This window comes from Adiantum capillus-veneris, chromosome 27, assembly GCF_014529385.1.
Source record: "Adiantum capillus-veneris isolate H3 chromosome 27, ASM1452938v2, whole genome shotgun sequence".
NCBI classification, from domain to species: domain Eukaryota; kingdom Viridiplantae; phylum Streptophyta; class Polypodiopsida; order Polypodiales; family Pteridaceae; genus Adiantum; species Adiantum capillus-veneris.
In genome coordinates this window covers 1,161,093-1,273,805 of record NC_140957.1, presented here as the reverse complement: position 1 = coordinate 1,273,805, position 112,713 = coordinate 1,161,093, and the positions used below count along the sequence as shown (strand labels likewise).

The 112,713-nt window shown below is 43.3% G+C and overlaps 1 protein-coding gene across 1 annotated transcript; it reads left to right on the top strand.

Annotated features, from left to right (window-relative positions):
- Positions 1-34,859: 34,859 nt before the first annotated feature.
- Positions 34,860-94,617, top strand: LOC147421393 (H/ACA ribonucleoprotein complex subunit 1-like protein 2). The gene is made up of 5 exons (XM_086503616.1): positions 34,860-35,134; positions 93,656-93,804; positions 93,881-93,996; positions 94,081-94,139; positions 94,213-94,617. Exons 1-5 carry the CDS (start codon positions 35,002-35,004, stop codon positions 94,347-94,349), a joined length of 594 nt encoding a protein of 197 aa, XP_086359742.1. The 5' UTR covers positions 34,860-35,001; the 3' UTR covers positions 94,350-94,617.
- Positions 94,618-112,713: the final 18,096 nt, after the last annotated feature.

The window sequence follows — 112,713 nt, the reverse complement described above, 5'->3', positions numbered from 1 at the left end:
CACACACACTCTCTCTCTCACTCTCACACACAACAAGCAAGAAGATAACATGGGAGAGGAGGAGAGCATGATCAATGTTAGTACATTTAAAAATAAGCAAAAACTAGATTTCAAGCCACTTATATGGGTCGTCTCATTCACATATGGGTGCCCACACTTGACAGATGGTCAAAACATGTTATTTCTCTCTACTGAATCTGGCATGCACCTAATCACCCAATAAATTACACATGTGGAATCGACAAGCCCGACCCATGAATCAATACAAATAATACGAATGATGCTTAGAGTTAACATGCCCCCCTTCTTGATGTGAATTCCATCCTCGGAATTTAGGAATGTGTTGTTTAGAAAGTAGTAACTCCATGGATTCACTCGTATGGGTCGTGTAGTCTTAAACATCTTGATGAGAGTAGTGGCACATGGACGTGCTCTCAGTCAAGAAGTTTAATACCACAAGGGGGTGCACTTGTCCTGTGCAATAGTACGACTCTTTATCTTCACTTGAACGCTGCAAAATAAAACAAGAAATAGCACATTAGATGCATTCTCATAAGAACATGGATAATTAAAAATCATATTCAATGAATAAACACAAAGAGTCATTGGTAACAAAATATTAAACAAATTTGTTTGAGCATTAGACATTAAAATGCAATATAATTAAACTCATAAGCACTTGTAGAGGTCAACGAATCAAGAAGTCTACCTTCACTAGGTTTGTAGTCAATAGGCATTAAAGGTCAACTATTAATCCCATGGGTAATCTTTCTAACTCTCTATTGTCAAGTTAGAGCTATAATCACGAGAAGAGGTTGTTTCATATCTCAAGGCTAACTAGAGGCTATTTTTAGAAGACCTTCAAGATTAGATACGATTAAGGAAGTAACACATGAAATCATTGCGTGAATATATTGCCTTTTGGTGACCCCCCAAAGCATCTTTGTGTAGACTTTTTTGCCACGTAGAGTCTTAAAAAAAATTTGGCTCCTTTTCTTTCTTTTTTCCTTATTTTTTGTTTTGGGTTTTCTTTATAAGTGGTTGTGCTGATTGTATCTTTGGGGGGTCATCTTGACACTGTTACCTTCCCCAAGCTCATCACAATGGAAAACTCCCTTTATAAAACGTAAGCTAAGGGGCACTGTAGAGTAAGCCCAGTAGAAAACACTGACACACTACATGCAATGTTGCATAACATTGGATTAAGAACATAAATTAGCTATTGAGAATGAGGGAGAATGCTCTACGATATTAAACGAAGATCTTTAATGCTCTAGCTTTGTTAAACTAGCTTTGATAGAATTCCTGATTAATAAATCTAGACAAGGGACTATGATGTAAAATTGTATTAAATCTAAGGGAGAATACTAAGCAAATATGTTAAATACTTTGTTACCATTCACTCTTAAAACAAGCAAGCATGGATGCTAGAAAGGAAAACAAGCAATAATAATGGTCAAGAAGCACCTATTTTGTGCTGACAGCCATGCTTGATTTAATGAGTGGACATGACAAATATTGCATGATGTTCAAAAGTTGAGCTACCACAGTGTGTTCCTATACAAATTAGTAAATAATAGGAAATATCTCTAGGAGGCATATCAGTGGGAAGATGCACCAACCTTTTATTAAAGAAAATCAAAATAAACTAGAGAGCCGTAACCTATCTATTTGCACCACACTATAGGATCAATGGAAGAGAATATAGTATAGATGGGTAGGTAGTGTCAAGGCTAGACCTCTATCCTCATTGTCAAGATAATAAATTCATCCTTAGTGAGCCCATAGGCTTCATCAGTGTCATCTATTGGTTCTTCTTCATCTTCTTGTACATATAAGTTAATCAAGAATGCTACCATCCGTGGGTTGCCATTTTGTGCAAAAGAGAAAGCCTATGCCAATGGGGTAGTATCCTCTAATCATCTCGTGGTCAATAGATGCATCAATCATTGTATCTCCTTAAAATTTTCCTCACATGCTAGATTAGCTATTAGATCCCATTCAAAGGTAAATAAAGGGTAGATTATGTGAAATACTTGAGAAAGGTAAGGAGGATACCTCTCACTAAAAGTAGGAGTGGATGACTCTAATAAACTAGCCATATTTGTACACAAAGATATATATATATTGGTTAGTTATTGTGTTATTGTGCATGATGTGTCATTGTGATTTTTAGGTTATGGGCCATATCTTGTATGCTTCAATCTCCTTGTTCGGTGGCTCTCACTAAATTGTTTTTGTTTTGGTTTAAGTATACGGCTATATATATATATATATATAAATAAATATATATATATATATATATCCCAAGATTTGGAAATTAAGAGGTAAGGGAGGAAAGTTAAGAGGTAAGCAAGCGAATGATGGATATAAGTAAGTACTCCCCCCTTCCTTGGGTAGATTATACCTTTTGGAAAGAGATCACTTTTGAAAACCAATTGTTCTAAGTTATAATGGGTGATGAATTTGGCCAATAGTCTTTTGCCACCTTAGGTGCTTCATCAAGTTGCAAGGGCGGTAAGGTACTCTCCCATGAATTAACTCAAATGTTGCTTCAGGTGAAAAATTTAAAACGGAAGGCATATATTCATTGGTGCTTTCATGGACATTAACAATTCTAAGTGAGGGTTGTGTAGAAGCTTTTATCTCTATGGATGAACTACATGAGGAGCTAGACGCTTCATTTGACTCCCCCCTTCTTGAGCTAAGTGAAATAGATTGTTCTTGCTTCGGTACCCAAACAAGCTCTGAAACATGTGTGAAATACTCCATGATTTTTTTCTTTCACGGTCTTCAATTGGTTTTGGAGTTACAAGATTTGGCTTACATGGTTCTATAGGTGACAGGGAGGAAAACAACTTACATTTAGGTACCCAAATCTTTTCATCACCGTGATAGGAGCCTTGGGCTTCCAACAGTCTTTTAGGAACCCAACGCAACATATCCTTGGATTTCTTGGGAAGAGTGGAGAGTTTCTTGCGAGGCTTCTGTTTTGATTAAGATTGAAGACTGGAAGAGACCATAAACAAAGCTTTAGGGACCCATTGGTATGTACCCCTTGTTAAATCACATTGAGTCCGGGGTGCAACATTATCTTCTTTAGACGTGGAAGTTGAAGCTTTTCAAGGGTTGTGCCACAAGCAAAAAAAAATTATCCTCTTGAATTTGCAATGTTTCGTCTTGTATTCCCTCAGGAGGCGATAGCTCAGGGACTATTTCTTGACTGGCAGGGCACTTAGTTGCAGACATCCACTTACGACCTAGGTTTATGTTACCCTATACAGCACCAGCATGCATGACCAAAAAGCTTTGTGCCATAGTCCCATTGTTATAATTGGCAAGAGTATGGAGGATTCCAAAGACAATAGTTTTCTTCTTATTGATACCCTTGACGTGGTTTGTACTCTTGGATAGAGGTGGTTTTCCTAATTGACACCACACTCCATAGGATAACAAATTATGTTAAGCTCCTATGTCCAATAATGCATTATATAGCACTTTTCCGTAGGAGCTCTTTAACTTGATTGAGTAACATAGAGGTGGGTCAGACTCTACCAAATTATCATTTGTTTCAACTTGAAATGCATGTGTTACTCCAAGTTCTCATTGGCGCCTATTATATTGTTGTTTCTCTCAAGCCTCAGCTTGTTGAGCTTGTATCTTTTTCAATTCCGCTTGTGCCTTGGCTATCTTCTTTTGATGGATAGTACGTAGCTCCTCTTGGTTTAAAGGATCATACTATCTTTTAAATTTACTCCCATTGAGGAGTCTAATGGTTTCAACTCCATATAGAGTTTACTCCCATTGAGTAATCCAATGATTTCAACTCTATCTTGAGTTTCCATACAAATGGTACCTTGTGAGGTAATTTCACATACTCTATATGACCCTTTCCCAATATATTTTAACTTTTCTTCTCATTACGCACTCCATACATAAGGACTTCATCCCCAATCTTTATATCCTTGTTCTTTAAATGACGGTCAAACCATCTCTTTCTCCTTTTCCTTCTCCATAAGTGCATTTTTGCACAACCAATTATGTAAAATCCTCAATTTTTGGGTCTCTTTTAAAAATAACAAAAATAGCTTTCAATATCTATTTTGTCAACTCTTGAATTAAGATGCTTGATTGAAAGTATTGTAAGGTTCTAAAGTAAAAAGCAAGGTCGTTTCCATGATCCAGTAGGTTAAACGGACGTTTGGTTCAGTTTTGGGAAAATTCTCTATTTTTAGCTTTTTCATGTTTTTTATGCTTTTAGGTACTTTTTTGCAAAAAACAAGGTCAGATCCTTAATCTACGGATCCATACGGATACCGGCTTGAGAGATAATGTGACCTAAGTATTGAATCTCTTGAAGAAAAAAATCACTCTTTTTTTATTAATGAAAAGCTTATTCTCCCTCAAAGCTTGAAATATTACCTCGAGATGTTGCTTATGTTCCTCAAGAGAATTGGAGTAGATGATGACATCATTAATGAAATTGGGGTAGGGTCTAAAATTTTTCTTCATTATTTGTCAAGCCAAAAGGCATGACAAGATATTCATAAAGACCAAATGTTGTGCGAAAAGAAATCTTTACAATATATTCATTCACTATCCTTATTTGATGATAGCCACTTTTAAGGTCAGTCCTACTGAAGTAGGTAGAGCCTTGTAGATTATCAAATAGATCTTTCACCCATGATACAGGAAATATGTTCTTGATAGTAATTCAATTTAGTGCTCTATAGTCAACACACATATGGTATGTGCCGTCTTTCTTTTGCACTAATAGGATGGGTGAACAAAAGGGAGAGGAACTAGGCCTGACCATCCCCTTATCCACTAGTTCATGTACTTGCCTCATAATCTCCTCTTGTTGAGCTTGGGAAACTTGATAAGGGGGTTTATTAGACGGTGATCTCCCAAGTAGAAGCTCTATTGTATGGTCATCATCCCCTCGTTTTGGAGGTAACGCCGTACGGATGTCATCGATAAAAACATCTTGGAATATATTCAAAAAATTAGACAACTCTAATTCCTCTTGATTTCTACCACTTTGATTTGGTAAAACATTAGGATCAATTATAGAATCTTTGACAAAAATCATATACGTGGAAACTGAGCTTTTCATTGATTTATCAAAAGCAGGTGAATTTACAAGAGGTATAGTACGACCCGACTCATTAGCATCTATATACATGTTCTTTTCCCTGTAGTAGGTGAAATAAATTCTCCTTTCATGAAACTTCATATTGGCAACCATGCGGTTGAACCATGGTGCCACTAGGATAACATCCTCGTGTTGGAGAGGATTGAAAAAGTCCTCTTTATCGATGTAGCTTTGGACATGAAGCCTCAATTTCCCAATCAAGGGATTAACGGAGGCTTGTTGTCCCTTGAAATTTTCATCGACAATCACAATATCTTCCATCTTGAAATCTTGTATCCCAGCTTAGTGGCCAACTCCATTGATATGAAGTTATAAGTAGAGCCAGGGTCAAAAAGGATAAAGGCATCATGCTCCCTCACCTTTCCCCAAGCATAGGAAAGGAATGATCCTTTGCGATGAGTATCCTCGCTTGGAGCTTCGACCATAGAAGCTCTAGGAGTCTCGTTGGGTGTATTTCTTTTGGGGCAAGAATGATAACCATGTCCTTGCTCCCCACACTTGAAATATTTATGATCCGTGCAAAAAGCCTCTAGCTCTTTAGAAGAGATATTATTATTACCTTTGTAAAATCCTTTCTCCTTGGTCTTGTTGTTGTTGTGTAAGGACATGGGTCCTATGGGCAAGGCCACCGGCATGGCCGGATAGTGTGTACGCTAGGGGGAAGCTATAAGAAAGCACGGTTGAGTGGAGACTAGCACACACATTACCACCACCCTTTCACTAGTATCCGAGCTATTTTTGGAAGGAGGCAAAAATCGGGTTGCATGTGTGTGCGACGTGCTGCTTATTTTGAGCACGTAGATCAAAATCAGGGCACCATGGGTGCTGTTGACACTAATATGCATGATGATGATGATGATGATCTAGGAGATCATGGGGCTTGTAGATATGGCTTCTTTCAAGACTTTGGAACATTGCCAAAGCATACTTGAAAGCAACCTCTCTGCACTCAATGCAAATGTTACCAATCTTACGGAGTTACTTGTGAAATTTATGAATTCACAGAAGACTCAAGGAGCCACAAGTGGCACGGTTCAAGGGAACCAAGCTCGCACGACTTAAGGAGTCCAAGAGACAAGTGCTGCAAAAGATGCAGAAGGTAGAAATGCATTACTTAAGAATATCACCATTCTTGAGTTTCACGGGGAAGAGCGTGATCGCAACAAGGATGCAATCAATACATTCTTACACAAATGGACTGATATTCATAGGTTGAGACACACCCCGGATATAAAGACGGTTATGGAAACAAGTCTATCTCTTAAAGGCAAGGCCTTTAAGTGGTGGATAAAAATTCCAATAGATGCTCGTTTTTCGTCTTGGGCTGCATTTCAAGCTTCTTTCTCCAAAGAGTTTTTGGACTCCAATGAAGAAGATAAGAATTGGTTAGCATGGGAGGCATGCTGCATGTTTGGCCTTTCTGTCACACAGTACCTTTTGAAGTATTGGGAAATCAATTTAAAACTAAAAAGGTCTAGATGAATTCCAAAAGATACGGGGTTTTAATAGGGGTCTTGACAAAGACTATCGTCTTCATGTCAAGACCCAACATCCAAAAACTTTGGAAGAAGCCATCAGTCATGCCCAAAGATATGATGATGACCAAGAGAGGAAAGGAAATGTTCCCTACTCTAAGAATACTTTTGCTAAGAGCAATGTGGCTAAGAGCCAATAGCGAGGTAGATCTCCCTTCCAAGAGGAATAACAGACAATCTACCTCTCCACGTCCACAAGCGGCTAAGAAGCCTAAGCAATTACGAGATATACCACGTAGGTCTCTCAGCACTGCTGATTTTGAGCGTGCAAAGAAACACAATGTGTGTTTAAGATGTCTTTCGGACCAACATAACAAGAAAGATTTTCCTCTTTTGCAAGGCAAAGAAAAGGCCATTCACACGGTGCAACGCCACATTAGATTCATCTCCTAAATATTGTGTTGTAGAGGTTCTTCATATGGAACAAAAGCACAAGTGTTGTGTGCCTCCTTCAATGTGGCAGCCCACCTTTGGCCCCCATGATTTGCATGCATGGCACTATTAACGGACAACGTATTCGTATTTTAGTGAATGATGGTGCAACTCATAACTTCTGGAACTATAAGCTAGTCAAGAAATTGAAGCTTACACAGACTCCTTGTTCTCACAAGTATGTGGTGGAGCAGACGTTTGGGAATGATAAAGAAGTATGGGACACGTTAGTTCAAGGGGTTGAGCTTATTTTTCAAGATCATACGATGACCCTTGACTTCCAAGCTATGAACATGGACCGTGCTGATGTATTTTTAGGACAGGAGTGGCTGCATGGTTTCAGAACACATTGCACACTAGTTATGAACACAACTTTTTATCCGTTATGGTCAATGGTAAACATGTGCTTTTGCTTGGTGAGAAACATATACCATCTGCACCTCTTATATGTACAACCAAGCTTTCTATTTTGCAGAAAGCAGATTTAATAGATGAAGTCTTTTTGTGTTATTGCTTGTCTCCAAGTCTTGTGAATTCTCAAGAGCAAAGTGCGGTGAATTCTAGTAATGGTATGCAAACTGCAATGAATTTTACTGGTGTGCAAAGTGCAATGAATTCTACTGAGATAAACAAAGTGTTAACAAATCTAACGAGCAAAGTGCTCTCAAGTTTAATTCTATAGTTCAACGTGCAACTGTTGTAAAACAGACATTACAGGAATTACAAGACTCTCCATCACAACATAACTCTAGTTTACTTTCTCCTTTTGCACAGAAAAAGCTAGCTCACTTACTCATGGAGTATAATGATGTGTTCTCAAGTGATTTACCACCGGGTTTACCCCCTACACGTGATGTGCAACATGGCATAGATGTCTTGCTAGGCACTAAACCGGTGAGTAAACCACCTTATCGTATGAGTGCTAAAGAAGCCAAGGAGGTTGAGAGTCAGTTGGCTGACTACCTCACTCGTGGTTTCATTAGACCTAGCACTTCGTCTTGGGCATCACCAAATATATTGGTAAAAAAGAAAGATAGTACTATGCATGTGTGCATAGATTATCGCGGATTAAATGCGATAACCATCAAGAACAAGTATCCTCTACCTCGAGTGGATGAGTTGTTTGATCAACTCCACGGGCAAGATACTATATAAAGATAGATCTTCATTCAGGATACCACCATGTGCGTATCCTACTACAAGATATCTCCAAAAATGCCTTTAGAACATGGTTCGGGCATTTTGAAGTTTTGGTTATGCCTTTTGGTCTAACTAATGCTCCAGCTATATTTATGACACTCATGGATAGAGTCTTACGTCCCTATCTTGGAAAATTTGTTGTGGTTTTCCTTGATGACATTCTCATTTACAGTAAGACTAAAGATGAACACATAGAACACTTACGATTAGTGTTCAAATAGCTACCGAGCTAACGTGCTGTATGCTAAGCAAAGCAAGTACGATTTCTTTAAAATAGAGATACATTACCTCGGTCATGTGATCTCTTATTCTGGCATCAAAATGGACACTAACAAGGTCGTTTCCATTCTTCGATGGCCACATCCCAACATGGTTGAGGAGCTTCAAATATTTTTAGGCATGGTTGGATTTTATCGATAGTGTATCCGTGATTATGCCAAAATTGTTGTTCCTATGACGGATCAACTTAAAGCAAAAGGTAAGACCTTTTCTTGGGAAGACACCCAAAAACGCAGTTTTGAACAGCTCAAGGTCGCTATAGCCACTGCTCTCATCCTAGCAATCGTTGATCCACTTAAGCCGTTTGTGGTAGAGACTGATGCTAGTGATAAAGCAATTGGTGCGGTACTTCTCCAAGAGGGAAGACCTATAGCCTTTGAAAGTAAAAAGTTAGATAGAGCTCAAGAGAATTATTATGTCTATGAGAGAGAGCTCTATGCCATAATTCACGCTTTACAAAAGTGGCGACACTATTTATATGGTGCCGAGTTTGTAGTTTTTGACCATGAGAGCATCAAATGGTTTACTACTCAAATGGACTTGAAGGGTCGTAAAGCTCGACGGGCCAAAATCCTTCAAGATTATGATTGTAAGGTACGATATTGCAAGGGGCTATATAATGTAGTAGCGGATGCACTAAGTCGGATGCCTCAGATTAATTCACTTGCTTTCAAGGAAATAAAGAGTGGATTTTTAGAGTCATAACGTGACAAGTGTGCACAAGATCACTCATTGCTAAAGTGTGGAGTGCAGTTTTAAAACGGGATCCCTCACACTCACATGTCTCTAAACAACCAGATCAACATGTCTCTGCACGCGCAGATAGAAACTCCAACACGTAGAGCTCCACCCCTACTCAGGAAGAGCTTAAGCGATGGAATAATTTTTCCATTGATGATGGTTACTTACTCCACAAAGGTAGAGTATGTGTGCCAAAGGACTCAGACACTAGGCACCAAATCTTATTTGAGTGTCACGATAGTCCAAGTGCTGGTCATCCAGGTATTCGTAAGACGTATGCCTAAGTTCGACGGCAATTTTATTGGCCGGGCTTACATCATGATGTTCAAGAGTACGTACTAAACTGCCAACAGTGCCAAGTTAATAAGGCACAAGGTAGGTGACCTTTTACATCCTTTAGAGATTCCACAAGGTAGGTGGGAGAGTATCTCTATGGATTTTGTAGTAGGACTACCTACTACAAATCGTGGCCATGATGCCATTTGGGTAATTATAGACTGTCTCACAAAGATGGGTCGATTCATTCCCACTAAGACTACGGTTAAGACACCAAAAGTAGCACGCCTATTTATAGAGCATATATATAAACTCTACGGTCTTCCAGCTAGTATCATTAGTGACAGAGATCGAAAGTTTGATAATCACTTCTGGAGAGCTGTGTTCCAAAAATTGGAAACTAAATTTAATCTAAGTACGGTTGATCATCCAGAAACGGATGGTCAAATCGAAAGAGTTAATCAAGTGCTAGAGGATATGCTATGAGTGTACATTAGCAAGAAGCAAACCAATTGGGAAGACTACTTACCTATATTGGAATTTTCTTATAATAGTTCAAAGCATGTGACTACAGGGTTTAGTCCATTTATGCTTTTATATGGATTTCAACCTAGATCACCCGTTATGGTGGGGTTGGCTAAGGACAAGATACAACAAGCGAAGGATTTTCTCCAAGACCATTTTGACATGCTTCGAGTTGCTTGACAGAATGTTAAGCAAGCTCAAGATCGATAAAAGAAGTACGCAGATGAGTATCGTCGCCTTGCTACTTTTGAAGAAGGAGACAAGGTTTTCCTCAAAGTTCCGGAGCATTTAGAAAGTCTGAAGACAGGAAAAGCTGCTAAGCTTTCACCACGCTATTGTGGACAGTTTACCATTCTCAAACGTATAGGTCAAGTGGCCTATAAGTTAGCTCTCCCAGAGCACTCGCGAGTTCATCCTGTTTTTCATGTTAGCCGTTCACGAAAACTACTAGGATAGAATGATAATGTCATTGACACAGGTGTGTTAGTTGACCTTATCGAACCACCAACAAGCATTCCTCATAAGCTCGAAAAGATTTTGGATTCTCATGAGCTTCGCACCAGACATCATGTCAGACGACAGGTGTTGGTAAAATGGCTAGATAGACCTGAAGAAGGTTCTACATGGGAGAATCTCCACACTTAAGAAACGTTTTCCTACGTTCGTTTTCGAGGACCAAAACGATTCTCCAAGGGGGGGGGGATAATGTAAGGACATGGATCCTATGGGCAAGGCCACCGGCACGACCGGATAGTGTGTACGCTAGGGGGGGGCTATAAGATAGCACGGTTGGGTGGAGATTAGCACACACATTACCACCACCCTTTCATGTTGTAGTTACCTAGGGAAGACCTTTAAGCATTGTTATTCCCTCTTGATTCATTTCGTTCTTTTTTTCCATGGGCTTAGCATTCCTTTTAGCCCCTTGTTGGAAATTGATGCATGAAGCAACTGTAGTGTGGTGGATGACTTCCGTGATGGTCCTAGGCCTTTGAGAGTTGACATACTTGGCCATTTCTTTAGATAGTCATGCACAAAATTTTTGTTTTTGCTCGGCAAAGTCTATCTTTTTTTGGAAGACTGTAGCTTTGAGATGTAAATCCCAAAAAAATTCCACATACTTGTGGATAGACTTGTTGGGGAGTAGCTTCAAGATACACCATTCAATGAGCACTTTATCTTTGGCATCGCTTGTAAGAAATTGCTTCATGATGAAAACTCGTAGAGTTTTCCGTGTGTTTGGAGCTTGACCATTGCCATGGAGGCTAGCCCACCATTGTCGGGACGACTTTTGGAAGTGCATACCTACATGATGTAGCTTGGAGGACTCCATGAATACCTCATCTCCAAAGGATGCATTGAATTGTTGGATAAAGGCCAAGACTTTATCCCTAGCACCAAAGGTGCCATCATAGGTGAGAAAAGAGATGCTTTTTCCTCCCTCCTTGAACTTCTTAAGCTTGTGGGACCTTTTCCAAGTAGCATAGGATTTACGATGTCCTCCCCCCTTGTACTCTCTAGGAGAAAAATCATTGCTTCCAACTTACCCTCTTGCAATGAACACGTCCAACCTTTCATGGACAACTTAAGGAACTCTCTTCTTAAGCAAGAAAAAACAAAGCAATAGCTCTGATACCAATGTAAGGAAATTGGACTAATAACATTGAGAGTAGCAGAATTAAGATTATTGTAGTGGAGTACTTAATAACCATAATATCTGGTTAGCTAGGCATGAACAATACTTGTAAAAGAGAGAGAGAATTAGAGAATAGTTGAGGACCGGATTTACTTAGAGCCGGTCCCCCCTCCAAAAGGCTTTTGTATTATAGATTCTTCCATGAAGTGAGACTTGCCAATTTATAGACACTACAGCAAGCCGGAGTGATGCCCAAGCCAGAAAACTAGCGCTAGTTTTTGGGCTAGGAATAGCAACAGCTTTTTGTGAACTTTGCTAAAAACATGCCTTTGCTTTTGGTGGTCAACTCTCCCACTTACCATCCAATTTTTACAATAAAATAGATCAATTGAACAGTATCCGGCCAACTAATGGAACCTTAGCTAGACTATGCCGCATTGCGATGTCTCGACATAATTATGACTTTCCCGTACTGTCCCAACGTATTTACGATACTGCTTTTTATAAAAATGATTTCTCATAAAAATCCCGTTTGGTCCCTTTCTTGCTCCGCGTGGTCATTTTCAAATCCGACAGGGACTAAAATTGATATTTTTATGTTTAGGTCATCCTAAGAAGCACATTTCTTTTCAAAAACGTCGTAAAGCACGAAAAGCTAAAAATAGCGTAAAAAGAAAAAAAAAGTAAAATTTTCTAAAATTGAACCACGGGTGTTCTTCGCACTGGAATAAGAAAGCGGACTCATTTTTCACTAAAAAACACTAAAAGTCATGAAACTAAAAATTGGGTGAAAAGCACTCAAAAAGCAGATTTTTACAAAATTGAACCATAGCTTTCCCGAAAGACATAGATTAAGGAACATGGAAACGGCTTTGCTTTTTACTTTAGAACCTTACACTATCAATCAAGCATCTTAAATCAAAATTTAACAAAATAGGTATTGAAAGCTATTTTTCTTATTTTTAAAAGAGATCCAAAAATTGGGGATCTTACATCCTCCCACACTTGAAAAACTCATAAAATCTGGATAATTTAGTTTCATTACATCATCATGTTTCCAAGGAGCATCTACGTTGACCATTAAACAAGGTGTTCAATAATTGTCCAATTACATAGAGGCTTAGTTCTACTTTGAAGTATCACTTCGAGATATACTTCAAAAGTTCCATCGGTAGAGGTAGATAATAGAGAATTATCAAGAATGTGTTGCGGATCCGGTACGTACTTCTTGAATAAACTGACATAAAAAACATCATGTACTTTTATGTGTGGTGTCAACAAGAGTTTGTAAGCTTGATCATTAATCCTCTCTGTGATTACAAAAGGTCCACAATATGTCACACTGAGCTTCATATAATTACCCATTGATAAAGAACTACATTTGGGTTTTACTCTCAGTAATACCATATCGCCCTCTTCAAAAAGTCTGATAGATCGTTTTGGGTCAGTATAACTCTTTTGTCTATCTTGAGTAGTCTTAATATCCTACCGTATAAGATCTGTTTGTAGTTGCATTTCATCCAACGTTTCTTTGGATGCTTGAACTCGTATGAGAGGGTCTGTCCATTTACGTGGAGTAAGACACTCTTATCCATACAATGCTTGAAAAGGAGACATCCGAATTGAACATTGGAATGAGGAGCAACTTCAACCAAATAAAAATATATATTCCATTTACTTTGCTCATGCATACAATAAGCTCTTAACATGTCTTCAATGATTTGATTTGTTCTTTTTGTATGCCCATCAGTTTGAGGGTGATAAGCAGTCCTAAAGGCCAGCTGGGTTCCTGTAGCTGAGAATAAGGCTTTCCAAAAATTTGAGGTGAACTTCGCATCACGATAAAAAATTATCCGTCGAGGTAAACCATGATACATGAAGACATCTTTCATGAAAACTTGAGCTATATTTCTAGCCGTAAAAGTTGTCTTGATTGAAAACAAATAGGTCATTTTTGTGAGCATATCAACAACCACAAAAATAGATTCATATCCCAGAGATGTAGGAAGTCCTGTAATAAAATCCATGGATATGCATTCCCATTTCATTTGTGGTGCATCAATACGTTGAAGCTTACCGGGGTACTGAACTCGTTCAGTTTTAATACGTTGACATATTAAACATCTTGTCACATAGTTCAACACATCACCCTTTAATCCTAGCCAAAAGAAACTCTTCCTTACAGTAGAGTAAGTCTTAATATATCCTGGGTGTCCTGCTATAGGTATGTCATGAGCTGCTTGTAATATATGAAGTTTGACTCCACCTTGATTTGGAATACAAAGACGATTACTGAAGTAAAGGTCATTGCCTTCAACGTGGAAGCCTTTGATTTGCCTCTCTTGCTTCTCCGTGCGATTATTAAAGTTCATCAAGTACTGGATTTTTATGTAATACGGGTCCTTAGGCATACCTTCTCGAATAAGGTCAATTAAAGAGGTAGTAGAGGTTGTGACAACCACTACAATACTCTTCTTGCTTAAGGCATCTGCCACAAGATTTTCCTTCCCAGGTTTATATTTGATTCCAAAATAATATTCTCATAACAAATCCATCCATCTCAATTGCCGCATATATAAGGTCAGGTTGGGTGTAGATCTACTTCAGGCTTTTATGATCGGTATGTAGTTCAAATCTCCTTCCAAGAAGATAATGTCGTCATACTTTAAGAGCATGCACAACAGCCAATAATTCCAAGTCATGTGTAGGATACTTTAACTCATGTATACATAACTTACGAGATTCATAAGCTACTGGTTTTCCTTCTTGAGACAAAATGCCACTGATTGCTTATCCACTTGCATCAGTGAGCACAGTGAATGTCTTTGAGAAGTCTAGAAGCTGTAGTATTAGAGCATTCACCAAAGCTTCTTTCAGTTTCTCAAAACTAGCTTAAGCACGTCCATTCCAAGTAAACACTTTAGCCTTCTTAAGTGTATTAGTCAATGGATATGCAATCTTAGCGTAGCCTTGAATAAATATACAATACCATCCTGTTAAACTAAGAAATCCACGTGCTTCTCGTATTGATTTTTGTGTAAGCCAAGATATAACATCTTCGATCTTACTTGGATCAGTAGAAACACCATCCTTGCATACAATAAATCCCAAATATTTTACCTTGTCAGTGAAGAATATGCATTTGCTACGTTTGACATAAAGTTGATTTTGAATGAGAAGTTCAAGTACTCGTCGCACATGTTGTTTGTGTTCTTCTCTGTTTCTTGAGTAAACCAGGATATCATCAAACAAGACAAGAACAAAATCATCAAGATGCTCTTGAAACACATCGGTCATGAGACGATTAAAAGTTGTAGGAGCATTGGTAAGTCCAAAAGGCATAACTATAAATTCATAATATCCAGAATTAGTATTAAATTCTATTTTTGGTATATCCTCCTCCTTGATTTGAATTTGATAATACCCTGACTTAAGATCAATTTTTGTGAAGATAGAAGCTCCATGTGATCGGTCAAGCAATTCATCAATCCTTGGTATCACATACTTATTCTTGACTGTTACTTGATTCAATCCACGATAATCAATGCAAAGACATAGAGTACCATCCTTCTTTCGATTAAAGAGAACAGGAGTACTCCATGGAGAAACGATGGGTCAAATGAAGCCTTGTTCAAGAAGTTGGGTTAGTTGCTCCTTGAGTTTCGTAGGGTCTATGGGCAACTGGTTGAGCTCCTGGAGTAATCTCTATTGCATGATCAACATCACGCTTGGACGGTCGTCTTTGCAATGTATGTGAGCATCATTGGCTTTAAGCCAATCCATTCCTAGGATTCCATCATAGATTCCTATGGGTAAGACTCTAAAGTTTGCAAAAGTATTGTGACCGTCCAAAACAAAATTCAAGTTACCCATTGAAGTAGAAGATTTAACCTTCCTACCCGTAGCTAATTCCATTGTAATGTCTGTATCAGGGTGTTCAGGCAAAATGAGATTTCTAATGCACTTAGGAGATATAAAAGAATATGTACTCCCTAAATCAATAAATATGAAAGAGTTACCTTGATACTACACTGGGGTTTGAATTACTAAAAATTATTCATTCACTCCCTAATATTCAATTGCAGCATGAACATATGCATTTGTCTGATTTCCTTCACCTCTAGTCCCCTGAGCTTTATTAACTTGAGGTCTTCCTTGAGGTCTTTGATTTCCTCCTCCTCTTGGACGAGGTTGACGGTTATTGTTGGTGGCAGGCGGTCCATTCGGGACAAAAAGGTGGATTGCCTAGTCTAATGTTCCCTTGGTTTGAGGTTGTCTCTTACTCTAGTTAAAGTTCTGCTGATTGAATTCCTTTGAATTGTCGATGGTTTAGGTCTAAAATCTCTAAAATTCTGATTTGGATTGAAGTTTCTACATTCATAATTTTCCATCAATCCTGTGAAGCTTGAATTGTTAAATGGCCCTGGATTGATGACCATGATCAAGAAAGTGTAGCACAAATCATCATGTATGGCCTTCATACGTAATAAGTTCTCTCTTCTTTGCTATGGATTTCTAGATCTTTGTTCTTCCTCGGGACAAGGCTTTCTGATTTCATGAATAGCAGCAGGTTCTGGTTTCCTCTTTCCAGTAGTGGATAGCTATATTTCAATGGGTTTGCCTGCATCAAGGACATCTGCAAAATTGGTAAGACAAAGACTCTGGAGTCTAGTCTTCATAGGATTATGTAACTCTGACACGAATCAAGCTACCTTGATCTCTTGAGTCATCCCTATTGGAGCATACTTGACAAGTGTTAAGAAATGTTGATAGTATGATTCCAGATCTCTGGTTGCTTGAGTACAGTCAAGAAACTCATTCATACGGTCTGAATGATAGAGTTTGTTCTAATAGTTCTTCTTGAGCTGGGTTTTAAGGTAATCCTAAGTTGCAGCATTAGGATCAACATTGTTTTTTGTGCAATGGTCTCTCCACCAAAGCTTGGCTGTTTTCTCTAGTTTGAACTTAGCGATGATAGCTTTGTTTACTGCAGACGAATGAGCCAAATCAGAATAGTCATTCATGTGCTCAATTCAATCTTCAAGACCTTTGCCTATGTCTTTGCCTTCCCCATTAAAGTTTTCAGGTTGAGACTTGCGAAGCATAGCATCGATGTCTCCATCAATGATGGTGTGTTGAGGAACAATAGGTGCATTTGTGTTAGCGGCAGTTGCATTTTCTCTAGGAGGCATGGAAACTTACTGCACCATATCAACCAAGGTCACACTTAGTACAATATTCTAGTCCGCTCGAAGTTCTTTAAGCCAAATAGAATTAAAAAATGGAAAATAAGATGAGAGAGAGAATAGGAGAAAGAATAAAAAATAAATTAATCCAATTTCTATATCACAAAACTTTGGGGTTCAAAAAGTCTACAAAGTTTCTTGAAAGTTTTAATAAATCCTAATGGCTCTGACATAATGCACCCGGTAATATCCATTGTGACACCCTTCCACCAATGGAGCATAGCTATCCCATTCTTTGAGTATATCGGATGGTTGATCCCACTAATCCTTTTTTATCTTTGGTTTGAACATTTCATTTCTTCATTAGCGTGTGAGTCATACCATTGTTGAGTAAGGGATCGGTTTAAATATTTCATTTCTTCATTAGCGTGTGAGTCCTACCATTGTTGAGTAAGGGATCAGTTAGTTACAGGTACTCCCATTTCATTGTGAACTATTGCCTTAGTCATCGAAGTAAAAAGATTCTTTTGGAAACACATCCGGTGTGTCCCACCCATCTGAGCTGTGTATGTTTGAATAAACTGCAAGGCACTAGGGTCTGTTATTATAGGCATTGTATAAAACTTTCACATGGCGAGGATTGTGGATTAGCGACTTTCCAAATAAGTCAAAGAACAACCTTCAAGGTACCGGACTAAAGGAATGTTGGTCGTTCGTTTGGCATTGATGGCCCCATACATTGAACATAACAATGTTGAAACATCCCATAGCCATTACTAAGGGTAATATATTCCTAGCTATCCATGTTTCCTTTTCCGTCTCAAGGTAAGTTTATAAGCATTTATGTACAACACTTGGTTAGTGATAACAATAACCTTTTCCAACTTGGATTCTATCTACTCGATACTCCCAACGGGCGAGGATTTATGTTTAAGTGGCCTAAACTCGGGGTTGCCTGCAGCGTAATGGTACGAAGCTCGGAATGTATTAGGTACAATACAATCCGTGGATAGTAACCTTTTCTTCTATTCCCCATTATGCGTAGTAGTGACAAGCCTTTGCACTTCCACTCTTGTTTTTTTAAGATGCTCCTCCACCATAAGGCGGGAGAGTATATACGCCCATGTCCCTCGAGGTAAGATTTCAGCCATCTACACACACACCCCATCACTCAAGTTATTTAGAATGATATAATCAAGATTCAAACTCAAATATTATGTCCTCAAAACAATGTGATTCATATCAAAAAATCAATTTTTTATAATCGTAGAAAAATGGGGATCTCTAGAAACTTAATCCACTTTACACTAGGTAACCTAGCCGCCACTAGTGCTCAGCTTCAAAAAAACTCATGCAACAACCCTCACAAAAGGTTATGCAGACTCAACTAGCCATAGTCTATGGAAGGGCTCTTTCGGACCAAGTCTCAAAAAGGGCCAAGATTGTCAAAACAAGCCAAAATCGGCTCCATAATGAGGTATAATGGCAATATCTGCAACACAATGTACGTCCAAAACATGAAACTATCACTATAAGACCGTAAGACACATGCTCAAATAGGCACCGATGAGATGCAAGCAAAAGCTAGACTCAAGTGAGCTCCCTACGGTGAGTAAGAACTGCTCTCAAAAGAGCTCAAGCACACATAAGGTGCTTAGAACGCATAAACCACATGCATCCAAACACTCACTGGAATTGTATTTTCTATCACTACCAAAGATGCTCACAGTTTTGTCGTGTCAAGAGAACCTGTGACTATCCCTGTGCATGTAAATTTGTATCTGAAAATTGTTTGTGAGAAGGCATCAATGGCTATGCATAGGCAATACCACAAAGACCATACATAATGGCCAAACGCGTATGGCAATCCAAAAAAAACTACACTCAAAAACGCATGAGACTGCTGCTATAACATCTCCCACTACCAACAAAATGTCTCTCTGTGTAGCTCTCAACAATGCCTAAGAGCGTGTGAAAACTTGTATTCAATGTCATTGAAGTTGTTAGAGAATTGGGGAGAAGAGTATGGAGAGCTTCCTTTTGGTTGAGTATTGCCTGGAGCTTCAAGAGCTAGGAAGACATAAGTTCCCCTACTCTTTGCAACCTCGGGGGTGCATTATGTACTCATGTTAATGTACCATGTGAATTCAGCAAGAATGGTTTTAACATACAAAATTTTAAGCAATTTAACAGAGATACATTAAAATAAGGTGGTTTTAAATTCAATTTTGGAAGAAAACCCTAAAATAAGGGGTCATTTTATTCATGCAAACATGTTAAAAAATGGGGTTTGAGAATATCCCATAAACGCACATTATATAGGGAGGTACTAAATAGTGCACCCCTCAAGAGTTCAACGCAATCCTTCTCTTTTGCATGGGAGGCTTGTGGACCACATCCCTTATCTCCACATGAATTTAGGTTGGTATGTGTGGATAATAACACCTTGGCTCCCATCCTATCTTTTGATTAACCATATTGCCAAATTTCAAAGGCTTTCAAGATCCGTTTTGGAGTCTTTTGGAGTCACAAATATCCCATTTTGGTCCGATAAAATCCCGATTGAATCCTTATCGAATTTCATTGGCACTTCTAAAAAATACATTCAAATTTTGGAACTCTCTAGTTCATGAACACATTCCTTGGCCCATTGTGCATAATTGGCCCTTCTACTATTTTTATTTTCTTTCATTAGAATAGCAGATTCTAGAGAGAGAAAATTCACTGACCAAAAATGAAAGTTAGTGACATTACCCCACCCTTGAAATCATACTCATCCTTGACTATGCTTCTATTCAAGAGAGGTATCTTTGGTCCATTGGCTTTTTGATCAGGATTGTCAACTTTTAGCACATTGGACATTGTTCCAACGTAGATGACCAATCTACTTAGAACTAGGAAGAAAATTTACTGCTAGTATGTCTACCTTGTTAGCACCAACACCTTTCCACAGTAGATTGCAAGTCTCCTTGGTACTTGTGAGAAACTCTTATCCACGAGTGTGCAACATTTGGTATGCATATACATTACATTTAAACATTAATGAAGAACTTCAAAGTTGAAAATAGAGGATCGTGCTTTCTCATTGCATTTTGATTGAATACATAGATGTAAAAACATTAGGGCTTCGTATGCAATTCATTGTATGTGGCTACAAGTGGCATACTATCCATCAATTATGGCTCTTGCATCCATTTAGCATCTTCAAAAGGGTAGTTCTAAATTTAATGAGATACGTATGTAATATCTTACCGTTGTGTAGCACCTTGTCTTTGTGGCAGGTGATATACTTAGGTTGCAATTTCTCTTTAGCCAAATTTTAGAGGATCTTCCATTACTGGCTCTTGTGGTAGATCACCCTTGTAGCACTTTAGTACATAGAATGCATTATGGATTAGCCAATGAGAGTGTAGTTTAATCTAATAAGCCGTTTCATTGATTGGTCATAGAATTTTGAATGGTTTATAATATGTATGTGCTAATTTTGCAATATAGTACTTTTGATGAAATGTGAGTTCTCCATGCCAATGTTTGCTCATAGTGTGTCATAAGCGAGCTTTGAGAAATTTTAAGAGAACCCCCGGTCATTCTCTTTGAACTAAAGAGTTCTTCTATGCTTGTCAACAGTAGCCTTGTGATTTTGTTGTGCGATAGAGATAGCTTCTTTGATTTTAGTGAAAGCATAGCGTAAGGCATGACTATACTCATTAGCACCAAAGATCTTCCCATGCATTTTCAAAATGGGAGGAAATTTTGACGTTCTTCCGATTACCTTAAAAGGTGCTTTATCTATAGAAGAATGCACAGTATTGTTGTGTGCATATTCTACTAAAGGTAGATACTTCTCCCATTGGTTGCTTTGGTCTACTTTTGTTACATAGGCTTTGAGTAGATCAAGCACAATGTTCACAATTTCACTTTTCCCATCCGTTTGAGGATGATAGGCTGAAGAGAAGTTGAGCTTTGGTCCAAGATTCTCAAAGAGTCCCTTCCAAAAGCTAATGGTCATTTTGGGATCTCTATTAGAAACAATAGTCGTTGGCAAACCATGATACTTAAGTATTTGAGAAATGAATAGTTGTGCCATATGTGGAGCTTTAATAGCCTTTTTTACAGGTATAAAATGAGCTATCTTGCTAAACTTGGTTACTATTGTCAATATGTTTGTATTCCCATGGATAGACTTTGGTAAGCCAAAGATAAAATCCATAGCAATACTCTCCCACGAAGAATCAGGAATCAAGAGCGATTAGAGCAAACCACATTGCTTCCCACAGTCGTATTTGATCTTTTGGCAAGTAATGCATTGAGTCATGTATCCTTATATGTTTGTTTTCATTGTAGGCCAAAAGAAATATGTCTCTATTGCATTCATTGTTGCTTGAATCCCTCTATGCCCAACATATGGTGGAGCATGCGATTCATACATGACCTTATCTCTTATCTCTTAAACTTTTAGTGACACATAGCCAAGAGCCATAGAGAAGATAGCTATCTTGAACGATGTATGGTTCTTGCATCTTTCATAGTGGTATGGCAGACATAACATCTCGAAAATCTAATTCATTAGTGTATTCATCTACCATAGAGGTTAGATCATTGTAAGAGTCTATTGAAATAGCATTGCATCGAGGTCTACATGAGAGTGCATCAGCTACTTGATTGTGCTTGCGAGGAATGTGAGCAATATGAAAATGAAATTGTGAAAGGAAATTTGCCCACCTCATTTGTTGTCAAAAAACTTGGTTTGTGTCTTGAAGTACTTGAAACTCTAGTGGTCTGTTTGAATGATGAAGGGTGTCCCAAGTAAGTAATGCTTCCATGTATCCAAGGCATGTAAGACAACTAGAAGTTATTTTTATAGATGCCAAGAATCATCTCATCGGAGTGCAATCACTGACTCTCATATGTTATGGCATGTCCTTCTCAAAATAGTACCGCTCCAAGGCAATCACCGCTACTATCACAGTGGACCTCAAATGGTTTTGAGAAGTCTACTAGCACTAAGACAAATTGTGACATGAGTCTCTCTTTAAGCTTAGTGAAGGCTTTTTTCTCCTTTTCAGTCCATACATACTTGACGTTCTTCTTGTTCAAATCATGTAATGGTCTTGCTATGGTCGATAATTTTGCAATGAATTTTCTACAGTTTGAGCATATTCCAGTAAAACTTTGTAGCTCGTGTAGATTAATTTAGGCCATTTATTTATCACCTCAAGCTTGTGTAGATCCATACGGATACCATCCATTGAGATAATATGTACTAAGTATTGAATCTTTTCTAAGAAAAATTCACTCTTTTTTTTATTAATGAATAACTTATTCTCTTGCAATGCTTGAAACACTACTTCGAGATGCTCTTTATGTTTCTCTAAGGACTTAGAGTAGACTATGATACCATCAAAGGATACACCAAAGTAAGCTATGTGTATAGAAAAAAGTATTTCCATCATTCGATCAAATGTGGCTGGAGCCTTTGTCAGCCCAAATGGCATGGCAAGATATTTGTATAAGCCAAAAGTAGTCTTAAAGATTGTCTTGTGAATATCTTCTGGCACAATTTGTATTTGATGATAGCCACTTTTAAGGTCTATTCTAGTAAAATAGGTAGATCCTTGTAGCATATGAAACAAATCCTCAATCCCTAGGACTAGAAATTTGTTCTTTATTGTCATCTTGGCTAATGCACGATAGTCTACACACATTATATATATGTACCATCCATTTTGTGTACTAATAAGACAGGAGGATAGAATGGTTAAGACCTAGGTCTTACCATTCCTTTTTGCTCAAGTTCATTAACTTTTGACATAATCTCATCTTGTTGAGCTTGTGAGACCCGATAAGGAGGCTTGTTAGGAAGAGAGCTTCCTAGTATGAGCTCAATCCTATGATCATCATCCCCCATTCTAGGAAGTAACTATCTTGGATGTCATCGATAAAAAGATTAGCGTGTTCATTTAGAAATTAATAGAAATCACTTTCTACTTTCAATGAACCATTAGAAGAGACAACATTATTTTCAGGAACATTCTTTAACAAATATCATGTAAGCAATAATAGAACTCTTTATTGATTTGTCAAAGGAGTCAAGAGATACAATGGAGATGGCGTGCCCCTTCTCATTGACTTGCAGAGTGATGTCTCTACCCTTGTGCTGAAATGCTACCAACCTCTCTAGAACTTGATGGAAGCAGCCATACTCAAACCATGGTACTCCAAGCAACATATCCTCATTCTTGAGTGGAGAGATGAGAATACCCTCTTTGTTTACATACCCTTGAACATGAAGCCTTAACTTTCCAATCAAAGGTGTGTCTTGAGTCTCTTGGCCTTCAAAGGGTCCTTCAACAGCATATGCTTGTCCCATGTCATGAGCATTACCCCTAGATTTAATGCTAATCCCACACATGTATAATCATGTGTGGAGTGCATCATGTTCTCCCACTTTTCCCCATGCATAACATAAGGGACTTCCAGGTGGAAGATCACCCTCTTCTTGAACAGATACCGTTTTGTAGTTCTAGGGGGTTCCTTCTTTGCATGCTTTTGAGGGCGTGTGTGGTAAGAATGACCTTGTTCACTTCATTTAAAACCTCTATTATTCTTAAGATAATACTCTATATCTTTAGGAGATAATCAATTTTTACCTTGGTACTCAGATTTGTCTTTAGGCTTCCCAGTTTTGGTAGGAACATTTTGATATGAATTTCTTCCTTTCTCTTGCGGCTTGTCTCTCCTATTCTTTGGCTTTGAACCCTTGTTTGAATCTTGGAATTTGATGTTGGAGGCTACCATTGAGTGGTGGATAACCTCCAAAATGGTCTAAGGTCTTTGTGCATCGATATAGTTTCTCCAATTGTCAACGAACAACACATAATTGTTGCTTTGCTCCGAGAAGTTGACGTGCTTATATATCATAGCTTTGAGATTAGATCTAGAAACTTCTCCACATATTTTTGCATGTTCTCTCCATCATTAAGATTTAGGCTTTTCCATGCCATAATAAGCACTTGGTCCCGGGGCGGTCACTTATCAAAAGCTTCCTATATCACATGCGTTCAAGAGGTTATTAATAATACCTCAATATACATACTATATTTACACTACGTGCCTATTTAAAAAAACCCCGCCCCCCTCTGTATGTATACATTTTGATACATTTTGATCTTTTAATAATCCTCTTCGGTTAACGCACGTGATAGCATACACATTCTAAAAAGTGGCTGCCCCGGGCACTTGGTCGAAAACCCCATTAGATAAGAATTGCTTCATGATAACATCTCAACATGTTTTCCAAGTCTTCAAAGCTTCGCCCTTGGAGTAGAGGCTTGCTCACCATTGACACGTTGATTTATGGATGCATAGCAACATGTCAGAGGTTGGATGAGTCTGAAAAATTTTCATCCACAAAGGCCGCATCAAATTGCTGGATAAAGCTTAGAACTTTGTCCACATTGCCAAAATTTCAATCAAAGGAGAGGAAGATTATGTTTTTACCTCCTTCCTTGAACTTTCTTAGCCGAGATGCTCTCTTTCAGGTAGCATGAGAGTGTCAATGGCCTCTCCTCTTGCGCGCTTTGAGAGAATTGCTATCATAGTAGGAGAAACTCTCAGATCCAAATGAGCTTGACAATGATGGAGAGTTGTCCCAAAGAGAGGTGATGGTGGGGGAATTCTTTGATGTCTCCTAGGATATACATTTGCATCAAATGACATAGGACTATTTTCTTCACTCACAAGAGATTTCTCTCAGATTTCTCTCTTGTATCTTTGTATTTCTTCTTTCGCTTTGCCTCATATTGAGGGCTTCTTCCTCTTCTTGTAGCAAATGATTACTTCCTTCGCTCGATAAAATTTCCTCTTTTTGAAGTCTCTTTATGAGACTTCATAGGAGAATCCTCTTTGGGAGCAGGGACAATAAGATTCCTTGTTTGTAGGTGTGTTTGGACCACAGCCTTCAAAGCAAGATTTTCCATAGTTTCTTGTAACCTACGAGCAAGAAATTCAATTGCTTAAGTATTTGCAACATCATTGTACAAATCCAAACTGGTGAAGTCAATCACTCTCTTCTCTTCTTGATTGTGTTCAGACATAATGATGGTGCTTTGTGAATCAGAAGTTCCTTGTGAGATATAACTATTATGTGTGAACAATCACAACTATTCCCCTTTGTGAATTAAGAGAAAGCTCTTCAGATCTTACACACCCTTGGTATAAAATCTTTTAATTAATTGAGGTAGAAAGTAGGGTCATAACATTGCCAGTCTTGAAACTAACGAGATCCTTTCGATCTTTTTGTACGCTAAATATTGGTAAAACCAAAGGTAATCCCCATTAAGATCCACTATTAATACGATAGCTTCCAAAGTGTTTAAGTTGCATAATACATAGGTTAATAGATCCCAACACTCACTTACAATGGTTAATTGAAAGGTTCAACCCTTCACGCTCAATCCTAGAACTTCCCTTTCTTCAAAAAGAAAGAGATAACCTAGGTATGCTCTCACACCAATGTCAGAGAATTGGATTAAAGTGTAACAAAAATTATAGATTAACTAGAGTAATCAATCAATTGTGTAACATTGAGCATATTTCAACATGACAATTGCAAATCAAGTAGACTCAATCACACATCATATACACGTGCCAAAACTGAGAGAGAGAGAGAGAGAGAGAGAGAGAGAGAGAGAGAGAGAGAGAGAGAGAGAGAGAGAGAGAGAGAGACTTTGATACCAGTTGAGGGTCAGACATTTTGAATCCAACCCCCCCTGTGAAAGGACTTTGTATTAATTAATTCATCTTCTTTAGAAGAGCTTTGGGTCAATACAATTGGGTAATTGTAACTTTAATGCAAAAAGTTAAGAGATGAAAGCTCTAAAATTCGACAAAGATTTTGATTAGTTTAAGTTCATTTAAAAGACCTCATTGAACTTAATCCTAGGGCCCTAAACACCTCGTAGGTGATAGGATTTGCAAGGATTAAGCAAGAATCCCGTTCAAAAGAAGATATGTAAGCATTAAGAAGTAGAATCTGTATAGTTAATTCAATAAACGCTTGAGCAGCCGTAGCTATGGAGACTTGTGTGGGAGAGAGCGAGAAGATGATGAGCCTTGAGAAGAGCATGGAGAGCTTCCTTTTGGTTGAGGATTGCTTGGAGGTTCAAGAGCTAGGAAGATAAAAGTTCCCCTACTCTCTGCATCGCGGAGGCTTGTGGACCGTATCTCTTATCTCCACATAAATTTAGGTTGGTATGTGTGGATAATAACACCTTGGCTCCCATTCCTATCTTTTGGTTAACCTTACTGCCAATTTTCAAAGGTTTTGGGGATCTGTTTTGGACTCTCAAATATCTCGTTTTTGTCCCATAAAATCCCGATTGAATCCTTATACAATTTCATTGGCACTTCTAAAAAATGCATTCAAATTTTGGAACTCTCCAATTCATAAATACATTTCTTTGCCCATTGTACATAATTGGCGCTTCTATTTCTCTCACTAGAATGACCAATTCTAGAAAGAGAAAATTCATTTAAGTAGACCAAAAATGAAATTTGGTGACAGAAGTTGATGTTGATGCCGATGCTGGGTGTCACTCCTCTATGGAAGGAGCACCTTACCCATGCATGCCGATGTTAGAGGGAAACCGATGTTGCAAGCCCAGAAAGTGGTTGTTGATGCTAAGAAAAGTGGGCGTCGATGCCGATTTCCTCCACCAGATGGAAACGCCTTCCCTGCTCAAAAATGCCAGTGTTGTTGAAGTCGAAAATCAAAAAGTGCATGTGTATCTGATATTTTACATGTTGTTGCAAAAAATGTGATCAAAATTAGGTCAAATGGACAACACCATTGCATTTAAAACATGCCAAAACTTCCAAAAAGACTCTTGGGCTGTGTAGAAATTATGACCATGGACCATGCCAAACTAGCAACAAAGTGGAAGATCACTCAACCACTACACAATCATGAAAACCATGATCAAGTGCATCAAAATCAATGCTCACATAACCATTAGAGAGTAAACTGTAGATATATATAAAACATGGCAAGAATCTGGAGGAAATTCGACAGTCTTCCCTAAAAACTGAGCAAAAACCCTAAAATCTCACCAAAACCGCATAAAGCATGAACAGACACTCAGTGTCTCAGTAAATAGATCCACAAATGGTATACATAACGTGCCAAAAAGCTTGGCAAAATAGCTCACTCTTGAATGAGTGGCTCTATGGGCAAGTGTACTTGTCCAAAGTACTTGTGAACATGTGAATCTATGCTCGAGGGAAATCTGCTCTAGAATGGTCCGTTATGTGTCGTATGTGGACCGTCAAAGTAGGAAAGTTGGAAATCGTGTGTGTGTGTGTGTGTGTGTGCGTTCACACACAACCACACTCTTGAGAAATAGAGATCTCTACCACTGCTTTTCAAAATAAACTATATCGGTGTCTTTTTTTTCCCCAAGGCCTTGCGTTGCTTAAGCCAATTCCCCAAATGCTTCAAAGTCCCCCAATGTTTCAAAGAAAAGTTTTTTATTTTTGCAAACCTGGTTTTTGCTCCCTAAAAGCTTCAAGAAGCCTTTACTTTCTTGCACCATAAGGTTTTTTTTCTTTAAGCTCAAAAGGTTCGCTACTCACTTTCTTGCAGAGTGATTTAGACATAGTCAATTTCTGTGTAGTATAGCTAAGGTAGGAAATCTTAGTTGAATCTGTAGGCCGTCATACACGCATAAGGAAGGTAGGTCAAGCCGGTGCTCCCCACTCCTCCCCACTCCGATCTGTTCTGAATCTCTTGCTCTTGGATCTAGTTCCATTGATCCACCTATTGTCGTGAAGCAACCAACACAATCATCGCGCTACACATATCGTGAAAATGAAGCTTTGATACTAGTTGAAGTGTGCATAGTGCAAATGCTTGTGTGTGTGGTGTGGTGTGTGCATGCGGGGAAGGGGAGAAGCAAGAACGCGATGATGTGCGGTTGGAGAAAACCTCTAGAATAAGTGAGCATCTCCTTAGTCTTTGTGTATATGAAGAATAAGGTAGGATGTATAGTGGACAGGTAGCCGACCGCCGTCCGGATACGGGCAGAGGCATAATGCCTTTAACCCAACATGAAGCACTCACGACAATGAAGCTCTCACCGGCAATAAATCGGCTCTCATACCACTTGTGAAGAGTGTGTGTGTGCTCGACGTACAGTGCGCGAAAGGAGAACAAAAACTATGCAAGAATTGTTGTTCCTATGATGTACCAATTGAAATCCAAGGGCAACTTATTTCATTAGGGAGAAGCTCCCACAACAAAGTTTTAATGCACTTAAGGTGGCTCTAACTACTACACCCATATTAGCTATTGTGGACCCAATGAACCCTTTTGTGCTTGAGACAAATGCCAACAATCAAAGGACAGTACTCTAGTTGAATACTTTCCTTCGTAAGTACTCAAGAACGACTCATGATGATAAAGCTCTCACGGGCAATAAATCAGCTCTGATACCACTTGTGAAGAGTGCGTGCATGCTCGACGTGCTGTGCGAGGAAGGAGAACATATAGAGTTTTGGGTGGAGCTCTTAGTGTGAGGATTATAATTTCTCACTATAACCAAAGAATTAGTACGATCATTATGACTGATGCCTGACTAGTTGGCCTGAACCTTGACAATTATCGTAGGTTTGTTAAAAACTATGCAAGAATTGTTGTTCTTATGATGGACCAATTGAAATCCAAGGGTAACTTATTTCATTGGGGAGAAGGTCCACAACAGAATTTTGATGCACTTAAGGTCGCTCTAGCTACTACACCCATATTAGCTATTCTGGATTCAATGAATGCTTTTGTGCTTGAGATAGATGCCAATAATCAAGCCATTGGAGTAGATCTTGTTCAAGAGGAAAGGCCAATTGATTTTGAAAGCAAGAAACTTGATTCTTCACAATAGAATTATTTGGCTTAGGAAAGAGAGCTATATGCATTAGTATACACTCTGAAAAAGTGGTGACATTATTTGTAGAGTGCTCAATTTGAAATAGTGTTTGACCATGAAAGTATAAAATGGTTAACACAAAAATCTAACTTGAAGGGTTGATAGGCCACATGGGCTAAGATTCATTAGGAGTATGACACAAAGCTTTGTATCGTAAAGGACGATACAATGTGACACCTGATGCTCTTCGTCAAATTCCTAAGGTCAACTCTCTTCAAGCTCTCTTCTAATCACAAAACTTAAAAGTGAGTTCTTGGAGTCTCTTAAGGGTAAATGTGAGCATGATTATGCATGCTCTAAGGTGTGGAGTTGAGTCAAAAGAGGGATCCTTCTCACTCCAATGCTAGTATTGTGTCTGTTCCCTCCACACATAGCTCTTCTCTTTTGAGCGATGAACTGAATAGATGGAAGATTTTTTCCATTGATGATGGGTACCTACTCCATAAGGGGAGAGTTTGTGTACCGAACGGACATAGATATTCAGCACCAAATTCTTTATGAATGTCATGAAAATCCAAGTGCAGGACACCCATGCATGAAGAAGACTTATGCACTTGTACGATGAAAATTTCATTGGCCAGGATAGCATGGGGATGTTCAAGACTATGTCTTGCATTGCCAAAAATGTCCAATTAATAAAGCAGAGAGCCTAAAGGTAGGAGGTAACTTAAATCCTTTGGATATTCCCAATGGTGAATGGGAAAGTATCGCTATGGATTTTATTGTGGGTCTACCAAACACCATACCAGGTAATGACTTGGTATTGGTCATTGTAGATAGGTTGACTAAACTTTGTAAACTTATTCCAACCAAGTCCACTACTAAAACTCCAAATTTAGCCAAGTTATTTGTTCAAAATATGTATAGATTATATGGAATCCCCAACAGTATTTTGAGTGATTGTTGTGATCCCAAGTTTAACAGTCACTTCTGGAGGGTTGTATTCAAATGATTGGGAACAAAACTCAACTTAGCACTGTAGATCATTTAGAGATGGATGGGCAAACTAAAGGAGTTAACCACCAAGTGTCAGAGGATATGCTATGAGAATACGTTAGCAATAAGCAAAGCACGTTACTTATAATAGTGCAAACCATGTTACCATTCCCTTCATGCTTATGTACGATTTTCAACTTAGGTCTCACTAGTGATGGTAGGGTTGGCTACTGAGAAAATTCAGCAAGTCAAGGACTTTATCCAACATCACCCAGATGTACTGAAAGTTTCTCATTAACTATGTTGATGTGAAACCTTGGAAAATCACTCTCATGGAAGGTGGAGAGGTATTGTTATGTGTAGCAGATCTTTCAAAAAGTCTGAAAATACTCAAAGCAAGTTGGAATAGGGCCTACGGACTTTCTTTACTTGCTTACTCTTTCATTTATCCGGCTTTTCATGTAATTCGTTTAGATAAATGCTTGCATCGGGACAACAATGTAATTGATCACTAGGTTTTGGTCGATTTCATTGAACCCACCTAGCTGCATGAACTCGAGTGCATTATTGACTATCATGATTTATGTACCTATCATCATGTGCATCTCCAAACAATACTGAAGTGGAAAGATAGATTTGAAGAAGGTGACACTTGGGAAAACATTAGTGTTCTTAAAAAGAAACACCTCACTTTTGTTTTCGAGGACAAAAACTTTTCTCCAAGGGGGGAGTAATGGGAGGGCAAGGACTTGGCACGGCCCATTGGGGAATCGGCCTAGGGGCCTACCTATAAGTTTAGGCATGGATGTTGAGCATCTTGTTCCTTACCCTTGATCCTTTCAATGGTGGCTTTCGCATTGACTTGGTCTTTCTACCTATATCCACCTTGAGCTGCAAAGAGGATGTTACAGTTTGTGCATCTCAAGCAAATATCCAATGTGATCCTTTTTTTAATGCATTTATTTTAATTATTTGACATAATTCTAGATAGGGCAATTTCTATTGGGAAATATATAAGCACACCCAAGCCCCCATTGTATTATCATCAATTCATTTGTCTTTGTTGGTTGGTCCAACAAAAGCTCATTAAGATTGAGATCAGGCATAGATCAATCATCTTCACCAAAGGTTCAACTGGTGTCATGCATTTCTAGTTAGCTCAACCAACCAAATTATAAGTTGTGCCAGTCAAAGGCACACTTCACAAGTAGCACTAAGAGGCCCCCACAACCCTAGTTAAAAGGGAACTTAAGGCCCTAGCCATGCGATGACTACCGAGAACCATGGAAATGTCCACAATACTAACAAATAAAGTAGATACCATGGCTAACAATAGAGCTCAAATATCAACAATACAACCATTTTCCACAATCAAAGAAAGAGCTCTCAAATTGCAAGTCATATCTTTTGTACTAGATTCCTTCAAGAGTTAACACTTCAAATTAACCAAGGTGTGCATAAGAGTCAAGAGTCCGGTTGTGACCTCCAAAATGTAACTCAACAAAGTTGTTGAAAAGCCACCTTTTAAGGATGTTGCTCTTGGTCACAAAGTTATGGACATCCAACACATGCATAGGGCAAGGAATGGCGAATGAACATGCAAGGATTTTCTAAAAATCTATCACAATAATTGTAATGATGCCAGTATCTTGTTATGCTCCGATTAGGTTACTCTTCTAGGTACTTGACATGCAAGTTCACGACCCCATTACACAACACTTCACCAACCTCTACATCAAAATGATATTCTCACAAAATGTCTTTCCTCTCTAGAGTCACATCCTTTAGGAGTGCTACAAATAATGTACTACCTAATGGCTCTACTATTTAAAAAATATATTTTTATGAGATTCCCTCAGCCTACCCTAAGGCTTCTAGCTTTCAAAGGCTGACTTTGAATGGGTTCAACACCTAATTAGGCTATTGCTATGGAGCCTTCCAACGACTCAAATCATTGAGTGAGAGAGAGAGAGAGAGAGAGAGAGAGAGAGAAAATATCCCTTTGGTGTGCGTGAGACCTCTTCTTTTGCCCATCTTCCCCTTCGATACCTATGTCGATATTTTTTGCCCTTCCCAGTTTCTGCATCACTTATTATGGTTCCAAAGGGTTCAACATCAACATAACTGAGGTTTTAAAGAGTTTTTTGACGTAAAACAAACTGAAGGGGCCTAGTACTGTTTATTTAAATACTGGCTAATGCATGCATTAGCCATCATGTAATTTATTTATATTCTTTCCTAAAGGCTTCAAAACTAAATTAAAATCCAATACATCGGCACTGCTAGGAAAAACGAAGAAGAAGAAAATGTTGGGGGAAGCTAAATGAAAAGAGAAATGTAAAAATGCATACACACATTGCAAGCAAAACGATGAGGGAAAGCTAATGAAAAGAGAAATACAAAAAGGCATACACACAATGCATGCATCCAAACCTATATGGGTTCTCATTTTCTACACTATCGTCCTTCACTATTATGTTTTTTTGGTGTTTTGAAAGTTTGTTTATTTTTTCAAAACAAAGATGACCTAGTTCCTTTCGACTATTAGCACACGCACGCGCATGCACGAAGAGAGAGAGAGAGAGAGAGAGAGAGAGAGAGAGAGAGAGGAGGAGGAGGAGGAGGAGGAGGAGGCAAAGGATGCCAAGGATGGCACCTACGTGCACAGAGTAGTCGAGCAACCATGAGAGAGATAGAGGACGCCAAGAAGGTGTTTGTGTGCGTAGAGCGGTTAGGTAGGCTAGGCAAAGACACAGAGGGTGCCATCGTTGAAAAAAAAAAAGCTAAAGTGCATCGAGAGAGCAACGAGGCGGTGTGGCTCTCTTGGTGTAGATCATTGATTGCAAGGTTGAACCCCTGAAGGGTGTGGGTTTGATTCGCATCAAATGTAGGACCTTTTGGTTGATGCAGAATATCGCAAGCCATGGAGGAAGCCGTTATTGAGATGAAGGAATCTGGCCACTAAATGAATATAATAGAGAACCTAGAAGTATGTGTGGTTAGTTTAGCAAAATAGGAATTGGGGCAAATCTGAAGGAGATGCTCCAAGGGGATTCCCCAACGGGAGCAAACGACGGTCAATTGGGGGATTCAACGACAACTGTCGGGGCACGTAGTCAACGCACAAGAGAGGGCGACGATGGAGATGACACTGGCTTGAGCACATGGAGTGGCTAGTTTGGGACACCAGGCAAGAGTATGCGCGTAACCGTCATGCAGTGCCACCAGGGGGCGAACGGGGGGACCTTCGCAGGTTGGATATAAGGGGGTGGGGTGTGTGTTGGGAGCATGAATACACGAACGAGGTTGGCAGGTAGAAATGACAAGGTCTGCAGCTACAGGTGTGGTGAGTCTGTGTGGGTGTGTGCAGTAGTTGCTGTAATTTCTATGTGCAGCTTGTGTGTGTGTGTGTGTGTGTGAGGGCGAGGGGTGGGGAACTCCTGTGTCGAGCTGCGTGGTGAAAGAGGAGAGAGGATAAGTGGGGACACACAAGGATGGGGAGATGCAGGATGTGCAGAGAAGCAGCACACGAGGAGATGAGCATGCAGGGTGGGGTCAAGAGGGAGGATAGAGGAGCGGTGCAGGAGGTGGTTGCTTTTCGAGTGTCACACGGTTGCCTTTCGAAAGCGAAATGACATTCTCTCTCTCTCTTTCTCTCTCTGTATTCTATAATTTCTATTTGGCAATGTTCTTCATATTATATTCTACTCCCACATACATACTATGTGTGTGTGTCGTTATGTGTGTGAGGCAGGGCAAAGTTTAGTTGGATTTTTATGATTTCAAAAAGAGTGGACCTTGTTTTTGTTGATGTACTAGTAGGATTGTTTGCGTGTGGTTGCATGATATTGACCCGTAAATTATTGTTGCCTATGTAGGCGCAATGGCACCAATGAAGAACTTAGCGCGAGGAGTGGTAGAGGACCATGCTCGGCCCCCTAAAAAGAGAAAAATTCTGCTAATGATAAACAATGCTAGTAGTGTGCCCAAGAAGAAAGGAAGGGCTGCATTGACGAGGGAAGCAAAATCCGAAAGGGACGAGAAGGAACCGAAGAAGCTAATGGAAGTTAGTATTATTGTAGCTATAGGGGGTATGGATATTGATGTTAGTCTTTTAGATCGATTGCACGAGTTCTTGAAGAAGGAGACAATAGCTAGTATATGTGAAGGGGGGGTAGTGTATTTCACTTGCATTTTTAGATGGTGGTACACATTCTAAGCGCCTCTCTTATTACCTTGAATAAGAAATTGAAAAATTATTTAGGGTGGGACAAGAACAATCAGAGGGGGGGGGGGGATGTGCTTTGTAGAGCGATGAGGCAAAAAAACTTACACACGTTCGAAGGCATGGTAGGGTATTGTTTGAAGGATGATGGCGAAACCCACTTTCGAAAAGTAGAGCACAAGACGAGCAAAGGTATAGAATTGTATAGCTTGTTCGGGGTAGATGACTCCAAGAGTTGCATTTGCCTAACACATAACAATTTCTTCGACCGTGCGTTGATGTACTGGAGATATCACCCGTTTGGGAACGATTGCTGGGCACATTGCACAACGGTAAATATTGCCCCTCGTTGGGATGGATCACACCATACCAAGGGCAAGGGATGAGGTTGAGGAAGATGAAGGCGCTCTAGACGTGCATGGCGTTCCCATTCGCGAAGACATACGACAATCTTTGTTGCAGACGATCTGTACCAAAATAGTCAACCCGGTTCACATCTCGTTGGAAGGACATAGAGAGGTAAGTAAACCTAAGTGTTATACATAGAGTGGGTTCAGACTAGGCGACGGAAGAGAAATGCAAAGGGGCGTCAATGCTCCATGGCAAAAATTGATTGGTTGGAGTTGAAGCTCTCTTCCATCGGACCCTCCATTTTTCTTCCGCCCCCCCTCCCCGCCCCCCAAAGAGATGATGGCCTCTTTCAGTCCCCTTACCTTTTTCACTCTTGCTCCTCCACACTGTTCAGACTAGGTGGCGGCGAATTTGCGAAGGCTTGTTTCTTCCGCCGGAGACTGAACCCAGCCATAGATACAGAAGGATAAATATTATAGATAGTTTGAGTGTACGTAGCTGCTGGGAATCGGACTCAACGCTGAAACCCTGCGTTGTTGAAGTGGAATGAGGCCTCCCGCCAGCAGCGGATTCAGGGGGCGCGGTCGAGGAGGCGACTTTAGAGGAGGTCGAGCTGGGGGTCGCGGCTTTGGCGGACGGGGCTTCCAGCGCGACGAAGGACCTCCCTCCGAAGTTGTTGGTACACTCATATCCCCCTCTCTAGCGGTAATTAAATTTCATCCCCGCTAGAACAAAAACCTTCCCTACCTATAATCTCACGTAGCACACTCACAGTCACAGCTGAAGAATGTCCCTGATACTCGTCATGCTCAAGATGAACCAGATATGGACTTGCATTGAGTGGCAGTCGTTGTCCTTGATAAAAAAGGATTGGGTATTAGGTTAAAACTCAGTGGGCTTGTCTTCCCTGTGCACCTTCAGTTGGAAGGCAAGGCACTTCTCACTTTCATAGGAAGTGTTACGAATGCCACGTCAAAAAGTACAAAAAGGGCACACTTATACCTCACATGCTGAAGGAATAACAATAACCTTTATGTACAAAGGATTCGTAACACTTACCATGAAAGTGAGAAGTTCTCTTTGTATCTAATTTCATTAATTTCATTATCTGAGTTGGCAGAGAGGTTCAACGTAGTGTCATCTTGAACCAACCAAACTCAGAGTCTAATTGGAGCTTGAAAATTTCATTAATTTCATTATCTGAGTTGGCAGAGAGGTTCAACGTAGTGTCATCTTGAACCAACCAAACTCACAGAGTCTAATTGGAGCTTGAAAATTTGTTCTTCTTTAGAGAGAACTGAAGAGTAGTAGAGTGCCATGCTTTTGGTTTGAGAAATGCATTGTTGTAATCTACATCTGCTCTCAGAGATATTTTTTCCCATAGCTTACAAGGTATAGATAGAATTTGTGCTTTTTTTCTTTGTTGACATATACAAGAAGTGGGAATGGCCTTGGCTTCTGAGCTTTGCAAGAAAACATTTTCGCTCAATGAACTCCTCAAGAGCACAATCTTCAAGGTAAATTACCAGGCCAAGTTGGTTACAACAATAGAAGAGACCTTAAAATTATATTTCACATTCCAAGGTCGGCCTCTTGGGCTTTAACCTCTTGGATTGTTTGGCTTTGACTTTTCACAAGATTCCGCAAATTGACAATTGTGATTGAAGGGACTTTCTCGTAGGACTCATATAGTCTCGAGTAGAGACAAGCGTGTACTAGTCCACTCACATTGTTGCATACTGTTGCTGTTAATCTATGATTTTGAACCATCGTATTGACAACTTGTGAGGATCATGTATACTATTCCTATTAGTATGTGTAAGTACATGAGTAAGACTTAAGATTGAAATTTGAGCTGATAGTAACTTGAAAACTGATTGTTTGATCGATTTAATAGTGTTACAATAGGCACCTTATATAGGATATGAAAAGACAAATGAAAAGTCATCTCTAATCAAGTAGTGACACATCTCTGGCCCCAAAGACTGGCGCCCCTTTCGGTATTTCTTTTTGTATTAATCTTTGAGCAAATACAACTCCCACGGGTCCCCAGCTCTCAAAGTCTCCGTCCAGATGCCCTGAGAAGTGAGGCCCTTGGGCCCTTTTATTCTTACAAAGTGATGCTAAAAGCAGAGCCCCAAAAGGCATAAACTTAAAAGCAAAGTGTTCCAAAAGCATCTTGGTCCAAAAATTGCAAGAAAAACAATTTGCACAATTTTCGTACAGTTGTCAGCTTATAAAGCGGAATTCCATACGCTCTGCCACGTCAGTCTATCAACACGATTTTCGGGATCCGAACGGCCTGCTTGCCACGTCAGCAGTCTGTCCGTGTGTGTGTTCGGGCAGGATTGCCACGTCATCAATTTGTGACATACCCGCCTCTTGAAAGAATTGTAATCGCCCTCGATTACGCTTGCAAAACAGATAGAGGCCATAAACCATGTCAACAGACACTGACTCTAAGTACCGACGCACTAGACACGACACATCTAGGACTTGTACAAAGACGACAGTTACATCATTGGACATGACATCACATGACAAATCAATCACCGAAAATTCATTTCAAATCTCAGACCATGACTACCAGCAACGCATTTAGCAACCGCATCTAGATCCATCCCGGACCTCACTGTTGTTGGATTAACTAATCCTTATTGCAGTCATGTCTATAGAGATTTTTAAGTCCGAAATGCTTCATTTCGTCTTTGAGTTCCTGCACTCAAACAAATCTCATGAGAGAGTACAAATCATTCATGTTCAATTTCGGGAATTCCATTTTATAAAGTCATACGACAGAATATTGTCAGCACAGCAGTATCCTTGAAACCCAAAGGGATATCAGTGACTCTATTCAATCGAGGTAATCTGTGACAAAGGAGCGGAGCGACTCCCCTCTTGTGCAATACCTCTGCACAAGATTTAACCCTGTTGATATGCGGGATCTCTTGGAGTTAACGCAGCTAAACCGAATGCTTCAAGGTAAAGTTTCAAACTCTTAGGAGTATCTGCTAGGTCCTCCTCCTCCATCCACTTCGCATCCAATGCCGGATAGTTCTTGTATTTAACTAAGAACCGCTGAATCACTTTACCTTTCACTTTTCTTTCCTTGTGTGCCAAAATCTGTTCAGGAACTAGTATCTCCTCGCTCTCTTCCACTTCAGGTTGCTCATTAGGCTCCCCATCATCTAACACCTCACCCTTAAAAGGTTTCAAGAGACTCACATGGAATGCATTGTGAATCTACCAAGTATCAAGGGCAGCTTGAGTCGAAAGGAGACATCATGTATCTTTTCTTTAATTTGGAAAGGGCCATAATACCTCATGCTAAGCTTTGGAAAAAGCCGCTCCTTTCCCTTTCGTTTCTGTAGGCGTGCCTTTTTAAAACGTAAGAGCACCCAGTTGTCTTTCTTTAATTTCAAGTCGCGTCGATGTCGATCTGCTGCCTTCTTCTGGCGTACTTGAGACTTCTCTAGAGCCTCACGGACCTTGGCAAAAGCAGTGTTGTCACGTGACACATCCAACCCTATCTGTCCGTGGACAAGCTATAGTATGACCAGGGTTCAATTCAATTCAGTCAAGTCGGTCTAGAATAGGAAGTGATCTGGCACTTTTGTGAGTCTGTTCGCAGACCGTGCATGTCAAGCACTTAGATTAGATGCATATCCTCTGGTTGCACACAGCATGATCATCGGCATTCCCATCATAACCCATCAGGAGCATTTTCCAGTGCACAGAACCTATTTTCCCTATTTTTGACATTTTTCACTTATTATTTTTAAGTGACTTTTGTTGGGAACTAGGTAGGGCAATTTTGCTAAGATAATATATAACCAATCCGTAGCTGTTAGGTGTAGCAGAATGAATGTTTGAACTTTGCTCAAGATGAGTGCTCCGAACTGTGCTCAAGGTTCCTTTTATTCTTATGGAAGGGAGAGCCTTCCGTTCTTTATGAGAGAGTGCAATGATTACAAACAAAGTGGATGGACACTGTGCGTGCAAGTGTATGAGACTGAGAGATAGAGAGAGAATACGACACCAGAGACGTAAAACCCTCCTCCAAAGGCCCCACTCTCGTCGGCGAGAGTGGTCTACTTATGATTGCACAATCTGGTACAGAAGGTATGCATGAGACTGATGCAAGTCTAGGCTATGTCGACGATGACGACGGTGATGACGAAGTCGACCAAGGGCTGAAATTTGCAATCTTTCTACTGCTGTCCAAAAACGCCATGGGCTGAAATCTGCAACTATCCAAAAACGCTGATTTGGGGGGACTGTTTTCTGTGGGTCTTTGTCGCTGAAAATCTGTAGGTTTAGGGCTGAAAACTGAGGTTCATTAAGGCTGAAAACTGAGGTTCTTACCGAGCTGAATCTGCTACTTCTTATGGCTGAACTTGAAGGTCTTCTATTGCTGCAAATCTGCAATCGCTGGGACCTCTTCAAAACGCTAGGGCTGCATATCTGCTACAGACCAAAAACGCTAGCTGTTGGTGCTCTTAAAAAACGCTAGGCATGAGAGGGTCTTGCGGTGACGATTTGATGCAAAAACGCCAAGGGCTTGGGCTTGCTGGCGATGGTGCAGCTGTTGAAAACGCTAGGGGAGGTTCTTCTAGCTTGGAGGAAATGGGGGCTTGTTGGAGAAGTTGCCTGCTGAGCTTGGCTCCTGTCGCCTCTTCTGCCATTTAGTGCTAGTCTAGGTTTGCTTATATACAAACTTACTCAATTCGCCCTACCTACTTTCCAACAAAAGTCACTTAAAAATAATAAGTGAAAAATGTCAAAAATAGGGAAAATAGGCTAAATGCACTGGAAAATTCCCTTGAAGGATTCTGATGGGAATGCTTATGATCATGCTATGTGCAACCAGAGGATATGCATCTACACTAAGTGACTGCGCATGCACGGTCTACGAATAGACTCACAAAAGTGCCAGATCACTTCTAATCTAGATTGACTGGACTGACTGAACCCTTGTCGTGCCGTAGCTTGTCCACGAACACATAGGGTTGGATGTGTCACGTGACACTAGCGCTAGCATTTTTGGTAGAAGAGCAAGGAGAACAGAGGCACAGGTTGCAGCAGGTTCCTCCCTCTCTCTCTCAAGCAAGATCCCCCCCCTTAGGCTGGCGTTTTTCCACAAGACTAACCCAGCGTTTTTAGCTGCCCTTCCACAGCCATAGATCAGCGTTTTTGGGACAGTGTGCATCATCAACCCAAGCATCAACTTCAGTGATTTCAGCCCCCTGCACTTGGCATTTTCAGCCCCATCAGATCTGCGTTTTTAGACACCAGCAGCCAGCGTATTTCATGACCATGACCAGTGTTTTTGAGGACAGCATTTCAGCGTTTTATGAACAGCAAAATCAGCGTTAGAGAGCCCCTACAGATCAGCGTATTCAGCCTTTCAGATCAGGGTTTTCCTCAGCAGCAAAACCAGCAGCAAACCAACGATTTTTTCAGCCATAAGACAACAGCAAAACCAGCGTTTCCAGTAGATCCATCGTCATCGCTGTTCTCGTCGTCACCGTCAACTTCGGCATAGCAGTACTTAGAATCATTGCATCAGCATCTTGTATTAAATTGTGCAATCAATAGTAGACCACTCTGGCCATCAAGAGGGGCCCTTGGAGGAGGTTTTGACAACTTCCCGGTGTCGTATTCTCTTCTCTCTCTATCTCTCAGTCTCATGCACCTTCATTCACAGTGTGTATTCACTTTGTTTGTGATCACTTGCACTCTCTCATAAAAGAACGGAAGGCTTCTCATAGTAAAAGGAACCTTGAGCACAGTTCGGAGCACTCATCTAGAGCAAAGTTCAACATTCACTTCCGTTGCACCTTACATTGGTGTCAGAGCTTTGGCAGTGTTCTGTATCACTCGAGGAAAGAACCACAATAAATTCTTTTGCTGCTTGTGGTCGCACGTAACCCAAGATCTCTTGGTCGTGTCGATTCCTAATCGTGTTATGAAGAGTGACAGGAAACCCAAGAAAGAAGGGCTTGTCCAGCCTCCCCTTGCTCTCTTCTCACTCATTGCGAGCGGAACGTGCACTTCGCGGCCGACCAATCAACGTGAGGTGGGAAAAAGCAACCTTGGTGTGAGCGCAAGGCCGCCAAGGGGTGCGCCTGCAGGGAAGAGGATAGCTCGGGTGCAGAGAAGATCCTTCTCTAACACAAATTGCAAGCGAAAGAAGAACCGCAAGAGCCTCAAGAACCTCAAGAACCCAAGAAACCAAGACCCACAAGAACCCAAGTTCCTCGTGAACTTAAGAACCCAAGACTTTAGTGGATGGTCATCACCCAAAGCGGAATGGATACTTCGCATGGAAGTGGTGAGCATGGGAGTGGGGAAGAAGAGTTTTCCCCACCAGGAGGTTTTTTCGATCCTCCCCCTTTCCTATCTACGCCCAAGATTGCACTAACTTCTATGGAGGCTTTTGACAAGATGATGACGGACAGGAAGTTAGAAAGCGACAAAATTTTGGCAGCCATAGAGCGTAAATACGAAGACAGATGGATGAAGTGATGTAGCTTAAACCTCACCTTATAATGCTCTCAAAGCACTAGCAATATATTCCACTCTAGTGTGGCCTCATGAGCTTATTGTGGATATTTTGGCATGATAGCGTTGCCTCATGCAAGTGCTTGAGACTTAACCAGGGCCAGAGCATAATAGCTCTAGGGAAAGCGGCTCAAATTTAAGTTCGAACCTCGCCTACATATGCTATTGTAGCTGCAAGTCTGGCTTAATGGCATCCTTGTGGCTACTTAGGAAAAGAGGCTCGAGCTTAAGTTCAAACCTTGCCTACATATGCTAATATAGAAAGTCTGCCTTGAACTTACGTTTGAGCCTCAACTGTATATGTTACTTTAGCACTAGGGTGTAAGGTTAGTCTCATGACATCTGTGTGGCTACCAATGCCAATAGGCTCAAACTTAAGTTCGATCCTAACTTGCATATACTAGAGTAGCACCATCATGTAGGGCTTGCATAGAAGAACACCTTATGTTGCGACTCTTTTCTCAAGTGCAGGCACAGATGCAAGAGATTTGGGAAAAGGGGACTCTCTCAGACTCTTCTTCTCCAAAGCATGCCACACATGATTTGCATGTCCGTCTAGTGCGACTCTCACAAAGATGATGCTCCTATAGCATAAGAATGTCAATCTCACCACCCACAAGGCATCTCTGAAGCTCCTGACGCAGCCGACCACGTTGACGCTGAAACTGGGGCCCTCCTAATCCCTGCACATTCCATGAGACGATCCGCATGGAGTCAGTGGGAGAAAACTGATGCTGCCACAACAGCCAACCTTGCTATCTTTGAGGCTGGTTTGGATGGGGTGTAATCCGGATCCAAACGACCTCTAGAGAAGCGCGAAAGAAGTGACTGTCCCGCCCAAGCCCAAGCCGAGCGTGCAGCTCGAAGGGCTACATCCTTTGTCCAAGAATCCTCATGTACAAATACATAACAAGGAGGGCTCTGAGTGTCAGCAAACAAATGCACCACAATGTGCCTGCAACCCACTGCATCCGGAGGCGTCTCGCTGAACTTGGCCAGAGGCCAAAGTGTCTGCACTAGATTTGTCACCCCTAAGTCCCCTGTGTGGTGTGAGAACTCAGTAGCCTGAGTCTGGAGCCAATCAAGAACTGTGTTGGGTCCACTCTGTGAGATCCCTACTACCGCACAACGAGAAGGAGAAACCCACCACTGTGTCCAAAGCCTTAATGCCTCTAGCTCCTAGAAAGAGGACATGGACTCGAAAGCAAGCCTCCTCTAGGTCAGGAGAAGAGTCACCCAGAAACCGAGTGAAACTGTGTTGAAGAAGTCCTTGCGTTTGCGAATATCAAAGCTAGTCAAACCTCTAGGGACTGCTGGAAAAGGAGAAGTTTGCACCAAGAAAGTCGGCCTCAAGTGGGGTTATCCCTCTCAAGCCACATGGCTCGTAGCGAAAGCACTACCAAGAGATTGCCTCGCGGCGGACGCGTGGCCAGTCCCCATCGCTTGAGGAGGAGAGGTGGAGGGGTCGGGAGATGAGGCTGTGGGCCCCACATGGGAGAGAGGAGGGACGGGAGGCGAAGGTGGAGGTGGGGGAGGGAGAGGAGGCGGGTGAGACGGAGTGGCTGCGTCTGAGGGAGGAGGAGGTGGAGGTGTAGGAATTGAAGTGGACGGGGCCTCCTCAGGTGGGTGGGTCATGCTGAAGGGGGTCAAAACAGTTCCCAGTCGGAAACAGGTGTTGCTGAGCTGCAGAAGGTCGGCCACCAAGGGGAGCGGTCGGGCGAGTCCGCCCTTGTCGGCAGCGGCCAGGTACCTGCTGCCAGCCATCAGTTGTCTGATCGCGGTCTCAATCAAGGTACCAGCCTGTGTGTCTCGTTGCTGGGCTTGCTCAGCCTTAGGAGGCTACGCATGCCCTGTGGGTCGAGGTCTCCTGCGAGGAAAGGCCTTTGCCAAATGGACTATCTGTCTGCAAATGAAAAACTGATCCAGGAGGCTCGAATACTCCACGCTCTGGCGGAACCAACCTCCACTCACCCGAGGTAGTAGGATGACCTTCGAGAGGGTGTGGGTGTCCCGAACCAAAACACGTACTGAGGGGATGCCGGCCGCCTTGGCAACTACTGAGGCTGCCGTGCGAGGTGTCTCCAGGACAGCCCCAATCTCTGAGCATATCCTGGACAAAAGTGGTAGGTACTCCCTCCTCAAACCAAGAAAGCAGATGGAGATGGGAAGTTTTGCCTCCTCTACCAGAACATTTGTAGCTAGATCAAAACCATGCCTCCACTGTCGAAAGTGGGCTCGAACTGCTCGGAAGCCAAGGGGCTCATTGCGATGACCTTGGACGCCATCTCGGAAGTCTCAAACTCTATTTGATAGTAGCCACGTCCGAGGAACTGAAGATCCAAGATCTTGCCTACCTCTGCGAGAAGGCGGGCCTGGAGAAGATCATGCACTTCTCCTCTTGGAATCGGCCCGTGGGGCGGTAGGCGTTGGCTTTCACCCAAAATTCTTTACTTTAGATACACACTGAGTACTTTGCAAAGGTAACCCGTACCGGGAATTAACACCTAAGTCATAGTTACAGGGGACGGGCCCTAGGGTCACACTGAGTACTTTGCAAAGGTAACCTGTAACGGGAATTAACACCTAAGTCATAGTTACAGGGGACGGGGGGGACGGGCCCCAGGGTCGGGGATGGCCGTAACTGGGCTGGGAACGCCGAGGGACGGACGGAAAACGGGCCGGACGGGCGGGTCGCAGGGGGGCCGGACCGGGGTCGGACGGACCGGACGGGGACGGACCGGAACAGATTCAAAAAAATGGCCGTTTTTGACCGTTTGCAACGGCTCTATGTAGCCCCAACTGCCATATTTTTTAAGCCTTGGCCCTTGGGAGGCTATAAAAGGCTCCCTTGGGCCTCTTAATACTCATAGTCTCAATGCTCAATGCTCATTCCATTTCCCTCAAGCTCAAGGCTCAAGCTGATTCCATTTCCCTCAAGCTCAAGGCTCAAGTTTGAACTTTGAAGCTCTCCTCTCCCTCTTCTACCCACTTTGAAGCTCTCCTTTACTCTCTCTCCACACAAGCTCTCCTCTAACCCTTCTAACTTCTAAGCTCTACTCTCTCGAGTCTCTCCACCATCATGTCATCTCAAGCCAACTCCACTTCTCAAGCCGCTTCTTTTCGAAGTAGGCCCGCCATGCAAACGTGGTCGTGGTGGGATGAAGTCGACTTTAGCTCGCGTGGCAAAGGTGGCGGTGCAAGACCATGGACGTGCAAGCTATGTCTATACAAGAGATCGGGTGGTTCAAACAAAGTGCGAGCCGATCTTCTTCATGAACCCGGTCACGAGGTGAAGTTTTGCCCTCATGTAGCTCCCGAGAAGAGGTTGGATCTTCTTGAGAAGCTCACGGTGTATGAGGTTGCGGAAGCGGCCAAGAGGGGCCGTTTTGTTGCCGTTGATCCCTCCGCCACAGCGACACCGCGAGAGCAAAGGGAAGCCAACCTTGACGACATCTCTCGAACCTTCAAGAGCCATGGATCTACACCGTCCTCTTCCCTTCCGCATCGCCAAACCACTCAACGAAAATTGGAATCCTAAATTGAAGGAAGAGGTGGATAGGTCGGTTGCCCAATTCTTCTTCCACGACCACATTGCCTTCCATGCTTCGCGGTGAGTTTCCCTTGGCATATGCACATTGCAATCTTTCATTTTGTATTCATAATGGGTTATAATTTCTCGACTCTCCATACTAACGCAACATGCTCTATTTTGTGTGGATAGGTCTCCATACTTTCGAACCATGGTTACGAAAATAGGGGAATATGGCTCCTCTTATGTGCCACCTTCATCGGAGAGGCTTCGCACCACCCTCCTTGACAAAGAGAAGCTTGCCGTGGAGCAAGCGGCCCAAGCAACAAAGGATTTGTGGGAGACCAATGGCGTCTCTCTTCTTGTAGATGGATGGAGCGACACCCGCAAGCGGTCCATCCACGGGGTGGTGGCCTACTCTCGGGGGGAGATGTACTTTGTGGAGTCACATGATGCATCCGATAGTCGCAAGGCCGCCGAGATGCTTGCTACGGAGTGGACAAGCACCATAGAGATCACCGGCCCGGAGAATGTCCTTTGTATGGTTGCAGATGGAGAGGCGTCAAATAGGGCAGCCGGAGCTATCATTGAGGGCATGTATCCCAGCATCCATGTCACATTTTGCATGGCGCATTGCCTCAATAACCTCCTCAAGGACATAGGGAACTTGTCATGGATTTCACCCACCATTGGTGACGCCTCTCGAATTGTCTCCTTTGTGCTCAACCATCAAAAAGTGCGCCATGAATTCTCAAAGAGGAGCCACTTGTCTTTGCTCAAATATTCAGAGACAAGATTTGCATTCAATTGGCTTATGCTAGGCCGCTTGTCTACATGTGGTGGAGCCTTAAGGGGCCTCTTTCTCAGTGATGAGTTCCAGGCCATGCCGGAGTCTACATCAGCAGTAGGATTGAAATGCTGAGAATGGGCCGACGACGCCGCTTGGTGGGAGGAGGTGAAGACTCTTGACGCCATGGTCAAGCCTATTCTACACCTACTTCGAGTGGTGGATGGCTTGCAGCCATGCATTGGCAAAGTCTATGAAGCCATGGATTGGATGATAGAGGCACTTGAGAAGCTTGTGCCTGACCCTGTTCAGTATGCGGAGATTCATGGCTTGTGTGAGTCGAGGTGGAATGGATACTACTCTCCACTTCATGCGGCAGCTTATGTGCTTGACCCTGAGTTCCAAGGAAGGTGTCAAGAGACCGATAAGGAGGTGAGCAAAGGATGGCGGCTTGCATTGGAGCGCCTTGAGCCTAGCAGTGACATTAAGCACAAGATTAGAGACGAGCTACTCAACTACAGGCAAAAGAAGGGCTCCTATGGATGTGTAGATGCACAGCTTGATCGCAACAAGATTGGCTCGGTTTTGTGGTGGGAGGACTATGGAGGAGATGGCCCACATTTGCAGCGCTTGGCTGTTCGTGTCCTTAGCCAAGCATGTACCACTAGTTGCTTGGAGCAACTATGGAGTGTGTACAGCCACATTGCCTCTAAGAAGAGGAATCGCCTTGGGGTTCATAGGGCCAATGATTTGGTGTTTGTGAGCGCTAACTTGCGCATGCTTGCCAAGAGCGTCACACACAAGGCAGATCCTTTCACTGAGTGGGAGATGGCACAAGAGAATCCATCTATGGCCGATACTCTTTTGGAGGAGCTAGAGGAGGATTTCGAGCCTCAATGCGAGCCTCCCGAGCCGGAGCCCTCATACGTCGCTGACGACCTCGACTACGACGACGATGTGGAGATTCAGCAGGCGAGCACTTCTTGAGTTTGATGATCATTGATCACTCGACTCTCGAGTCTAGACTCTTGAGTCTACGACTCTACCTACTACATAGCCCTTTGTACTTTTTGTTATCCTTGAGGCCTCAGGCTTGTCCTAAGTCCTTTAGGCTTTTTGACTCTTGAGCCCTTGTGGCATGCACTTCTCATTTTGTATCCATCGATCATCGATGTTTTATTAGCACATTTCAGCCTATATGACTCGTGTTCTTTGGTCTATTTAGTGTAAATTTATGGTCAAAGTGATGCTCTATGTGTGTGGCATGTGTGTAGGTCAAAAAATGCCAAAAAAACTCTTTTTTTTTTGCCGTTCCGAAACCCGTCCCCGTTTCCTGACTTTTGCCGTCGCGACCCCGTTCCCGACCCTGACCCGCCGTCCCATGTAACTATGACCTAAGTACACACACGACCCGGAAGCTAGCATGCTCCGAGCAGACGTCGACAACCTGTAGGCCCCAAAATTGGCGTCCCTTTCGGTATTTCTTTATTCTTTAACAGTGGGAATAAAACCTGTGATCTCCTACGAGCTGCCCCGCACAATCTAGGCTAAGAAACACCTACTCTAGCCCGATTTCGGCAGCATAACTATACTAGGACGCTTCACGGTCAGTATCCCCACGCAATAGGTGACTTTCCCGACGCATACAGACACTTTGCAAAACCTGGCGAGAATCTGCAGCACGCTGAATTCTCTGTTTTCTGCTCCGAAAATGCGCCAGTTCTCCTGTACAGCGGTCCCTTCGCGTCCCCGAACCTCTTGGGGGTATTAGGGTCCGTTTAGGGCCAAAACGTCCGTTTAGGTCCCTCTTGAAATCGCAAACGTCCTCGATTGCATACCATAAATACAAGCCACTGATGATCTTGTGCTATCAACACTCTTTTATCATCGCATGTATCCGCAAGAAAGGTCATAACACATAGATACAAATGACTTAATGAGGCCTTCATACTTTTGTCATTTCCATCTACTACACTGAATTCATATGTACATTTGATGTACTAGCTCTATCATTACCCCTCCTTTGCACACGTTGGGTTGGGGCATAAGTAGGCTGTAACCCAAAAGCTTCAAGGTAAAGCTGCAATACATTTGGTGACTCTGACAGTTCATTCTCTTCCATCCACTTTGCATCCATAGGCGGATAGTTCTTGAACTTCACCAAATAGCGTCTTGCAACTTGTCCTTTAATTTTTCTGTCTTTATGTGCCAAAACTTGCTCAGGTACCAGGATCTTATCAAGTTCCTCAACTTCTGGTTGATCCTCATCTGGCATATCTTTTGGCACATCACCCATGAAGGGTCTTAGAAGACTCACGCGAAACGCATTATGAATCTTCCATGCATCAGGCAATTTGAGCCTGTAAGCCACATCGCTGATCTTGTCAAGCACTTGAAAAGGCCCTTAGTAACGCATGCTGAGCTTAGGAAACAGCCGTTCCTTGCCCTTCATCTTCTTTAACCTTGCCTTTTCAAACCTTAACAGAACCCAATCACCAGGTGAGAGTAGCAATTCACGACGGTGACGATTAACAGCCTTTTTCTGTTTTGCCTGAGTCTTCTCCAAGGCAATTTTAATCTTCATATACATCTCATCCATGTTCTCAACATATCGATCTACCTCAAAGATCTTGTCCTTTGTATGCAAAATGGGAGGAACCTTTTTGCCGCCTTCAACAATCTCAAAAGGTGCTTTGCCGGTAGACGAATGCACCGTATTATTGTACGAATATTCAAGCATAGGCAAATACTGTTCCCACTTGCCCTTATTATCTGACACATAGCATTTCAACAGATCTAAGACAATAGAATTAGCCTCTTTTGACTGTCCATCAGTTTGTGGATGAAACGAAGAAGAGAACTGAGCGTAGTGCCCATGTTCTCAAACAATCCCCTCCAGAACAAACTGGTCATGCGAGGATCACGATCACTGATAATCGATTGTGGCATACCATGGTACTTAAACACATTGTACATGAACAAGCGTGCCATCTGATCAGATTTTATCTTCTTCCTGACAGGGATAAAATGGGCCTGCTTGCTGAACCTGCAGATAATGCTCCATATACCATCATTTCCTGTTGGCGTTCTTGGAAGATCAAAGATAAAGTCCATAGCAATGCTTTCCCATGGCTTATCCGGAATTGTCAGTGGTTGTAACAACCCTGGTGCCTTTTGCCTGTCAAACTTGACCTTTTGGCAAACTATGCATGCTCGCACAAAGGGATCCATATCCCTCCTCACGGTAGGCCAATAGAAGAATGTCTCTACCGCTTTAACTGTTGCATCAATACCACGATGCCCTGCATATGGTGGGACATGAGACTCTTCCATGACCTTATGTCGCCGTGGCCTAGTGACACAAAGTCTGCCATGCATCATCATAAAACCGTCTTTGAGGAGGTAGTGCTCGTGATGTTCCCCCTCTTCTAACTGTTCAAAGATCCTTGCAAAATCTTCATCAGCAGTATACTGTTCCTTCATGTCATCTAACTCATGATGATAAGGAATTGACACAGCTAAAATTTGTGGCTTTCTTGATAACGCATCAGCCACAACATTCTTCTTGCTTTCCACATGCATAATCTGGAAGTGGAACATGGAAAGAATGTTTACCCATCGCATATGCTTTTCGGATAACTTTGACTGTGTCAAGAAGTATCGCAAGGTCTGATGATCTGTTTGGACAACAAAATCAGCACCTAAGAGATAGTGCTTCCAGCTAGAAAGCGCATGAATCATAGCCAAGAGCTCTTTCTCATAGACTTGCATAGTCCTCTCTCGCCCTTGCGAAATTCGGCTTTCATAAGCTACTACCCGTCCATCTTGCATTAGCACTACTCCGATGCTACTCCCACAAGCGTCACACTGGACCACAAATGACTTCCTGAGATCTGGCAAAACAACAACTGGATCTGAAGTAAACTTTTCTTTTAAGAGACTAAAAGCTGAAATCTCTTTTTGGGTCCATCTGAAAGTCTCTCTTTCTTTTGCAAAGCGTGAAGAGGTGATGCTATCTCTGCAAAATTCCGATAAACCTTCTATAGTAGGAACACAATCCCAAGAAGCTTCTGACATCGTGCACAGTCTTCAAGTCTGGCCATGTCTTGATAGCTTCGACCTTTGCGGGATCCATTCTAACACCATCCTTTGAGACTATGTGGCCAAGAAAGTGGATCTCTTCGAGGAAGAATTCACTTTTCCTACAAGTAACCTGTGACTGCGCAGCTCTTCGAACACAATGGTTAAGTGACGCCTATGCTCCTCTTCATTCTTCGAATGCATTCTAACACCATCCTTTGAGACTATGTGGCCAAGAAAGTGGATCTCTTTGAGGAAGAATTCACTTTTCTTACAAGTAACCTGTGACTGCGCAGCTCTTCGAACACAATGGTTAAGTGACGCCTATGCTCCTCTTCATTCTTCGAATACACTATCATGTCATCGAAGAATGTTCCAACAAACTGTTATGCGAGCGGAAAATCCGGTCCATCATTCTGTTGAACGTGGCAGGAGCATTTGTTAGCCTAAACGGCATCACTAGAAACTCATAAAGACCAAATGTTGTTCTAAATGCAGTCTTGTGCACATCCTCTGGCCTTATACGAATCTGATGGTACCCACTCTTAAGGTCTATCCTGCTGAAAATTGCAGCACCCTCTAAACTATCGAGAATATCATCAATTCTAGGAATAGGAAACTTGTTCTTGATGGTATTCTTATTCAACGCACGGTAATCAATACACATGCGCCATGAGTCATCCTTCTTCTGCACTAGGAGCATTGGGGAGCAAAAGGGTGAAGAACTAGGCTGAATTAGCCCCTTCTCTAATAACTCCTCAACCTGGCCCATAATCTCTTTCTGCTGCGCCGCACTAACCCTGTAGGGAGGTCTATTTGGTGGGCTACACCGTGGCACCAAATCTATCCGATGGTCCTCAGGTCTCTCTGGCGGCAATTGCGACGGTAATGAATCAGAAAAACAGTCACTAAACTTTTGCAAAAATGCTAACACAGATAAATTTGACTGATCACTATGTGAGACATCACATGCAAAAATCAAGTACACAGAAACATGATTCTTTATTACAGAAGTGATAGCAGAAGCAGATACAATACGGACTGACTCTCCTTTAAGCTTTACATCCAAGATGTGAGTTTTGCCCCTATGCTGTACAATGATCTTTTTGTTGTAGGCATCCAAGACTCCATGCACTCGGAACCATTAGGACCTTCTTTTCCTCGAGTGACTTGCGTACAAAAGGCTTCCTTTTTTGTTTCTTTGCCTGCGCTCCAGAAGTCCCGGTTGAATCCTTGTCTTTGGTGGCTTTTCTGACCCCTGTGATGCATCGGGAGCCGTTTTCACAAAGGGCTTCTTCACTGAATTTTTCTTTTGCTGCCCTCCTTTGTCACTGCTCGGAAATCCACTGTCCTCTCCTTTCAACAAGCCAAGACTTGCAACCGGTCTGTTTTTATCCAAAAAGGGCGGTAGACCTTAGACTTGAACCTTATTTGCTTTCACCCATTTAGTTTGTCGCCCACTTTACCTGTACTTTCAAGACACAACAAAAGGGAAAGGGATACAGGTTGCTAGATTGCACCTGTATGAGAAGACCGACACCAGCTTGGCCCCTAAATAGGCGCCCCTTTCGGTATTTCTTTATTCTTTAAAAGAGGGAATAAACGCTGTGGTTCCCTACAAGCTGCCCCGCACAACCTTGGCTGAATTTCAACTGTTCTGGCCCGATTTTGGCAGCATAACTATACTAGGACCTTCACAGTCAGTATCCCCACGCATTGGATGACTTTCCTGACACATATGGACACTTTGCAAAACTTGGCGAGAATGTGCAGCACTCTCAATTCTCTGTTTTCTGCCCCGAAAATTCGCCAGATCACCTGTAAGCGGTCCCCTCGCGTCCCCGAACCTCCTGGGGGTATTAGGGTCCGTTTAGGGCCGAAACACTAAACCTGCAAAAATACACAGCAGGCTGTAATTCACTGTTTCGGGCTCCGTTTTGCGTGCTGGTCGCATCCGTAGCAATTCCTCGAGCTCCCGCACGTGTAGGGCTACTTGCCCTTTGAATCGGACGAGATTTCTGGCGTGAAACCTCTCCGAATTCACTTGTACCTGCGGGGGATTAGCCGCTAGCTAATCGAGTACCTGTGCAAGAGGCTCTTGCCTCGGCAATCGCTCATGAACCCACACAATTGTATATTGGTCAATTGAAAAGCCCACTAGAGGGGCATAACATACTGCCATGGGGGAGAGAGAGCAGTGCGTAGCATGCAGGGTATCACTCCTGGCACCGTACTGTACATAAGAGGGAAAGGAAGCACTCCATAGCTCTCAACGTGTGAGAGACTGAAAATGAGCCTCCCTTCTCCTAAAATCAGCGCCACTTCTTGTTGCATGAGGAAAGTGCAAAGAAATGTGCCACTTGGCACATGTACAGGCTATTTCCCGTTTCGTGGTTGCTGCCTAAAAATCTCCCGACTGGTTGCCAGTTGACTTCACGACAGAGTAATTGTCATTCTGGAGGTAATGACGCGAACACATTTTCAGGTCCCAAAATAGCAGTTCCCTAAATTTTAGGAGATGCTGCCATTGTATCTTTCTAGGTCATCTGACCCTCTTTGTACACTACAACCACACCAAGAATTGAAATGTAGCCTCTGTAGCAAAGGATTCCACTTTGGCTAGTCAATGACCCCACTTTGGCTAACCATAGTCCTTGTCCAACCTGAGTGCTCTCTTGCCCTCAGGCCTGGACTCCCTCTGAACAGTTCCACAGTAGCTATGCAATGTGGGGCAGTTAGATTTCCCGAGGGGTGTTTCCAAAAAGTGAAAATAAATAAATAATTAGAAAGAAATCAACAAAAAGGATAGATAGTAGTCACATGCTGGTGACATACCCCCCTATTGAAATCTCAAACGTCCTCGTTTGCATCCATGTCGTACATGCTCACAGTCAACACTCGGGTGTGCGCACACCCGTCGACACATGTACGAGACATACATGCTCATTGTGAAACCGTGGTGTATTCAACACCTCGTTGACACATGTATTGCGTGCGTGTGAACCCCGTCCCAATGACATAGTGGTAGCTTCGCACTCTGCGATTGCTTTGAGTCAAACTTTCCAATGACAAAATGGTAGCTTCGCATTTTGCCACTGTCTTTTAGTACACGTTGGATCCAGTAACACTTTCGAGCATACCCAAACCGACAGTTTAAGAATGCAGTTACACATGTACTCTTTAATAGAAGCAATTACTGTATCCTTGATAAACTGACAAGAAATACTCACTTCTATAGCACTAACCAAACTTTTAGACATTCCATAAGAGCAATTGCCAAACTGACAATCTGTATAGCTCTAACATTCATGTAACATGTACTTCATTTGAGCTCACTTTAAATAACATGTACATCATTTCTTTCAGAAGCCATTGTCACACTGACAATCCATGTAGCTTTGAAACTCAAGGGGTCAAGGTAGGTTGCAAATCGTAGGCTTCAAGGTAAAGTGATAACACAGTTGGTGACTCTGCAAGTTCACCTTCTTCCATCCACTTAGCATCCATTGGTGGATAGTTTCTGAACTTTACCAAGTAACGCCTAGCAACCTGGCCTTTCGCTTTTCTTTCTTTATGTGCCAAAATCTGTTCGGGGACCAAGATCTCGTCAAGTTCCTCGACTTCCGGCTGATCTTCAGCTGGCATATCTTCTTGCACATCACCCACATAGGGTCTGAGAAGACTCACATGAAACGCATCGTGAATCTTCCAACTCTCAGTCAATTTCAGCCTATATGCAACATCATTGATTATGTCGCATACTTGCAAAGGCCCATAGTAACGCATGCTGAGCTTTGGAAACAGTCTTTCCTTGCCCTTCAGCTTCTTTAACCTTGCCTTTTCAAAACGCAGAAGCACCCAATCACGAAGTGAAAATACTACTTGACGACGCTGCTTTCTTTTGCTTTGCCTGAGTCTTTTCTAAGGCCACTTTGACCTTCTTGTACATTTCATCCATGTCCTGAACATACTTATCTTCTTTAAATATCTTGTCCTATGTATGCAGTATGGGAGGAACTTTTTTGCCACCTTCAACTATCTCAAAAGGTGCCTTGCCAGTTGATGAATGCATTGTATTATTGTATGCATACTCCACCAATGGCAAATACTGCTCCCACTTCCCTTTATGCTCTGACACATAGCACTTCAGTAGATCTAGGACAGTAGAATTTGCCTCTTCTTATTGCCCATCTGTTTAAGGATGAAATGACGAAGAGAATTTGAGCGTTGTGCCCATATTCTCAAACAAGCCTCTTCAGAACAAACTTGTCATGCGTGGATCACGGTCACTAACAATCGAGTGTGGCATGCCATGGTACTTGAAAATATTGCTCATAAACAACCATGCCATCTGATCTGGCTTTATCTTCTTCTTGACAGGAATAAAATGAGCCTGCTTGCTGAATCTGCAAATGATCGTCCAAATACCATCGTTTCTTTTTTGCGTTGTCGGAAGATCAAAGATAAAATCCATAGCAATACTTTCCCATGGTTTATATGGAATAGGTAGTGGTTGCAATAACCCTGGTACCAACCTTTTGCCTGTCAAACTTGACCTTCTGGCATATTAGGCATTCTCGCACAAAGGCATCCACATCTCTTCTCAATGTAGGCCAGTAGAAGAATGTCTCAACCGCTTTAACTGTAGCATTGATACCACGATGCCCTGCATACGGTGGGACATGACTCTTCCATAACTTTGCGTTGCAATGGCTTTGTGACACACAATCTGCCATGCATCATCATGAACCCATCTTTGAGAAGATAGTGTTCATGACGTTGTCCATCCATTAGCTGCTCGAAGACCCTTGCAAAATCTTCATCATTTCCATACTGTTTCCTCATATCATCAAGCTCATGATGATAAGGAATTGACACAGCTGAAATTTGTGGCTTCCTTGACAAGGCATCAACCACAATGTTCTTCTTGCCTTCCACATGCACAATCTGAAAATGGAACATGGACAAGATATTTGCCCATCGCATATGCTTCTCAGATAACTTTGTCTGTGTCAAGAAGTATCGCAAGGTCTAATGGTCCGTTTGGACAACGAAATTTGCACCTAGCAGGTAGTGTTTCCAACTTAAGAGCGCATGGATCACAGCCAGTAACTCTTTCTCATAGACCTGCATGGTCATCTCTGGCCCTCGCAAAATTCTGCTCTCATAGGCTACTACCTTGCCATCTTGCATTAGCACTGCACCAATGCTACTACCACAGGCATCACACTGGACCACAAATGACTTCCTAAGATCTGGCAACACAATGACTGGATGTGAAGTCATCTTTTCCTTTAAGAGATTAAAAGCTGAAATCTCTTTCTGTGTCCATCTAAAGGTGACTGCCTTCTTTTGAAGAGCATGTAAAGGTGAAGCAATCTCAACGAAATTTCGGATAAACCTTCTGTAATAGGAGCATAGTCCCAAGAAGCTTCGGACATCGTGCACCGTCTTCAAATCTAGCCATGACTTGATCGCTTTAACTTTACCAAGATCCATTCTGACACCATCCTTAGAGACAATGTGCCCCAGAAAGTGAATCTCTTCCAGAAAAAATTCACTTTTCTTTGCATTGATGAGCAACGTATGGCTGCGTAGCTCTTTGAACACAATGGCCAAGTGATGCCTATTCTCCTCTTCATTCTTTGAGTAGACTATCATGTCGTCAAAGAATGTACCAACAAACTGTTGGTGTGGACGGAAAATTCTGTCCATCATCCTATTGAACGTAGCAGGAGCATTTGTGAGACCAAAGGGCATCACTAAAAATTCGAAAAGGCCAAACGTCGTTTGAAAAGCAGTCTTTTGCACATCCTCTGATCTAATGCGGATCTGATGGTACCCACTCTTTAGATCTATCGTGCTAAACATAGCTGCTCCTTCTAATTTGTCCAGAATATCATGAATTCTAGGTATAGGGAACCTATTCTTGATGGTATTCTTGTTCAGTGCACGGTAGTCGATGCACATACGCCATGAGCCATCCTTTTTCTGCACCAACAACACTGGAGAACAGAATGGAGATGAACTGGGCTGGATCAGCCCCTTTTCTAACAGCTCCTGTACTTGGCCCATTATCTCTTTCTGCTGAGCCGCACTAACCCTGTACAGAGGCTTATTTCGTGGGCTACTGCGTGGCACCAAATCTATCGCATGGTCCTCGTCTCTCTTTGGCGGTATCTGAGATGGTAATGAATCGGAGAAACAGTCACTATACTGTTGTAAAAACATTGACCTTTCTTTATCTAGCACAGATAAATTTGATTCATCACAATGTGACACTTCACGTGCAAAAATCAAGTACGCAGAAAGATGATTTTTCATTATAGAAGTAATAGCAGAAGCTGATACGGTGGGAATAGACTCTCCTATAAGCTTTACATCCAGAATGTGAGTCTTTCCCCTGCTTTGTAGGCATGCATGATTCCCTGTACACGAAACAACCAAGGAATACCTAGCAACACATCACATCCGTCTAGTGGCATGATGTAAAATTCTTCAGCATCTACATAGGACTGGATATGTAGGAGCAACTTTTCAATGATGGGTGTCACAGCCTCTGTATGGCCAGGACATGTCAAACCTGCCTCTGCTGTATACCCAATCTCTTCAGGTCTTATTCCCAACTTTGAAGCCAATTCTGGGGAAATGAAGTTGGCTTTGGCACCTGGATCAAAGAAGATAAGCACTGTTTGATCCCTGACCTTTCCCCATGCTCTGCAAAGCTCACTTGCATCTGAATTTGGCTTGTCGCCCACCATATCTGGCACTAGACCAGCCATGGGCCTCTTTCCTTTCCTATCCTCCTTGTCTTCAGAATTAGCCGGCCTTTTCTTTTGAGGACAATTTTGAGCAATGTGGCTAGGCTGCTTACAAATAAGCATTTGTTCTCTGACCTCAGGACCTTCTTTTGCTCTTCCGACTTGTGAGGAAATCGTCTTTTCCATTTCTTTGCTGGTCCCTTTTCTGATTCAACCGTAGCTTTGCCTTTCCCTGCGTTGGCCGGCTCTTGAGTCGCTCTAGGAACCTCATTGAGAACGTTTTTCTTCGCTGAATTTTTTTTGGCTGATCCTTCCTTGACGCCAGTATTAAATTCACAATCTTCTTCCTTGAGCAAACCATGGCCAGTGTTTGCTACCTCGATGAGCTGTGTCAAAGTAGTGACTTTGGTCTTCGTGCAGTACTTTCTCAATCGTTTGGGTAGGCCACAACAGTATTTTTCAATCTGTTTTCCAGATTCTTGCAAGTAGCAGCATTAAGCTGGTGCCATTCTGTCATGACATCTGCTTCAAAGTCATCAGATAACCATGTTGCTGCAAAAATCAGCTTGAAGTAAATCCATGTGGATGGAGCTTGTCCTTGAAGCAATAAAGTGGTTCACCATTGTCCCGCATTCCCTGTCAAGAAAGTGGTTGCCTTGCGGACCTTTGAAGCCTCTGTAAAGTTTCCCCCTGCATAGGCCTTGTCAAACTGCTGGAGGAATGAGAGAACCTTCTTCCTGTCATCAAACCCTGTAAAGGTCGTGAATGTCACACCTTTGCCACCTTCTTTGTACAGAGTTGGCTTCTCCAGCGGCATTAAGTTGTCATATGGAAGTGACTGAAACATGGGAACACTGTTAGGGTTCATCTGTGTTCCTTGGCCGCTATTAGGTTGACCTGGATATGCCATATTTGGCTGTTGATTTGTAATTCCAGCCATACCAAAATTTGCATGTGGCATCCCAAATTGGCCCCGAGTGCTATGAAACCCTGGTTGCATGCCCATGACACCATACATGGGGTTAGGCATCATCGTTTGAGCACCCCCGAACACTGTTCCTGGTGTGTAAAACTGATTTCCAGGTGCATGACCAGCCATGCTTTGGAATACTGCTCTGAATACTGATCCACCTCCAAAATAGCCAAGGTGTACCGAAGGTGGTGGGAAGACTTGTTGCATAGCCTGTAGGTTGCTTCCCTGCCCATTAGAACCAGCTATAGGCTACTGAAAGGTGGCTGGCTGAACTGGTACAGCTTGAAAGACTGGCATTTCAGCCACCTGTTCTTGCACCTTAGGCACAGGTTGTGAGATTGCATGTTCTCCGTCAAGTGTTCAGGTGTTTGCATTGACTCTGCAGTATGAATCACTTGTGCTTGAGCCTTAACAGGCTTTTGAATATGATCCGGTGACCCAACTTGCTGAGACGGAAGAGGAGGTTGCAAAAAGGCTAAAAACCTCGGGTTTTGCATTACTTGTGTGAACATAGCCACAACAGTAGCCAATTGGGTCCTGAATATATCATCATCCGTCTGTGGTGGTCTTGAAGACTCACCCACTTCATGTGTCTGTTGACCCTGTGAAGAGGAAACCTCTTCAGTCACATCAGCTGGTCTGTCAGCCATAATTGCAATTTCCTGTGTCTGGTCTATGATCCCCTGTGTCTTCAAAAGCCCAAACTGACCAAGGCTCACTTCTATGGGAAAAAGTGATTTAATCCCGGCGATGGAACCATGGAACCGGTCTGTTTTTATCCAAAAAGGGCGGTAGGCCTTAGACTTGAACCTTATTTGCTTTCACCCGTTTAGTTTGTCGCCCACTTTACCTGTACTTTCAAGACACAACAAAGGGGAAAGGGATACAGGTTGCTAGATTGCACCTGTATGAGAAGACCAACACCAGCTTGGCCCCTAAATAGGCGTCCCTTTCGGTATTTCTTTATTCTTTAAAAGAGGGAATAAACGCTGTGGTTCCCTACAAGCTGCCCCGCACAACCTTGGCTGAATTTCAACTGTTCTGGCCCGATTTCTACAGCATAACTGTACTAGGACCCTTCACAGTCAGTATTTCCACGCATTGGATGACTTTCCCGACGCATACGGACACTTTGCAAAACCTGGCGAGAATCTGCAGCACGCTGAATTCTCTGTTTTCTGCCCCGAAAATGCGCCAGATCACCTGTACAACGGTCCCCTCGCGTCCCCGAACCTCCTGGGGGTATTAGGGTCCGTTTAGGGCCAAAACCCTAAACCTGCAAAATTACAGAGCAGGCTGTAATTCACTGTTTCGGGCTCCGTTTTGCGTGCCGGTCGCATCCGTAGCAAGTCCTCGAGCTCCCGCACGTGTAGGGCTACTTGCCCTTCCAATCGGACGAGATTTCTGGCGTGAAACCTCTCCGAATCACCTGTACTTGCGGGGGATTAGCCGCTAGCTAATCTAGTACCTGTGCAAGAGGCTCTTGCCTCAGCAATTGCGCATGAACCCACACAACTGTATATTGGTCAATTGAAAAGCCCACTAGAGGGGCATAACATACTGTCATAGGGGAGAGAGAGAGCAGTGCATAGCGTGCAGGGCATCACTCCTGGCACCGCATTGTACATAAACGGGAAAGGAAGCACTCCATAGCTCTCCACCTGTGACAGACTGAAAATGAGCCTCCCTGCTCCTAAAATCAGCGCCACTTCTTCCTACATGAGGAAAGTGCAAAGAAATGTGTCACTTGGCACATTTACATGCTATTTCCCGTTTCGGGGTTGCCGCCTAAAAATCTCCCGACCGGTTGTCCAGATGACTTCACGATAGAGTAATAAAATGTTCCCTTGTCATTCCGGAGGTAATGACGCGAACACATTTTCAGGTTCGAAAATAGCACTTCCCTAAATTTTATGAGATGTTGCCATTGTATCTTTCTAGGTCATCTGACCCTCTTTGTACACTGCAGCCAATTGAAATGTAGCCTCTGTAGCAAAGGATTCCACTGTGGCTAGTCAATGACCCCACTTTGGCTAACCATAGTCCTTGTCCAACCTTAGTGCTCTCTTGCCCTCAGGCCTCGATTCCTCTGAACAGTTCCACACTAGCTATGCAGTGCAGGGCAGTTAGATTTCCCGAGGGGTGTTTCCAAAAAGTGAAAATAAATAAATAATAAGAAGAAATCAACAAAAAGGATAGATAGTAGTCACATGCTGGTGACAAGACCAGTGTTCGCAACTTCCATAAGCTGAGTGAGGGTAGGCACTCTGTTCTTTGTACACTAATTGCGAAGCCCTTTAGGCAGCCCACAACAGTACTTCTCTATCTGCTCTGTCAATGACACAAATCTGTAGGAGGTGTCACAAAGTGATGATGTGGCTACGGACAGCAGAAACCCTAATTTTTGCCAAAATCCTAAAATTCCTGCAAACCCTAATTTTTGCCAAAAACCCTAATTTCCGGAAATCGTGGAGGCTATTTTTTTTTTGAAAATGATAAGCGACGCAAATTTTGCTTTTTCTCTACAATATGAGAAAGAGAGAGAGAATGCTTTTGCTTTCAAGTTTTGACTCTCTGTGAGAGAGAGAGAGAGAGAGCAATTTCTTTTGATGTGAAGCTTTTGGGGCTCTGCTTTTGGGCATCCCTTGTAACCTTTAAATTAGTGGTGAGGGCCTCACTTCTCAGAGCATCTGGACGCAGAGTCTGAGAGTGAAACCCTAGCCACTCTCTTGTACTTTGATTTGATTAATATAAAAAGAAATACCGAAAGGGGCGCCAGTCTTTGGGGCCAATATCTCTAGGCACGGAACTTTGCCGGGCCAGTGTACATCTATTGTGATCTGTGACTTGTTTTGAAGTGGTTATTTGGTGCTGTCGCGGTTGATTCTTGACTTGGAGTGTCCAAGTCTGTTATAGTGGTATCAGAGCACGACCGATTTCTCTTCTACGGGAAATCCGATCCCCGAATTTTTTTTCCGCGGCACCTATGGCTTCAGGCAATGATCAGTCAACTCCCTCTGCATCTAGAGATGCGGGCAGGGATCACAACGAAGATTCCGGCACGGAGTATGGCCTGCCTAGGCCTACTCCAGCGGAGCAGCAAGAGATGGAGCGTCGAAAATTGATTGATGATGCAACAATGATGATGCTCAATTTTGCCAAGTACCCGAAGATGGCAAAATATATGAAACAGACCTCTTTGGAAGAGGTACAGATGGAGTGGCAAAGAACCACAACACCACTCCCGAAACCCGCTCTCAAGAAACCTTCTGCCTCCAAGAAATATACGAAGAAGGAACTGGAGAACGTGGTTGATGCACGCATTGCTCAGCTTTTCACGGCAAAAAGCAGAAGAAAGGCACTGACTTCCCGGGATATTTGGATCGTCGGTCGACATTTGACAAGGCAAAGAAATTGAAGAAGCGCGTCAAGTTTGAAGACCTACCCAGCTCTTCTTCTTCTTCTTTTGACAGTTCTTCTAGCTCTTCAGACTCGAGCGAAGAAGACAGGAAAAGCAAAAAGCGAAGCAAGAAACAACGCTTTGGAAAGGGCAAGAAAAAGGCAAGGATGTCTAAGTCTCGCCCAGTGAGTGACACTTCTACAGAGGACTCGTCTACGGACAGTTCAGACTTTGACAACGGAAACTTTTATGCGAACAAGAAGAATTTTTACAAAGCCAACCAGTATGACTTTCTCGAAGATAAAAGCAAGAAAGTCCGAGAGTTTAAGGAAGGTGGCCACTCTATCAAGTTTGATACTTTTTTAGGATACTCAGATGCTTCGAAGGCTTTGTCTTTTATACAGCAGTTTGACATCGCTTTCGCGGGAGGACGCTATTCAGAGCACTCCAAGATTCGGAGAGCTGCCTCTTACTTTAAGAGGAATGCTCGTACTTGGTGGTCCACGCTTCTTTTAAACAAGACTGCGCCAGTTAAATGGCTGAAATTTAAGAAGCTTTTTATTTCTTCTTGGTTGATGCAAGAATATGAATGAGATATACGAGCTGCTTGGAACCATCTTCGGATGACCAAGAAAGATACAATCAATGCTTACTGTGAAAGATTCTGGAGCTCTTTTCTACCCGCCTCTTCATTCATGAAGATCTCGTTCAGTGAACAGATTGAGCGGTTTACATTGGGTCTACCTACAGAGATCCGAGATCATTGCTTGGAATAGAAGTCAGCTTCTATTGATGAGTCATGCGAAGCGAGGCTGTGCCATTCACTCTGGCAGTTTGACCTACCCCACAGGTAAGGCCATGACACAACGAGCCGAACAGACTTCTGGGAATGAAAGCAGAAAGAACTAGTGTGACTTTTTGAGATAACTAAGCACATAAAAATCTACAAGCTGAGTTGAGAATAACTTGGTATTGTCAGTGATTGAGTTTTTTTTCATACAATGAGAGAGAGAGAGAGAGAGAGAGAGAGAGAGAGAGAGAGAGAGAGAGAGAGAGAGAGAGAGAGATTGATAGATTTTATTATCGTCCTCGGAGGTCAAATATGACCTAGGGGGCCAAAGTTACATGTGATGCAGTATGTGTATGGCTGATGAGTGACTCTCGATGCTCCAAAATTGTGGTGATGAGAGTCGCAATGGAGAGCCCACACTTTGGCTGGGAGAGGAAAGTGTGTAGGTCTAAGTTGTGGCTGAAAATGTGAGAGAAGCAAGTTCGGATGTGACCAAAAGCTGATCACTCTAGTAGCCTTGTGGTACTCATCAATCAATGCAAAAGGCTCCGTTTCTAAGTGGCTTGTTATGATTGACGTAACAGCGTCTGGTGTCAGCACACACAAAGTGGTTTTTTTGTGGGGTTGCTCTGCCATAGTCTTATACATATTGATAACTGGATTATGGAGTAAGTTGTAGGCCAAAATGTCTGATAAAGTGTGAGGACGCGAGCTGCTTTGACAGTTGCTGTAGATTTGCCGCTTTTGTCCAGCAGATCAAGGGTCATCAAGCAAGGATCTTTTTTCAAGTATGTCGGATGCTACAGTGTTCGAAGAGCTTATGACATTTAAAGAAATGCCAATTATACTGAGGGGTTGAGTGTGAAGCTGGTTGGATTCCAGGATACGTCGGACATAGTCTGGTAGCAGTACTACTACGTTTTTGGTCCTGACATCTCTGTCGTAGTTGGAGCAACGTAACCAATGTATCAATACTCCTTCCTTCTCGCCAGCGTTTAGGAATGTCATGCTAGCTAGACTAACACGGGCATTGTCTAGTATTTTCTTTCCGAGGTGAGTTTTTGAGAATGTGGAAGTTCCGCAACCGGCACAAATTGTAATGTTTTTGGATGCAACGATGCACTGATCTTGCCAAGGTCGTGATAGAATGTCGATTCTAGACCACGAACTTGCAGTTGCACTCAGACTCTCTTTCCTCTTTTTTCTTGCTCGTTGTTTTACTACTTGCCTCTTTCTTTTCTGAGTGAGTTTGTCCATCACCATGTTTGGGATCTGAAAGCATTAATTACAATTTGAAACATCCTATCTGTTAGAGTTTCTTAATTGTGGTTTGGTTTTTCAATGATGCAGGAAATGCAGTATGTGCTCGCATGCCAGTGCTCATAAAAAAAAGAAAAAACCATACGCAAGTATGGTGGGGAGGTGGCACCGTCCTCACCCAAGTTTTATAAACCATAGGGAACGTGCCATTCCCCAATCACCTTTTTTCACCTCCAGTGTTGGAGGGACACCAATGCTTCTCCTCCAGTGTTGGAGGGATACCTCTCCATCATTTGGAATTTGTATATTTATGTGTGTTGCATTAGTTTTTCTATAAAATAAAGTAGATAGTATTAGGACTTCCATTTTAGTCTCATATACAATGACTTCTACATTTATCACTCGATTGTTCTTGCTTCTTGGACCGGGGATGGAGTTGCTCTGCTCATGTTTTTATGAGACTTGGGTGTGTGAGTAGATATTAAAGTATATCCTCTTATCGAATCCAAAAAAAACTACCGTTGACGGAAAATTAACAAGACATTAGTTTTTAAAAAATAAATAGCATGCAAAATTTCATTTCAATGTTATATTCAATAATTTCTACATTTATCAGTCGACTCTTCTTGCTACTTGACATATAATGGAGCAGTCCTGTAATGTTTTTATGAGGCTAGGGTGTGTTAGTACATGCTATACTATATCTTGTTATCGAATCCTGTTTGTGTCACATATGCACGACCTCTTATGCTACATTGGAGACATGGGTAAGTATGCGTGGGATACTAAGTCTCTATTTATATTGTGGGGCCTGAGCCGGTTTCGTAGAAAAACACTATAGTAAAAAAGAAGTTTTGTTTAGGCAGCTAATTGGAAGATGATATGCAGCCGTTCAGTGCTATCGGCTTGATTTGAAGGTTTGGCCAGCGCCGCACACAGCAGCAGGTCCTGTTGCAGAGATATTCAGGCAGTCGACCGGCTTCTTGAACTCGACGTCAGCTTGATTTAACGCTTTCTTGAACCAGTATAAGCTCTTGCCGCACAGACTCTCTAGCTCGTTCTATCATCAAAGGTTTATATATGCTTTAGAGAACGGAGCGCCTTCAGACGAAGCTCCACTAGGTTTGGGACTCCTATCCAGTCCCCTATCTCTTCAAGGTGGTGGATATCCTCTAGCCTCAATCCAAAGATTCTGAGTTGCCACAACCAGCAAAAGAGTCTGACCCACCTGCCAACTCCAACTTGCACCATGATCATGAGTACTCTTGCCGCAAGGAAGCGTGTCACGTATTTCTATATCTAGTGAGCCACAAAACTTGCAGTTCTAATTGATCCCTAGCCTCCTCCTGACGTCGGAGTGCTAATTGATGTTCATGCACTACTAGCAGCATGGAGGCGAAGAAGACGTGATGGGTCCAAAGAAGAGGGGCAATGCAAGAAGCAAGAAGGGAACTTCTAGCAGCAGCACTAGTCGTCCCTTGCGAAGAGTGTGGCGCAGGTACAACTCTCGGTTGAGAGCCAACATCGCTTGCGTCGCCTACTTCAAAACACCAACAATCTCAATACCAGTAGCAGTGCAAGGGAGTCCATTGCCTTAAAGGAGCTGCTTGGTGTAAATTAGCTCTTCTCTCTCTCTCTCTCAGTATATTACCTACTTAGGTGATTGCAGTATATTACCTACTCAGGTGGAGATATTAGCTGGACGTTGCAAAGTCAACGTAGTTAAAATCATTATAAGCAACATCTCTCTCTCTCTCTCTCTCTCTCTCTCTCTCTCTCTCTCTCTCTCTCTCAATCCTCAGGCGCCCAACACTGATGAACGCGTTTTCTCTCTCTCTCTCTCTCTCTCTCTCTCTCTCTCTCTCTCTCTCTCTCTCTCTCTCTCTCTCTCTCACACACACACACACACACACACACACACACACACACACACACACACACACACACACACACACACACAAAGGCACGTGTAGCTACCTGGCTGCCTTAAATCGAGGAGCTTCAAACCCTTACAGCTGCTTGCTGGCGTCCTGCGTTTACGGTTGCGAGTGCTGGTTACGGCTGATCGCAGGCGTTTTTTAAATTTATTACCGTGATCACTGCGTTTTGAGGCTGCTTTTGCATTCAATTGCTTAAATTAGCACGGTTTAGGTCGTGCGACGTGGGTAGCTTCTCCTTCTAGTTTGGACTGTGAGCATCTTACACTGAAAAGGGTAAAAAGAGCAACCCAGAGAAAAAGGATGCACGACCCAAGCTTACTCTTGAGGAGAGAGCTCGCTTCATCAGAGAGGGGAAGTGCTTTGGATGCGGGGAACATGGACATATCTCCGCGAAGTGCCCTAAAAAGGCACAGAAAGAACAAAATGATAAAGACGACTATGGGCCTGAGAGTTCGAGAGCAGCTGAGGAATGTGGCAGAAAAGGCATATAGAAAAGCAGAACTGGTACCACATGGCGTGGGACCTGCACCGAATCTAATGAATGAAAGTACAAACTTTGCCGCTTTTGGGGCAAAGTGAAGGATCAGGAAGCTCTTTTGAAGGAGCCAAGGCCAACTTCTTTTCACTTGGAATTGGCGGCTCGATTTGGAATTACGCCCGACAGACTGACGCGAGAGGCAGAGGTAGTTCGACTGGCACCTGGATGGGATGTTGCCATTACATCGAGCATTGGCAAACTTCGTTTGCAATGACAGGGGTGTTCAGGGCACGCGAGCGACGTTCTACTCAGGATCCCTTGGTACCACAAGAACTACGCCGTGGTTGACTACCGGGCCGAGAAAGCGACTTTGGTAAATGAAGGGCTTAGAGATTGTACTTGATAAACTTCAGTTTCTTACTCATTCTTTTGGGAGAGAACTGAACGATGGATAAAGGTTGAATATGTTTTGACCTGATCAAAAGAACGCCAAGATTTTTCTCCACAGTCATGCCGATTGCTTTTCAGAGGGCCTGAAGATCAAACCATTGATCTGATACCTGGAAGCACGCCACGAAATCGGCCACCTTACCGTGTGAGCCGAGTACAGAATGAAAAGATTATGAACCCAATGAAAGACCTCTTGGAAAAGAGTCTTGTCTCGCCTAGTACTTCACCGTATTGCTCTCGAGTGTTGTTGGTTTTGAAGAAAGATGGATCTTGGAGAATGTGCATCAATTATAGCACTCTCAACGAAATCACCATCAAGAACAGATTTCCGATTCCTAGGATCGATGATATACTCGACATGTTACAGGGATACTCGTGCTTTAGTAGGATTGACTTGAAGAGTGGATATCATCAGATCAGGATAGCGCCAGGAGATGTCTACAAGACAGCTTTTCGGACGACTTTTGGATTATTTGAGTTTTTGGTGATGCCTTTTGGCTTAACCAATGCTCCTGCGACATTTAACCGGATGATGGACAAGATTTTTCGAGAGTACATGCTATTTGTTGGCACTTTCTTTGACGACATCATTGTTTTCTCCAAGAATGAGTCAGAACACAGAGATCATCTGCTTCAAGTCTTTCAGGCATTACGAGATCACAAGTTAGTGATTATTGCAAAGAAAAGTGATTTTTTCCTACCGGAGATACACTTTTTGGGACACAGTGTGTCAGCAGCAGGAGTGCAAATGGACCTGGCCAAGATAGAGACTATCCTTGATTGGCCCGATTTGAGGAATGTCCATGAAGTTAGAAGCTTCTTGGGACTGTGTTCGTACTACAGGCGGTTCATACGAAAGTTTGCAGAGGTTGCTTCCCCTCTGCATACCTTGACACAGAAAGGAGTACCTTTTTCGTGGGGACCCACAGAGGTGACTGCCTTTCGGACATTGAAAGAGAAATTGACTACGGGACCTATTTTGACTTTGTCGGACTTGCAGAAGTCATTTGAAGTATATTGTGATGCTTGTGGTTGTAGTCTGGGTACGGTCTTGATGTAAGAAGGCCATGTCATAGCTTACGAGAGCTGTTTGTTCTCTAGGCAGGAGATGATAGCACAGATTTATGAGAAAGAGCTTTTGGCGGTTATCCATGCTCAGTGGCGGCATTACCTACTCGGAGCGGATTTTACTGTCTTTACAGACCATCAGAGTTTGTGCTACTTCTTGTCACAGAAGCAACTTTCGGAAAAGCAGATGCGATGGGCGAACATCTTGTCACAGTTCCACTTCCAGATTGTCCATGTGCAGGGACAGAAGAATGTGGTGGCAGATGCTTTGTCTTGGAAACCGTTGGTTTTGGCTATTTCCGCGATACATCATAGGAGCTTCGAGGATATGGTCGATCAATATGCCACAGATACAGATTTTGCACATATTTTCACACGGATACGGGATGGGGAGACAATAGCTGGATACTCCCTTCGGGAAGGCTACTTGATGAAAAAGACTATGTTGTGCGTTACACAGCCGTTGAGGGAAAAGGTTATGACTGAATGCCACTGTCCACTTTTTACGGGTCACCGCGGCATTGCTACCACCATGAAAGGGGTAGAGAGATACTTCTTTTGGCCGTGACTCAAAAAGGACGTGGAAGAGTTGTGCGCAGTATGCCAGAAGGTCAAGTTTGACAGGCATAAGGCACAGTGATTGTTACACCCTTTACCCATACCCACCCGCCCCTTGGAAAGTATTGAAATGGATTTCATTTTTGATCTCCCGATTACACAGAATGATCACAATGATTTTCCGATTACATGGCACGTTTGAGACGATTGTCTCCGACAGAGACCCCAGATTTATGAGTTTGTTTTGGAAGGCAATTTGGGAGAACATTGGCACGCGGTTGTAGTTCTCATCATCGTTCCACTTGCAGACTGACGGGCAATCTCAGATTGCCAATTCAGTGGTTTTAGATTTATTGAAGTCTTGTATCTCGGATCAATGGGAAAAGAACTTACCTTTGGTGGAATTTGCCTACAATAACATGATACACTCTTCGATGGGGAAGACGCCATGTGAGATTGTTGAAAGTGCTACGAAGGTTCCATCCTTCCTCATCACGAAAGATTAGATATTGGAAGCGGATGAATATTCGCGAGATTTGGATACGGCTTTTGCCAAGGTTTGCGAGACTTTGTAGGAGTCTCAAGAACGACAAAAAAAGGCAGCGGATCGCCATCGTCGCGACTTGAAATTGAGGGAGGATGATTGGGTGCTCTTACGTTTTGAGAAGGCACGCCTACGAAAGAAAAAGGGAAAGGAGAGGCTTTTTCGAAAGCTTAGTATGCGATACTACGGACCTTTCCAGATCACTGACAAGATAAATGATGTCTCCTTCCGATTGAAACTGCCAGATACTTGGAGGATTCACAATGCATTGCATGTGAGTCTCTTGAAACCTGTTAAGGGTGATGTGCCTTATGATGGGGAGCTTGATGAGCAACCCGAAGTGGAAGAAAACGAGGAGATCCTTGTTCATGAACAGATTTTGGCACATAACGATACGAACAAAGTTAAAGTCCGAAGGCGATTCTTGGTTAAGTTCAAGAACTTTCCTGCATTTGATGCGAAGTGGATGGAGGACCTAGCAGATACTCCTCGGATTGTGAAACTTTACCTCGATGTTTTGGTTTAGCATAGTCTACTCCAAACGGAACCTAGAATTCAGCTTGGCCGGAGATCTGGTGCAGTGGAATGGACAAGAGGGGAGTCACTCCGCTCCCTTGTCAACAGATGCCTCGATTTTGATACTAAAGTCACTGATGTCTCTTTGAGGTTCAGGGATACTGAGAGCTAACAGTATTCTGCTGCATGACTTTATGAAATGGAATTCCTGATAATGATACTGATTTGTTCTTGACTTCTTGTGAGTGCAGGAATTGATAGACGAAATGACTGCAGCATTTCGGTCTAATTGATCTCGAATAGACATGGTTGCAATAGGGGCTAGTCAATCGGACATCGTTGAGGTCCCGATTGGACCTAGATGTGATTGCTAGCTACATTGCCGATAAATCATGGTCTAAGATCCGAATGAATGTTGAATGTCATGTGATGTTTTGTGATGTCCTGTGATGTCGTGTGATGTGCTAGATGTGTGTTCCTAGGTACGAACAGTCAATGTCTGCTAAGACGGTTTATGGCTTTTGTCGGTTTTGTAGGCGTAATCGCGGTCGATCACAATGCTTTCAAGAGGGGGGTATGTCACAAAGTGATGACGTGGCTACAGACAGCACAAACCCTAATTTTTGCAAGAAACCCTAAAATTTTTGCCAAAACCCCTAATTTTCAGAAATCGCGGAGGCTTTTTTTTTTGGTTTTTTTTGTTCTTTTTTTTTGAAAATGACGAGCGACGCAAATTTTGCTTTTTCTCTACAATATGAGAAAGAGAGAGAGAATGCTTTTGCTTTCAAGTTTTGACTCTCTGTGAGAGAGAGAGAGCAATTGCTTTTGATGTGAAGCTTTTGGGGCTCTGCTTTTGGGCATCCCTTGTAACCTTTAAATTAGTGGTGAGAGCCTCACTTCTCAGAGCATCTGGACGCAGAGTCTGAGAGTGAAACCCTAGCCACTCTCTTTTACTTTGATTTGATTAATATAAAAAGAAATACTGAAAGGGGCGCGTGTCTTTGGGGCCAATATCTCTAGGCACGGGACTTTGCCAGGCCAGTGTACATCTATTGTGATCTGTGACTTGTTTTGAAGTGGTTATTTGGTGCTGTCGCGGTTGATTCTTGACTTGGAGTGTCCAAGTCTGTTACAGGTTGTCACCGAGAGTAACGCTTTACAAAACCTCCTATTGTACTCCAGCAAGCTTTTGCACGAAGCTGAAGTAAGCTGGTGCCAATCTGTCATGACGTCGGCTTCAAATTCATTTAACAGCCAAGCAGATGCAAACATTTGCTTGAAGTAAACCCAAGTGGCGGGTGCCTGTCCTTGCATTAACAATGTCGTCCACTATGTAAGCGCATTGTCCTTTAAGAAAGTGGCAGCTTTCCTGACCTTCGAGGCCTCTGTAAAATTCCCTCCCGCATAAGCTGTATCAAACTGCTGGAGGAAAGTGAGTGCCTTTGTCTTATCCTCGAAACCATTGAAGGGACCGAACTTTACCGCTGCACCACCTTCTTTGTAAGACTTCACGCTTCTCTAGTGCTCCCAAATTGTGATACGGAATGGTCTGCAACATGGGCACTATAGTAGGCATGATCGGCACGCCTTGGCCATTCACATTTTGCGTCAGAGGTGCGATATTTGGCTGCTGTCCAAAAAAAACAGCCATGCCAAAATGACCCTGTGGCACCCCAAACTGGCCTTGGTTGCAGTGGAAACCTTGTTGCATGCCGATACTACCATACATGGGGTTTGCCATGATGTCTTGCATACCCCCGAACACTATTCCTGGCATGTACGGCTGACTTCCAGGCGCATAACCAGCCAAACATTGGAACACTGATCCACCCCTGAAATACCCAGGATGTACCGTGGGTGGTGGAAAAACTGAGTGCATAGCTTGGTATCCAACTCCCTGTCCATTCAAGACAGCATGCTGGCTGTGAAAGGTGGCGGGCTGAACTCACATAACCTGTGGAATAGGCATTCTAGCCACCTGTTCAAGCACGGGAGGAACCTGCTTTGGAGCCCCTTACTCCGCAACATGCGAGTGTTCCCTTTCCTCCTGCGCCACATGAAGTACCTGGGCTTGAGCATCAACAAGCTCCGTACGCGGCGTAGGTTGCGTATTTTGCTGTTGCAGTGGTGGCGCTTGGAAGAATTCCATAAACCTTGGATTCTGCACCAGCTGCGAAAAGACATTCACCGTGGCAACTAACTGAGTCTTGAACGCATCATCCTCAAGTTGCCCTGTCATAAAGCCATGTACTACTGGAGGGACATTCACGTTGACAGGAGGTACAGACTGACGTGGCCGTGAACTCTCGCCAATCTCAAAAACCATAGGGATCTCCTGCCTGTCCTTTGAAGAGGAACCCTCTTCCATAATGCCCTTCCCCTTGTCGGCCATAGATTAATCCCGCGTTCTTGCACTCTGTGTCTTTACCCAAAACAATCCAGGCTCACTCTTTAAGGAAAAAGTGATTGATGTCCCGGCAACGGAACCATGGAACTGGCCCGTGGGGCGGTAGGTGTTGGCTTTCACACGAAATTCTTTACTTTAGACACACACAGAGTACTTTGCAAAGGTAACCTGTAACGGGAATTAACACCTAAGTACACACACGGCCCGGAAGCTAGAATGCTCCGAGAAGACGCCGACAACCTGTAGGCCCCAAAAAAGCGCCCCTTTAGGTATTTCTTTATTCTTTAACAGTGGGAATAAAACCTGTGATCTCCTACAAGCTGCCCCGTAGAATCTAGGCTAAGAAACACCTATTCTGGCCCGATTTCGGCAGCATAACTATACTAGGACGCTTCACGGTCAGTATCCCCACGCAATAGGTGACTTTCCCGATGCATACGGACACTTTGCAAAACCTGGTGAGAATCTGCAGTACGCTGAATTCTCTGTTTCTTGCCCCGAAAATGCGCCAATTCACTTGTACAGCGGTCCCTTCACGTCCCCGAACCTCCTGGGGGTATTAGGGTCCGTTTAGGGCCGAAACCCTAAACCTGCAAAAATACACAGCAGGCTGTAATTCCCTGTTTTGGGCTCCGTTTTGCGTGCCGGTCGCATCTGTAGCAAGACCTCGAGCTCCCGCACCTGTAGGGATACTTGCCCTTTGAATCGGACGAGATTTCTGACGTGGAACCTCTCCGAATTCACCTGTACCTGCGGGGGGTTAGCCGCTAGCTAATCCAGTACCTGTGCAAGAGGCTCTTGCCTCGGCAATCGCGCATGAACCCAGATAACTGTACATTGGTCAAAGGAAAAGCCCACTAGTGGGGCATAACATACTGCTCGTAGGGGAGAGAGAGGGCAGTGCGTAGCGTGCAGGGCATCACTCCTGGCACCGCACTGTAGATGAGGGGGAAAGGAAGCACTCCATAGCTCTTAACCTGTGGACAGAAGCTGAAAAATGAGCCTTCCCTCTCTAAATTCAGCGCCACTTCATGCATGAGGAAAGTGCACAGAAATGTGCCACTTGGCGCGTTTACAGGCCATTTCCCATTCCGGGGTTGTTGCTTAAAAATCTCCTGACCGGTTGCCCAATTGACTTCACGGCAGAGTAGTAAAATGTTCCCCTTGTCATACCGGAGGTAATGACGCGAACACATTTCGTGGCCCAAAATAGCAGCTTCCTATATTTTAGGAGATGCTTTTGTTGGGCTCCCACTGGTCATCTGACCATCTATCCTCATCGGGACGGCATCCAAAAGTGCAATGTGGCCCAATTGTAGGATACTTTCTGTTGGCAGTCATACCTTGACTTTAGGCCTTTATTGAGTTCACCTCCAGTATCCACCAACTTGCTAAGTGCGACGGGGGGACCTATATGATCTTGCTCTGAGCCTAGACATCCTCTTACCATACGAATTCGAGTGCCGACCACTACCCATCTGCGGGTGAAACTACCGTTCACATTGGCCATAGAATGTCCGACCGTTTGCTACTTCAAGAAGAGGGTCTCAAAAATAAAACAAAACCCCTTGGAAAGAAACCAACAACTAAAGTTAGCAGTTGCCACGTCCTCGTGACAGAGTTAAGAGTTGCCACTTCCCCGTGACACCTCTGCTGAGTCTGGTGTCGAGAATCTTGCAGATGACGGAAGTTGCCTGAAGGCGTTCCACCTCTGCGGCTAGGCTCGCTTGCTCTGTCGGTTGGAGAGCATTTCGAATGGTGGGCTGAGCGGGCTTGGGCGAGGGTACTTCATCAGAGTCCCTCTGTGGCGGAGCTTGAGCCTCGATCTGTGTCTGCTGCTAACAGAAGAGTGGTAGGGATGAGGGCGAGGCCCGGTCTTTTTGAAGATAGCCCACCGAACCACGAATGCGCAGCAGGGCGAGTCCTACGAGCAAAACCGAGGGGGGGGCGGGGGGGGGGGGGGGGAGAGAGAGAGATCTCGAATGAGGACTATGAGGCAAGCAGTGAGGGGGGGGGGGGGGGGGGGGGGGGGGGCAAGAATTGTGCGGGGGCGGGGGGCAGCGAGCGAAAGGGGAGGAGGCCGCAATAGCGAAAAACACGGGGGGGGGGGGGGGGGGGGGCGCTGGCTGGAAAGTGCAGTGCCCAACAGTGCACAGCAGGCCACGCGCAGCACGGGAGAGGGCGACAAGTGCAGGCGAAGGGGCGAGCGTGTTAGCAGTAGCGAGCTCTTTTCAATAAATCAATCAATCTCGGAATATCAAGAGTTCCGATCTGGATGAAAGGAGAAGCCAATTCCTTGATCAAAAGAGCCGAAAAGAGAAGTCAACTCCTGAACAAAAAAAAGAGCAAACTGATAGTCCCTCGGAAATTTTTGAGCTAATTTGAGTTGTTTTGCAGATATGCTGTATTCGCGGACGATTACTGAAACTGGCCTGTGGGGAGGATGGCGTTGGCTTTCATCCGAAATTCTTTACTTGAGACACACACACAGAGCACTTTGCAAAGGTGACCTGTAACGGGAATTAACACTTAATCACACACGGCTCGGAAGCTAGAATGCTCCGACCAGACACCGACAACCTGTAGGCCCCAAAATTGGCGCGCCTTTCGGTATTTCTTTATTCTTTATCAAAGGGAATAAAACCTGTGATCTCCCACAAGCTGCCCTGCACAATCTAGGCTAAGAAACACTTGTTCTGGCCCAATTTCGGCAGCATAACTGTACTAGGATGCTTCACAGTTAGTATCCCCACACAATAGGTGACTTTCCCGACGCATACGGACACTTTGCAAAACCTGGCGAGAATCTGCAGCACGCTGAATTCTCTGTTTTCCGCCCCGAAAATGCGCCAGTTCACCTGTACAGCGGTCCCCTTGCGTCCCCAAACCTCGTGGGGTAATTAGGGTCCGTTTAGGGCCGAAACCCTAAACCTGCAAAAATACACAGCAGGCTGTAATTCCCTGTTTTGGGCTCCGTTTCGCGTGCCGGTCGCATCTGTAGCAAGACCTCGAGCTCCCGCACCTGTAGGGCTACTTGCCCTTTGAATCGGACGAGATTTCTAACGTGAAACCTCTCCGAATTCTCCTGTACCTGCGGGGGATTAGCCGCTAGCTAATCCAGTACCTGTGCAAGAGGCTCTTGCCTCGGCAATCGTGCATGAACCCACACAACTGTACATTGGTCAAATGAAAAGCCCACTAGTGGGGCATAACATACTGCTCGTAGGGGAAAGAGAGGGCAGTGTGTAGCGTGCAGGGCATCACTCCTAGCACCACACTGTACATGAGAGGGAAAGGAAGCACTGCATAGCTCTTAACCTGTGACACATTGCATAATGAGGCCTCTCCCTTCTCTAACTTCAGCGCCCTTTCTTCTGCATGAGGAAAGTCCAAGAAAAATCGACACTTGGTGCATTTGCAAGCATTTTCCCGTTTCGGGTTCGTCGCTTAAAAATATCCCAACCGACGCGTCGATTGACTTCGCGGCAGAGTTGTAAAATGTTCCCCTAGTCATACCGGAGGTAATGACGCGAACGCATTTCTCGGCCCAAAATAGCAGTTCCCTAAATTTTAGGAGATGCTTCCGTTGGGCTCCCACTGGTCTTCTGACCATCTATCCTCATTGGGACCGCATCCAAAAGTGCAATGTGGCCCAACTGTCGGATATTTTTTGTTGGTAGTCCCACCTTGACTTTACGCCTTAATTGAGTTCACTTCCTAGTATCCACCAACTTGCTAAGTGCGACGGGGGGACCTATATGATCTTGCTCTGAGCCTAGACATCCTCTTACCGTACGAATTCCAGTGCCGACCACTTCCCGTCTGCGGGTGAATCTACCGTTCACATTGGTCATACAATGTCCGACCGTTTGCTACTTCAAAAAAAGGGTCTCAAAACAAATGAAATAAACTGCATTGGAAAGAAACCAACAACCAAGGTTAGCAGTTGCCACATCTTTGTGACATGGTTAATAACTGCCACATCCTCGTGACATACCCCCCTCTTGAAATCGCAAACGTCCTCGATTGCATACCATAAATACACGCCACTGATGATCTTGTGCTATTAACACTCTTTTATCATCGCATGTATCCGCAAGAAAGGTCGTAACATACATAGATACAAATGTCTTAATGAGACCTTCATACTTCTGCCATTTCCATCTATGGCTCTGAATTCATATGTAGATTTGATGTACTACCTCTATCATTACCCCTCCTTTGCACACGTTGGGTTGGGGCATAAGTAGGCTGTAACCCAAAGGCTTCAAGGTAAAGCTGCAATACATTTGGTGACTCTAACAGTTCATGCTCTTCCATCCACTTTGCATCCATAGGCGGATAGCTCTTGAACTTCACCAAATAGCGTCTTGCAACTTGTCCTTTAACTTTTTTGTCCTTATGTGCCAAAACTTGCTCAGGTACGAGGATCTTATCAAGTTCCTCAACTTTTGGCTGATCCTCATCTGGCATATCTTTTGGCACATCACCCACGAAGCGTCTTAGAAGACTCACGTGAAACGCATTATGAATCTTCCATGGATCAGGCAATTTGAGCCTGTAAGCCACATTGCTGATCTTGTCAAGCACTTGAAAAGGCCCATAGTAACGCATACTGAGCTTAGGAAACAGCCGTTCCTTGCCCTTCATCTTCTTTAACCTTGCCTTTTCGAACCTTAACAGAACCCAATCACTAGGTGAGAGTAGCAATTCACGACGGTGACGATCAGCATCCTTTTTCTGTTTTGCATGAGTCTTCTCCAAGGCAACTTTAATCTTCTTATACATCTCATCCATGTTCTCAACATATCGATCTGTCTCAAAGATCTTGTCCTTTGTATGCAAAATGGGAGGAACCTTTTTGCCGCCTTCAACAATCTCAAAAGGTGCTTTGCCAGTAGACGAATGTACCGTATTATTGTACGCATATTCAAGCATAGGCAAATACTGTTCCCACTTGCCCTTATTATCTGACACATAGCATTTTAGCAGATCTAAGACAATAGAATTAGCCTCTTTTGACTGTCCATCAGTTTGTGGATGAAACGAAGAAGAGAACTGAGCGTAGTGTCCATGTTCTCAAACAATCCCCTCCAGAACAAACTGGTCATGCGAGGATCACGATCATTGATAATCGATTGTGGCATACAATGGTACTTAAACACATTGTACATGAACAAGCGTGCCATCTGATCAGATTTTATCTTCTTCCTGACAGGGATAAAATGGGCCTGCTTGCTGAACCTGCAGATAATGGTCCATATACCATCATTCCCTGTAGGCGTTCTTGGAAGATCAAAGATAAAGTCCATAGTAATGCTTTCCCATGGCTTATCCGGAATTGTCAGTGGTTGTAACAACCCTGGTGCCTTTTGCCTGTCAAACTTGACCTTTTGGCAAACTATGCATGCTCGCACAAAGGCATCCATATCCCTCCTCAAGGTAGGCCAATAGAAGAATGTCTCTACCGCTTTAACTGTTGCATCAATACCACGATGCCCTGCATATGGTGGGACATGAGACTCTTCCTTAAAGATCTTGTCTGCCTTAAAGATCTTGTCCTTTGTATGCAAAATGGGAGGAACCTTTTTGCCGCCTTCAACAATCTCAAAAGGTGCTTTGCTAGTAGACGAATGCACCGTATTATTGTACGCATATTCAAGCATAGGCAAATACTGTTCACACTTGCCCTTATTATCTGACACATAGCATTTCAGTAGATTTAAGATAGTAGAATTAGCCTCTTCAGACCGTCCATCAGTTTGTGGATGAAACGAAGACGAAAACTTGAGCGTAGTACCCATGTTCTCAAACAATTCTCTGCAGAACAAACTGGTCATGCGAGGATCACGATCACTGATAATCGATTGTGGCATACCATGGTACTTAAACACATTGTACATGAACAAGCGTGCCATCTGATCAGATTTTATCTTCTTCCTTACACCCTGGCACCAAATCTATCCGATGGTCCTCAGGTCTCTCTGGCGGCAATTGCGACGGTAATGAATCAGAAAAACAGTCACTAATCTTTTGCAAAAATGCTGACCTTTCTTTATCTAACACAGATAAATTTGACTGATCACTATGTGAGACATCACGTGCAAAAATCAAGTACACAGAAAGATGATTCTTTATTACAGAATTGATAGGAAAAGCAGATACAATAGGGACTGACTCTCCTTTAAGCTTTACATCCAAGATGTGAGTTTTGCCCCTATGCTGTACAATGATCTTTTTGTTGTAGGCATCCAAGATTCCATGCACTCGGAACATCCACGGGATCGCCAACAAGGCGTCACAACCTTCCAGCGGCATGATGTAAAACTCTTCAGTGTCCACATACGACTGAATATGCAGGCACAGTTTTCCAATGATGGGAGTAACATACTCTGAGTGACCAGGACATGCCAACCCTACCTCTGCTGTGTACCCCATCTCTTCAGCTCTGATGCCCAGCTTCATAGATAACTCTGGTGAGATAAAGTTGTCTTTGGCACGTGGATCAAAGAAGATGAGTGCCCTCTGATGCCTAACTTTACCCCATGCCCTGCATAACTCACTGGCATGTGTGCTGGGCCTGTCACCCACCATGTCTGGCACTAAACCTGTCGTGGGTTTTGGCTTCTTGCTGTTCCGGTCTTCTTTATCCTCTGAGTCAACTGGTCTTTTCCTTTGTGGACAATTGATAGAAAAATGACCAGGCTGCTCGCATATAAGGCATTTGTTCTCAGCCATTAGGACCTTCTTTTCCTCGAGAGACTTGCGCACAAAAGGCTTCCTTTTCTGTTTCTTTTCCTGCGCTCCAGAAGTCCCGGCTGAATCCTTGTCTTTGGTGGCCTTTTCTGACCCCTGTGACGCATCAGGAGCCGTTTTCACAAAGGGCTTCTTCGTTGAATTTTTCTTTTGCTACCCTCCTTTGTCACTGCTCGGAAATCCACTGGCCTCTCTTTTCAACAAGGCAAGACCAGTGTTCGCAACTTCCATAAGCTGCGTAAGGGTAGCCACTCTGTTCTTTGTATAGTAATCGCGAAGTCCTATAGGCAGCCCACAACAATACTTCTCTATCTGCTCTGTCAGTGGCACAAATCTGTAGGAGGTCACTGAGAGTAATGCTTTACAAAACCTCCTATTGTACTCGAGCAAGCTCTTGCACGAAGCTGAAGTAAGCTGGTGCCAATCTGTCAAGACGTCGCTTCAAATTCATTTGATAGCCAAGCAGATGCAAACATTTGCTTGAAGTAAACCCAAGTGGCGGGTGCCTGTCCTTGCATTAACAAGGTCGTCCACCATGTAAGCGCATTGTCCTTTAAGAAAGTGGCAGCTTTCCTGACCTTCGAGGCCTCTGTAAAATTCCCTCCCACATAAGCTGTATCAAACTGCTGGAGGAAAGTGAGTGCCTTTGTCTTATCCTCGAAACCACTGAAGGTACCGAACTTTACCGTTGCACCACCTTCTTTGTAAGCCTTCACGCTTCTCTAGTGCTTCCAAATTGTCGTACGGAATGGTCTGTAACATGGGCACTGTAGTAGGCATGATCGGCACGCCTTGGCCATTCACATTTTGCGTCATAGGTGCGATATTTGGCTGCTGTCCAGAAAAAACAGCCATGCCAAAATGACCCTGTGGCACCCCAAACTGGCCTTGGTTGCAGTGGAAACCTTGTTGCATGCCGATACTACCATACATGGGGTTTGCCATGATGTCTTGCATACCCCCGAACACTGTTCCTGGCATGTACGGCTGACTTCCAGGCGCATAACCAGCCATACTTTGGAACACTGATCCACCCCTGAAATACCCAGGATGTACCGTGGGTGGTGGAAAAACTGAGTGCATAGCTTGGTATCCAACTCCCTGTCCATTCAAGACAGCATGCTGGCTGTGAAAGGTGGCGGGCTGAACTCACATAACCTGTGGAATAGGCATTCTAGCCACCTGTTCAAGCACGGGAGGAACCTGCTTTGGAGCCCCTTACTCCGCAACATGCGAGTGTTCCCTTTCCTCCTGCGCCACATGAAGTACCTGGGCTTGAGCATCAACAAGCTCCGTACGCGGCGTAGGTTGCGTATTTTGCTGTTGCAGTGGTGGCGCTTGGAAGAATTCCATAAACCTTGGATTCTGCACCAGCTGCGAAAAGACATTCACCGTGGCAACTAACTGAGTCTTGAACGCATCATCCTCAAGTTGCCCTGTCATAAAGCCATGTACTACTGGAGGGACATTCACGTTGACAGGAGGTACAGACTGACGTGGCCGTGAGCTCTCGCCAATCTCAAAAACCATAGGGATCTCCTGCCTGTCCTTTGAAGAGGAACCCTCTTCCATAATGCCCTTCCCCTTGTCGGCCATAGATTAATCCCGCGTTCTTGCACTCTGTGTCTTTACCCAAAACAATCCAGGCTCACTCTTCAAGGAAAAAGTGATTGATGTCCCGGCAACGGAACCATGGAACTGGCCCGTGGGGCGGTAGGTGTTGGCTTTCACACGAAATTCTTTACTTTAGACACACACAGAGTACTTTGCAAAGGTAACCTGTAACGGGAATTAACACCTAAGTACACACACGGCCCGGAAGCTAGAATGCTCCGAGCAGACGCCGACAACCTGTAGGCCCCAAAAAAGCGCCCCTTTAGGTATTTCTTTATTCTTTAACAGTGGGAATAAAACCTGTGATCTCCTACAAGCTGCCCCGTAGAATCTAGGCTAAGAAACACCTATTCTGGCCCTATTTCGGCAGCATAACTATACTAGGACGCTTCACGGTCAGTATCCCCACGCAATAGGTGACTTTCCCGACGCATACGGACACTTTGCAAAACCTGGCCAGAATCTGCAGCACGCTGAATTCTCTGTTTTCTGCCCCGAAAATGCGCCAATTCACCTGTACAGCGGTCTCCTTGCGTCCGCGAACCTCCTGGGGGTATTAGGGTCTGTTTAGGGCCGAAACCCTAAACCTGCAAAAATACACAGCAGGCTGTAATTCCCTGTTTTGGGCTCCGTTTTGCGTGCCGGTCGCATCTGTAGCAAGACCTCGAGCTCCCGCACCTGTAGGGCTACTTGCCCTTTGAATCGGACGAGATTTTTGGTGTGAAACCTCTCCGAATTCTCCTGTACCTGCGGGGGATTAGCCGCTAGCTAATCCAGTACCTGTGCAAGAGGCTCTTGCCTCGGCAATCGCGCATGAACCCACATAACTCTACATTGGTCAAATGAAAAGCCCACTGGTGGGGCATAACATACTGTTCGTAGGGGAAAGAGAGGGCAGTGCGTAGCGTGCAGGGCATCACTCCTAGCACCACACTGTACATGAGAGGGAAAGGAAGCACTCCATAGCTCTTAACTTGTGCAGATTGCATAATGAGGCCTCTCCCTTCTCTAAATTCAGCGCCCTTTCTTCTGTATGAGGAAAGTCCAAGAAAAATCGACACTTGGTGCATTTGCAAGCATTTTCCCGTTTCGGGTTCGCCGCTTAAAAATATCCCAATCGATACGTCGATTGACTTCGCGACAGAGTTGTAAAATGTTCCCCTAGTCATACCAGAGGTAATGACGCGAACACATTTCTCGGCCCAAAATAGCAGTTCCCTAAATATTAGGAGATGCTTTCGTTGGGCTTCCACTGGTCTTGTGACCATCTATCCTCATTGGGACCGCATCCAAAAGTGCAATGTGGCCCAACTGTCGGATACTTTTTGTTGGTAGTCCCACCTTGACTTTACGCCTTAATTGAGTTCACTTCCTAGTATCCACCAACTTGCTAAGTGCGACGGGGGGATCTATATGATCTTGCTTTGAGCCTAGACATCCTCTTACCATACGAATTCCAGTGCCGACCACTTCACGTCTGCGGGTGAATCTACCGTTCACATTGGTCATACAATGTCCGACCGTTTGCTACTTCAAAAAGAGGGTCTCAAAACAAATAAAATAACCCCCATTGGAAAGAAATCAACAACCAAGGTTAGCAGTTGTCACATCTTTGTGACATGGTTAATAATTGCCACGTCCTCGTGACAATTACTCTCTTTCAAGAAGGAGGAATGCCACAAACTGTTGACATGTCAAGCCACTGAAGAACGAAGCTACCGGCCAAGGGGTCTAAATCCTAAGTGAAGAAACAGAAGCAATAGATGTGCGGAATCCCGCAATTCACGCTGACTGATGATGTGGCATCTTGTACGGAATTCCGGGTTTTGTGCTAACATGCTGACATGGCAAAACTATACGGAATTCCGGGTTTTTCGCTGACATGATGACATGGCAAAAGTGTACGGATTTCCGCGTTTCACGCTGACAGTGATGACGTGGCAGCTTGTATGGATTTTCGTGATTTACAGAGGCTGATTTCCAGCACTAGCTTTTTGGACCAGTTGCTTTTGCACCAGATGCTTTTGAGTTTGAAGGCTTTTCATGTAAACTGCTTTTGGGCCTAGGGCCTGTAAATATGATGCCATGGGCTCATTCTCCGGCATGCTTCCTGGAGAAGGTGTAGAGTCAGGAGTACCGGCGTTGTACAGAGTTCAGGTAATATAAAGAAATATTGAAAGGGGCGCCAAGGTTTGGGGCCAATACTCTCTGGGTGGAATTCTGCCACTCCGTGTCGCGTGTCGTCTCTCTCTTTCAGTTTTAGTTGTTATTGAAGTGCTAAAAGTCTGTTCAGTTTGCTCTTTTCTATTGGCACGTGGTGCCTGTCTTGTGACACCTGCCCTTTCTCGCGGTCCTAGTCACGGTGCGACTTGCCAAGAACCAAAGGGTGCTCTTCTAGTACCCATGTCTCACTATTGCATAGGTTGGTCTTGTTGTCAAGGTTTTCGCAAGTGGAAGGGCACGAAGTAGCAAGGCTTCGCCGTCCTCCACACTTGACAAAACCAAGATCGTTGTGATCACCATCGTTCCTTGATTGGCTGAGATTGCCGCAAACATTATGAGTGCGATGAGGTTGGTTGGTTGAGATCAAGCTGACCGAGAATGTCGCAGATCAAGCTAATTGAGTATGCCGCTACATGCAAGCTTAATCACAAGGCCGGGAGCAAAGAGCCGATGACAGAGCAGAGCACAGCAGAGGATCAGGGGCTTGGAAAGATTGCCGTGGCCATTTCAAAAGCATCCTTGGGATTTTCGTAACCCATATCTCTTGATCTCTTTTCACAAATCTTTTGCATCAGTAGTGCAGAGCGTATCACAAGATCATGGAGCCACGAGGAGCGAGAAAGAGAGAGAGAGGGACATACCTGTCATGTGGTGCTTGTTGAGAAGCCGGAGCCGAGGTGCAGTAGAGCACACAGTGAGGATGAGACGGTTATACGACAATGCTTACTAAGCTTGAAGATCTTATGATTATTTATGGCTCTTTTCAGGGTATAGCAAGGCAGCAGCATTGCCAGCGCTTGTTGCTTTTTTTATTGCAGCGATGCGCTGGTTTTTTGCTGTTGTTCATAAAGAAGTAAGGCCATCCGATTTGATTGAAAAGCAATGGCTAGATCATGCTAAGCAGCTGCGTGTACTCTCAAGGAAGCCCAACAACATATTAGGCTCACCAAGTAAAAATCACCTCCATGCCAAGCTTGCACACCTCGTGCACAAACATAAGTTAAAATCCCAGCTTTGGAGCATAAAGTACCTTGGGGTGTGCATACCTCCTTTGCCATTGAAAATCAATTCCATAGATCCCTCGCTGTGAATAGGAATTTCAGATTTGTTCCCAATGAAGATGGTTCCCCAATGTCGTCGCTTGTTGGAAAAAAGATACGTCAAAGGTGTCATGTGTCGTGAAGCACCGGTATCCAGAATCCACTCATGGATCATCTCGACTTGCAATAGTAAACTTAGCCTCCGATGTCCTTGGAGAGTCCTTTGAGGGGAGAATCTCCATTGCTACCAAAGAAGTCGAAGCATTTCTAACTCACTTTGGACACTTCCTCCAATAATGTCCCTTCTCACCACAACTGGTGCAATGCCGTTCTGCCTTCAAGGCGTCCCGCTCAGCATCGCTTTTCTTGTCTTTGGTGTTATTGCTTTTCTTCTTACCCTTCTGTTTCTTTTTGTTGTTGGAAGAACCGGTCAAGGCTTTGTGAAACCGGCCTGTACAATCCAAAAAGGGCGGTAGACTTTACTTCAAACCTTGATTTAGCTTTCACCCATTATTAGTCGTCTATTCTACCTGTACTTTCAAGGCACAACAAAGGGGAGAGGGATACAGGTTGCTAGATTGCACCTGTATGAGTAGACCGACACCAGATTGGCCCCTAACTTAGGCGCCCCTTTCTGTATTTCTTTATTGTTAAAAAAGAGGGAATAAACGCTGTGGTTCCCTACAAGCTGCCCCACACAAACTTGGCTGAATTTCAACTGTTCCGGCCCGATTTCGGCAGCATAACTGTACTAGGACCCTTCACAGTCAGTATTCCCACGCATGGAATGACTTTCCTGACGCATACGGGCACTTTGCAAAACCTGGCGAGAATCTGCAGCACGCTGAATTCTCTGTTTTCAGCCCCGAAAATGCGCCAAATCACCTGTACAGCGGTCCCCTCGCGTCCTCGAGCCTCCTGGGGGTATTAGGGACCGTTTAGGGCCAAAACCCTAAACCTGCAAAAATACATAGCAGGCTATAATTTACTGTTTCGGGCTCCGTTTCACGTGCCGGTCGCATCCGTAGCAAGTCCTCGAGCTCCCGCACTTGTAGGGCTACTTGCCCTTTGAATCGGACGAGATTTCTGGCGTGAAACCTCTCCGAATTCACCTGTACCTGCGGGGGATTAGCCGCTAGCTAATCCAGTACCTGTGCAAGAGGCTCTTGCCTCGGCAATCGCGCATGAACCCACACAACTGTACATTGGTCAAATGAAAAGCCCACTAGAGGGGCATAACATACTGCCATAGGGGAGAGAGAGGGCAGTGTGTAGCGTGCAGGGCATCACTCCTGGCACCGCACTGTACATAGGAGGGAAAGCAAGCACTCCATAGCTCTTAACCTGTGACAAAATCTGAAAATGAGTCTCTCCCAGCTTAAAATTCAGTGCCACCTGCTCTTGCATGAGGAAAGTGCACCAGAATGTGCCACTTGGCGCATTTACAAGCATTTTCCCGTTTCGGGGTTGCCGCCTAAAAATCTCCCAACCGGTTGCCCAGTTGACTTCACGGCAGAGTAAGAAAATGTTCTCCTTGTCATTCCGGAGGTAATGACGCAAACACATTTTTAGGTCCCAAAATAGCTGTTCCTTAAATTTTAGGAGATGCTGCCATTGTATCTTTCTAGGTCATCTTACCTCCTTTGTACACTGCAGCCACACCTAGAACTGAAATGTAGGCGCTGTAGCAAAGGATTTCACTTTGGCTAGTCAATGACCCCACCTTGGCTAACCATAGTCTTTGTCCAACCTTAGTGCTCTCTCTTGCCGTCAGGCCTGGACTCTCTCTGGAGAGTTCCACACTAGCTATGTAATGCAGGGCAGTTAGATTTCCCGAGGGGTGTTTCCAAAAAGTGAAAGTAAATACATAATAAGAAAGAAATCAACAAAAAGGATAGATAGTAGTCACACGCTGGTGACATACCCCCCTCTTGATACTCAAATGTCCTCGTTTGCATCTATGTCGTACATGCTTACAGTCAACACTGATGTATTCAACACCTATCGACACATGTACGACACATACATGCTCATTGTCAACCGTGGTGTATTCAACACCTCGTCGACACATGTATTGCCTGCGTGTGAACCCTGTCCCAATGACATAGTGGTAGCTTCGCACTCTACCATTGCTTTGAGTCACTAACTTTCCAATTAAAAAATGGTAGCTACACATTTTGCCACTGTCTTATAGTACACGTTGGGCCTAGTAACACTTTCGAGCATACCCAAACCGACAGTTTAAGAATGTAGTTACACATGTACCCTTTAATACAAGCAATTACTGTATCCTTGACAAACTGACAAGAAATACTCACTTCTATAGCACTAACCATACTTTTGGACATTCCATAAGAGCAATTGCCAAACTGACAATCTGTACAGCTCTAACATTCATGTAACAGGTATTTCATTTGAGCTCACTTTAAATACCATGTACATCATTTGTTTCAGAAGCCATTGTTACACTAACAATCCATATAGCTTTAAAACTCCAGGGGTGAAGGTAGGTTGCAAATCGAAGGCTTCAAGGTAAAGTGATAACACAGTTGGTGACTCTGCAAGTTCACCTTCTTCCATCCACTTAGCATCCATTGGTGGATAGTTTCTGAACTATACCAAGTAACGCCTAGCAACCTTGCCTTTCACTTTTCTTTCCTTATGTGCCAAAATCTGTTCCGGGACCAAGATCTCGTCAAGTTCCTCGACTTCCGGCTGATCTTCAGCTGCTGGCATATCTTCTGGCACATCACCCACATAGGGTCTGAGAAGACTCACATGAAACGCATTGTGAATCTTCGAACTGTCAGGCAATTTCAGCCTATATGCAACATCACTGATTATGTCGCACACTTGAAAAGGCCCATAGTAACGCATGCTGAGCTTTGGAAACAATCTTTCCTTGCCCTTCATCTTCTTTAACCTTGCCTTTTCAAAGCGTAGAAGCACCCAATCACCAAGTGAAAATACCACTTCACGACGGTGACGATTAGCTGCTTTCTTTTGCTTTGTCTGAGTCTTTTCTAAGGCCACTTTGACCTTCTTGTACATTTCATCCATGGAACATACTTATCTGCTTCAAATATCTTGTTCTTTGTATGCAGTATGGGAGGAACTTTCTTGCCACCTTCAACTATCTCAAAAGGTGCCTTGCCAGTTGATGAATGCACTGTATTATTGTATGCATACTCCACCAATGGCAAATACTACTGCCACTTTCCTTTATGCTCTGACACATAGCACTTCAGCAGATCTAGGACAATAGAATTTGCCTCTTCTTACTGCCCATCTGTTTGAGGATGAAACGACGAAGAGAATTTGAGCGTTGTGCCCATATTCTTAAACAAGCCTCTTCAGAACAAACTTGTCATGCGTGGATCACGGTCGCTAACAATCGACTGTGGCATGCCATGATACTTGAAAATATTGCTCATAAACAAGCATGCCATCTGATGTGGCTTTATCTTCTTCCTGACAGGAATAAAATGAGCCTGCTTGCTGAATCTGCTAATAATGGTCCAAATACCATCGTTTCTTGTCTGCGTTCTCGGAAGATCAAAGATAAAATCCATAGCAATACTTTCCCATGGTTTATTTGGAATAGGTAGTGGTTGCAATAACCCTGGTGCCTTTTGCCTGTCAAACTTGACCTTATGGGAAATTAGGCATTCTCGCACAAAGGCATCCACATCGCTTCTCAATGTAGGCCAATAGAAGAATGTCTCAACCGCTTTAACTGTAGCATCGATACCACGATGCCCTGCATACGGTAGGACATGACTCTCTTCCATAACTTTGCGTCGCAATGGCTGTGTGGCACACAATCTGCCATGCATCATCATGAACCCGTCTTTAAGAAGATAAGTGTTCATGGCGTTGTCCATCCATTAGTTGCGCGAAGACCGTTGCAAAATCTTCATCATTTGCATACTGTTCTCTCATATCATCAAGTTCATGATGATAAGGAATTGACACAGCTGAAATTTGTGGCTTCCTTGACAAGGCATCAACCACAATGTTCTTCTTGCCTTCCACATGCACAATCTGAAAATGGAACATGGACAAGATATTTGCCCATCGCATATGCTTCTCAGATAACTTTGTCTGTGTCAAGAAGTATCGCAAGGTCTGATGGTCCGTTTGGACAACGAAATTTGCACCTAGCAGGTAGTGTTTCCAACTTAAGAGCGCATGAATCACAGCGAGTAACTCTTTCTCATAGACCTGCATGGTCATCTCTGGCCCTTGCAAAATTCTGCTCTCATAGGCTACTACCTTGCCATCTTGCATTAGCACTGCACCAATGCTACTACCATAGGCATCACACTGGACCACAAATGACTTCCTAAGATCTGGCAACACAATGACTGGATGTGAAGTCATCTTTTCCTTTAAGAGATTAAAAGCTGAAATCTCTTTCTGTGTCCATCTAAAGGTGACTGCCTTCTTTTGAAGAGCATGTAAAGGTGAAGCAATCTCAGCGAAATTTCGGATAAACCTTCTGTAATAGGAGCATAGTCCCAAGAAGCTTCGGACATCGTGCACTGTCTTCAAATCTAGCCATGACTTGATCGCTTTAACTTTACCAGGATCCATTCTGACACCATCCTTAGAGACAATGTGCCCCAGAAAGTGAATCTCTTCCAGAAAAAATTCACTTTTCTTTGCATTGATGAGCAACCTATGGCTGCGTAGCTCTTTGAACACAATGGCCAAGTGATGCCTATTCTCCTCTTCATTCTTTGAGTAGACTATCATGTCGTCAAAGAATGTACCAACAAACTGTTGGTGTGGACGGAAAATTCTGTCCATCATCCTATTGAACGTAGCAGGAGCATTTGTGAGACCAAAGGGCATCACTAAAAATTCGAAAAGGCCAAACGTCGTTCTAAAAGCAGTCTTGTGCACATCCTCTGATCTAATGCGGATTTGATGGTACCCACTCTTTAGATCTATCCTGCTAAACATAGCTGCTCCTTCTAATTTGTCCAGAATATCATGAATTCTAGGTATAGGGAACCTATTCTTGATGGTATTCTTGTTCAGTGCACGGTAGTCGATGCACATACGCCATGAGCCATCCTTTTTCTGCACCAACAACACTAGAGAACAGAATGGAGATGAACTGGGCTGAATCAGCCCCTTTTCTAACAGCTCCTGTACTTGGCCCATTATCTCTTTCTGCTGAGCCGCACTAACGCTGTACGGAGGCTTATTTGGTGGGCTAATGCCTGGCACCAAATCTATCGCATGGTCCTCGGCTCTCTCTGGCGGTAATTGAGACGGTAATGAATCGAAAAAACAGTCACTATACTGTTGTAAAAACATTGACCTTTCTTTATCTAGCACAGATAAATTTGATTCATCACAATGTGACACTTCACGTGCAAAAACCAAGTACGCAGAAAGATGCTTTTTCATTACAGAAGTAATAGGAGAAGCTGATACAGTGGGAATAGACTCCCCTTTAAGCTTTACATCCAGAATGTGAGTCTTTCCCCTGCTGTGTACAGTGATCTTTTTGTTGTAGGCATCCATGATTCCCTGTACACGAAATAACCAGGGAATACCTAACAACACATCACATCCGTCCAGTGGCATGATGTAAAATTCTTCAGCATCTACATAGGACTGGATATGTAGGCGCAACTTTCCAATGATGGGTGTCATAGCCTTTGTATGGCCAGGACATGCAAACCTACCTCTGCTATATACCCCACTCTTCAGGTGTGATTCTGAACTTTGAAGCAAATTTTGGGGAAATGAAGTTGGCTTTGGCCCCTGGATCAAAGAAGATAAGCACTGTTTGATCCCTGACCTTTCCCCATGCTCTGCAAAGCTCACTTGCATCTGAATTTGGCTTATCGCCCACCATATCTGGCATTAGACCAGCCATGGGCTTCTTTCCTTTCTTGTCCTCCTTGTCTTCAGAATCAGCTGGCCTTTTCTTTGTAGGACAATTGTAAGCAATGTGGCCAGGTTGCTCACAGATGAAGCATTTGTTCTCTGATCTACCTCTTCTGACTTGCGAGGAAAACGTCTTTTCCATTTCTGTGCTGGTCCCTTTTTTGATTCAGTCGTAGCTTTGCCTTTCCGTGCGTTGGCTGGCTCCTGAGTCCCTTTTGGAGCCTCATTGGGATCGTGCTTCTTCGCTGAATTTTTCTTGGCTGATCCTTCCTTGACGCCAGTATTGAATTCACAATCTTCTCCCTTGAGCAAACCATTGCCAGTGTTTGCTACCTCGATGAGCTGCGTCAAAGTAGTGACTTTAGTCTTCGTACAGTACTTTCTCAATCCTTTGGGTAGGCCACAACAATATTTTTCAATCTGTTCTGTCAGTGGCACAAACCTATAGGAGGTTACTGGAAGTAGAGCTTTCCAAAACTTTCGATTATAGTCATCCAGATTCTTGCAAGTACCAGCATTAAGCTGGTGTCATTGTGTCATGACATCTGCTTCAAAGTCATCAAATAACCATGTTGCTCCAAAAATCTGCTTGAAGTAAATCCATGTGGATGGAGCTCGCCCTCGAAGCAATAAAGTTGTCTATCATTGTCCCGCATTCCCTGTCAAGAAAGTGGCTGCCTTGCGGACCTTTGAAGCCTCTGTAAAGTTTCCCCTTGCATAGGCTTTGCCAAACTGTTGGAGGAATGAGAGAGCCTTCTTCCTGTCATCAAACCCTGTAAAGGTCGTGAAGGTCACACCTTTGCCACCTTCTTTGTACGGAATTGGCCTCTCCAGCAGCGTTAAATTGTCATATGGAAGTGACTGAAACATGGAAACACTGTTAGTATTCATTTGTGTTCCCTGACCGCCATTAAGTTGACCTGGAAATGCCATATTTGGCTGCTGTTTTGTAATTCCAGCCATACCAAAATTTGCCTGTGGCATCCCAAATTGGCCCTGAGGGCTTTGAAAGCCGGTAGCATGCCCGTGACACCATATATGGGGTTAGGCATCATCGTTGGAGCACCCCCGAACACTGTTCCTGGCACGTAAAACTGATTTCCAGGTGCATGACCAGCCATGCTCTGGAATACCGATCCACCTCCAAAATAGCTAGGGTGTACTGAAGGTGGTGGGAAGACCTGTTGCATAGCCTGTAGGTTGCTTCCCTGTCCATTAGAACCAGCTATAGGCTGCTGAAAAGTGGCTGGCTGAACTGGTACAGCTTGAAAGACTGGCATCTCGGCCACCTATTCTTGCACCTTAGGCACAGGTTGTGGAGACTGCATGTTCTCCGTCAAGTGTACAGGTGTCTCCATTGACTGTGCAGTATGAATCACTTGTGCTCGAGCCTTAACAGGGTTTTGAATATGATCCATTGACCCAACTTGCTGAGACGGAAGAGGAGGTTGCAGAAAGGCTAAAAACCTCGGGTTCTGCATTACTTGTGTGAACATAGCCACAGCAGTAGCCAATTGGGTCCTGAATATATCATCATCCGTCTGTGGTGGTCTTGAAGACTCACCCACTTCATGTGTCTGTTGACCCTGTGAAGAGGAAACCTCTTCAGTCACATCATCTGGTCTGTCAACCATAATTGCGATTCCCTGTGTGTGGTCTATGATCCCCTGTGTCTTAAAGCCCAAACTGACCAAGGCTCACTTCTATGGGAAAAAGTGATTTAATCCCCGGGACGGAACCATGAAACCTGCCTGTACAATCCAAAAAGGGCGGTAGACTTTACTTCAAACCTTGATTTAGCTTTCACCCATTATTAGTCGTATATTCTACCTGTACTTTCAAGACACAACAAAGGGGAGAGGGATACAGGCTACTAGATTGCACGTGTATGAGTAGACCGACACCAGATTGGTCCCTAACTTTGCAAAACCTGGCGAGAATTTGCAGCATGCTAAATTCTCTGTTTTCAGCCCCGAAAATGCGCCAAATCACCTGTACAGCGGTCCCCTCGCGTCCTCGAACCTCCTGGGGGTATTAGGGACCGTTTAGGGCCAAAACCCTAAACCTGCGAAAATACACAGCAGGCTGTAATTTACTGTTTCGGGCTCCGTTTCGCGTGCCGATCGCATTCGTAGCAAGTCCTCGAGCTCCCGCATCTGTAGGGCTACTTGCCCTTTGAATCGGACGAGATTTCTGGCGTGAAACCTCTCCGAATTCACCTGTACCTGCGGGGGATTAGCCGCTAGCTCATCCAGTACCTGTGCAAGAGGCTCTTGCCTCGGCAATCGCGCATGAACCCACACAACTGTACATTGGTCAAATGAAAAGCCCACTAGAGGGGCATAACATACTGCCATAGGGGAGAGAGAGGGCAGTGCGTAGCGTGCAAGGCATCACTCGTGGCACCGCACTGTACATAAAAGGGAAAGGAAGCACTCCATAGCTCTCCACCTGTGACAAAATCTGAAAATGAGCCTCTCCTAGCTTAAAATTCAGCGCCACCTTCTCTTGCATGAGGAAAGTGTACCAGAATGTGCCACTTGGCGCATTTACAAGCATTTTTCCGTTTCGGGGTTGCCGCCTAAAAATCTCCCAACCGGTTGCCCAATTGACTTCACGTCAGAGTAAGAAAATGTTCTCCTTGTCATTCCGGAGATAATGACGCAAACACATTTTCAGGTCCCAAAATAGCAGTTCCCTAAATTTTAGGAGATGCTGCCATTGCATCTTTCTAGGTCATGTGACCCCCTTTGTACACTGCAGCCACACCGAGAACTGAAATGTAGGCTCTGTAGCAAAGGATTCCACTTTGGCTAGTGAATGACCCCACTATGGCTAACCATAGTCTTTGTCCAACCTTAGTGCTCTCTCTTGCCCTCAGGCTTGGACTCCCTCTGGACAGTTCCACACTAGCTATGCAATGCAGGGCAGTTAGAAATCCCGAGGGGTGTTTCTCGTCCCCAACTTGCTGTCGTCCTTTTTCGGGATTCTTGTCCCCAACTTGCTGTCGCGTCCTCTTTTTTACACTAAAAATCCATTTGAGCCCCGTCCCGCGTCCCCCGTTCGTCGTCCCGGAATGCGTCGATTGTGACTATGCCTGAACTGCGCCTCAATGGCTATCCGCTTCATTGGAGAAACTCGATCATGAAGTGAAGAAAGCCGATCCCAAATCAACTTCTTATCTTTCATCAATCGTATGTGGCTAATTACTAATGATGTAGTGTTGAGGATAATGAAAGACCGGATTCGGGCATTGACACGATCCCATAACTTCGTTCCCGTAGTGTCCTTTGGCTTTTGAAAGTTGCTTGAGACAAATCCTCCAAGCTCGTAAGAGTCGAAGACCGTCATCATGGTGGCTTTCCAAATGGCATAGTTGCACACGGCAAGGGGGAGGGAGCGCTAGCAAGGGGGAGAGAAATTGCTGGAGAGAGAGAGATCGATGGTGGTCTGAAAACGCTAGAGAGAGGATGGCATCGCACACACAAAACGCTAGCAAGGAGAAAAACGCTAGAGAGAGAGAGAGAGAGAGAGAGAGAGAGAGAGAGAGAGAGAGAGAGAGAGAGAGAGAGAGAGAGAGAGAGTGCACAAACGTTGAAGCTCTGCAATGATCACAACCAATGCCAAAAGGACAAGGGGGTTGGTTGAATATGTAGGCAAATCCCAGATTTGCCCTACCTATTGCAAAACCCCGCGATACTGATAAATGGCTAATAAATAAGTGAACTCACTGAAAGTGATTTGACACACATATTCGGTAGCAAAACTGCAGAGCACTCGAGACTTTGACCACGTGAGACACTAGGAACAGGGTCCCGCCTCATGCCAGCCTATTGGGGGAGCAACACCTTGGAGTGCATCGTGGAGGACAGGTACGTCTACCTTGGATACGGCCGGGCATAGCCACAAAACAACCCTCACTACCTAATCTGCTCTTGGGAGATACTGGAGCTACCATCGGACAGGAATTTGAACTCTTAACAAAACTCTCCGAACTGTCAGAAGAGGACGAGGATGAACTAGAAACGCCCTCGAATCGCACACATTTCTGTCTCTCGTGCATTCTCAAAAGTAGATTTTTGACCCAAGTAGCGTAGACAGTTTGCTTCTCAACTCTTCTTCCATGGCTGCCTCTTGGTCTTCATGAGTCTGTTGACTCACTGCTCTACCGCTTCATCAAATCATCCTCTGAGTACACCCTCTGCTTTGTAGTGTTCTTCAAAGCTGGTTTGAGAGGTGAACAGATGGCGGTACGCCAGTATCTCGTTAAGTGTGTGCTTGATCAAAAATTTCGCGTACTGGGGATCCTTAAGAGTAATGGGGCATCTGTCGAGGACGAGTGTCGACCTACTGTTGACATTGCATCTCCATTTTTTCGTATTCAAGAGGTGGAGATGGACCATACTTTTCTTCCGAATCTTCAGAGAGTGGTCGGTGTTCATTTGAATCCCTGTCGTTCTCTCTCGACTCGGAGTGATCGGGTGCTATAGTTTCCTCCTGGCAGGATTCATCGATTGAATCCATGCGTGCTGCAAGTAAAGGGATCAGATCCTTCGTAGAAGAAGAATCGTTTGAGCTTTGATACCACTGTAATGGACTTGGACACTCCAAGCCAAATTGCGGGCCAGGCTGTACAACGCTGCCATGTCAGCATTCTATGCAATTTTGGGTGACTTGCTTTTATTTACAAGGTTAGGTTGTCAAGGTTTTGTCGCGACAAAAACATAAAAGCACTGTCAGAACGCTCTCAATTTTCAATGCAAGGGAGGTCTCCACGATGAAAACACAGCCACTAGATGCCCTCCTGCTCGCTGAAATTCTGCAGCCCAATTAGCCCCTTCACCCACTCCCAAGTACAAGTCTGGCGTTGTCAAGTGGTGGCTCTGATACCTATTCACAGTGCAGCAGGTAGGCGTGGTGACATGGGAGCACGGGGGAGAGGGAGAGAGAGAGGGGGAGGAGAAAAACGCAAGAGAGAAGAGAGAGGGATGGGACAAGCCCTGCGACTGTGTGACCAAGAGATAAGAGTACAAAGGCTCTGCCCCGATCCCCCCCCCCCATATGTAATCCTCGAGTGTTGGACAATCATCTCCGAGTCTGAGACTTTAGCATGAATCAATTGTAAATGAGCAATGTTCGGATTTACCTGGGGTCTCCTGTGATCAATGTGGCATCACAGCAGTGCTTTTACCATGGATGATGTCACAATGTTGGCACCTTCTTATTCACATGAAGAATTGATGCTGGCTATTGAAATCTGTGAAGTTATCAAAAGAATTGTTCCTATCAAAAGAGCACTTCCATCCTGATGATGAGGCTATATGGAGATGTGAGATTGGCGTGATTAACTTTCACATGCGATTAAGAAAGGGTGCTTTCCTTCCGTTTGTTTCGTCTGTTTATAATGACTAATGAGTTTGACATTGGCTTGTCATGGTGTTAATAATTTTGATTGAAGCTTATATATGATTCTAGAGCTTTCAAACTTTCATTGTTCTGGCTTGAGTCTCTGGAATAACCTTGGTCTCACTGTTCATCGTGTTTTTGAAAAGCAGAAGTCGCAACTTTCCTCCATGCATGTGAAGGCGAAGCAGTGACAAAGCTTACCAATGAAAAGATTCCTTACTTCAATGCACCGATCTATCTTGAAAACAAGACCCAGATAGGGAAGGTGGAGGAAATATTTGGTCCCATCAATGAAGCGGTGAGTTTAATTGATTGCTAGGCAGACACTGCCAAATCTTCCACAACCTTACATATAGCCTCTTTGTGTTTTGTAGTTCTTCTCAGTAAAAATGCTGGAGGGTATCATAGCTACATCATACAAATCTGGAGACAAATTTTTCATTGATCCAGCAAAGCTTCTTCCACTACAAAGATTTCTGCCCCAACCGAAGTATTTCCTGGCTGCATAAAACTGCGATATAATAACCAGTACAAGTTGTATAGTTTGATTAAATTTTTGTTTTTCCTTGTTCAGGGGCCAAGGTGGAACACCATCAGGAGGTGGCAGAGGGGGCCGGGGAGGTGGACGTGGAGGTGTGCACTTGTTGTGCCATCATTTCCTGCTTTTTCAGGTGTTGTAAGTTTGATGTTGTAAGTTTCCTTACAGGTGGTAGAGGTGGTCGCGGAGGTGGCCGGGGCTTTCGTGGTAGAGGTGGTGGTGGACGAGGGTTCGGTGGTCGTGGTGGTGGCGGCGGACGTGGGGGCGGTCGTGGTGGTGGTTTCAGGGGCAGGGGTAGGTCATGAAGAGGACAGTTCTATTAAATTCTTTGCTTTCAGTGTGAACTCACATATATTGGGCGACTTTGGTTAGGCTCCACTGTTTTGCCCCTATGTCATACAGTGCTTGGCCAGTTTTGCCTCAATTCGGGTTTTCAACCAGCTACGTCAAGACTTCTACTGGTAATTGTAGTGATTTTCAAGACAAAGGGGTCTCAAAGGAGTATGCCAAAGTATTGTGGTCTTACGGCCTTAAGCCATCAACCTCTTGCAAAAGTTTACAAATTGTGGTGAATTTTTGTCCCATGGGCATTTGGTGCCGCACAAAAGTGATTTCTAGTATGCGTGTGATTCGTTCATAATGGGTTAGGTTGCCTTCATTTAGGTCTCCCTAATCTCAAAGAATAAAAATTCTTTCAAAACATATTAACTGCATAAGTGAAGGGTGAGTTTAGGAAATGAAAAGACAAATGAAGGTGGAAAGTCAAAAGACGAATGAAAGTGGAAAAGTCAAAAGACAAATGAAGACGGAAAGTCAATAAGTGTTTCTCTACTCTTTTCATTTTTTCCTTTAGCGTTTTTTTTTAAAGTTCTCTTTAGCATCTCTCTCTCTCTCTCTCTCTCTCTCTCTCTCTCTCTCTCTCAATGTTGTATTCATCTTTCTTAGGTAATATTGTTGCAAATTTATGTGCTTCGTTATGCTTGTCGTTATGTGCTATAGATTAATGCATTGTTTTTCTTGTTTTTGAGTGGAATCTTTGAATTAGGAGCACCTTTTAAGTTTTTTGAAGCCATTAGGAATACAATTTATTTGAGTAACCTAGGGACATAAATGCAAGCTAAGAAATTGCTTACATTGGGCCAAGAGACCTATAAGAACCTTAAGGACAAATAATTTTGAGAATTTTCAAATTCATGCTACTATGCTACCAAGAACTCCTCAACAGTTGTCTTCAGTGCGCAAATGCGAGAAATTACAATGGTCAATTCTAATTATCCTATCGTGCTCACTCCAAAATTAATTTGAATTGGGAGAAATCGGCCATGCAGATGCTCTCCAAAGGTTAGTCAATTTATGAAATTTTAATACACTCGATCTCTCTAGTTGTGTATGCTTTCAAATTTTTCTTCTACTCTATTTAATTTCTAGGTCCGCGTTATATTTGCTTTTGTTTCACGTTGCACTGTCGGGTGAAGGACCCCTTGCACACACTTTGCATGACATTTACACACCCTTAAATAAATTCCACAAATCCTTTTTTCAGCGTCCCTCTCCTCTTATCGTTTTCACTCACACACACACACACACACACACACACACACACACACAAACTTGGTCACAACATCTGACCTTGATAGCATGTATGGGGCATCACTATTTCTGGCTTCAAAATATGACATCCAACCTGTTACACTCAAACTGGTTTTGAGATGTTGCCTTAGGGGAATTTTACCTTATGCTTTACATATTGAAATATTGCTTTCTTTTGCTATAGGACTGTGGTTGCTCTAGCACCTCATGTGAAGGGAGTTGGTGACTATGCTTTGAATCACTAACATCCGACTGCATGAACTCGAGTTGAACCTTGAGTTGCTGCCTTATAGGAGATTACCGTGTGCTTTATTATACAACTGCTAGCCTTTTACGTGGATCACATTGGGGGAATTAGGGCTATCCACCTTAAATTATAAATTCTTATCCAAAAACCCTTGGGCTACCTTGTGGGTGCAACCCCCTAATTTATCTCTTACCTAGTTTAGTTAAAATCCATTCTTTGGCCTCTTACTTGGGCGGCTTCGGATTTGATTGGTTATCTTAGGTTTTTATCACTCTGTCGTCGCGGCACTCAGTACAACACGACCTCGCTTGGATGGGCTCGCGTAATGAATGGCTGCTTACTACTAATTCTTTGCCTCTCTCTCATTGAATGGGTCTTAGATGGAAAACCTCTTACACTCATGAGTAACCGATGCTAGGTTGCCGTGGCACCGTCACAAGTGATTATTTTTGGAGATCTTCCCTGCCTCTTCCACTATATAAGGTGAGGGGTTCTTTCCTTCACTTAGGCTTGGTTTCCCTTGGCAACTTGGAGAATTGCTTGGGATTGCGTCTGCTCACAGGTTTTTTATCTCAATGCAAAACCCGTGCTTTGTTGTTTGATTATAAACACGATTTTTAAAAAACATCTAGACTATTGGAAGATCTGTTCATTTGGGATTTTTGGTACATTTTTTTGACACATGAGTAAAAGGTTTTTTTGGATGCATACATAATCTTTTGCTACCGTGCTAGAAAATGGCATCAAAACTGTCATACATATGGTTACTGTTCGGGTTTTTTTGATGTTGATGGTGAGTATATGGCTGAATGCCTGGTGGTGATACTGGTTCTGTTGCCATGGAGTTTATACATTCAATAGAAGGTTTCTTTTTGCTTGGTACTGATTACATACACTCTCTAGTTTTTTGGTTGCTTGGCATAAAAATGGCATCAATTCTATGGTTACTGGAATGTGGTATGCTGGTTATGCTGCCAAATTCTGATAGTTGCAGTTGTTTATGATACATTCAAATTGCAGAAAAGAAAAAAATGGAGTTAATACTTGATGATCTGATCTGGTCTTACTGGTTATAGCCAGACTTTATACTTTCGGCTTGATCTTGGGGGTGATGGGAAATTAGCCGGATTTGGTGTTCCATTATACAAATCTGGTTTGATATAACTGGTCTTTTCATATGGATAATGATCTGGTTTTTTTTGTGTGCTTTGCTACCTTGGTTTGTTATGGTACTATGATTGGGAAGACTGTTGTGACTTACAAAACTTCTAAACTTCACCTGTTGCTTGGATATCTGGCATAGATCTGGTTCTTTACTTATTCCACTACATCTAGTGATGATGCTACCATAAAATAAATTCTGGGTTTTGTTGCTTGCTCTGACTTACTATAAATGGTACCTTCAGCTTAATTGCTTGGATGCCTGGCTTTGCTCTCATCCAGGTTTGATAAAACTGTAAATACAAAAAACCCTATATTTAGCAGGGGGTACTGGTCCTTTTTTCACTAGTCCCGGTCTTGTAAAACCTGCTCTCCACTTATGGATAATGATCTGGTGCTGTAGATACTTAAGTTTTTATGGTATTATGATTTGGGAAACTGTTTTGACTTACTAAATTGACCGTCACCTATTGCTTGGTTGTCGGGCTTAGATGTAGTTTTCCATTATAGCTTGTGCATACTGATCTAGTCTGGTATAACTAGATAAAGCCAGACTTTATACCTTCTGCTTGATACTTAGATTGTCAGCTTAATACTAGTTCTTTTTTTCGGTACATTTGGTTAGAATCTTCCTGGCCAACTATAGCTTAAATCTGGATAAAGATACTTTGGACCTGCTCACTAAACCTTGAGTAAAAATCTATCTAATTTCTTTTTTTTAATGGTTGGTTCGTTATAACACCAATTAAGGGATAACTTGAAAACATTTTTTACCAGTGAGAATGAGCTCCATTCTTTTTTAACTCTGGCTAACACTTTCTGGGCAGTCCATTCTAACTGCTATTTGGACCAATCTCTTAAATGGGTGCTGATAGGTAAGCAGGCCTATTACAAAAAATTACTCGTATAACTAAGGTTTCTGCTGGCTGAACTAAACCATGTTTTTTTCATACACTGCTTAAACTAAGGAAATTACATATGATGATATGGAGTTGTCGAATTTCTCTCACAATAAAAGGTTATTTTAATCATATGAAGCAATTCCGATAGGATTACTTTGTATAGGACAGTAGCTAGTCTAAATACTTTTTAAGTTTGACATGGATAACAATTGATAGGTTCTTTGAAGCCTACCATACGTAGCCAAGTCTAACATATCTGTTATCTTGACTATATGGATGCAGGTGAGAATTCTATCTTGGCTTAAAGAGGTTTAGCTTGCTGCAGTCCTTGGAAACATTTAATCATTCAATTGGGATAGTTTTTGATACCTTTTTACAAATTCTCTTGGAATGATACTTCATTCTTAGTATGTTGTACAATTATGAATCAAAGACTGAGTTGTTTCTGTACTTTTTTTTGCCTAGACTTCTTTAGCCAGTCGTCGTTTTGAACATCTTGTTCATTGGTGTGTTATTTATTTAAGTTAAACAGCTACACACACACACACACACACACACACACACACACACACACACACACACACACACACACACACACACACACACACACATGTACCTGCTTGTCCTACTATGTCGCACCCTCCTACACACTTATTTTTTTCCTAATTCCTCATCCCACTCCCACCACTCTCCATCCATACATATACATTCTCACACATGCACTTGTACATGTGCGTTTTTGGTGCATTGCCCGCTTTTTTCGCTAACCGTTGAGGTCCATGGGAATTTTCCAAAAAAGAAACAACTTTTAGTGTATTTTTGTCCAACCTAAATTTGAAAAATTCCCAAATAAATTGCAAGCTCTCCTTGAACCTTCAAGAACCGCCCAAAAATCCAATTTCTCTCATAGGTTCTAGTAGCCTCACCCCCATTGAGACATTTGCAACTCTAGTTTTCCCATACTACTCCCTTCCCTCAATTCTCCAACTCATAGTCACAAGAACTTCAGTACTCTCATATACAACTCTACACATAAATTCGAAGTGATAAAACCCTAATTTGGTCTCTCACACACCCAAATACATGGGCAATCAAATGTGGTCTTTGAAAAGTAACCGCATTGATTTCCTCATTAACAAGCCTTCAAGACATTATATAAATACATTGATTTCCTCATTAACAAGCCTTCAAGACATTATATAAATACATTGGCTACTTACTTACAATTTCACTCGCACTTGCAGTATGCTCGTTCACCAAATTTTGCAAGACAAGGAAATATTTATAGCTTCCAAAATACAAAACATTACACCTCATTTCACTTGATAGAAATCTTTTAGCCTTGCAACTAAAGGTGATTTTGTCAGAGGACAACTTTTCACAAAGATGCCCTTCTGACCACCTGATTCCTGAAAACATTACATACTAGCTGGTCGTGAAAACAACCATTAGGAAGAGGATGGGGTCTAGGAGGGCCTCTTTATTTGCCATGAGATTATGGAGGTGATCAACATTTTGACGAATAGGTGTATTCCATGTGTGCAAGAATGGTGGGTGTATAAGAGAGGTGTAAGAGTGGTCAAAGGATGCACTTTTCCCCCCCAAAAAGGAGGTGGACAACTTTATGATTTTCGGCCTTCCATAATAGTTACATACGATCTCTGATTTGAGTGGAGATTATAGATCTATGATCTACATGTCGAGCTCATTCCATAGATATGTTACATGATATGGTTTTGCCTGCTCGATTTTAAATTTCATTTTGGGGGGAAAATTTGAATTCAAATAAACTAGCCATTTTCTCTGTTTGAATTCAAAAATTGTCCATTGATTGCTTTCTTAATACTAGAGGTTTGAATCCCTTAAACTGCCAAATAAAGAGGCCCTCCTAGACCCCATTCTCTTCCCAATGCATAACAATAACAAAGTAGGATTTTCATTTCAAGGAGTTTGGGTTCTTCAAAAACTTTTTAGTTCTAAAACAAAGGCTATTGGTTGAAAGCAAATCAAGATAACTTAAGAAATATCAAGTAGTTTAGTAAAAGCCATCGAGGAATATCCATCTATAGGCAACAAAAAATAAGTATAACAGATTGAATAATCACTCACAATCATCTCTGTATTGGTCCTTAGGGGTCTAAGGGGGCGTTCAGACTGCCCAAAAGAGAAACAAGAACAATGGTGCACATCCCCCCCGGAATTCAGATATCGACGAAAGAAGCTACCTTGCATATCCGGACCCACCAGTCAAAGGCGGCACCTCACCCTCGGAACAAGCTCTTTCTGTGTACTTTGAAAGCAACAGGACCGGGCTGCCCTTGGATCTCTGACACGCAAATCCATAGACGCATATCTTGTTGAAAGCTATGCGTTGTGTGAATTGGAAGCTTTGGGAGTGCATTTGTTGTTTGCGTGCAGTCTGAATGCAGCCGAAGTTTGTCTCTTCTATCTATGCACGTCCAAGGACTATAGGTGACACCCATTACATGGGATTGTTTCAAGGACTGCAGTATTTCTACTCAAATATATCAGTTTTTTGCAATATCTTTAAACATCAAACAATCGAAATATCCTTCTATTAAACTCTCGCACAATTAGTGACTTACACACACAAAATGAGTATCATGCTAGTGTGTGAATAACAAAATACTACTATCTACTCCTAAATTATTGAAAAATGGGAGCTAAAAAAAGAGAGAGAGTAAAATAACCAATTTTTTTGCTAATCAATGCAATCTACACAAATTAAACTACATCGAAACTAGAAATTAGTGAAATTAAGAGTTAATTCTTTCCAAAACCAACATTGGGTTCTTTAGCTTAGGTAATTGCTCCTCTGGAACGATGCCAAAAAAGATGTGTGCTTGCTCTAGTGTATCATGCTTAGAACACATCCTCTAGTTGTCAATCTTAGGAGAATATGACCCACGTAAGGCATGAAAACATCTCAAGAATGTGAGAGAGCTCCTTGATTGGAATGGGTAGATTTGATCTATTGGAGAGGAAAAGCTATTGGAGAGGTGCCATGGCAAAGGACTCTCCTACTTCCTCTCACACCTATTGTTAGAATCTCTCATACACACAACCTACTTGCTTAAACTTGCTATCTATCTACACACACACACATATCGAATAGCATAGAGTGCAACAGACAGCCAATGCAAGCAAACATCAATATAACGCACACTCACACACCCAGACAACTCAACACAACACAAGGAATTTACTTGAATTCCTCACCTCACTCACTACCACTCAAAAAGCTCCCTAAAAAACTCTACCCACAAGCTCGATTCAAACTCCAAACACCTCGACCTACAAGCCCTTGCCTGCCCGCAGACACTACAAGGTGAGTCGAGGTGATCAACACTTGAAATCACGCTTGATGGTGACCAAAATATACAAAAAAAACCATAAAAAAACCAAAAACTCCAGCCACAAATGGCCACTCTCAAACCATTGCAAAAGCTTCACCAAACTCCACTCTGTTGGACTCTTTGGAGTAGCGCCGACCCTAATGGCACCGATACAGGGTCACATAGTCTTGCAGAAAGCCGCACCTTCTTCCCTCAATTCCTTGCACACACACATCCATGGAAACCTCAGAACTTCCATAGACTTTCCCAAGTGCAAAATTGAAGAGAGAAAGCTCTCATTCACTCCTCCACACACTCGAAAATAGGACGGAAACGTAACGGGACTGCACTAGACCATCTGTAGGAACCTTGCTTCCTCCCACACACAGAGGGGTGAAAGTGTTGATATTGCTCTTCAAAAATACTCCCTCAACTGGAACCATCACGGCACCGTGAGTGATGTGGCAATTTGAAGCCATTTCACACCTTTTTTGACCATTTTTTGACCTTTTTTGGTCCAGTTTTGGTCAGTTTTGACCCCTGGCGGGCATTTTTCGCTGGAAAACCCCCAAACGGACTCCAAAATTCACCAAATTTCACACGCTTGATCCTCGATACCCAAAGCACATTTCCACATCCCCACATTCCATTTTTGACCACTTCTAGGGTGATGCACGTATCACCGCAGATCAAGCACCGCAAATAGACAGTTACCGCATGTGTCAAACTTCTCGAGCGGGATGAGAGTACCCACACTTGTCACTTGCATTATTTACATTCTAGAAAGCTCAAACACATTATCTAGAACCAAAATAAGCCACCTAAAACCATATCCAAGGCCCCGATACCCTATACGGGCCTGTACATGTGTTCGACTGCTAGCGCACGAACTTGACTATTCACAATGTGTACACGTTGCATCTTTTTTTGAACTTGAAACCACTTTGCAAAGCTCCCAAATGCATGCATTTACATCTTTTTGTACAAATGACCATGCATATAAACGCTACTTTGTACACGCCAAAAGCGGTCTATCATCATTGCCCACCCTTTAGGTAGAGCATTTATGCTCAACCAAGAGACTATTTGCATCTGGAACCACATCTCTCGCAAAATATTTCTTCAATCGATACCTATTTATTCTGTAGCGCAAACGTTCACCAGACAATTTTTCCAACTCATAGGTGCCATTAGGAAATATATGCTTCACTCTGTATGGACCCAACCATTTGTCCCTCAACTTCTTTTGAAAAGTAAAATCCAAGCGAGAATCATACTTCATCACCAGATCTCCCTCTTTGATTTCTTTCTCTGGAAGCCTCTTATTCATTTTCTCAATCCTTGTCTCTGCTTGTTGAAGATAATAATCACTGGCTTTCTCTCTATTCATTCGCAGCAACTCTAGAGAAAGAATTCTTTCTTGCAGCTTGTCATTATGCTCACCTTGCATTCTGCACAACAACTTCAAGGCATCCAACTGCACTTGTATGGGCATAAGAGCTTCTTTTTCATAAACAAGCTCATATGGAGTAAACTGTGTTGACACTCTATACGCAGTTCTATAAGCCCACAAACACTTTTCCAAGTCCAAGTCCCACTCTTTAGGATGCTCTCTAGCATACTTTGATAGCATCTTCACAATTTGACCATTGTAGTTCTCAACCAACCCATTGCATTGTGGGTAGTAAGGAGAAGAATGCCTATGCTGAATTTTCAATTTATCCATGAGAGTAGCAACAAGTTTTCCCCTAAACCTTGGTCCACGATCAGAAATAATAACCATAGGAGCTCCAAACCTGCAACACACCTGTTCATATAAAAAAGAGGCCACTCTTCCTGCTGTTACATCTTTGACTGCTCTCGCCTCCACCCATTTTGTCAAATAGTCCACAGCCACAAGGATATACCTTTTACCATTGTTGGTCCTTGGCATTGGACCTACAACATCTACTCCCCATTTTGCAAATACATCAAAAGACATTATAGCTTTCTGAGGCTCAGCCAAAAGCTTCCGATTTGCAAACACTTGGCATTCATGGCATGACTTGCACCAAAAATAAGCATCTCTCATCATAGAGGGCCAACAGTAACCTGCTCTCAAAACACGAAAGACAACCTGATCCTTGTCTTGATGGCCTGTTTCTTCATGGCAGTGCTCCAAAATCAAGCCTATCTCTTCTTTGTACGACACTTTTCTCAAAATGCTATCCTTGCCATAAAGCATGAGATCCTCACCTACCAATGTGTAGTTTCTTGCTTTTGCAACTATTCTCTTACGCCGAACCTTTGACATGCCCTCTGGACATTTCCCTTTACCAAGAAATACTTCTACATCTTGCAATGATTCCCTTCCTGCATACAAGGCTTCCTTGACCTTTAAAGGAGCTACCAAGGCATCCAACTTGTCCCTAGCCAACTCATCAGCTTCTTTATTCTGCTCACGAGGAACATGCTTAAACTGTATCTTCTCAGACTCATGCAAAAGCTTCTTGATGCCATAGAACCACTTCTTTAAATTATCTTTCTTAACATTCCACAAACCAAGCAACTGATTCATGACTAGCAATGCATCCCCTTTTGCAATGACCCTCTTCAGTCCAAACTCAACACACTGCTTCAACCCAAGGAAAAGCGTGAGGTACTCGGCCTCATTGTTACTTTCAGCTTCATCAAGATTGTAAGCTCTAGAAAAGATTACATCGCCTTTTGGGTTCTTAATGACTACCCCACCACTTGCCTTTTGAATAACTTTCCTGTATGCACCATCAAACATCAATGTATACGCATCTGTAATATCTACTTCCTCTTCATGATCATCCTTGTCAACCCTTGGGTAAGATGGAAGCTCGCCCCCCTTATGTACCACTATGTCTGCCAAGTGAGCTTTAACAGAATGATCCACTTTAAACTCAAACTCATACTCTTGAAGCTCCAAAGTCCACTTTAAGATGCGCTTGCTAGGCTTCAAATGTTGGACTACATCCGACAAAAGATTCGATGTGGTGAGCACATAGAACTTTTGGGGCAACAAATAGGTTTTAAACCTTCGACATGCAAGAACCAAGGCAAATACCCACTGTTCCATTTCCGTATAGGAGAACTCGCTTACATTCTTCATCTTGCTGTCAAAATAAACTGGCTTGAAGTTCTTCCTTGCTTTTGTAAGGGAACCGACCCAAAAGCTACTGACCCCACACTAATAGATACATAGAAAATCGAGTGCAAGTCGGGAGGACTCACTGTTGGTAAAGCACACAATACCTCCTTGATGCCATCAAAAGCCTGTTGCATGTATTCATTCCATTCAAAACCTTGAACTCTTTGACTCAATTTCTGGAGAGGATACACATACTGACATAGCATCCAGAAAAAACGTGACAAGTACCTAAGCTTATGCACAAATGATGCCAAATCCTTTGTGTTGTTGGGCGGATCCATAAGCAATAAAGCCTTAACTTTCTCTGGGTCATCTTCTATTCCATTTTGCAAAACCACATGTCCTAGAAAATGGACTCTGGCATGAGCAAACTTACACTTCTTTGGGTTGAGTTGCCCACCCTCTTGTTGAAGCCTTTCAAAACTCAACCTCAGCTTCTCCAAATGTGTGACCCTTGAGCTATAACACCCAATGTCATCCATGAAAACACGAATGAACTCACCCAAGTAGGGACCAAACACTCTATTTATCCATCCTTGGAAGGTAGCATATGCATTAACCAGCCCAAAAGGCATTCTTTTGTATGCAAAACAACCCCAAGGAGTAATGAAGGTCGTCTTCAATCGATCTTTAGTAGCCAGAAAATCCATCCATGATTGAGTAACGTTCATGACCTACAACCTGATTGAGGATTTCATCTAGAAAGGGTAGTGGATAATGATTCCTTTTTGTGGCAGCATTCAAAGGTTTGAAATCAACACATATCCTAAATCTTTTGTTCTTCTTAGGCACAATAACAACTGGAGAGACCCATTCGGACTCCTCCACTCGAAAGATGAAATTTGCTTCCAAAAGCTTCGTCACCTCTTCATGAAGTGCCTTCTCATGAATGACCCCCAACCTCCTAAGCTTTTGAACCTTTGGCTTGGAACCTTCTTTTAGATTGATCTTATGCTCGACTCCTTTAGCTCCTTGCAAATCTGTATATTCAGTGGCGAATAGCTTTGGAAACTCTATAAACATGTCTTCATACTCCTTTTTTTCTTTTTCTGTCAAGTCCTCTCCTAGCATGCTCCTTACATTCACTTTGGCAGGCTTTACAATTGCTTTTGGACTATCCTTCTCCTCCTTGACCTTCACATCATGCATCGATACTTCCTTTTCAACACTTATCCCAAAAGGATCAGGACATAATTGCATCAAGCCTTCTCTACACTTTCTTCTGATGATGTAGATGAAGCATCACTATCGTATGATGTGGTTTCCGTCGAATCCGTATCTTGCATCTCCACTAGGGGATGTGTACGGCTCTCATGTGTCTTCATGTTGTAGACAATGGTCCTTCCTTTCTGTTTGTCGGGGATGGTGATCAAGCCCGTGCCCCAATCCTGCTTAGCACCAAGGGTTATAAGCCATGGCCTCCCTAAAATGATTGGATACACATTCTCACCTGCTTGCATCATGTAGCAATCAACCAAGCACTCAATCCCCAAGACTTTTATCTTCACATCTTCAGCTATTCCAAGACACCTTGTCTTTTTGTGGTTGGACATCCTCATACGGATCGAAGCATTCACTGACATCTTAACGCCTGCTTCCTTCATGATAGCCTCGGTCATGACACACACCTGGGCACCACCATCCACATATGCTTGCACTTCTGTCTTCTTTCCCAGCATAACTTCAACTATTGGCACCATATCCACTGGGTGACCAACCCTCAAAGATGACACCATGCTTTGACGCTTTTCCTTCTTGGAAGGGAGCCGCGTACTCGCACACTTGGTCCACTGCCTCCTCAATTTAGCATTCAAAGCCACCAACTGACCAAAAGATATATTTGCCTTTTGATTTCGTATGTCGTCGACAATATCATAGTCTTCAACACCTTGGCCAAGGAGGTAGTCCTTTGGACCAATTTTCCTTCTTCGTCGCCTCTTGCTACTTTCTGGTTTGTCTTCTACCTTAGCCTTTCCTTTCCTTGCTCTTGTTTCCCTCTCTTCTTCTGTCTCTTTCTCCCTATCATGCCTAGCTCTCTTATTGGCCAAAACATCCACATCTTGATGCTCAAGGGTAATGATGTTGATAGCCCTACCTTCTCTATTTGTAGTCAACGGTTGCGGTTGTTGTTGCAGCGGCGGTGCTTCTAGTGCCCGCTCTTGATGATTTTCTTCTATTCTTCCTCGACCACGTCCATATAGGGGGTATATCCCTCCTCTCTCTCTTGGTGGTTCAGGACAATCAGGGGCGTAATGACCCTCTTCATCACAATTGTAGCATCTTCCTTGTAGCCTTCGTCCCCTACCTCTCCCAGCTGGCCGCTCCTCTCTTTGGTTCCTATTCATTATGTTAATTCTTAATTCTTGCAACTGACCAGCAAGATCATGCAAAACTCGGGCCGTAACGGGATCTGGACCTTGAACCACTTGCTCCACTCTATCATCCGTTGTCACAGGACCATTGGTTGCACCACAACTGGCTCAGCGTGTGTCATGCCTTGCTCCCACCTTCTCTTGATCTTCTTGCTCTTGGCCTCGGCAATTTCCACAGCTCTTTCAAATGTAGCAGGCTCATCTTGATCGACCTTCTCCCTTACACTTGGATGGAGACAATCCATGAACTGACGCAATTTAAAGAAATCCCCTGGAGGTACTTGGGATGCCGCCTCTAATTGAACCCAAAGCCCTTTGAAGTGTTGCAAAAACTCTTTAAAGTTACCATGAACATCTTGCTGCAAACCTCTCAATTTTGTCGTCGCTTCTGTTGCAGTTAGTTTCTTCCCAAACCTGTCAAAAATTGCCAGCTTCACCTGCTCCCATGTTTGCTTCTTGTCTTCCTCTAAACCTTCAAACCACTCGCGAGCTTCTCCTTTGAGCACAAGAGGAAATACATGAAGCTTTGCTTCATCATTCACAATGTGTATACCAAGCGTATGCCATTCAAAGTCCGCAATCCAGTCCTTCACATCCTCCTTCCCTGTAAACACTGGCCGACTATACGCCATCCCTTTGAGGTTGCTTTTCCCTTGCATGAGTAATTCCACAAGATTTGAAGTCTTTCACCTCAACAAAACCACCACTTTTCTTCAATGAAGCTCTAACTTCACAGCAAAACCGCTTCACCCGGGTGCACAACCGGCAAATTTCCGCTCCCCAGCAGGATCGCCAACGGATGATGAAGCAAAAGATGTCGTGCGCACACTCACACACCCAGACAACTCAACACAACACAAGGAATTTACTTGAATTCCTCACCTCACTCACTACCACTCAAAAAGCTCCCTAAAAAACTCTACCCACCAGCTCGATTCAAACTCCAAACGCCTCGACCTACAAGCCCTTGCCTGCCCGCAGACACTACAAGGTGAGTCGAGGTGATCAATACTTGAAATCACGCTTGATGGTGACCAAAATATACAAAAAAAACCATCAAAAAGCCAAAAACTCCAGCTACAAATGGCCACTCTCAAACCATTGCAAAAGCTTCACCAAACTCCACTCTGTTGGACTCTTTGTAGTAGCGCCGACCCTAATGGCACCGATACAGGGTCACATAGTCTTGCAGAAAGCTGCACCTTCTTCCCTCAATTCCTTGCACACACACATCCATGGAAAACTCAGAACTTCCATATACTCTCCCAAGTGCAAAATTGAAGAGAGAAAGCTCTCATTCACTCCTCCACACACTCGAAAACAGGACGGAAACGCAACGGGACTGCACTAGACCACCTGTAGGAACCCTGCTTCCTCCCACACATAGAGGGGTGAAAGTGTTGATATTGCTCTTCAATAATACTCCCTCAGCTGGAACCATCACGGCACCGTGAGTGATGTGGAAATTTGAAGCCATTTCACACCTTTTCTGACCATTTTTGGCCTAGTTTTGGCCAGTTTTGACCCTTGGCGGGCATTTTTCAATGGAAAACCCCCAAACAGACTCCAAAATTCACCAAATTTCGCACGCTTGATCCTCGATACCCAAAGCACATTTCCACATCCCCACATTCCATTTTTGACCACTTTTAGGGCGATGCTCGTATCACCGCAGATCAGGCACCGCAAATAGACAGTTACCGCATGTGTCAAACTTCTCGAGCGGGATGAGAGTACCCACACTTGTCACTTGCATTATTTACATTCTAGAAAGCTCAAAAACATTATCTAGAACCAAAATAAGCCACCTAAAACCATATCCAAGGCCCCGATACCCTATAAGGGCATGTACATGTGTTCGACTGCTAGCGCACGAACCTGACTATTCACAATGTGTACACGTTGCATCTTTTTTTGAACTTGAAACCACTTTGCAAAGCTCCCAAATGCATGTATTTACATCTTTTTGTACATATGACCATGCATATAAACGCTACTTTGTACACGCCAAAAGCGGTCTATCAGCGTCAACGGTGGCCTTCAATGTTTCGGAGATGAAGACCACGAAGGACTTGATGAAGTCACTTGATGACTTCTACGAGAAACCATCGGCATCCAATACGGTATTTCTCATGAAGCGCTTGTTCAATCTAAAGATGACAGAGAATGGTTCAGTTGCAGAACACCTAAATGACTTTAACACAAACATAAGTCAACTTGGATCGGTGAAAATCAATTTTGACGACGAAGTGCGAGCTCTCCTTATACTATCATCTCTACCGGATAGTTGGGACAGCCTTGTGATGGCTGTAAGTAATTCTATCTTTGGCACAAATACTCTTAAGTTTGATGATGTTGCGGGTGTTATCCTAAGCAAGGAAATGCGAAGGAGAAGCATAGGAGAATCATCAAGTGCTGCACTATTAGTGGAAACAAGAGGAAGGCCTAAGAAGAGGTTCAAAAACCAAAAGGGTCGTGATCACTCAAGGCAGAGCAAGTCACGCACAAATTTAGTTCTTGAATGTTGGAACTGCGGCAAGAAGGGCCACGTCAAGAAGGATTGCTGGTCCAGGAAGAAGAAGGAACAGAGTCTCAAGACAACAAGCCAACATCGGAGGCCAATGTGGCAGGTAAAGTAGAGCAAGACGCTCTAATTCTCTCATTAGAGAATGTGTCTAATTTTTGGATAGTAGATTCCGGGGCGTCATTCCATGTGACACCACACAAGCAACATTTCCAAGATTACACCAAAGGTAATTTTGGGTATGTATACTTGGGAGATGATGAAGCTTGTGACATTGTTAGCAAAGGTACAGTTTCTGTCAAAACTGCTAACGAAAATGAATGGAAGCTTAAAGATGTTACGCATGTTCCTTCTCTTTGCAAAAAATTGATCTCTACAGGACAATTAGACGATGAATGTCACAACATTGCATTCGGAAATAAACGGTGGAAGATCTCAAAGGGATCTTTGGTGGTTGCCAAGGGAGAAAAGGTCGGTACACTTTACTTGTGTACTGCTAGCACGCAACCTTCAGCTTGTGCAACAACTAAAGAAGTTGACAGTGCGGTGTGGCACTACCGGCTTGGGCATATGAGTGCCAAAGGAATGCAAATCCTTCAAACAAAGAAGCTTCTACCAGGTTTTAAAGAAGTGGACTTAGAATTCTGTGAAGATTGTGTTTATGGTAGGTAAGATTTCAAAAAACAGGAAATGAAAGAAAAAATAAAAAACTTGAGTTGGTTCATTCTGATGTTTGGGGTCATGCAAGTACACCATCACTTGGTGGCTCATTGTACTATGTAACATTCATAGACTATGCGACTAGAAAAACATGGGTTTATGTCATGAAGAATAAGTCTGATGTGTTTTTCATATTTCAAAGGTGGAAATCCTTTGTGGAGAATGAAACAAGTACCAAGGTTAAATGCCTCAGATCCGACAATGGAGGCAAACATTGCAGCCAAGATTTTGAAAGATTCTGTGCTAGCAATGGCATTTGGAGGCAAAGGACAACCCCAAGGACACCTCAACAAAATGGGATTTTGGAAAGGATGAACATGACAATAATGGAGCGAGTACGAAGCATGCGGATACATGCAGGCCTACCACTTGAGCTTTGGGCACCTTTGGGCGGAAGCTGTAAGTATGTCTGTGTACTTAATCAACCGGTCACCCTCAACGGCATTGGATGGGAGAGTTCCAGAAGAGGCATGGACAGGTAAACCGGTGAATTATGCATTTCTCAAAGTGTTTGGGTGTGAGGCTTTCATGCACATAGATAGAAGCCTAAGATCAAAGCTAGATGCAAAGTCCAAAAAGTGTTTCTTCATTGGCTATGGAGAAGGTGACTTTGGGTATTGCCTATGGAATCCTGAAGATGGTAAAATCTAAGTTGTACCAAACACCGAGCGAAGTTTCTCGAGAAAACAAGAAATAGAGCAAAGTTATCAAGTGAGTTGCTTAGTTGCAAAATTTAGTTCTATAATTTCTACAAATTGCCACACATGTATCACAAATTGCCACACATACATGGTTGCTAGTGCAAAAGAAGAGATCAACAAGTATGATTTAAAATTGTTTCCATGACTTCTCGAGGCCATTTAAGCTTCACGGGTCGTTGTCGTCGAGCTTTTCCTGTTGCCCAACAATTATAAAGCTAGGTATCAACGGGGTTAACCTCATAGGTGAAATACCTCCTTCCTTGGGCCAATGCACATCTCTGCAGCGGATAGATTTGTCCCATGGTAGCCTTCAAGGTGCCATGCCAAAAACTTTGGGGAATCTTAGTAATCTTGAAGTGCTTTTCCTTGAAAGCCAAATGCTCACATGGGTAATAGCCAAAGAGCTCTTCCAAAGCTTAGGGTTGTTATTACAAATAAGATTAGGAGACAACAAAGAATTGCCTGGAGCCATTCCTAGGGAGGTGCGAGGGCTCACACAACTCAAGGATCTCTCTTTGTATACAACATCTCTTTTGGGGCCTCTACGTCCAGAGGAGCTTTGTAATTGCACTGAATTGGTATGGCTTGACTTAGGGTGGCCACACCAGCTAGGTGCAGGTGTCGAGAAAATATTGAATTGTTTTGCAAAGCTAGCTAAGCTAGAGCTAAATAAATTTACGCAGCTTTAGTATCTGGTTTTGGTAGGATTCCACCTGAGCTTGGCGCATTGGCCTGGCTGCAAAGTCTTGACCTCTCCAAAAACCACCTCGTTGGGCATGTTCCCACTAGATCTCTTTAGAATTGCACCCATCTTCAAAGTTTACGTCTCTTTGACAACAACCTCGCTGGGAGAATATTAAATGACTTGGATCTCTTAAAGCTGCAGCAACTGATAACGTTTTCAGTACAACAAAGAAATTTCATGGGAGGCTTCCCTAGCGGCTTCACAAGTTGTAAGAGTCTTGAACTCTTTGATGTGTAAAGCAATAACCTCTCGGGGGACTTTGCCCAGCTCTACTCACGAATATATTAGAACAGATCGACCAAGACGGAGCAGTTATTGGATTGATGAATCTACGGGTGCTGGTAATGAGCCCCAATCAGCAAAGTAGGGAGATTCCCGGGTGGGTGTTGCTACAGGCGCTTGGTCTCTCCAACAACCATTTTCGTGGCAGCATGCCTACCATAGTCATCCATCTTGACTGCGTAGCACTCACACTAGACATGCCTCAAAAGAATTGCATTACAAGTAGGAGGCCAACAACAGCAGCATGTAGGAGGTTGCAGTTCAGGAGCCGAGGACTACACCTCGCTGCAACCCAAGGCTTTGTTGGGAAGGTGTGACCCGATTTCATCCCAAAACTTTTCTTGCACGAGCTTGGAAGAGTCATCCTCGTATTCCATCTCGTAAAAGGTCGATTTACAGTAGGCGACGACAGAGAGTAGAGCGCCATCAACTGTTGTGAGCATTGTTGAGAGTCTTGGCCCCAGCGACTCTCGGATCGAAGATAGGCTGGCTCACCTACTGAAACACCTTTTCTTAGGGCTACAAACCACACTCAGAAGGAGATTCAGTGACGGAGAGACATGAGTCAGCTACCATACGAAACAAGCTTCAGAGTTGAAGAAGCCTTTAAGGTGGGTAAGCAAGCGAAGCAAGGCCATGCCGGGCAGAGTGTCGAGACTTACTAAGGCTTCTGCTAGGGCACAACTTGTTCAGAAAGGTGGAGGCAACGCTCCATTATGCCCGAGAGGTTCATCTTTGACAATCTCTTCTCTCTCTCTCTCTCTCCCTCCCTCTCTCTAAACAAAAAACTCTCTGAAACAGTTTGCACCGACGGGACTGTTTCGAAGAGTTTTTTTAAGTTGGTTTTGCTTAGTAGTTGCGATGGCAAGCTTCATTACACAGAGGACCATGGAATTGATCGATCTCTTCCCC

Coding starts and splice junctions, on each gene's coding strand:
- LOC147421393 (XM_086503616.1), top strand. CDS start 35,002: ATGAGGCCTCCCGCCAGCAGCGGATTCAGGGGGCGCGGTCGAGGAGGC. Junction 35,135..93,655: donor ACCTCCCTCCGAAGTTGTTG/GTACACTCATAT, acceptor TTTGAAAAGCAG/AAGTCGCAACTTTCCTCCAT. Junction 93,805..93,880: donor TTGGTCCCATCAATGAAGCG/GTGAGTTTAATT, acceptor TGTGTTTTGTAG/TTCTTCTCAGTAAAAATGCT.